We start from the raw sequence: 144,179 nt of genomic DNA, 5'->3' as shown, positions 1-144,179 counted from the left end.
ATTTTCATCTCTAGTCTTTTGTCAATATATTGTCTGTCTATTATACCTAATAAATATAGCATGGTGTCTTGTTTCCAAGGGTAGATGACACAATAACTGCACGTGTGTTATTACAGTAAGAGATTTTATTTATATCATGACCTCTCGCTAGTTATTTACTTTCCCTTATTCTTTTCTGTCTTTTTCTCACAGAATGAGTCCCCTCCTCCTTACTCTGTTGGCGTGTACACCCTGCCACCCCTTAAGTCCTATGAGGAAGTGGTGTATGGCGTGGGTCCAGGCCTGACACCCCACACCCATCCACATTACATTCCCCAGTATGCACCACCTGTAGTTGTTACCCAAGTCACACAGTCAAGCATAAGTGAGTGATATCCGCAGCACCCATATTTTCCTAAGAATTCAATGGATGCAGGTGTAGAAGCAAAACTAATAGAGACCGATACGCTTCGAGGATTATTAATGTGTTTGTGTATATTTTTGTGTTCTGTATGCGTCCAGTCCCCAGCAGTAGGAAGAAGAGATGCTGCAAGAGTAATGGCCAGTTTTTCGGAGGGTCGGGGGGAGCCTTACTGGTGCTCGGTCTGCTGGCACTGGCAATAGGGCTCGGAGGTATGTGTTTATTCATCACTGGACATTGTCATTAATATTCATTTGCTGCTCTAATTTATTCAGGACTATTGTAACTGCATGCTGTGTACTGTATATGTAAAACTCAATGTTTGTTGTGTCCTTAGGGTTTTGATGACAGTAGATTTGTATGTATATGTATGATATGTTTTTGTTTTTGGTAATAAGCCATTAAAAAGAACAACATTTTGGTTGCCAGGTTCTAAAAGAAATTGGTTGCAGTATGATCCTCTAGCATCCCATAACTTTTTAAACATATAGACTTTTATAAAGCTTATTGCTTGTAAGATAATCAGATAAGGCTGTTGTTTTTTCCCATTTCCATTGAGCTTTGTTTGCATTCAAACAATGTTATGCTATGTTCAATGTTAAAACGATGTGTGCATTTTAATGTTCTTATTTAATGTCTAGATTTAATTTTTGTTAATTATAACAATAATGGCACACTGTACTGTACCTCTACTTACCCACACTCATTATTACCCCGACGACAGTTCGATACGGCACCCGGTTGGCAACAGCAGCAAATCTAATAAATGAGTATGATGATGACAAAAATCAAAATCCATCTTTGCCAAACTATGACACCTGCCCCAGCAATACTATCCAATGTGATGCGATAAGAGACTGCCAACTGGGCAGCGATGAAACAAACTGTGGTGAGTAGGCACATGCGCACACACGCACGCATGCACACACACACACACACACACACACACACACACACACACACACACACACACACACACACACACACAGACACACACACACACACACACACACACACACACACCTACCTTACCAGAACCAGACTTACATAGGGACAGATGGTGAGGAGGGATGGGCAGACACTTGACAGCCAAAAGGATATCCTTACAAAAACAAGCTATAGGATCTTCATGTTTAGTTCTCATATGTAGGTTTGTTTAGGGGGATAATATTCTATTTCTATGGCAGGCTCGTGTATTTAGTGTCAGTAGTATTACCAAGAGATGCAACTTAAATTTACACTAATAATGTTATCAGTGATGTGATTTATGTAATATTTTTTAACAAAGAAGTGCATTCCAGGAGACAGCTCATCATTTCACTTAGCGGAAATTTAGAAAGAAACTGTACACAGCATCACGATTGCATTTGTCGAATCTTGCCAAGTGAAGCTAATTTTACATTTGATTTTTGCTTTTACTGTAATTGTTTGTGGTTGCAACAGCAGCAGCATGCAGGCCAAAGACTCCACATTACTGTCACATTGTGTTAAGCATAAACCACCGAAGAGACACCAGTTGTCATCTTTCTTTTGACTTCCCCAGTGAGGTTTGGCAGCAACGGTGCTCTTCAGGTCAGGACATCTCAAGATGGCCGCTTCCTACCAGTGTGCTACAAAAACTGGGACCAGAGCTACGCCGACAAGACCTGCACTCAGCTAGGATTTGGAAGGTAAAGAATCAGCACGTTAACTTAATTATAGTTTTGTCAAACCTGACCTAAAGTGTGCTAAACAACACACGTAAAAAAAGTATCGCAGCAGCAGCACTCCAACATACAAAATATTTATTACCATTGCCCATCATCATTCGGAGCGAGCTCAGACTTCAGGAAGGAGTGATTTAGCCAGTCATTTTGCCAGACCCAATTTGAACAGAAGCTAGCGAACATGTGGGCTTCTATCTCCAACCTGTAATTCACCCACTGAGATCCATCTCATTTCTCTTCACCTGCTGCTGTGTGTTTAGGGTTAAAGTGATTCTCCACAGGGTCTCCCTGAGGTGTCTCAGTGTGATAGCAGAATGAGTTTCCAGACTCAATCATGTCGACAAAATGATCTCTGTATGTGCAAGTTTATATCTTTAGCTCTTTGAACTGCCTTTTTCCTATCTTCAGGTCCTATGCCACCAGCGCATTTCAATCCCAGAAGTCTATTGGTTTAACTTTGACCAGCAGATCAAATTTACCTCTCCAGGGTCTGGTAAACGTCAGGTAAACAATCTAGTCCTTTTTCCCCTATTTCATACACAACTCAGGCTTCATCTATAATCATTCCTATTTCTTTATTATGAAATATATTTCATCATGTGAAATCTATCAATATTTGTGAAAGCAGTTATAAAAAAATATTACGCCCCAGACATATTTGCTGCCTTTTTATTTATATTACTACCAAAAAACCAGCAGTAAAGTGTATATTGGTTTTCTGCATGTAATCGTGATAACTGACATCTTTTTCTCATTGTGGCATTACACAGTTCATCCTGTCCAAACCAGGAGACTGTCTCCCTGCAGTGTGTGGGTAAGGAGCCTCCATCTGTTCCTAAAGTCATGTGTGTCACACACTCGCACACGCACGCAAACACACACACACACACACACACACACACACACACACACACACACACACACACACACACACACACACACACACATACACAGTCACTCTCTCTCTTTCTTTGTCTCTCTCACACACACACACAGTACCTCAACTGCACATACAGCCGTTTGAAAACAGGAGTATTTGACATTACACTTGACATTACTGTAGTATGTTTTTGATCAGCCCCAGCATCCACCTGTAGGCTCCGAGTCTACCTTTCCGTAGGAGGGGGGGAGTTATTATTATGATGAGGTCAGAGCCTACACGACTAAAGTGAACTTGGTGGGATTGACCCTCGGAGGGCTGAGGGAGCGAATGAACAACAATGGTCACTCCAGAGGTGGATATCACCCACAATGCATTGCAGTTGTGCATTTGGTTCGAGACAATACATCCATGGTTAGGTGGTAGTAATCTACAACTGGTAAAACTCTGGTTGCTGGTACCACAAAAGAAGGAGAGGATGAATAAATTGAATAAAAACATTTCGGATTTTCGGCAGATAGTTTCTTAAGAAAACCTCAGTTAGTTCGATATTTTACTCAATTTTCGCTCCTGTCCCACCCACTATCACTCTGCCCTCCAAGTGGCTTCTGTGCGACGTATGGTGTTACATAATGTCAAGGGGCTGAGAGGAAGTGAATGAGGGAAAGCGGAACTACTAATGAAACACAGCCCTTGTCTCCCGTTCCCAGAGTGTGGTCTGCAGCAGTCGATATCCCGGATCATTGGAGGCAGCGCATCCAAGATGGGTCAGTGGCCTTGGCAGTTGTCACTGCAATTCAGAGGATCCCACGTCTGCGGAGGAGTCCTGATCTCTCCTGATTTTGTGCTGACTGCTGCCCACTGCTTCCCAAGGTAACTGACTGCCAGAAAAGATCTGTCTCATGGGGCATATTTCCCAAACACTTCATGTGTTGTTTACATTGCAACAAAACATGTTTATTTGTGGCTCAGTATGCATACTTTGTATTGTACTACAAAGTTACAATGCAAAGATTCAACGTCTTCTATGCTGAAAATATAAGCACTAATTTCATATTGATATGAGCCCATTGCTTTTCACTGAACAGTCTTTTTCTGTGTCGCAGAAGCAACTCTTTAGCTCTCTTGGTAGAGAACTGGAAAGTGTATGGTGGAGTGATGTCTCTGGACAATCTACGTCAGCCCTACTTGGTTAAGACGATCCTACTCAACGAGAACTACAACAGCCAGACTAATGACCAGGACATCGCTCTGCTCAGACTTAGATCTCCAGTTGTTTTCGATGGTCAGTCGCATCTTCACTTAATCAAAATAATGCTGCTGTTCACCCTACTTTCACAACCCCAGGCTATTGTCAGAATTTGGTCCTTACATTGACATCTGATTGGTGTCGTAGTGGAAGTCTGACCACCGTGCAACAAGAGAAGAGTCAGGAAATGCAACAAAAGCTGTTCATGTTGAGAGGGAATATGTGTTCATAAGCAATATGTAGTGTGGCCTGGCGGGTGACTGAATAGCTTGAAAGACAGACTTTGACTTTCAGTTCAAAGGCCTGTGTCAATAAATGTTCACTCTGCAGCTGAAATGTCCTTCAACAAGTCACTAAATTTCTACATCTTTTAAAGATTACTTTGCTCTGCGGAAAAATAATAGCACTGTGGAGATCAATAGTTTTTTTTATTATTAACAGTCACTCATTGATTTCAGTATTGTTACATTCATCTATTGTATCAAAACATAAACCAAAAACCAACATTGTGTCATTTGGTAAAACAATATGCAGGACAGTGACTGCCATAGAAATGTTTTACTCTTGCTGTTCAGTCTGAGCTTTTAAAGTCTGTAGTGAGTCCACAGTCATTCTGGTAATCTGATTTGCCCAGCCGTGTGTGTGTGTGTGTGTGTGTGTGCACGCGTGTGTGCGTGCGCACGTGTGTGCGCATCTGTCTACAATCCTATCATTTTGAGCACACAAAGTTGCTGGTGTGTTTACAAAAGTTAAACACTTCTTTTTGTGTTATCCAGATAAAGTCCAGCCAGCTTGTCTGCCAGCTTTTGACCAGGAAATTCCCCCTGGAACCAAATGCTGGATCTCAGGTTTTGGCATCACTAAGGCAGGATCAAGTAAGATGGAATATGGAGCCACTGACTTTACTAGAAATGTAACAAATGACATAATTAGGTTTATGGTTTATTTTATTAATTAATTTGATTCCACTGTAGCAGAAATACACTTTTGTCGAGGTTCTTGTTGATTTTGTCATACAGTTAAAATAACTTGTTCCATTACATAAAAGTAAAAGTAAAATTAGACCAGATCAGTGCACACATGCATATTTTATCTTCTTTGTTCATTCAAAAACATTGTCGCTCTGTGTGCAAACTATGTTTTGAGCATCCCTGGGGCATACAATAAATCAATTGCCATTAAACTACATGAAACAATAATGAATAACATGCATGGAACACTGGATACCGCAAATCGTTTTTTTACTGTGGCAAAATGCAGGGCTACAATCGGCAACAACAATACAGTCAGACCATTCAGTTAACTCCAGAGAGATATAGAGCCAGAGAGGTCAGGCAGTAGTCAAAAGGCAGGCAGATAGTCATCAGAAAAAGTACAGGCAGAATAAGGTCTGGACACCCTAGGGGAACATGGATAATTTATCAGAGAGTAACTAATGTCTGTCCTCTATATAGTGAGTCTGATAGTGAATGAGAAAGATGGACATAAAACTCAATAGTAATGGCTGAAGAGCAGGTGAACAACATCATGATTAATCAGAAAAACTGGAGACAAAAGAATGTAAGAAATTACAGTGGACTAGCTGTTGCCATGGCAGTGCATATTAATATTTACATTGTTTTCTCTAATACAGGCATTGTCTCCAGGGATCTAATGGAAGTGACAGTGGACATCATTGGTACTCAAGTGTGTAACAGCCCCAGTGGGTATAGAGGCGCCGTGACCAACAATATGATCTGTGCCGGGGACCTGAACGGAGGCAAAGACTCCTGTCAGGTGAGCGGTCAATACTAAGGGACAGATTTACAGTAATCAGAAGAATAAAAATTGTGCCTTTATTTAACATCCATGTTAGTCTATATCTTGTCCACTTTTCCATGACCTTCCCATTCCTGGATTAAATTAAATTAAAGACTAAACTATCTGTCCAATCTGAGTTTTCTGTTCTAGGCTGAAACAACTTTTGAACGTACATGTTCCACCAAAACAAGTTCCTTGCAGAGGCTATTTTGCAGCGGCATTGGGGCTCCGTGCGGCGCTTAGTGGCGCCCATGACGATTGTTATTGTTTTAAAGACAATAAACCAGAGCACATTTCTCTCCCATCCCAGAATGCTGTGTGGACTAGCCAGACCCTCCTCCGCAGCACTGTGGAGGAAGGTCTGGCAGTGCGAGACTACATCCATGTTAACTACTATGAACTATATTTTACAGGGTGACAGTGGGGGACCTCTGGTTTGTCAGGGAGAGAGCCGTTGGTACCTAGTGGGGATCACCAGCTGGGGAGCTGGATGTGGGGAAAGAAACAAGCCTGGTGTTTATACAAAAGTCAGTGGTGTTGTGCCCTGGATCTACAGCACAATGCAGGTAAGAATGAAAAGAGCAAATAACTGAATAAAAAATGTCAGATAGAGGGTGTGTTTGACATCAAATGACTAAGATGGTCAAAGGTTTTCATCATCTTAACTCTTCCTTTGTGTGCTACAGCAAATGAAGCCATGAAGTCCCTTTTTCTCCTGCTGGCAGTCTACTTCACCTCCATCCCCAATGAACCCAATATAGTGATGCGATGGATGGATATTGATACACACTGACTGCACTGATTTTAGTCTTGCATTCTTGATTTTATTCTTCTGTCTCTTGGTTGCCTCAGTCATACAGCATACTTGTGTTTACCTACATGTTAAGCTTCAAAGACTGCTGGCCCTTATCTTATAGTTCTGTGCCAATGAAAAAGTCTACTTTACTGTAATCTCCTTAACTTGATTGAGAATGATACTCTATTAAAAATGATTTATGATTGTAGAGTTGTGTTTTTCCCCAGGGACACATCTCAGGTTTTTCAATGCTGAATATTGCCAAATTAGAATGAAAAAGGACACTTTTTGTATTCACTTGACCCTCTTTTTTAGCTGGCACTCCGCCTGTACATCTAAACCTCCTCTTATACTCACAATTTGAAGTCTTTCAGGAATTGTTCCTCATGACATCATATGTCAATGTGTGTGTTATCTGTCATATTTATGTGCATTGGCCATGTTGTTTAACAGATCTTCATATTTGTCTAATGTGTGGGGTCACTGAGCATTATACATTTATTATGGAGTTGATCCATCACAAACTGTCAATCACACATGAGGCTGGCATAATGCTGGGGTCAATGATGCACCTGTGTGTGTGTGTGTGTGTGTGTGTGTGTGTGTGTGTGTGTGTGTGAGAGAGAGAGAGAGAGAGAGAGAGAGAGAGAGAGAGAGAGAGAAAACGCACTGAATACGCAGTCACTCCAGGAGTCACATTGTTATCCATCACATCTTTTTTCCAGGACAAGTAGATGTGAGCAGTGTGCACATATTGACTGATGAGAATATTTGGAAAAAGGCTTGTGAGACAAACTGATTGATTTTCGAGGGTGGATTTCAGTTTGTTGGCCAACGGTCTGCTGGAGAAACAAGTGGTAAGTTTATAAGCGCGCATATTTGATGTCTTAGATTTTGTTATTGTATTTTTATTTTATTATTTTATTCTTCGAAAAAAATGAGTCAGGAAGGGTCATGATAGCCATGAAAGATGCGCTGGAAGGGGACGCAGATTTGATCACTGTTTTTCTATTAGCTTATTTTGACCATATAGTCCATTGAAAATAAGTCGTGTCGAGTCACGCACATTTCTAAGTGCCGCTGGACGTGGTCTCATTAACTTGCAGAGATGCCATTTACAACGCTGCATTGTTGTTTATCAGTGCTATATAATGAGGGTGTGTCTGCTGGCACAGATCGCTACCTTCACTGTTTGCGCGGCGAAAAAAATATCTATTGCAAATGCGGATCAAAGCCTTAAAACGATCATGACCTAATTCACTTTCTCTAATTGTAAGCCTTGTAACCAAATATCAGATACTGTGCATGATATCACTGCTGTTATTATAAACGGCTACACTGAAAGGGAAAACCAAAAGGCGCATGATGGCTCGTCTTTCTGCTCCATCAGATGATCCACAGGTTGAGGGACTCACAAGTGGATGAATGCGCAGACGTCACGCATCGGATGTTGAAATATATGATACCAATTGTGTATTGTGATACTGTGAGTGAAACCTGACAGTGCGTGATACCTGTCCGTGCCATTTAGGCTCTGCGTTTACATGATAATCGAGAGCTTACAGTGCGTTATTGAGGTAGGTCTTTGTTGTCGGAGAGTAAGTTACACAGGCAACAAAAGACGCCGAATTTACAATCACTATTCTCTACAGGCTGCATAAAACGATGGAGAGATTTATCTTAGAAACCGACTGAAGTCTAACCGATTAATTCTGAATTCTGCCACACCCCTTGCTCCAGTTTATGCGTGAACCATAGAAATAGAATGAATAGAACATTTTATTTCTATGGCGTTAACTCTCCGGTTGTCTGTGTTTTTACACAAGCCCGCCATCTAAACCCATTTCTCGTTCAGCGACAGTTACCATGGAGAAAACTGGACAAATTGTTGTCATTGTGATGTAACATCATTATGATGGCAGATGTGTTAAGGTGCCAAGTTGTTGTTTTTTCACAAGGTTATGGAGACATGTGGTGTGACCTATTAAACTGCCCTACATTTTTTATTAACTTTGAACCATAGTAAATGCCTTTTTAACTGACACAGGGACTTTTGTCATTGGTTTGTTTAAATACTTAGGGTCATTGGTCACCAAATGGAGGTCCTGCACACCCACAAAAGTGTAGAGTGAAATGGCGAGATTTGGCACAATGATGACCTTACATTTAAAACTTTGCATTTAAAGAGGCGCACTGCACACACATAATAAATACACACAAATATCCAACCAAATAGGTGCATATTCTCTCATACACAGCAGATTTAGAAAAGGCAGTCTTTCACTTTGCGTTGCATACACAGCAAGCCAGAAGGACCCTCTGACACAATATCATTTTTAACTCTACTTTGTGTTATTGTGCACAGGATAGGATTCTGAGACAACAACAATTAGTGTTTGGTGGGGCGTGGTCTCATGTAAAAACACACATACAAACGGCACTGTCGGAATACTCATACTGATACATCATTTTAATAGTTTTTCTCTCATGACCTTGTCCACTTTTCCACAATACATCAGTGTTTGTTTTACAAATTGTTGTGTTACACTGAGATTTTTGCCAAATAGTATACTGGCAAAGGTAAAATCTAATTGTTTTCATGTCTCAGTGACTGTTGATCATGTTGCTGCCCTTGTTCATTTTTTCATCTCACTGTTCCCACTGCCTTTGGTTATGTTTTCTCTTTGATCACCCTCCTGTTTCTTCCTCTTCATCACATTTGTCTCACATCCACATATTCTGACCTTTCTTTTAAACACTCTGTGTATGTTATACTGGAAATGCCACTATGACACAACAGACTGCCCTTCCCCTGCCCTCTCTCCTCAGTGTGTCTCCTCTGCATGTCCTTCGCCTGCACTCCACTGCTAAACAATGTCTGTCCCTGTCTGCTCGTCTCCCATTCTCGCTGTCTTTCAGCCTGCCCTTTCCTTGTCCCCAAATTACAGAAAACTCTCTCTCTCTCCTCCCTGCCTGCTATTTCCTTGTCCTTCCCAAACGGATACAGTCACGCTGTCTGCCCCTTTCTTGTCGTCTCCTCCCAAACAAAGAGGAGCCTGGCTCTGGAACTTGATATTGCTAAACAATAGCGCAGATAAGGTAGGTTAAGGAAAGATGAAGCGGAAACAGCTCAGGTGCCATGTATGAGACCTGCGGAGAGAAAGGCTGGCGTTGAATAGCTGCTTGATATATTACATTTGGCAGTGCCATGCTGCCAAACACCTTAAAGGATTCTCACAGCACAAACATATGGCACTGACAAACTAACCCACTCAAAAGAGATTCATATTGCACCCTAACAAACATTATATTGTTTACTGTGATCTCATCATTTTCTTTATTTAAGTGAGGGTAAAAAAAAATATGGGTCAGAAAAGTAATAATCAGACTGATCAATCAGTTGTATTGGTAGGGCTGTTTAGGAAGACATTGCAGTACAGAGTTGCTAAAGATATATCCTTAGAAATACAAAAATTAAAACATTTTATTTCTATGAATATGTCTAAAGGCATTTAGCAACAGTGTCAACCAGAGAACACTGACAACTTTATTTTTCGTCTGAAAAATGCCTTTGCTTGGTCCCAATTGTCAAACCAACTTGTTGAACATATCATAAGGTATTTTGTTGTAAAAAGGATGCAATTCTCTGATAACTTCTAAAATGAAAGCTGCAATAATTGCTGTCGATAATCAATTGAAAAAAATGTACTTTATGGTTCCAAATGAAGTTTTCCATTATTAGTATAAAGCTTTTTACTTGTGGTGGAACTCTTGTTGTTTATCATTAAGAGTGCGATAGTTTGCTAATGGAGAGATTATCTCAGGAGGCAACATCTGCATTTTCATCTGTCCATCCAGCTTTCACATTTATCCACCATCCTCTCAGATATATAGAGGTTTTCACATCAGTTGAGCTGATGTGATGATTAAAAAATTAGGGAATCAGTCAGTTAGTGAGCGAGAGCAGTGTTTATTAATATGTCTGAAGTGATGTACAGTTTCAATCAATCAATCAATCAATCAAACTTTATTTATAGACCACTTTAAAACAACAAAAGTTGACCAAAGTGCTGTACAGAAGAATAAATAAAAACATAAAGTACATAACTCACGGGCGCCTAGGTAGCTCATCTCATTTCCACCGGTTGCGGAACGGCTGCGGAACGGCTGCGGAACGGCTGCGTGCTCTGCCGTCCGTCAATACCCACCAGTTCCGGATTTGTTGCGTTTACGAGGACCCACTACATCTCGCAAATCCAGGTAGAATAGAACCACAAAATCAACAACAGTTTGTTTCCATCCAGAGGAGTAGAGGGGAAACAACTCTGTGCTGTGTTTTCAAGGTGTAGTGCAGGGAAATCCGCCGTGAGCACGGAGTATTTTATTTTGAAAATTAACCAGATGTTTTATTTTGTTTCTGTGCTCGACTACCTGTCCCGCACAATCTGAATTGTGCTGAATTGCTGCGGAGCTCTCCGGCGTCCGGCAAAAATAGAAGCTCTGCGTATCTGCCAAACCTATTGACTCCGCCGCCGTTCCGCAGCCGTTCAGCAGCCATTCAGCAACTGGTGGAAATTGGGGGGTAGAGCAGGCGCCCATATGTCGACTCTGACCGTCAATCCCGCTCTCTCTCCCTAAGTCTTCATTGTTCTATGGAAATGAAGGCCTAAAATGCAGAAAAAAACAATCTTAAAAAAGAAAGATAAAAAAGTACATAACTCACACAGGCATAAAATACAAACAGAATACAAATAACAATAGTTTGGGGCCAGTTATCAATCATCACCTCTGCTGTGAAAAAAATATCTGTCTTTCATGTCTTTTGAGCTGTAACAGTGATGCCTTCAAAGACTATATTGTATTTTCTTATGATTCATATCTGGGTTTGGCTTTAACTAGACTGTAAAAGTGCCTCTCTGAATGCACTTTGTTTTTCAATACATGTACCCCATGTCGGTTTAAAAGACCTTCAGAAAAACAGGTTTCAGTCTTGAATGCATAGCCACAACTGAAATAAAAATACTCACTGGAGGAAGAAATTCTCTTTTGTCTCTAGTGTTCTTAAACGTTGAATAGATTTACTAGTTAAATATTTTAGGTTTAGAAGAGTACTGCAAACCTAGAAAGAAGTTTCTTATCAAAAATCTGTGTCGGTGTTAAAAACTAAAAGAAAAATCAATTCATATCCACATCTATTCAAAAATATCAAAACAAACATGAAAATATTACATTTCAGTAAACTATTCTGTCCAAGGTCACATAGGGTTGATTTTCAATTTAAGGTAAGGGTCTAATGGATGCCATAGTAGGCCTTTGGTCCCTCTGTTGTCATCTTGTGTCACATTATTTCATAAATGTCCTTGTTACTCAGGTCTGTCCGAGGACTTACAAATCAAATATGTGTAGCACCAACATATAAACAGCAACTGGGCAGGAATGCTGAAGACGGTACCTCTGCTAATGGCTATAATGGACTCTTTTCATTTAAGTGCACTATTTCCTCTACCACTGATACAGTTAAATATAGACAAACAGCCAGATGGGTGGATTTTACATAAATGGACCTAGTCAGTCAGATGGATGTAAAGAAATAAAGCCATGTAGACAGACAGGTAGACAGCCAGATGGCACTGTCGAACAATAGTGGTAACACCTGAGTTAACTAAAATTTTTGGATTCTTAAATACTTGATACATATGCTTCCATGGTTTGTATGTAGATAATGCATGTTGTGCTGCAGACTTGTCACTTTCTATTATTTCACTATGGAGCTTTGACATGCTTTATCAAGTGCATTGCTGTCAAATATTTTTACTTATCTGTATTCGCCTATATTGAACCATTACTATCAATACTCGCTGGTAGGGCCGGGGTGACGGGCAGTGAGTGCTGTCTGTCCACGTATGTACGGACAACACGTCAAACGGTCACACTGGAAGGCCCAGTGAAAAGCCGGCTGTCATAGAGAGGAGGGAGACGTAAGGTTGATGTATAATAAATACATCACCAGACACTTTCTTTGCAATGACAACATGCTGATGTATGGTTGTAATGTTTACCATTTTTTCACCATCTTAGTTTAGTGTGTTGAGCACTAAATACAAAGTGCAGCTGAGCCTGGTGGGTAATACCAATAGTTTTGCAGGTATTTTAGTCATAAGTATTGGACAAATTAAAAATTAGATCTGATGATGCTGTTCTCCGAAATCATTTGAGTCCATCATCTAAGAACCATATATAAATGTAACAAATTTCATGGCAATCCATCCAACAGTTGTCAAGACATGTCACCAAAAACGTCCTGGAATATCAGGGGATCATCAAAGTTGTTAGGATTCATCCTCTGGGGACCCTGAATCTGTACAAAGTGTCATAGCAGTCCATGCAGAAGTTGTTGAGATACCCCCTAAAATGTATCTGGGCGTAATTACAGTTCCACTAAAATAGATTTGCAAACGCTAAAGATTCGAACATGAACACATTTTGAAGGACTAACATTTGGCATGTGTGAATTGAAAAGCATCCATGAAAATAGGCCAAGGTTGTGTGAGATCCACAGGGAGGAGTAATTTTCCTGGCAGTAATTTCTGCCAGGAAAAGAGAACATGTATGTAGGTTCTGAACATGGATTGTTATGCAAGATTAAAACTATATCCGTAGGCCTTTTACATCAGTTAAACTCCTGGGATTTGGATAGAGCCAGTGCTGTATGATGTCATTTTATACACCATTTACTGTACTACTGTTCTAGTGTACATAAACTGTTTGTGTACTGTGTTCGTTGTTGCAGGGGCATATATATATATATAGCGTGTAGCTTACTGAAACAGACCTTTCTCACTGTAATTTTTTGTCTTTTTTTCATTCTCTCTAACCCTCCCTTTTTATTACTCTATGTCAACAGTTACCATGGAAACTATTTTGCTCTTCCTCTCGTCACTCCTGGTGTGTGTGGCTGGTAAGCTCCCCCATACTCCCAAAACACACACACACACACACATGCCCGCACGCACGCACGCACGCACGCACGCACGCACGCACGCACACACACACACACCGATGCAGGCGAACACACATGCATGCACACACCAATTGTCCATCGGGAGGCAGTGTCGTGGCAGGGAGGGATGTTACATAAAAAGGCACTCGCTGGGTGTGGGATCGTAGCAAAACACCAGTTACTGCTTTAGGGCTTTGTGTGTGGTTTTTTTCACACTGGTTTCACAGACTGGTGTTACTGACTGTGTGTGTATATAATGTTAATAGTGTATGATTAAATGCAAAACACGTAAACACACAGTCACACACTACAGATAGATGATGTGGTGCGGTGCTGAGAACTGCTTTTTGTGACACTCTTAAAGTATTTCTCACTCATGGTCTCCTACCTAATTTCCTGTGTTTCTATTCTCTCCTTTTTCTTTTCACCCTCTGAATCAAACCACTTGCCCCCTTCACTGCCTCTCAGCTGTAACAGACCCCAGTGCACAGGGTGAGTACACTTGATGTAATCTCTAATAGTGACACACTCAGTTCTAACAGCCACATAGGTGAGTGGGTCTATTGGTTTTCAGATCAAATCAGACTCTTATGGATTGCTCCACTACAGTGAACAGTGGCAGATGTATGGATTAAGCCCAAGAGTGACCACACTGTTGATTAGAAGGAGATTTCTATAGAGTGAATTCAATGCTGAAGAGATGAGCGTGGTTGTTTGGTAGGAAAGAGAGGTGATACGGAATATGTACGAGTATATAACAATATATTTGAAATTGAGTGCATACCATTACTTTTACTTTTTACACTATAGCCAGATAATAATGTCATTATTAAGACGATTCTGCAACTGCGAAATAGGTTAGAGGAATGTGACAAACTATGGTTATGGTATGGTTAAGATTACGGAAACATCGTAGTTCAAGTCAATTGCAAATTGGTGACGGGATGTTGTTGACCATGGAGATATATCGTGAGGTGCAGAATCGTCATAAATGGACTAAAGAAGGAGTTTAATGCTAGTGTTAGAGAGGGGTAGAGTGTCTTTAGCTTGTGTCTTGTGAAAACAGACTATGTGCTCAAATATGGCTTTCTGAATACAACATGATAAAAGAGCTGTTCACCTTCACCCAAACGTCCCTCATCCATGTTGTTGATCAGGAGGAAGAACATAAGGGTTAAAAGAACAAATTAGACCTCAGCCACATTCTTTGAAAATGTAAACAGCTAAAATCCAAACACTTTATTCTACTATACTACGATATTGCTCTCTGAGCTACCCACACAAGCTAAGGGTCAAGTGCAGTTTTATATAATGAGCAAGGGTAGTCACCCCAAATCACATCGGATCATATACATTTATGTAATCGCCTCCAAGTTTAAGATGAGCCATCAAAAGTAATTTTACGTTTTACAGGAAGAGGAAAGAGAAGTATATTGTTATAAAAATACACATAAACATATTTTGCATGTAACAAGAGATAAATGAATAATTAACACAGAGATACAGGACTAAAACTTAGAAAATGTTGTGTGTGTAATTATGTTTTGATAAAATGTGAACACCTTGGTTCTAAATGTGTGGTTACTATTACACTTTTACAGATGACAAGGAGACAGTTGAAAACCCATTTGTTTATGGTAAGTTTAAAAAATCTAAAGTACTGGCCAGTGTCTACACAAAAAACTTTTTGCAATTAATGATTAAATGTCTTTCTCTAAATGTCTGTGCCTGTGTCTCTCATTCTGTCACCAACTTCTTCTGTAGACTATGAAAGCCTGAGGATTGGGGGATTGGCATTTGCTGTAGTGCTGTTCACACTGGGCATTCTTCTCATCCTTAGTAAGTTTTCCTATGTGTGTGTGTGTGTGTGTGTGTGTGTGTGTGTGTGTGTGTGTGTGTGTGTGTGTGTGTGTGTGTGTGTGTGTGTCATTTTATTATGTGTACAATGTAATCAGAGTGAAACAATCAAATTAAAAAAATAATTAATAACAAATGAATGAATCACTATTGTATTTCCACACTTTGTTACTATGCCATCTTGTTTTCACAGTTTATTTTAATCAATTATATCAAATTATATATACAGTATATATCATTATTATCAGGTAAGAGTGAACCACTGTTAACAGTGATGACACAGCCAATACATCTAACTAATTAGACCTCTGCTCAACACTGCTGATGATTTCTTACATTTCTAGGTCGACGATGGCGCTGCAGTATCAACCAGAAGCCTAGGTACGTATGTCAGTGTCCCTCTCTGATTGAAAAAACCCCAAATACTTGGTTTTGTAACAGCTTTTCTATCATACTACATGATTTGGTGTGGATCCTCTCTTCAGGGCCCCCGGAGACGAGGAGGCAAAGGAGGACAACCTGATTGTCTCCAAGGGTAAGATGCACATTTTAACTCTCTGTCAGCTCCTCTCACCTCTGGCCTACCCCTTGACACACATCCATAATTGAGTTTCCCATTGGGAGTCCCCATAGCACAGAGGAGGAGGATGGTGAGTCATGTGTGCATGTGTTTGTCCGCACATGTTGAACTGTCCTGTATGTGTGAGAGAGGGAGAGAGAGAGAGAGAGAGAGAGAGAGAGAGAGAGAGAGAGAGAGAGAGAGAAAGAAAGAAAGAAAGAACATTCAAGTTATATAAACTGTAAATCATCTTTCTCCAAGGCATATCATAAGTTTGATTTCATACCTTCTAAGCTTTTTCAGGTTTCTCAACAAGTGTAGAAATCAACCGTCAAAGACTTGTTGAGAACATTTTGTCACGTTCACATTTTTGTCAAAATTAGGTTATCATTACTGGCCATCTTGAAATGGGATCACACCAGCTGCAACCCCAAATCGGGTCAGGGGCATAAAGTAGGGGGGCCCCTCCTCTACTTCCTACCCCTTTACTTCCGGCGCCCTTGTTTGGACCACACCCATCTTCAAACTTCGCCTTTATTTTGATCTCAACTACACACCTGTAAATTTCGTGATTGCATCTTGCACGATTGCGACACTATCACGGTGACAAAATCTTGTCGCAGATATATAAACACCTGGCAAAGTACTCAAAACCGCCTCTGTGGTAGTTCCCATGATGACACACACACACACACACACACACACACACACACACACACACACATACACACACAAACTTAAATGCATGATCATTTTCACAACATGTTTTCCTGTTATTTAATTCTTGGGTTTAATCTTCTTAAAGGTCCAATGTGTAGGGATTTCTCCCATCTAGCGTTGAGATCGTATATCGCAATCAACTCTCTCACACCACGCAGTTCAAAGTACGTATTACAGCTACGGTAGCCTTCACGCTTCCAAAAGCCAATCTCTTGCTCTTTTCAATATCCTTTTTCTTTTTCTGGGTGAAGAAGAAGACTCCTGTTCCTAAAATGTGGATATTGAATACATGTGCAGTGTTTCCGAAACATAGACTAATTTGTGGCGGTGTGCCATACAATCAACAACGCTATTTAAAACACGCAGCGTATTCGTTCAGCTGCATTTCCTTTCCCTGCTCTCCTCCGTCTCTCTGTCACTCACGCATCTCTCTCTCTCTCTCTCTCACACACACACACACACACACACACACACACACACACACACACACACACACACACACACACACACACACACACACACACACACAGCCCCTCCCCTCCGTGCACACAGCGTCTGTCTCCATCAAAACGAGAGAAGACGGCTGGCGAAATTCACTAGTTCAGGAAAGGATCTCCTTTACACAATCACACATTAAAAAGTCCTATAAAAAATATTTTATTTTCTGAATACAATGTTGTCAGTGTGTTAATGTTGTAGTCCCGATCCGACTCTAGAAGAAAGTTAACTAGTCGCAAGTTTGCGGTAAAATGCAGTTGGGTTGTCGAGGTAAAAACACTATATGTAGCAGCTGTGAATCAAATAAACTTATTATAAATAATGTTATGTCATTTTTTTACTCTTACACTGAATGTTTGCTGCTTCAATCCAGATGAGTATTGACTCAAAAGGGCACGTGTTGAGGATGAGGACCAGCCTGAACCGGAGGTATCAGTCTGAAACAGAGCTGAACAGTCCGACCAGTGTTATTAGTTATGTTATTAATTTGTTTACAATATTTTCAGGCTTCAACCAGTACTGCTCAAGCAGAAAGACAGGGTCACTGGGAGAGAAAGAGATAGATTTGTTAGGCATTGAAGAAAGAGTAGGAGAGGAGGACAGCATCCAACAGCATGTCCTCCTCAGTTTTTGATACTTGATTGTTACGAAAACTGTTCATGCAAATGCAAATGTTAAATGTCAAGCCAAAAGAAATACTTGGAATTGATGGTGGTGGTAAATATTAATGAAAAAGGACAAGTTTGTGAACAGGCAACACAGATTTTGATAATGAACAACTAAACACGTTACACACTGGACCTTTAAAGTGTAACCAACTGTTTCTAATGGAAAATAACTAAACATGTTCAAGTCACCAGTTGTCACTAAAGAATGCCATGCATTCATTTAGCATATTATCTGTCTATGAAACAAACTGTTATAATAGAACAGTAGAGTAAAATGGAGTGAAGGAATTACATTCTATAACGCAACAGGATTTGCACAAGTTAAGTGTTAAACTCATAACTTATTTAAAAGGTTAAGGTTTCAGAGATAAAATAGAAGCGTTCAGCTCCTTTGCTCACGTAAAATTGCAAATACCCAGTAAAAAAACCTTTACTACAAGTAAACCTCTTGTATTTGAGTAAATGTATTTACTGGTAGACGATAAGAAACAAAGCTGTTTATAAAAAGGTCAGCGAAACACACTCTTAAATATTACTCACCAACTCTTAGTGAGCAGCAGAACTGTCATCATAGTCCTTCGAGTGATGGCATGTAAGTGAATGAGTGAGTAAAGGAGAGAGAGAAGGACAAACATTTAGGAAGAAATTACTGGGGGTAAGTTTTATGTTTTGCACTAAATCACTCATCCTTGACCTCTTTCAGTTGCTGCGGCTGCCACAGAGACTCCAGCAGAGGACTGAGGCAACGCCACCGAACCAAACTGCCTTCAGTAAACCACTATAACAGTGAAGAAATGTATGATTATTATAACTGGTTGTATGACAGAGTAAGAGAGGAGGTATACTACACGTTTAGAGGAGTAATATTTACATAAATGTTGTGCCCGAAAGACAAACCTTTAGCTTGTTGTGCTCCATTGTGACCGTGCCAGTCCCTCAGTGCTCCTGTCTGTTCCTGTGCCTTTCTGTGACAGTCTCTCACTCCAGTTCTTTGTCTTAGCCAGTTGCACTTTTGACACAAGATTGTCTCTGAAGCCCTACAAGATGTTATAATGTTGTGTGGTCTGCTGTTCTTCGTTTTGTACTTCTATCTATTGCCCTTTAGGTTTTAGGATTTGTCAATGTGTTGTTTAATTTGTCAGTTGTCCTGGATAATGTTTGTCACATTTGGATTATCACATATATGCATAAATATTGTTTACATATATATATATATATATATATATATATATATATATATATATATATATATATATATATATATATATATATATATATATATATATATAAATACATATAGTTTATAGATAAGCTATACAGTTAAATATCCTTCATTTAGGTCTATGTTTGAATGGTTGGGTGTGTTTGCACAAACCATACCATCTTGTATATGTATGATTGTATATATATCACAAGTGCATCTCTATCTCTACATGTAAATGTGATGAGCCTTATATAAGACAATCTCAACTGCCACAGCTCTCTGACTAAGCACAGGAATGGTTTGCAGGTATCTGCAATAGCTCCTTTAACGCAGCGCCTTACCATCTATAGTGGAGGGAGCTCCTGCGTCAGCTGTCTCACTGCCTTCCACACATCCACTCCCCTGTTCCGTCACTGGCTCCACCAGGATTAACTAGTCTCCAGTAGACTATGATTAGTTTCACCATACACACACTAACTAGTGCTGCAAATCTATGAAGCCTCTTTCCTTTCTCTTTGGTATTTATACATTGCTTGCTCAGTTGCCATTATGCTTTGATTGGCCATACAGGTATACATTCCCATTACATTTCTGAAAAAAGAGAGACAAAGTTTGGGTGCTGAGTTTGAGAGAAGTGAAATTTAAAATTGACATTATTTATGTGCAAGACTACATTAATAGTAGCCTAATGTAAGCCAAATCATAGCAAGAGAACAAATGAACAATCCTTGTTGTGAATCTCTCCTGTCAGGTCATGCTTTCACCAATCTTAAGTCTGAGTGTTTTAAGGCCCACCGCTGTACAAATAAATGCTATGTTCATTTTACGCAGGCCTTGTTGTGTAGCAACCTGTTGTGCTTTTGGCATAAATAAATAAAAGTATGTCTGAACTCTAGTAAAGTGTTTTTTGCATTCATTCAGATGAAAAACAGATTTCAGAAGTGTCTTCAGGGTTTTTATGCTTCAACAATTTAGCCTAAAAAAAAATCTTATTTCACAAGCAACCCTCTCACAGTACTCAGAATCAATCCGATAATTTCCTATCAATGGCAATCAAGATTATAAGCTGCTACTTGGTGCTATGAGACAATGTCATCCTCACCAGCAGAGCCAGTAATGTGCTGCACATTCTGCTAGGATTCCAAAGGTTGGCATATATACTCTTTATTGGTATCAGAGTACAAACTTTATGAGACTGTACTGTAAAATGAATATGAGTAGCTAGACTGAAATATGGCTGTGGGTGTGTGTGTGTGTGTTAGAGGGTGGATCTGTGGTGGTTGTGGGAGTTGGTCTATACCTACCTCAGGCACAGACAGGGGCACACACACTCACACACACCTGGACAGAGGTGATACAGAGGCTTCAGCAGCTCAGGTGAGTAATAACTTTGCTTTCCTATACAAATGTTAAATTAAATGTGCAGGTCATAAATATCAATCTGTTGTGTTCATTTCATATGCCTATGAATTTGTATAAACAGTAACTGTAGGATCATAGGACCAAGTTCCTCACAATGTTACTACATGTTTTGGAGGGGTTAGTTAGTCTACAATGTGTATTTCTGTGTAAAATAGAAATGGTTGGCATTCTCGCAATGAAAAGTTGAACGTTTTTTTAACCAAGTTGCTCCATTATTTAATGAGGCAAAATATAAAAGCACAAAAGGTGCAATTAATATGCGTTGTAAAAGTAGGTTTCGAGGACAGACAGTATCTGTTGTCAGTGTTCTAGTTAATTGGGTGGTGTGGTTCTCTGGCAAAATCACAGCGTATCAATTTGGCATTATTAGACAGGCGTCACCACAGCTACTCTTCTTGCCCCATCTACAACCTTGATCAAACTGTGCAAGGTTAAATGTTAATGAATATATGAGCTGTAATATATTAATGAGTAACTGTCCCAGTATGCCCTTGTGCTCAGTGGTGCATTGAAAAGGCCTAGACACATAATAAATGAAAGCAATGAAGTCCACAATTCACAGTGGCATGCCTTAACAAAATAGAGACAGCGAGGGGAATTTTTAGTCTGTTAATATGTGCAAGTCAATGATTATAGGTCAGGAGGTGTAGATCAGAGGAGAGGCTTGTGTGTGTGTGTGTGTGTGTGTGTGTGTGTGTGTGTGTGTGTGTGTGTGTGTGTGTGTAAAGAATGGAGAGGGAAGGGGTGAGGGAAAGAGGATCAATATCACTATTAGCCTCTTAAAGTTCTCAGGGAGAAAATCAAGACAGTCACTTTGCTCCTAAGTCTGTAGTAGGTGAACCCAGTGAGGCAATTTGTCAGGACATATAGAGTTTCCAAGCTTTCAACTACCTCTCATCTAAAGTGAATAAGCCCATCCTCTACAAGTCTCTAACCTAATTAAAATGGAGAGACTATTGAAACCAAATCCTCCTCCCTCACAGTTTTCAGATACCAGACTTGATGGTAAATACTTTTATTGTCATTATTTCCAACACAATGTTACTTTTTAAATGATCAAAAACAGCAGACGCGGATGGATCACCAGCTGCTGTTATCACCGACCTTTTGTTAACTGTTTGCATTATGTCCCTACAGTTTTCTCAACTAAACACACAAACAGACGAGGCATCATGTCTTCTAAAGGTAAGTCACTCAGCACCTGAACTGCTGATTATCCACAACAAGAGTGCTGGAGAAAGACACTTTAACATGGCACCGTTTGAGCGACACAATAATATTTCCAAAGTCACAGCCATTTTTCGCTTTATGATTCTCACTCAGAACTGCTAACCACAATGTGTAAATCATGTACCTGGGTAAATCAGGGTTGGCTAATTAACTTGCTTTTTTAGAGTAACATAAGCATGCTGGGCAATGATGACCAACGATAAAAGGGGCCCCCTGATAGCTCAACCAAAAAACTAAGCAGAGTCCTGCAGCCTCACAGTTCACCTTCTCCTTTCAGCATTCTGCCACAGCTAATCATGTTCACAAAAACATGTGGCTGTTTGGCAATAGAGTGACATGGTAAGTTAGAAGACTTCTCAGAATTTGAAATGAGTACAGGAGCCAATGTAGAGGGAGAAACATAAGTTACAATGTTGGGTGTTGATAACAGGTTACACTGTCATTATTTGTGGGGACATTCGTATTTCTAAATCTGATTTCCAGCCAATCTCAATTCAAATTACCCCAAAATAGCATGCTGCCTGTGTGAAATACACCTTCAGGGAATGGACCAATGCTGATTATGACCTATTTTCTTAACATATATTGTAAAGAGTTAGACAGCGAGTCATTGAGTCGTTAGTGTGTCTAAATCAGTGCTAAATGACTTTAATATTACTACAAGTCAATGGGATCAATTATATGTGATTAATAACGTGTAAAGAAGCAGCTATGTTTCTGTAGAAGTACTGTATGTTTCCACTGGGTTTCTACCCATGCTATTCTCTGTCTATCCCCAGGTGCAGACATCGACTTTGATGCAGACTTTGTATACGGTAAGTAACTAAAGATAATGTTCTGGGCATTTTGGCCTTTATGGATAGGACAGTTGCAGACAGTAAAATTGGGAGAGAGAAGGGGAAAACATGCAGCAAAGGGCCACAGGTCGGACTTGATCCCTGGGCGCTGCGGCAAGGACCGAGCCCCGGCACATGGGGTGCATGCTCCACCAGGTGAGCCAGCAGGGCGCTCCAACTGCAACTTTGAAAGTGTATCTGCTTGGTTGAAATGGTATAAATATTTTACTTTTACCAGTGCGAAAATGTGGAAAGCATGCACAGAATAAAGGGAGTTTCTGCCAGCACATGTGGATGTTAGACAAAATGAGAGATAGAGGAAAAATACGAGTAACAGGATCCTGATTGTGGAGAGTGAAAAGGAAAACAGAATAAGAGAACAACTGTCAACTGTCAACTGCAGGACCAATATGCTCAAGCATTAATTTGTCCAAACTGCCGTTGGCCTTTAAACTAAGTAAGGTAGTCTTATTTTTCTATTTATTGAGTTAATGTTTATGTTATGCTCCATTTGTTTTTTACTGTCTCCCTGTGCTAATTATTGGTGTGTGGTACTGCTGGCTGTAAATCAAATTGCCCCTCTGGGATAAAAGAGTTTCCTCGATCCTTGATCCATAGGTGACAGTGTAATGACATTGTTCTCTGTGAATTTGTAGACTACCATACACTACGTGTTGGAGGTCTGATCTTCGCTGGGGTCATTGTGTTCCTTTCCATCATTCTGTTGGCAGGTAAGTCAACAGCTACATCCTGTGTGTGTGTGTGTGTGTGTGTGTGTGTGTGTGTGTGTGTGTGTGTGTGTGTGTGTGTGTGTGTGTTTTTGAATGGAGTTTAGATTCTATCATACAGCATGTTGCTAGACAGACTAGCTGAATGCAAACAAATGTGCCTAAATATCTAATCACTCAATCTTTTTTTCTCTGAAGGCAACAAGCTCACCAGCTGTGGCAAATCCAAGGTAAGGTGAATGAAATGTGGCTTTATAGTGACATCTGCTGGCCACACAAATAATTAGAAAAAATAATAAAGTCAAAGTTTGTAACTTCTGCATACTTTCAGGTCAAATGTGACATGATGTTAACATGAGATGAAATAACCCCCTGCTGTTTTATTGTCTCCAACAGCCAAGAAATGTTGAAGAGCTCTAAACTGATCAGGATCAGCCAGGAACCCAGGAGAATGCTACAATTTGCTTCAATACTGTTATGTGTGTAAGAATGTAAGGCTTTTGTACAAATAAAGTTTGCGTAACCTTGCTGTTTTTATATTGATTCACCCGATTCACCAAAACCACCAAGATTTTGGAGTATTTTGCAAATCAACACAAATAAAATATAGTAAATAAATAAATAAGTAAATAAATAAGCTCTGTATGCCCTCTTCCTGTAGTATCGTATTAAAGATAACACCTGGCATGTTTTCTGTGATACTTAAGATTCAAAAGAGCTTTTTTGTCATTTGTCTGACAGCAAAATCACAGCTGCCCCTCCAATCAGGTGGTGCCAAGTAATTTAGAGATATAAAAATAACGGCATAAAGCATAAAATAAAAAAACAGCTACACAAATGTATAATATAAAATAACAATACGTATATAAAAGTACCAAAATAAATCATATAGCTATAATAACTATTTAAAAATGCTCAATGTACAATAACCAATACAACAATACAAATTAACAAGAGAGGAAGTCAATTGAATAAAAATAGGGAAATACTTTTATGCATAGATATCACAATACCAGAATGCTGTAGGTAGTCCGAAATCCCCATCAAAAGAATGAGGTGATCATACCTGTGGTAGAAAAGGAGCTAAACAAGCCCGCCTGCCTAGAAAGTGTGTGCGTCCTGATGTTTGAGTTGCTTTAATTACTGCAACTTCAGTTAAGATATTTGATTTGCAGAGGTTTAAAGCAAACACGAATATCAAAAATAGCCTACCAACCAACAAATCTAAGAAAATGAAAGTACTCTGCATTAAAAGCTCGGAATTATGCCTCTTCTGTCTATGGGTCTCTCTCTCTCTCTCTCTCTCTCACACACACACACACACACACACACACACACGCACGCACGCACGCACGCACGCACGCATACACACACACACACACACACACACACACACACACACACACACACACACACGTACTGCAGATAGAGAGTTGTATAGTAATAGTATGGTAATTGATGCACACCATTTGATGGTGCAAAATAATTCAGGCTTTATAATTTATTTATATGATTTCATACTTAGTGCTTCCTCAAAACAAGGGATAGAAAATATATGAAAAGCGGATGTTACCATGGTTCCTTGGATTTGTGGTAACCGAAACGATCACACGGTGGCGTCTTAAGCCACAAGAAGAAGAAGAAGAAGAAGAAGAAGAAGAAGAAGAAGAAGAAGAAGAAGAAGAAGCACAACTTCCCTCAACAGGCCGAGAATAAGTTAAAGCTGCTGACTAAAGAAGGGAGGGAAATCAAATAACCCCGAATACTGTGGGAAAGAAAAACGTAGGTGAAAAAATACCCTTGCTAATCAAAACTTTTGAAGGATAGTCAGATATTATCACGAGCTATAAATTAGACAATAGTCTGAGAAATGTAAATAATGCAGATTACATCAGAGAATAAAAAAAATAAATAAAAAAAAACATAAACAGGGGGACCATAACTGCAGCACCAAACAGAGAAAAATAGGACCAATCAGATGCAGCACGTTAGAAGACCACCCTAGAAGTGGCATTAGAAGTTGCAGTTCACTGTTTTTGGTTGCAGAAAGGGCCTACATCAAGTAACATTCACTTCATCACTACTTTAAACAGGACGTCCCGTTTTGCCGTTGAATCAGAGCCAGCTAAAGCCTAGCAGTGGCTTCATAGGCTGCTGTATTTTCATCGCTGCGGCACAGATGACAAAGCGCATTAATCATACCGACAGAAAACTGCGCCTGATTAATTATCCCTGAATAAATAAGTCGTTACAGGCAGAGACAGGAGCTGTCAACTGGCTGGGTGAGTCCCAAGGACCCCCTGCTCTCTCTCTCCCCCTCCCCCTCGTCCTTTTCTCGCCTCCTGAATTTGTGGGAAAGAATGAAAGACCGAGCTGTATAAGTGAACACTGCCTACTGCCGAGCGGTTTTACCGGTTGGATCCCTCAGGGCTCGGGTCAGCTGCTTTCCATAAGGGCTTCAGTTGAGGTAAGCATGAAGAGCCATTTATTGCACAGTTCACTAGAGCTGATAACATCACAGCACCAGGATGAGGTTTGGAGAACACAGAAACAAATGCACACTATGCTGGACAGGTGTGGGAGGCCTGATCAGTTACTGTTCCCATAAGCATTTAGGATAGCTACTGGTATCTGACAATGCTGAGACAGAGGGGAAAATACCTGTGGAAAGCTGATGAAATGTGTTTTCCTTGCACGGATGGAAACATTTTTAAGGCAGGGTGTTGACAAAGTAACCTTCACACTTCATGACAAGTGATTGACAACAAAGCTACATACTGTTTCTCTGCTGGTTGTTCCAAACTTTGTGACTGCTGCTCTTTTTAGTTGGTGTGACTGTGTTGAGTTTTTCTAAATATTATAATAAATAGCTGTTTTAATTATGCACCTGTAGTTTTTCTTCGTCATCTCAAGTTGCTCTCAAAGTGCAGATGACCAGTCCTGTTTCAGAGCTGACCCAATGCTGCTGGCCTTCAAGCAATATCACCAACTGTTCATTAAACATATACATTCATTTGTCCTTCTCATTTGGCTGTATCCTTCAGTCTTACTTGTAAGTTTTAAGGTTCTAAAGTTCTAAATATCCTACACCTTAACTATATTTTTGTATATTATATATTTCTATATTTCTATCTATATTCTTTTTTTTTTTTTAAATCTCATGAAAATCTTCAACTTCATCAAAACCAACTGAGCTTTAGTCCCTCTCGATGCTTTTCAAGACCCCAAACTGTCTGAGAGTGATCAAATCTTTAAAAACAGGTCAGGAATGTATAGTTTCTTTCTTTTAAATAATCAACTGGGCATGGTAGTTTTTAACAAAACACTACTCAAACAGGAGTTTATTGTGTTATTTATTTGTTGAGGACTACCTTCAGCCGAGGACTCAGCATTTACTTGACTCGTACAAGGGATCTACTCAAAATCCACTGCAGTGTTTGTGTTCATGGTCGTGGTAATGAATGAACACGTAAGCAAGTTAAACATTGTGGCTCACTGATGTATTTTGAAGTTGATGACGTTTTGGCACAGAGGAAGCTACAGTATCAGGCAGCCACAGTGCTAGTAAGATTAATCCATTGTTGGTTTCGGTCTTTTCATTGAATTTGTAAAAAACCAGAAAAATATGGAGTAAGAAATGGATGGTCTTTCAAATAAACGTCAGTGTCGTCTCTTCTAAGCTGGCCTTGGTCACTGCATGGTTTAATGCAACAAAGGCAAACATTGTTGTCATAGTCACCACACAATCACACAGTTTCTTTTAAGTTCAGTTTGATATTCTTGTAGTAGAAACTGAAGAATATAAGGCTCAGATTAGCTTGTATCTGTTGTGAAGCAACATATTTTTAACGTCTATGTCCATTCATTTTATTGTTTGTATTTGTGAGTGGGTTTTGTGTGTTTGTGGGCTTATGTATGTTTGTGTGTGTAATAGGGCTGCACGATATTAGGAAAATATCTAATTGCGATTATTTTGACTGATATTGCGATTGCGATGTGATTCACGATAAGGGGGGGTAGGGACTGATTATTTTTGTATCATTATTCTCATTTCCATTGAATATATATATATATATATATATATATATATATATATATTAGGGCTGTCAATCGATTAGAAAATGTAATCTAATTAATTACATACTCTGTGATTAATTAATCAAAATGAATTGCATACATAATTAACGGTGCCTGAACCGATACTTTTTAAGAAAGTAAAAAAAGAAAAAAAAAAAAAGGGTACTAAACAACAGTTGGTGACATTAAAGAACGTCTTGTTTATTGCTAAAGCCATATGGTCAAAATGAAATGATTTAATAATAATGTATAAAGTATAATGTATAACAATAACTTATTTCACTAGTAAATTGCTGTTGAACGACAAAAACAACAACTAGATAGGAAAAGGACATTTACAATAACTTCAAATGCACCACGAGGCTGTAGTTTACCAGTTTCATTGAACGCACTGACTGTGTTGTTTTTCCGACAGCAGCTGTTGAATCCTCTACAGTAACACACAGTCAAACTTTACACCGTTTAGCGTTAGCTGTCAGCATTTTAACCGTGTTTAATCCAGCTACTAGCTAGCGGTAGGCTAACGTTAGCTGCTGTTGAGTATAATGTTAACTAGCTAGCGGTAGGCTAACGTTAGCTGCTGTTGAGTATAGTGTTAACCAGCGTCACATGCAGCGGGGTTTGTGTTTCCTGTAACGTCTGTTTCAGAGCATCAGAGAGAAGCGCAGACATCAGTGGCACCAGATTTTCGTCTGTATGCAAACGTCAATATGGAATGGATTAATCTGCGTTAATTTTTCTGCGAGGATCTGTACCAAACAAAGATTTTGTCTTAGTCTGTAGGATAGGATTTGTAGGCCGGGATGTCTCTGCAGCACCACAATACTTTATTTTAGAATGGTTTGACACATATTTTGCCTTTGACAAATAATTCGCCCCCCCTGCGATTTGGATATTGCACTAGTTCATATAGCGATTTTGATAGAATTGCGATTCATTGTGTAGCCCTTGTGTGTAACAGATTAAGCAGTAAGCAGGTACAGGAGTGTTAGTGTGGGAACAACATCCTCTCACACCTGCCAACTCTTTCTTTCTTTCTCTCCCTTACACATCAGTTTATTGTTGTCTTAATGTAATGTAACAGACCAAAACTAAATTGTAAATATTTGAGTGTAAACAGTAGTGTATTTTACTTTGTTCATCCCTTATTTATACATGTTACTCTTCTATATGCCCTGGAAGTCGGTACCGTTTGAAGTATGGCATATAGCTATAACATGTTATTTATACAACAGCAAAGAACCATGGTGGGATTAACTTGTTTGAGGACCCTGGGGCAACCATTTGTTGTTGGGTCCCCATTGAGCCCCTACTCCCTACCTGCTGCACTCTGTGCATTGTGTATGTACCCTGTTGCTTTGACATTTTCATTACGTACAGTGCACACAGCAGACTACACATGACAGTGTCATTATTTGTCAAGAAACCAACCTGTACTCTTCCGTCCTGGAATAATACCACCTGGCCCCATGTTTTCTGCTTGACAGTTTGTGGTAATCAGACTAAACATTACTTTTTTGAGGAATATTCACCATGTGAGCACCATAAAGAAAAACTAAAATACAAGATTAGGTCCTCGGGGCAGTCACCCACTTTATTTGGTTGGTAATCTGGCGTCGTCAAGAACAAAGGTCAGGAACTCTATTTAGAAATGGATGTATGGAGATGTATATATTTTTTACTGTGATAGTGGTTTAAAGTTGGCTGGTATCATTATTTTTTCATTTAAATCAACATTTAGCAAATATTTTACAAGTAACACACTTCAGTGTTCCAAACTCTTTGGAGAACCAATTTTCTTTAAAGAGAGAAAGAATTGATCAGCAGGCCAGACTTTTGGCATTATTGATCTATGTGCCAACACTTTGAAATGGGAGTCATCAATAAGTTTTCCCCACTGAAAACATAGACCATACACCAGCCCATGTAGGGAATTCGCCATTGTATGATCTTCTAATGATAACATCTTTAATTGTGACCACTGGGTGTCACTAGATATCTCTGATCAATATCTCTGTACAAGCCACAACCATATTCATCTGACTCAGTCTTTAATATATTCAAATTCAAATCCTGTACTAAGCTGTTCAAATTCCATTCTCCTTTGTTATGCTTGAGGAACACAGTCAAAGTCAGAAAATGTGTTTGTGTGTCACCCACTCCAGAGCCAGAGCAACGGGTCTCTACGTTGGTCCCACAAAGGACACCTCCAGCGGCAGCCATCTTGGAAGTGGTGGTATCGGGCTGGCACAGTATGTTTTTGTCTGCGGGCGTTCTGTCTGCCTCAGAATCGCGTCATTCGCCATCTCCAATGTTTTTTCTTTCTCTTTTTTCAATGTCATAGTCTTTCTCCCCCATCTCCCTTGCCTCCCTCCTTCTCAGCCATGCAAATAGTCTCATTTGCAAATGTGAAAAAACAAGTAGGGAGAAAAAAGAGAGAGATGGAGAGATGAACCTCCAGCTGAAGAAGGTGCCCCCCCTACACACCACCTCCGCCCCTCACCCCATCCTCTCGTTATCCTCACCAGCTCATTTGAATAAATTAACACCCCTTGATGTCTCGTGTGCACGTGCACGTACTCCTGCAAAAACACACATAAGCAAGCACGTAGACACTCAAGCAAACGCACTCCCAAGTACATGTGCACGCACACCCGACTGTAGGGTAGGAGAGCAGCCAGAAATACATGTCCTACAATTTGCCGCCATGTAGACACATGCTCTCTCTCACACACACACACACACACACACACACACACACACACACATTCTCTGATGTGCTGATACGCTCGTACACATCTGCCACAACAATCACGCATGCTTGGTTTAAAGTCAAACTCCATTGGTCGGCGCTTTCCTGGCGTTAATGTACTGCGGCACGGTGGTGTGTGATTCATATTAGCTTAATGCAGAGGCTCGTTCATACACAGCGGCATGCAGAGACAGCTAGGTGGGCCCCACTAAGGTAAAGGAGTTCTGCAGCACATTGCTTGGCTTTGAGCGTGTTTAGGACTGACTCAAACCGCAGTTTTTATGCTTAGTCCGTTTTAACTGCCATGATGCAGTTTTAAAGGAACATAACTCCTCCATTCCATCATCGAGTGATTTGCCTCTTCCAGCTCCTCCAACCATAATCCACCACCATCGGCTCATATTCCTGCAGCTCTCTCCCTGTTCTCATTTCGATCCCTGTGCCCTTGCACAGAGCTAAGCAGTAGTACCATGTGCCCTCTTCCTCTCCTAATTCTGACCTTGCTATGGCTTCATTGGGCTGGGGGGGCTGTGCATTAATACTGGATACATTAGCGCTAATATGATCCTAGCATGTCGGAGCCTGAGGGGGAGCTTTGATTGTCTGAGCATTAACATTAACATCCACATTAACTTATCCGCCTCATCACTCTCTCTGTGCCCCTCACCCCTCCCTCTGCTGTCTGTTTCTTTGCTGCCTTGCTCACCCATTTTCTTCCTCAGTCAACAAACTCTCTCACTCATTTCCTATCTCCTTCCCTATCTCCAGGCAACGACATAGCAGAGTGATGGAGATGACTCACATGGTGCTGTGGTTTTTTAGTGGTGTGGTGGCAGCCTGTCCTGGGTACTGTCCTCGGTGACAGTCACTAGAGCTGTTTGGGAGCTGCTTGCCTTTTCTCCGGCCTGGCTGGCCGAGCTCAGCCTGTCAGCCTCCATGATGATCACTGGCTGACATACAGTACAACCTGCTTGGTGCTGTCAGGCCGATTCACATCAGCCCCCTAACCAGCTTGCCACACTGCCTTTTGAAGTCCTGACGGAGTCCTTCGTGTGTCACCATACAGGCCTGCAGGGTGGAGCCTCTGTTTGAGGAACTTGGTTTGAGTGTCAAGGTGTTGGGTGCTGTTATATGACCAGTTTGTCAATGGGAGAGAAGACATTTTTTCAAGTGCAATATCACCATAAGACAAAACACTGTACAACAGGGAATTCAGTTAAAGTTAGGATTAAAAATACAAAAAATACATTTAATATAATTGCGGATATATATGTACATAAAAGTGAAATCAAAAGTGGTACAAGGGTAAAAACAAAAGGTAGAGGAAGTCATAATGATGGTCCAAAATGTTTGGAAAAAATAAATGTTTTAAGTTTTGATGTAAAAGTGGTGATAGAGCTGGCTTCTCTGACATACAACGGAAGGTTATTCCAGAGGTATGGTGCTCGATAAAAAAAGGCACGGTGGCCTGCCGATATCTATATCTCTTGATGCTGAGACAGATCATATTCCCTGAGGGTTTCTTAACCATACACGACACGCCGCACTTTTAAACCTGGACTATGGTTAGTGGCTGGCGGAGGTGCAGAAAGCCGAACATGTGTTCATCTACAGTATGAAAGTAATTTTAAAGTACACATCTGGATGTACAGAATGTGTAATGGAAGTGCTTCTGTGAATACTCTAAATGTGTCCCTGTCATCGTGTGGTGTTTGTGGGTCTGTTTGAAAGAGAGAGAGAGAGACATAGAGGCTGCGTGGGTGTGTGTGTTTCCACCTGTTACATAATAAGAGAGTGGAGGCAGAGTGTGCTGCCTTGCCTGCCACACTACATCGGCTCTTCAGTGGGAGTGAGAGAGGCCACAGCTTGCCTCAGCTCCGTTCCTCAACCAGGACTACTTTTGGTTACAATCCAAATACCACATTATATCACTGAGAGAGACACAGAAAGATTAATGGCAGAGGTCATGTCAAGTTGAAGGTGTTTAATGTCAGATAAGTAGTGTGACTGAGTGGTAAACGAGTAGAGTTTCCACAGTTGGCCTGAAATGGATGAACAACAATCAGCTGTGCTTTGGTATTTAGTGTATTGTGTGTTGATTGGACTGGAAGTTGAGCTGAATGACAGTAAAGAGGAGAGGGTTGAATGAGACAGCTTTTAACCCATGCAGTGTTAAAATCTCAGAGGCTATGGAGGTCAGTTGATTGTTTTTCTCTAATAATTGACTTAGAGTGAAATATGATGGCCGATTAATTGATTTAGAGTGAAATATAATGGCCCAAAACTTATTTGATGATTTTTTTTAGAAGTGTCAGATCAGTCAATACACTGCATCAGGTGGCTGGGCTGCTGATGCTTATATCTATAAATCCAGCTTTTGATGCACTATTTTGAATATTTAAAACATACACACTTAATAGGGTAGTGTGAAATCGGATGTTTAGATTCTGTCCTGGCAGGTGCTAAGCGGCAGTGTAAACACATGTAAATCAGGCTTGTGTGACTGCAGAACTTGCAGGCTTCTTAACTCCTGTTGTTACAGCCTGTTTAACTCAGTATTCTTAAAGATCTTCCTACTATTCATTAGGCCATATTTAGTAAATATTTTTAGATATATTTTCAATATAACTAAATGGTTAAGGTAGATGAAAGTACAGGAAGTTTTGTTAAGAGTCAGACTGTTCTCGAGTCAGTAACCAAGAAAGAAGACTGATCAGCGCGCGCGCGTGTGTGTGTGTGTGTGTGTGTGTGTGTGTGTGTGTGTGTGTGTGTTTGAGTGTGAGAGAGAGAGAGAGAGAGTCAAAGAGCGAGATTCACAAGTCGAATTTAATGAATTTATTGACCATATCGATCACAGTATACACATCTTTTAAATGAGGTTAATTGTAGATAATTCCCTCGTGCTGTGTTTTTATCAAAACCATTCAGTCTGTTATGAAGAAAAGTGATTTGAGCTCTACGAGTGTCTATGGTGGTAACACGCAGGTGCGCAGCGCAGAGCACATTCCCACTTTCCCCTTGAATGAAACGGAGGCTGCAGCTTCTCTGCGCTCCTTCTCTTCTCTCCTTCTCTTCTCTCCTTCTCTTCTCTCCTTCTCTTCTCTCCTTCTCTTCTCTCCACCTGGACTTCGCACTAATATATGGCCATGTTCTATTACTTTATAATGGTACATTCTAATGGTTTTACTTACTCTTACTCTGTGCTCGCACCACTGCTGCAATGACAACTGATGTATGGAAATTCTGGAGTTGATTTGCATGGGAAATACGTTTTTATTTTTTTTATTTTTTTTTTTTTAAACTTCCTTTCATAAAAACAACATTTAAATGACTTGTATGACAGCACATTTTGAACTTTGTTATTGGGAGTCCACGAAGTTGTCGGATAAAACCATCTATCCAGTGCGCGTAATACAGAGGTCCCAGTGGTTTCCTTTTGCTCCCCATTAGTGCGTATAGCTCACCTCTCCATCACGCCGCATCATTAGGATACCGGGGGTGGGGCGACAGCAGCCTGTCCCGGTAAGGGGAGGAGAGAACAGGGAGCAGAGGCGGTACTTTCTCCGCGGCTCGTTTCTCGGCGCTGGAGAGTGTGGGACCAGGGCTGGAGAGACCGCCGGGGAGTATCAGCAGAAACAGTCCAGCACGGAGACTCGCCTGGCCGACCGCTGCGCCGTGCACTCTTCTTGGGGGACTGCACAACATTCCTGTGAAATATAACTGCTTTTAATGGCATGTGGCTTGTAACTTTACTTCTGCTGTATTCTTTGCAAGAAGGTACGTTGGAAATGTGTCTCTTCCAGTGTTGCTTATCTGCATGCTGTCTCCTCCAGTGCAATGCTGAAGTTGACTGTGCGTGTTTATTAGCTTGTCAGGTTGATAAATGATGTTGGATTGAATTGATTAGATTCACAAAGGAGGGGCAGATATGTCAAATCAAACTCTAAATCACCTTTCGAGGAAGACTGGTAACTTTTTCTTAATGTTTTCAAATCATGTTTTTCTGATCCGCCTTCATTTTCCTCACGAACGAGTGCTCGGATTTCTCTTGCGTTCTCACTGTCTCATAATGATCAGCTGATAATATGATTAAAAACGATCAAAAAAGGCTTATGAGCATAAAATCAACATGCACTTAATTTAGACGAACAGTGAGAAAACACATACTAGATCTCAAAAGTGCACACTGCGTTCGTTAAGATGAAAAAGACAACGGCATTTGGATTTTGCGTGATGAATATGTGGAGGTGTCGTGAATATGGAGGCTGTTGAATAAGAGGAGAGGCTGATAAGGATCTGCAGGCGCGCGCACGGGTAGACAGGAGACCTCCAGCGCTGATGTTGGCCGCAGCTGTAGGCTGTTTACTCGCAAAAGTCCAAGGGCCAGAGAAGTTTAATGTATTTGCCTGACTTTTTCTGCCCTGTCCCAACACAAATAAAATGAATGTTTGTGTGTGTGTGTGTGTGTGTGTGTGTGTGTGTGTGTGTGTGTGTGTGTGTGTGTGTGTGTGTGTGTGTGTGTGTGCGTGTGTGTGTGTGTGTGTGCTCGCGGGGAAAGGGAGAGGGGAGAGGAGGGGGATCCCTAGGGGTTAAAGCTTCCTTTTTATCAGCTGATTTTTGGAAATAGCACTAAAATAGTGCATAAACACCAATTTTTGTCCGTGTGTTTGTGTTTTGAAGTGTTTGTGCGACTGTGTGGCAACAAGGGTCAATACATTTTATGAGAGACGTGTGAACTGATGCTGGGGCTATTGAGTGCTGGCTTTTAATTTGTAGATAATGTGCCCCAGTTGGATATTTAAAAGACGAGGCCATATATTACGGTTTGTTTTCTTTGATAAGATGTAGGGGTGTCAGCCAGTGTATGCAGACTCAGTTGTTATCATCCCTGGTCTAATTATTCAGCCACCATTTTCTGTGGCACCAGATTCTACTGATTGCCTTCGCTCTTAATACTGCAGATGGAAGAGCATGATTCAGTTTGCCTTTTAAATATACAATGATCTGTTCTTTTGTTTCTTATGAATTTCTATCACTTTGTAACAACCACACAACGGAAGAAAACATTTTATTTTTCATTTCATTTTCATCCGTGTTTCTTATACGCACGGGTCCGTAAGATGCCTGGTTATAAGCCTTATAGTTAACACATTTTAAATAATCTTAAGAATTTGTTTATGATTATGGATAGTACGCGTGTTTCATGTTCCTGGTCTCCATCATTGGCCTTGGCAGTGCCCTCTGCCAGGCTGCAGCTGCAGCGAGGACTTCTGGGCTGTTTTTGTTGTATGTAATTGGATTACAGGGTCTATTTCGATTATACACGCTGTACATCGCCCTGTCCCGTGACTGAACGAGATGTACTATGTGTGTGTGTGTGTGTGTGTGTGTGTGTGTGTAGTGAGCGTGTGAGTGTGTGTGTGTGTGTGTGTGTGTGTGTGTGTGTGTGTGTGTGTGTGTAGTGAGGGGAGGAGGGTTGGGGGCTGCAAACAGCCACTGGAGCGGAAAGAGTGCTTGAGATGGGAGAGATGTAGATAACGCAGTGGAAAACAAACTTCCATTTTCCGTTGTTTTTCAACGCCATGTTCCGCTCATTTTGCACGAATCGACTGTGATTTGTTGTCTCATGTGGCTGCTGTGTATTTTAGATATGCATAACTTTTAATCAACTTTATTTTAAGGTGGGAAGGTAGGTCTATTATCATACATGCATATGCATTAGTACTGCGTATTTTCCTGGCTCGGCCGCGCCTCCTTGAATGGCACACAAGTCTCTGCTTATTTTTATACTTCGGTATGAAAATATGTTCTAGACCACACCGCTACATCATTTTAAGAGAATTTAGTATTTTTCTTTCTCTTTTTTTCTGTCATTAATTTGACATGCATTAGGTTATTACTGGCCGTTTGTTGCTTTGGTTTGGCTGCATATCAGCACACCTGCACCCATGAGTGCCGAGAGGAGGGGGAGAGGGATGGATGGATAGATGAATAGATAGAGGGAGAGGAGAGGGGGAGGATCCACTCATTCTTCTTTGTCATGATTTTGGAGGTTGCTTGTCATTTTATGTAAAAAAAAATTGAGACAAACTCTGCTGAGGGCTCTGTGGGGATTTACTTTCAGGCCTGATATAGGCCAGAAGAGGGCCTGTGAAATAGGAAAAGGCTTAAATAATTATTACAATTAGTATATTTCATAATCATTCAAAAAACGACAGTCGCTTTGGTTTGGAATTTGTAGAAATTCAATCAGTATTTCTACAGATTCTAAGGGAAAATGCCGTGGAGTGATCGAGATGAAGTGAGAGCTCTTGCTATAATTATTTCATCAATTAATGTGATTCCGGTTTTATCCAGTTTCGGTCTACAGGCCTCCTGCAGCACACACTCCACATTAAACTGAACATTGATTGTGTTGACTTACAATGTTCCTGCAGAGATGTAAAACACGTTGGCTCTTATTTTGTCTGCACTTACACCATTTAATGTTTAATGTTTAATGTTTTTTATTTCATTTCAGTAAATTCACGAAATTTCACCACTATTTCAATACGTGTGAACTGAAGGGTAGTTTGGGAAACTGATCTGTTGTAAGGTCACCAGTATTTTCTCATTCCTTTACAAGGGACTCCTGTAGGCTATAGACCGGCCTGAGCCGCTGATCTGCGGCGTTGTTGCAGACCACGGGCTGTGTGTAATTTTGGAATCAAAACAGATACAGACTAGAGGAGAAGTGCTTGGAGGGGGAGCCCAGTAATTGCGGTATGAGTCAGATTCTGGTGGCTACTAGGCTACACCCGCACAATGCACTCAGAGATGTTGCGTCTGGATTGGACAACTGAAGCTTTAGTGGCTGATAGTATGACAACATCTTCGGAGTTTTCTTCCCACCTCCCTGCCTCTATCTTTAAAGAGCCTATCACGGTGTAAAATCTGGGTGAATTGGTGTTTGTTCGGGGACTGGGAGGTGTGCTGTGTGACATACAGTTCAAGATTCCCTGTTTTTGTCGTGATTGAAAGAAAAGTGATTTGTACAGATGACTGTGCAGAACGTGGAGGGGGAGAGGGTATATACGTGGGAGTTTTTGTTGTTTTTCTAGTTCCACGGATGCAATAAAGTGCCTTAGCGTAACTTCACTACATAATCGTGCCAACATCAAACCTACATATTAAGATGTGTGTGTAAAGTTCACACAGTCATACCGAACTGAAATTAATAATTTGGATGGAATTCACCTGCAATGTATCCATGACGCACATGTCCATTTCCAAAAAGTCACATTAGATCAAAACATGAAAAGTGACCCACTATATGTCTTATTTCTCCGGCTCGAGTCCCGCTGTGCCTGCACCACCTGTCACTTTTCTTGGAGAGAGACACACTGCTCCACAGTATAATAGCTTCATGTCACTCTCAGGTTAACTCGCCTCCCTCGTTGTGCTCTGGAGAGAAAAGCCTGCTTTCGTTGTCAAGTGTTGGCGCTCTGCGTTTGGCAGCTGACCCGTGCGGCACAAACTCGGTCATCTGAACACGTCATGCGGTCTCAACACACGAACACGTCGGCCCATTGGTGTAGATGATCACTTCAGTTGTGGTATTGGTTTGAAGGCGCATTAAAGCCTTTTTTTTTTATCCAAACAGAAAAAAAAATTCTTGGCGCTTTAGTAGAATAGGATTTTATAAGCGTACGAAATTACTTGGTAAGAGGGATAATCTTGCTTTTAGCCTATTCACTTGGCACGCACCACTCTCAAAAAAACAACGTTCCCAAAGGTCTGACTGTTTATCATCACACATCTGTAGATCTTAAAGCCCATAGCAACAACGTCGTTATTTCACTAAGCTTTCACAGACAGAAGTGGATTTGGACCGCTCACTCAACAGGTTTTACGCACAGTATCAGTAAAAGTAGTGTCCGGTAGCCCGGTGCCCTCTCCATTACGCACGGGGAAAGATTGATGGTCATGTCTTGAATGACAAAAGAATCCAACAATCTCACTTTAACATCTCACAATCGACTCTGTATTTCACTCTTTCCTGTTCTGCTTACTATCTTATGGCCCTGTCTCTGAGGGAGAGTAGGAAAAAAACACATCTCTACAAATCTGACACTCACTTCAACAACGGAAATCATGCTTTTGAAGTGGGAGATGTGAATTTCCAAACGCTGAAATGGCTGCCTAATATTTTACTGACACTGCATAAACTGGGGATAGGGGTTGTTTACCACCCGCACCCCCCCCCCGTATGTGTGTGGGTGTGTGTGTGCATGCATAGTGTATAGTGTATTCACATCTCTAATATCATGCCATGCAGTTTTTTTTCTTGACTACAGCGTTTCTCCCAGTGATGTGACACCATGTTAGAAATGATTTCCTTTCTAACTGCACACAAAAGCAGAGACGCATTGTCATGCAACCCTAATGCATATCTCAATCTAGAGTCAGTGTATAGTAAATGAGTAGCACCCTCTATCAAATATGATCATATCTTTTGCCTTTTCTGTTCTGACATTTTTCTGTAGCATCATTGCAAAGACTGTATTGCCACTTACTTCAATGCTTCAGCTGTTGGCCTGAATGTTTTGTGTGCTGTTATCTGTTGTGCTACATGGTTCACAAAATATAAAATCTACTTGCCATTATGAACGTATGTAATCTGAAATGTATTTATGTGACTTTGTGTGTGTGTGTGTGTGTGTGTTTGAAGGAAAGAGAGCGAGAAGGAGAAGGAGAGGGATTTATAGCCCTGTTTTTCTATGCACGTGATGGTATGAATTTCAGTGTGTGTGTGTGTGTGTGTGTGTGTGTGTCTGAATGAATGTAGATGAGACAGAAAAAGCTGCATTATGCATAGCGGTTCACCATAGGCAATATCCTTGCATCTCCAGCATACATATTCATACTCCATTTTCATATCCACTGCAAAAACAGGAAAAAAAGGTGCAAATGTATTTGAGTGTACAGCAAAGAAAGATTTAAGTCAAAAGGAAACACGAGCAAAAAGAAAAGTGAAGGTTAAAACAAGATAGAAAAAGATTGCGAGGGGTTCAGGGGACAGGAAAGATGTTTCTGAGGGTTTCACCCTCAATCACTTTGACCTTCTTTATTGAATTCAACGCTTCCAGGCTTGATTGAAGAAATCCAAATACAGTTCATGATTGGATGAGTTGCTGCTCCTTTCTCTGCTGGGGAAATGGTGGAAAGGGAGTCTGGAGCTATGGAAGGACTCTGATAACCATCTGAGGCTAGATGTTGCCCAAATAAAGAGGAAAACTATAAAACTCCACTATTGTACAACAAGAAATTACAGCTCTCCCATGTCATATCACACATGACCAACAGCTGTAGCCATAGGAATCCTATATGCCAAGTGACAAAATGTGGGTAGTTTTTGGTAGATGCTTCACTTCCATTTTGTCACACTCTCATCTTTCCTCATTCCATTTTGATGTTTTGACATCAAACTCTAAACCATTACCGCTATAAGACACATTGTTGGTGTCGTCCACGATGGTCTTTTCGCTGGAGGCCAAAACCCGTGCAGTGTAGACCGGGGCTCGCTTCTGTGTGGTTGTTCACGTGTCTTTGCGTGTATGTGTGTATACATGTGAACTCAGTGACCTGAATTCATACCATAGGACAAAGCGATTACCCATCGCATCATAAGCTGCTGCTTTATAGACGTTTTACATCTGAGTATGAGTTTTTGCATCTGAGCTGTTTTGAATTAGTTTGAAGCCATTTTGATGATACCACATGTTGGTTAAACATTTTATTTTTAAACAGATTATTTAGTTTTAGAGCATATTGGGAGCAAGCGGTGGTTTCCAATCTGGGGATTCAGACCCCTACAAGGGTTTTGCAGAAGGAGTTGGGGGGCGATTAACAGACTAGGAAAAGAGAAAAGGTATATTTCTGTGACACAAATTATTTGTTTATTAGTCTTTCCACAAATCTTTAAATTACTAGATAGTTTTACCTCTTCAGGCCTTTAGAAATTATTCACATAAAAGAAGGAAAAAATGTCTCTTTTATTAAATTGGTCACAAGAGGTTGAAGAGGGGTAGTACGTAGACGTTTCTTTATTTTAAGGGGGCAAAAGCCAAACATTTGGGAACCTAAAGTAAAAAGCAGTAGTTCCCTGCTGGGGGTACTTTTATACTTGGGGTTACTTCTGCAGTTACCAGGGAGTACCTGGAAAGATTGTGGGGTAGCTATAAACAAACAAAAACAAAAAATAAAGATTATGATTTGATAAGAGAAATAAACATAAGACCATCTGATCTGTTTTAAAAAAAGAATCTTTAACCACTAACTGCCAAGCTACAACAGCTAACTGCATGCCTCAAACCCAAGTTTTGCATTGAAATAGTTAACAAGTGAGCATAAAAGTCAAAATAGATGACACATCTGTTTTCTGTTTGGACATATCCAGCTGCTGCCATTCCAAGTGGTAGTACTATGAATGAATGAATGAATGAATGAATGAATGAAAACTTGACCAAACCAAAAAAAAAATACCTTTAAATACCTAAAGATTTCAGGATAATGTGCAGCCACTGATCCCCCACGACCACTGTTTTTCTCTGTATTGAAATACCATCAAACAATTCCATGAAGGCCATCCCATCTGTCAAGGGTGTATAAGGGTGAAAATAAACATTTGGTTCAGCTTTTTGGGGTGCATTGGACAAAACAGGTTGGGAACCACTAGTCTGACGGACAACATTATTTTGTGATGTGAAAGGATGATGGGATTCTGAACAAAAATTAGTATACAGTGATATTGTTCCTTCCACGAGGGCTTTTACAGCTTGAGTAAATTGTTTTTGTCATGAACATATTCTGCTTCTAAAAATAGCATTTGTCATCAGAGAGAAGCAGGTCACTGGTATCATCTGCTAATAGCTTTCTCCTTATTTGCTCGGTATGGAAACACTTCCATGTGTTCCTAACCCAGCAGTAGATTTGTTGGTGCTCTCCGTGGTGCTGAAAGTGCAGATCAGTCAGCCTAGCAGACTGTGAGAGTGATTGACATGGATTCGAACGGTAGGATGGATTGAACTTGACCTGAATTCAGATTTTTTAACACAGAGGATCTGCTCCAATTTTAGCTGGTAGGCAGGAGAACAATGACTCTCTACCTCCTCAGAATGTCTGCCGTGCCTCGAGCAGCGATCTTTTTCCTGCACAGCACACCTCAGCCTCTGCTTGTTGGCTGAGTTTGACATCAAGAACTGAGGCAGTTATTGAACATTAACCTCTCTATCCCTTTGACCTTACACACACACACACACACACACACACACACACACACACACACACACACACACACACACACACACCATCGGTTGCATCCAAACACCTTTGCACCTGAGCACCTTTTCCTCAGACCAGCCACCCGTGTCCTGTCTACAATATTGCACTTCTGCCTGGCTCCCTGATCTCTCCTTCCACTGCACACCCACATGTACATAAGAACCAGGGAAGTCGGACACCGTCCTCCCACGGCAGTGCGATCACAGAGTGGATAGACTGTGTGTGTGTGTGTGTGTGTGTGTGTGTGTGTGTGTGTGTTAAATGTGAAAGGAGATTATGTGGGTTTAACTCTCTGCGTCTGGCATACAAATTTCAATCACATAACATTTCCTGTCTCTAGTGTGGCAGAAAAAACGAGAGAAAGTGTCTTGGGAGGGTAAGGGTAGAAGAATGATGGCACATGGGAAACACAAAGAAAAAGATGAGTAACTCAGAAAGATAAGATAGAGGGATGCAGACATATGCATAAAGTATCAGACAACAGACAATGGAGGAGAGGGTGAAAATCACCTTATGTCAGTTTGGGTTTTATCCCTAATCCCTGCATTTAACTTTGGAGCCTTTTCTAATGTGATTCTTCCTATTCATTTCATGGTATTAATGTCATGTCATTGCATGTTACTATTTATACTGGACATAACAGATATGAAAATGGTCTTTTGTATCAGCCATGTTCTGTCCATGTATTAAGATTTTAAAAAGACAGCCAATGGGCTTCTGTCACTCATTTTATAGCTAGTTTGTAATGGTATTCATTGATGTTGAGGATATGTAGAAATTAGAGCCTAAATGGCTTCTGATAGTGTCTTTATATCGCAATTGATGTGTCTTAGCCAACATTCTATTCTCTCCCAGCACAGAGAGAATTGGAGATAGTGCTAATCCAGGCATTGTTGACACAATCCAGGAAAAAGGGATTAATTAAGTATCATTGTCTGAGAAGAAACTTCTCTGGCTCGGGGCACAGAGTCTTCCCCTGGCCTAAAGCCAAGCTGAGCTCAGCACTTCTGTAGCCCCCCCCCCTCGCCTCACCCCTCGGTCACCACACACACACACACACACACACACCCACACACACACACAGAACCACACAGATCTTAAAAGATGCTTCGCTACCCTACTCTAAACTGGAAGAGGGTGTTTGAGCGCGAGGATATATGGTGGTCTATCTCCCCTAGGACAACTTATCTGGCTATAGCTCTTCATCAGCCACAATACTATTGTTTTCCAGCAAATATCTGTGATATCTAGCTCCTCGGCTACAAATAGAGAACTACGTACCTAGGGTGGATATAATAGACCTGAGCAGGCCTAAGAAGTGCAGCAGTTTGCTATCACGCCCGTGTGAATACTTAGTTTTCCTGAATGAAGGAGGATGGCAACAGACAGGATGAGGGTGTGGGGGAGTCGTGTTATGTGACCAATGTTTTTCTTCTATTGAGAGGCAAATTTCCAAAGGGCTCTTTGGACACATATATTAGATTAGAGATATTAGGATAATGCATATGGGAGATGGATGACTGCGGTCTGGCACACGTTGAGGTGACCTAAATACCTGTATATCCAACTTGTTTACTTTCTTCGGGTGTCTGTAAGTTTGACTTAGATCAGGTAGTATTTTCAGTAATATTTTAAAGTAATGCTCACTTTAAACTATGCTTATTCCGCTGAACCAGTGAATTGACTAATGGAAAATCTTGTAAATTCATCTCTAGAACAAAACCTGTGTCTGAACAAAAACAATACAGTACAAGGACAAATCAAATATGGAACATGGAAAAATGGGAAATTAGTTTTTTCTTCTTTTTTACATTTCAAATGGTATGGTACACAATTGGTCAGACATATTAAATTATATTGAATAAAGTATTTATGTTGATCAAAACCTTTTAAACTTTTCTGGGGAACTCTGCAAGGTTCATGTTGTTTGGTGAAATATTGCTGTTATAAAGTCAGTACTTCCATCATTAAAACTTTTATTGCAACCAGTTAGTTGGCAAATCTGCAGGAAAAAACAGCTGACACCATGATCCCATATCTTATTACGTGTTACCTCAGCAGTCAGTCAGTTCAACATCATTTTAGTCAAGACTAGAGGCAGAAACACTAAACATTGATGCTTCATCCTTGTACATTTTAAGTATAGGCAGGTTATGTATTAATATGTTCTAACATCATTTTTATATTGGAAAATAGTTTACTGTATTTCTCTTTTTTAACAGCCAACAACATTTCTCTCTTAACCTCTGTTGTACTATTTTGTATTTCATTTTTATGTGAATGATGCCTGTGTGTCTGACATCAACTAACTAACTCTGTCTCCCTTTCTCTTATCCTAACAGTCAACAGTGAGGATGTTGTCTCTACACGGCTGTACTTTGTGAACGCCTCCCTGCAGCGGGTGACCTTCTCCAGCTCGGTGGGGGTGTCCCTGCCCTGCCCTGCGGGCGGCGCCCCCCATGCCGTCCTGCGCTGGTACCTGGCCGCCGGAGACGACATTTACGACGTGCCCCATATCCGCCATGTGCATGCCAATGGCACCCTCCAGCTCTACCCCTTCTCCCCCTCCGCCTATAACAGCATTATCCACGACAATGAGTACTTCTGCACTGCTGAGAACCAAGCAGGCAAGATTCGTAGCCCCAGCATCCACATCAAAGCAGGTGAGGGATGGACACACTGGATGCAAACTAAGCCAATGTTCAAAGGGATAGTTTTATTTTTCTGGGGCAGTTTACTCATTTTGCTTACTTACTGTATTACATCAACACACATTGCATGCATTTTGAATGAATTTTGAATGGTGACATTACCCTAGTTTAGCTCAATTATTGGATGTCTCTTGAATTAATAAATTAAAGGAAGAACTGCAGAGACATGAACTGTGAACTATCCCTTTAAAGAGTAATGAAACACTGCCTTTCCAGCATTATCCCACCTCCTGCATATACTTGAAAATCAACCAAAGTGAAGTGGGGGGTGTGGCACAGCTCTGTGCTAAGCTAGCTCAGTAGCACATCCATTTGAGTGACATGGAGAGCCTCCACAAGTTGGGGGTGTAAACATTTTGTGCCCACCTAAATTAGACTACCATGACATTTTTAGTATGCCATTATTAAATTGGGTGGAGTCAGCTTGTAGTTGAGTAGCAGTGGTTACATTTTCACTCTAATGTAAGGTCCAACCCCCTAAAATAGCATCTACAGTTTTCTTTTTTTTTAAATTAAAAACATTTGTACTATTTTAAGCCCAGCTGGCGTCCCCTGCCTGATATAAACCCAGCATCTGTAAATATGGTCACCCAAACAGCAGTAAAGGCATCCTAAAGCAACTACTTCTCTCAGTCTTGACCCTGTGTAATAAAATGTATCTTTAAGACAGACATGCAGCCACATAGACAGTTGGTTTGGTGACCTGTCCGCACTCCATGCCAAGGTCAAAGCTGGAGAAAGGCGCTGAACACACTGAGGGAAGGTGTTACTGCTCCTTCTCACCCTCATCACACATACACACAAGCATCATAAACACATGCATATTTCCTAATGTAATACGTGTTGGATACATGTGTATATACACACACACACACACACACACACACACACACACACACACACACACACACACACACACACACACACACACACACACACACAGACTTACATCCACACCAGCCTGTGCGTAGCTCATGCCAGAAAGCCTCCTGTCTCCCAGTCTCTCCATCTGTCCATGGACTGGAAAGTCCCCTAACTACACACACACACACACACACACACACACACACACACACACACACACATAGTTGCCAGCTCTTTGTCAGGGTGTTTGGCAGGAAAGATTTTGGAGAGTCAGCTACAGACATGGAAAGATGTGAACAGAATCGTTAAAAAAGTGGATTTTCAGGTCATGGTAATAGCCAGGCAGATATTTTGACTGTGTTTATCAATCCTGCATGAAGAGACAGTCAGCAGTTCCCTACCCCACACCTAAATACGAACAAAATGATTTTGATGCTGCTGGATTCTCTCCCTCACCACACACACACACACACACACACACACACACACACACACACACACACACACACACACACACACACACACACACACACACACACACACACACACACACACACACACACACACACACACACCCATATGGCCTGTGTGGTCCCTAGAGGAGGACAGTCCCTCCAGCGTGAGAGTGACCTTCTAGCCAGCCTCAGTGTTGGGATGACCTTCCCGCCCAAATAATTACAACAATTAATCAATTAAATGCTGAGGCAACCACAAGTCCACAGCTCCATAACCAGGGCTCACGTGCATGTGTGTGCACCTCATTACCTCCAGAGTCACACACACACACACACACACACACACACACACACACACACACACACACACAACCCTACAGTTGCCATGGGCGACAGAGGCGTGAGCGCTTGGGTGTGGTATGCCCTGTCTCAGGTGGCGCAGGAGAATGATGGCAGCTGACAGCTCGCAGTGTGACACCTCCCCCAAAAATCTGCCTTTCCCCCTCGCCATTCGTCTCGTCCTCCCTCCCTGCCTCTCTCTCTCTCTCTCTCTCTCTCTCTCTCTCTCTTACTTCTCATCTTCTCTCTATCCCTCCCCCTCTTTCTCACCCTCTCCCATGCATGCTGATTGTGGGCCAATAATAGCACTAGCACCTGTCTGGATAGCTCTACATTTATGAAAATCACTACGTGGACAGCTTGTTTTCCTGTACATGTTTTTATTTGTCTCTCTTGTTGCGGCTAATCTAGTTTTCTGCATTTATTTTTTTATTCAAACTTCTTTGATAGCGTCTTTCTAAATACTAATCTAATGCAGAAATGTAGTTTTTAGTTAAAAAAAATTTAACCGTGTTTCATTGATCTCAGATGGAGTTTTAAGAGACAGCTAAACAACTATTGAATAATAAATACATTTAGGATAAAAACTATTTACAGAAAAACTCACCATATACTAAAGTGTGTATGGTACTCCAGGTATGGTCTTCATCCTGGACTGGTTCATTCTCAGACCAAACCTGTGATTTTGCAGGTTTTGGCTCCAGAACTACAAACCTTGTGTACATGCTGCTCATAGTTTTCAAATGCATGTTTCTGATTTTTGTGTATGTATTTTCTTACTTTTTCGGCAGAAATTGGGTTCCATTCATTTCCATAAAAATCAACTAGCAAACTTTTAACACTTGCTGGAGTTTCAGCAGTAATTCATCACACAAAACACAATGTCTGCATTCTTTTTTCCCAGCTACTGTTACATGGTCAATCAGTTTGAAGTACAGATCGATTTGTCACAACAATTAGATAACTAGGAAAAATAATTGAGCAGACTTGATGTTTACTGTGAAGCATTGCACAACTCAAATAGACTTCAAGAGCCATTTAATTGTCATACCACATAGAAATTAATTACTTTACTTATTGATTTGTTTTTTTCTCCCATAGTACCATACCATTGTAGTTCTATGCTCTAGAATTCCTTAGTTCGTTTTTAATATCCCAGTTACTTGACTGGCTGAACTTTGACCCTTTTAATTTAGATTTTCAAAAAAACTACACATATATTAATGTTTTATTACATAATAATAATGCATGATTAAATTATATGCAATGATAAGCAGAATCATTTCTGATAAATGTATTATTATTAATGTAACTTGGATTGGGACTTCTACCTGTTTCAGTCTGAAACAATAGTTAACACATTATAGCGTGCATGCATGCGAGCATGTGTGTGTGTGGCATATCTAGCAGTTTGGCAGGATCTATAGCTTCAGGAATGAGGCTTTGCTGTTTTTTTTAAGGATCTCATCTCAAGGATATAGAAATCATTTTCACTTTTGGTAACAACTTAAGGGACCCAATTTAACTTAAAAAAGGAAAGCACACCTTTCACACATATAGTCAGTCATTACAGTCACTTATGTTAGAATAATATTCTGCCTAAGTCCGAGGGTTTTAACGTTTTGTGCACCTAAGTCCTCTTTACACAAAGTTAATAAAAGAAAATGAGGACACCTGTTCATGTAGCTCACCTCAGCTCCCCTTTGTCCCGACTAAAACACACAAGCCTACCGAGGCCCGGGCCAAGACAGCAGGTGTTAAGATCCTTTTCCTCTATCTGCCCTCCTCATCTTTTCTCTGGCTGGCATTTCCTTACTAATACTATAAGTATGGTCCCTTGACCTGATACACAAGGACTGCTTTTCCTATACTATTCATTCAATAATGAAATCTGCATCCATTCATTTCTCCTGTTCGTCATTATTTTTCTCTTTCTCCTTCTCTGTGCTTTTGCTGCTTGCTTTATGAATAAGTAAATGCAGTATTTGGTTTCCCTGTCGTTAATTATTGAAGCGACAGTGATACAAGACTTGCCTCCCAGTGCGCCCAGTGCACCAGACCCATGTTTTAGCTCGTTCCTAGGCAACCAGGCTGCATATAGTCAGGCATCAGTAACATCCTAATGATTCTGCTGCGCATGTGATGAGGGGGAGTGCAATTTACACACAAATCAGTTGGGCTACCATTTGCATCCTGTCACAAGGGTTAAGAGAATGAATATGTAATGTTTTTTTTTCTCTGTGTCTTTCATATCTTGGAAGAGGAACGTGTGTTAAATGACAATGCTATCACAACAGTTGCCTCTTATTGGAGCTGGTTACATGGTTGTGTACAAGGGTATGTTGCCATACAGGGCTTGTTTGAGAGGTTAGCAAGTGTAGGATGGGCTAGGGTCAAAGCACAGGAAGTACAAACTTGAGGTGACCTTGACTGGATTTTAACTCACACTGAACTGACATGTGATGACTGTCATCATTGCACCAAACATTTACAAGCTGTCTAGCTGATTTTAAACACTCTATGAGAGGCACAGTGGGCATTGGGGATTTTCCCTGGTATTGACGAGAGGCAGCAGGGTCAATCAGAGAGTAAATAAATGATTGAAAGAATTGGCTCAGCCACAATAGCTGAGGCTACTCAGTTGATCCTGACTATTGATCTGTACGTTGATCGAAACAATGAGAACCAGGAGCTGCTGGAATAAAGAAATGAAATAAAGACTTGATTGGAATTATTTGTCCTTTAGCTTTGACTTGTTTACAAATGAGGCTTCAGCTCACATTAGCATCCTGTGTGTCAGGTGGCCATAGTGAGACATGATATGCTCTCCAGAGGATATCTTTCTGCGACCATTAATTTACACAGGTACAAAGCAGCATCAGTTACTTGACAATAGATTTTTTAAAGACCCAAAATCCAATGTTCTAAATCTCATCTATGTTTGGCATGGTACATACACATATATGTTGCAAGGTTGAATTTCAACAGTGCTGAAGGAATAGTCCCTGCTCTACTCCAGTCTTGGCTCTGTCACAAGTCAGGAAAGAAGAAAGAAAGGGTCCAAGGTTCAGCCAGTTATGAAAAAGTAGAACAGTGTAAAAGCAATGGACGGAATCAGACAAAGACTTGGGAGATTAAACCCTGGACTTTAAGGTGAAAGACTCTCCACCATTTGGACAAGGACATCGGCTTGGGTTCCAGTGACAGTGGCGGCTGGCATAAAGCATTATTAATGACCAAGGAAGCTGGCCTTCAGGCTAGGCGTTAATTATATCACTGGAGAGCTAGGGGAGAGAGAGCAATAACACCAGAGGGCGGGGCCACGCACTGTATGTGTGTGTGTGTGTGTGTGTGTGTGTGTGTGTGTGTGTGTGTGTGTGTGTGTGTGTGTGTGTGTGTGTGTGTGTGTTTTACATTGTCAAGCCATTACTGTCCTAATTTCTAAGGAAAGCCTCGTTGAATAGTTGTGATAGATTGTGATGCCAGAAACACTCCCTAAAATCAGACCCCATCTGATTTCTGTAATTTTCTTTTCATCTTACTTATGTCGGATAGTCTAATTTTTTATATGTCAAAGATACTTAAGAGAAATGTGGCAATGCCCCTTTATACAAATGAGATCAGTGTGGAGGGTTAAACCCACACAGTTCTGATCAGCTCAGTTCAGAAAGCACAGGCCAGCGTTCATTCAGTCAAGATAGCATGCCCTTGAACTACCTGTCTCTCCTCACCAAAATAATCCATTAATTTAATTTCACTTTACTTAATTTATTTAATGAAAATATATGCTCTGATTCAGCATTTCACATTTCTCACTAATCTAAATGTGACCGAGTTAACTGGAGAGATCATTTTGTTAGCTACAGGCTACTGTTTTCATCATTAAGCCCGTCTTAATCACCAGCATCCTTTCTGTACACTGGCACAGATTCACAGCCTAGTGCTCCGCATGCCATGTGCAGGGGGGGGGGTGTTTTTGATGCCTGGCGCCTGCATGTGACAGGTCCATCGGCCGTGAGCAACTCTCCACTCCTCGCCGTCGCATAGCATCTGTGGCGTTGTTCTTTAAAAGGCCAAGGGCCGCTCACTGTGTATCCCCTTCAACACAGCTCTGTGTCAACCTTCCTTACAATCATAGTGTGACTTCAAATCTGGGGCTAAATAGAGAAATGCTGGCTTAATGGGGTTGAACATGACACCAGACAAGTTTGTTTACAAGACCTGCCCCGGCTTTTGCTATGGGTTAAACAGGAAAGAAGGATGTCAACTGTACAGTGTCAACATGTGTAGTAAAGAGGAGTGAGTTGTTACTTTTATACAGTGCTGAAACAATTTTCAAAAGTCGATTAATCAATTATCTCATTGACAGAAGTTTTTATAATTGGTCAAGCCATTTATGAAACAAAAATATTTTCTGGTTCCAGCTTCGTAAATGTAACAATTTAATGCTCTGTTTAATATCTTGACAAATTAAACATCTTTGGGTTTTTGACTGTTCTCCGTACAAAACCAGCAATGTAAAGAGGTCACCTTAGGCTCTGGGAAATAAATCAAAGTAAGAAAAGTTACTGCTACCATTCATTTTGCTGAAGTACAATATTGCATGGTAACATCACAACCATCCGCCAGTGGTTTGGTATCCTGAAGGCCTAAAATGCCAAACATTCTTTGGTTCAGCTTTGCAAATGTGATCATTTAATGATTTACTATGTTTTATATCATTATACATTTAATATATTTGGGGTTTGGACAGTTGCTCTGACAAAACAGGCAATTTGAAGACATAATCTTGGGCTCTTGGAAACTGTGATGGGCATTTTTAATTTCCTGGGATTGTCTGACAAAATCACGTTAAGGCCTTTTTCCAAAATAAAAACTATGTTAGTAACTTTCACCACTTTGTCATTGATTAAAACTAAAGATCAAGGTTTGTTCAGCCTTATTCTGAGACATCCACTATCACCACCAACCACCATCCTTCCATTGACTAACTTCAGCTGTTTTCTCCACACCTCAGTATTCAGGGAGCCCTACACAGTCCGTGTGGCCGATCAACGCTCCATGCGGGGTAATGTCGCCGTGTTCAAGTGCCTCATCCCCTCAGCCGTCCAGGAGTACGTCAGCGTGGTGTCCTGGGAGAAGGACACCGTCTCCATTGTCCCAGGTAGGACATTTAGCCAATGATAGTCATTAAAGGTTCACCAAACACAAAAACCCCCACATCCACCTTTTGTCCTCTCTCGCAGATATCTAATGTCACTGCAAACTCCATTCGTGTAACTATGTGAGTTATATTTGGCTGAGTGCATGCCCGCTGTGTTTGATCAGATGGTGGATAATAATGGAAAGCAAATGATCTAATGTCATCCCAATATGTCAATGGACTCAATAACATTTGCCCTTAGAGAAATGAGAAGTCTCTCCAGTTATTTTTAGACCGAATGAATCCCAAACCACATATATTGTGTTCGGTCAGTTTAGTAAAAAATGTTTTTCTATCATATTTGATTGTAATGAAGTTTTTTTTCCTCGTTTGCCATGTTTGTGATTGTTGATACTAATCAATCTAACTGTGTCATTGACATCTCCTGTTTTGTCAGTGAAAGAAGATAGAGGATGGTTTAAAAAGAATGGGCCTATCATTCAAAAATAAGTCTGATGAAATGGCCTTTGCTTGGCACATCTCTGGCTCCTCACTCACTAACTGACACCGCTGTGGTTAATAGCTGTGTTACAGGGATAAATCAGGCATTAGTAGACATGTGCTATGTATGTGTGTGTGTGTGTGTGTGTGTGTGTGTGTGTGTGTGTGTGTGTGTGTGTGTGTGTGAGAGATCTGTTTAGCTGCTCATCACAGTCACCCAAAAGAGAGCAGCCACACCTCTAGGGCTCTGCTGTGTCTGGAGCTGTTCTCTCTGCTGCGTCTGATCCTCTATTCAAATCATTCCATGTGAAATGAGGAATAATAATATCAGTTTGAAACTGAGCCTCCTACATGCTGCTGTATGTCCTGGCTATGTGTGCTGTGTGTGCGTGCAGGCTTGTGTGATGCAGTGTTAACATTTGCTCCGTGAGCAATGGCAAACTGCAAGGTGTCAGATGAGACTGTTAGGTCAGATGATACGTATTGCTCCCTCTGCCCCTTATCTCGGTGTCTGATACCGAGCACCCCTTTCATCTCTCTCAATAGTGTGTGTATAGAGGTGTGTGTGTTTATTTGTGTGTCTCTTTGTATGGCTCTGTCCTTCACACGGGAGCACTCATTGATCCGGCACAGCTCTGTGTGTGTGTGTGGCCTGAGGGGGGTTTCCAGTCTGGATCGATAAAGCTTGCTGTTGGATTTCCCTCTCTCTAGTCACGGATCCCTCAGTGTGAGTGTGGTGAGACCGGGCCTGTCTGTTTGATGGTAAAACATGCACATATGAACAAGCAAGAGCATGTGTGTGGGGACACACACACACACACACACACACACACACACACACACACACACACACACACACACAACAACAACACATTCACATGAGCTGCTTTCTGTGACTAAGCTGATCGGGACAAGTCATCCATATGCTTCAATAAAAACGCTGTAATATAATTTGCTCCATGAACATATGACATCAATACAATACCATTATTTACAGAATATTCTTATTAATAATTTCTTGTAAAACTTCATACGTTTTGATCATGTCCAGATGTAAAAAAAAAAAAAATGGATACAATTATTATGTATGTATGATATTTATATACAGTATACAATACAGTTTATTGTTGGAGTGGTAAAGAATATGAAACACCCTTTTAGAGCTAAAATAATTAGTCAACAGCTTCTTCAATGTGTGGTTTGCTGTTTTTCTCTGTTGTATTGTAAAAATATTTTTGGGTTATGGACTGTTGCCCGAGCAAAACAAGACATGCAGTGTGATGGACATTTTATAGACAAAATGATTGATCGATTAGGTTATTCCATAATGAAAAAAATCATCCTAAAGTAAACCATCTGAATTTGCATTTAAAAAGTTTGAGAGCTTTTTTGTTTTCCATCTCTCTCACTCTCCTTCTCTCTCCAGGGCTGATGAATAGGTCTTATTAGTAACACAATGCTCCTCTTCTTCTTTCCGTCTGTCTTTGGCTCGACTCTCATCTCTTCCTGGTACAGACTGGTGGCCTCAGCATCATGGTCACACACACATGAACGCACACACGCGGCCCTTCCAACCCACTACATTCCACCACACACTTCATCTATCCATCCACTCCATTTATCAGCTCCTGGTAGCATGTACAGATTTTTCTCTTTCGATAGCACTTGAGATGCTCTAGTGGTTTGCCATTTATTATTGTAAATGGACTGTATTTATATCTTGTCTTAACCACTACTCAAAGCGCTTGTCATAGTACAGGAACCATTCACACACTGTGGCTGCCGTACAAGGTGCCACCTGCTCATCAGATAAACATCTGATTCAGTGTCTTGCCCAAGGACACTTTGACATGGGACTGCAGGGCCAGGGATCGAACCACCAACCTTCCAATTGGCAGGCAACCTCTCTACCACAGCCACCCCTTGTATTGCCTTGACACATGTCACACAGACGGCTGTGTTGGTCAATAAAGCTGAGTTTGAATGGGCTTTGATGAAGAGGCAGGAGGGTGTTTGCTGACAGCTAGCCTCACTGCGAGACGACCCTGCCTGAGTGTCGTGTCAGTATTTGACAGCCAAATCTGTTTGCGTTGAGGCCCGTTCACGGAGCAATGTAGGGGGGGGGAGTAGACAGATAGATAGACAAGTAGACAGTCAAACAGAGGAGGGCTTTGTGTGTTGACTGGCTATCCTGGTTTTTACTCCCCTGTCATACCTCCCCTTCTCCTGCTATCTCTCTATCTAGCCATGTCTCTCCCTCTAATTGATGGTTTGCTGGTATAGCCATTGGTTAGAAAATTAACATTTGTTTGCTTGTCAGTTAGGGAACTGAAAGAGAATGCTCTGTTGACGGATGTGTATGAAGGAACTTCATTTGTGTGTGCGTGTGTGTGCGTGTGTGTGTGTGTGTGTGTGTGTGTCACTGTGTTAGTATCCGTCTCCTCCAGTTGGAGCTTAAAACAGTGTGAGTTTTATCTGGTCACCATGGTAACGGGTGCGAACCGGCGGGCGGAATGAGGAAGGTGTGAGGATGCATCACTGCCTGATTTTTATTAGTGCATCACCATGGCTCAGCTCTTACACACACACACACACACACACACACACACACACACACACACACACACACACACACACACACACACACACACACACACACACACAGATGACATAGCTGCATATTTATGTACATTTGAGGGACAGGTAGCGAAGATACATGTCGTCACTGTCAGGAAAAGGAATCTTTTATCTACAAATGTGGAGATTTTACCACTGTCTTTCTGGTTTGTAGGTGACACTGTGTGCCTGTGCAGTACACATTAGAGCACCAATAAACAAGAATAAGTAACAACAAATTACATTACAGACTTGCCAAAGATATGTCTGAAGGCATTTAGCCAGTGTGTAATGTTACATAGTTTAAAAACAAACATGATCATGACTATCAGCCAGTATATCTCAAATATCATAACGGTATCTGCCTCGAGTATTGGTCGGCCTACTACACATAAGCATAATCTTTATTACTCTGTTGGTCTTTAAGAACCACTTTTAGTGCTAATCCTCAATAAATACTGCTGCTATCAAAATGCTAAAAATAAATTTTGTCTGGAAATATTCACAGGCCTGTTCTTGAATTTGTGCTATATGTAGTTAGTTCAGTCTCTTGGGAGTTAACATGAGGAAAATGTGAAAAGAATATACAGAGAGTTCAGTTGTTTATGTTTATTTTATCTTATGTTGAAATGAAAGAAATCGGACCATTTTTCAGACGCAAACATCATGTTTATGTGAATCACATAACATACTGTGGTTGAATATATTAAACTAGTGACACCTGAGTAGCTTCATTAAACGTTAAAGAAAACATTGACAGTGTGAGTCATATTGCAGTAATATATCAGGCTAAGGAATATATGCCTTAACCAACCTGATTTAATGTTAAATTTCATACAATCTGCTCACCATTTACAACAACTTGACCTCCCCTGCTCCTTCATTTTGAAGAAAAGATGTATATAGAATATTACAAGAACATGAATAATAACTTCCTCTGAAGTTAAAAGTTCCTTTGGATACATGCAGTATGGCTGAGATTGTAGCACACTCCTCTTCTGCTATATTACATGGAGAGGCTTCAGAATGAAAGAATATCACTAGAGAAAGACACAAAGTGATAGATATGTAGATAGATAGATTGAATCTATCTATCTACTAATTGACTCATTGTGTGGTTGATATAGTGGAAGAGCGACAGAGACCAGGGAGTGTATCGAGGGTGTGGAAAAGTGTGATGTCTGTGTTTTTGCATTCATTGATTGAGGTTGTTTAATCCCCCTTCTCTTTCACACACACACTGCCTCGCTCTCTCTGTGAAGTGTAGCGTCACCACAGCTGCTGCAGCTTCTGTCCCAGTCTCCATTTTGTGGCCACTCTGCAGAGGCCCTATACTCCCTCTACCCCTCTGTCTATCCACTCTTCTCTTAACTTTATCGCTTTCTCTCTCACGCTTCCTTTCTAGAGGCACTTATTAGGAGATGAAGTGACAAATCCTCGTCTTTTCCTTCCACTCCATCAAACCTGAAAGTGAACAACAGATAGGCACAAAAAATGCCAGAATAGGCAAAAAAAGAAGGACAAAGTGGCACAAAAGCTTGACATGCTAAATTATGCAGATGGCAAAGTGGGCATAGGATGGAAAGATAATGGAATGAGGCAGCTAGGTATATGAGAACGTATGAGAGGATGGGCAGATGGACAAAGAGAGAGGTGTGTGGGCTCGGTTTTCTTGTTGTCCCCAGCACCCCAGGGAGAAAGAGGAGGCCAGGGGCTTTAAAGTCGCCATGTCCTTCCATTAAAGATGCATCTGACAAGTGCTTAATGCCCCCCCCACCTACCCTCTCTCCTCCATCTATCTTTCTCTGTTAGACTTTTTTTTTTTATTCATCCCTTTTCTGACCATTAACCATTACACACATTGTGCACATCTATGTGTTTGTCTTTCGGGATGGTAGCAGTTTGTGCCTGTGCGAAGGGTGGGGGGAAGAGGGCAATGGGTAGCTGTGGAGGGGAAATAGGTGGTGTTTACTTATTGAAGTGTGTTTATGGGCTGTGTGCGTGTGTGTGTTTGTGCGTGCGTGAACCTGGCAGTTATTTGTGTTAGGTTGGGTTATTTATTCAGCACTCGTGTTTGGATGTTTTACAGAGAGAACAGGTGCAGAGCGACTCTGAGCGCGCTCTGTGTGAGCGGACTCTGTGTGTGTTAGTGAGACAGACAGAGAGACTAAAACACAGGGGCATTCACTGCTGTCCAGGCACTGATAGGGTCGCAGTGTGTATCTGAGTCGTTGACATGATTTTAGTTTGAAAGGAAATGCTGATTTGTAGCTTTTAAGATACACAATACATATACATAATGTGCAGGTTATTTGTTGCATTACAGACAGACGGATAGACAAACATTGTACTACATGTACATGGACATGGATGTTCTGTGTAGAGATTGAAATGGCGGGAGAGATGGAGGGAGATTGAAGGAGGGAGGGAGGAAGGAAGTGAGAGAGGGCTGTGCACGAGGAGAATTTCAATGGCACTCCAATCATGCAGGCAGTCTCGTTAGCCCAGGGAACATTTGCATAGCGCTTCGGCGAATTCATTTGGCCTTACTCAGAGAAGATGGCTCCCTTTCCTCTCTGCTAGTTAGTTATTCATTAACCACACTCAGCCAAGGTGTGTGCGAGTACATGCATGCAAATCTGTGTGTTTCTGTTTCTGACCTGCCAGCTGACATGCTTTTGATTTTATACTGTATAGTCGGTGTTGCATCTGCATCTTTCTGACTGAATGGATCCTCCTGCATATAAACTTACAAAAGTAGTGTAAGTACGTGCCAGCAGACAGAATCAATGTCAGATATTTTGCCAAAAGCAGAACTGACGTCAGAGCATTACTCATCACCCACCATGATCTCGCCAACACCCTTTTCCTCAAACAGTGATGCTGTGCCTCAACTTTGTGTATCACTGCTGCATTCCTCCTCCTCCTCCTCTTCCTCCTCCTCCAGCCCGATAACCTAATTAATGATGGGTGTTCAGACATTTAGATCTATATTTTAAGTCATCACTGATGGGGATCATGACTTGTTACTTTTAGGGTGGGGTAAGAGTGTGTGTGTGTGTGTGTGTGTGTGTGTGTGTGCGCGTGTGTGTGTGTGTGTGTGTGTGTGTGTGTGTCAGGGGTAGGAGGCATTGGGGGAGGAGGGTGGTAACAGTAAGGAAGCACACACTCAGTAAGTGAGGATGACACACGTAATGAAGAATACAATGGATGTGCTATTCTAATTATCTCCATTGACACCGCCTTGCAGTCTAATGTTGTTTGACAGTGCACAACAACCATGGTGTGTGTGTGTGTGTGTGTGTGTGTGTGTGTGTGTGTGTGTGTGTGTGTGTGTATATACACATGTATCCAACACGTATTACATTAGGAAATATGCATGTGTGTGTGTGTGTGTGTGTGTGTCCGTGTGTGTGCATACATTTGTACATGTGTGCATATGTGTATACATTTGCAAGCAAGCATTTGTTAGAATCACATCAGCTTGAGCTAAAATGTGAATTTGTTTTGTATGACTCTTTCTAAAGTTAAGTTGTCCTATTGGTCTGAGTAGACACAGACAAAACACACCCACATGCCCAACATTATTCAGCGCTTCATGCATAACTTTATGTGATAATAGGTAGGCCTACTTACTGTAGCTTTATCTGAAAAGTAACAGAATTATATTTATATACTGTATATTTATATATATTAGCTTTAAAGCTATAGTGCGTAGTTTCTGCCGCCCCCATGAGGAATTCCAAGTAATGACAACAAAACTGTTGTCTTGTCCACATGATGCTAGTCTCGCTTTGCTAGACCTTCCTCCAATGCAGTGCAAAAATAGTCTTGCAAGAGAAAACTCAGATTGGACAGATAGTCTAGCTAACTGTCTCAATTTACCATGCAGAGGTTTTAGGAGCAGTTAACAGTAGTCCTCATAAATCCATAGAATTTAAAATTCCAGCACAAAAAAGCAGATAGAAACGTAAAATACATGCATCCGACTTAATTTCCTGCAGCACCAAAGCAATCCTGGTAGTGTAACGCGAAGGATATAGACTAACGTGACAGTGCACCGCCCCCACGCCCCATTCACACAGTTGCTTGTAACCAAGGAGGACACGGAGGATTAAAAAACATGATGGCCTCTTCAGAAGAGGTAATTATCTTCACTCGAGTTTCTGCGCAGGAAAGTCACCGGACGCCACAATCTTCTTAACATAGCCATACTGAGAAATACTGAGAGAGATGTGTGGAGCTGATAGTCGTAATTGGCTTTGTAGCAACTCATTTGGCAACGGCTTGAATGTAACGGACGTTCATTAATGTCAAAAAGTTACGCACTAAAGCTTTAAATCGCACACAGTTTGGTCTGTTATTTTTTGCTTGGAATTATTTGAAAAAAAGGGATCCATGTGAACGATTTGAAGATAAACATCACAGTGCTTTGGATGAACATGTCTCGCTCATATTAAACAGTTTTGAAAAGAAACCATCTACACCAGCTTTATTGACTTATAGGTGCCCTGTGAAGTTTCCTTGTAAGCTAAAAAGTTATATTTGCATTGAGTGCTAACTCATAAACCCCATTGTGTGCATCTCAAGGCCTCACAAATGTGTCCAGTGCATCAAATTCATGTTTAATAGCTTGCAGTTTTCTTCTTCATTACCTTTCTTTGTGATGTTAATCAGCAGAATAGCGTGAAAAAAACGCTTGCTTCTGCACAATCCAAACAAGCAGGGACACACTCGTAAAGACATGGTCAGTAGTGCTACAAGTGGTCAAAAACTCCACAGGGAACCTTTTTAAAGTTTTTTATTTATTCACAAGCAATAATTAAAAAATATTTTAATACCTATAATAATAATAATAATAATAATAATAATAATAATAATTTGTATTTTCAGGAGCATGAGAGGTAGGTCCTAGGCGTAAAGAAATTGTGATATATTACAGAAATATAATGTTAACATATCCATATGTTATTGGACAAATATCAGTCTCTGGATTTTTGCCCAACATAACAAATGACCCCCCACAAGTCCTGGCCCTAAACTCTAGAGACTGACATACATCGTGCATGTTAAAGGCCAAAAGCGATTGTGATTGTGAGTATGTTTATAAAGAGAGAAAGGTGAAAAAGAAACAAAGTAAGAAAGCCAATCGAGCATGTGCACATTCGGTGCACGTGCCGTTATAGACATGCATGTGATTGTGCGTGTTTGTGTTTTAGTAGCGGGGTGGGGGCAGGGCAATATGAGAAATATCCTGTTCAGACACATCCCCTCTGGAGCTGACTTAATGACCCGTGACCTGAAGATGTACATGCTTGGGAAGAAGAGAGGGTGGGAGGCAGGGTAGCCGAGGAGGGACAGAAGGGGAGCAGCAGGATAAGAAAGCCAGTGGGTTGAGGAACTGGGAACAAAATGGATGAAAACTGCAGCAAATAAAGCAAAATGAGAGATGCAAATGTGTCCTGTGTGACGCATCAGTCTCTCTCGCGGGCGCACTGGGATGCGTCCTGACTTGACCACAGTCATATCCATCAGCTGGAGGAGCTCCTCCTCTTACCTCTTTCCTACTGTCTTTGCTGCTTTCACTTAGTTTTCTTTATTTCTTTTCTGTATCTTGCTCATAGATCACAGCTAATCAAAGACCGGATGAAGACAGCCAGCAGTGCTCTAACATGCAGCCCACAATGGACACAGGCAGAGGCAGCGAGAGAAAGATAGAGAGCCTCAAAGTGAAAAGAGGACAGGGAGATAGAGGTAGAATAACTTGGTAGGGGAGTGGGCAGAAGAAATAGAAATAGATTGGCACAGTTTACCTGCTCTACTCATTTTTTATTTTTCAGTTTCTTCGTTTTCCCTGTCCTGCCTTCCAACCTCGCCAAACCTCTGCCATATACAGTATGTTCATTTAAACTGTGTAGCAGCCTGTGTGGATATCGTGTGTGTGAGCCCTCACTGACCTACCCTGTGAGCAATGACATCTCTATGCTTTATTAATAGCTAATCAATGGTCTCTCTGGGGTGTATAGGATGCCCTGAGGACTCCCACAAGACATATGCTGGCGTGTAATCACACACACACACACACACACACACGGATATTTCCGCAAACACAAGTCAATAGTTCATAGAAGTCAGTGGAGTATAACACATGTAAATGTTATCGTGCCAGTAGTGTTTTTAAGGTTTTCATTATGTTTGTATTTAGCCACTACAATGACGCAAGTAGCCCTGATCCATTAGACTGATTCAGATTTGTCCTTCATATTCCCTGATTTGGTTTGTTTGCATCATAAATGCACTCTCTTTCTCATTTTCTGTTACCTCCGCCTCCTAGGGTTCTCTTAGTGCTTGACTTGACATTTATTCCTCTCAAGTGTTTATCAGGCCCACCTGACTGCCTCTTGTTTTGCATCATTATTTTCCTTCCCTTTCTGCTATTTTCAGCATGCCTGCCCTCTTCCTATTCTTCCTTCACCTACTTATTTGCTCCGCTCTCACTTTCTGTATCTTAGCACTTGGTATTTTTTTTTCATTAAGTACAGTCTGTTTTTGTGTGTTTGTGTGTGTGTGTGTGTGTGTGTGTGTGTGTGTGTGTGTGTGTGTGTGCCTGTTTTGTTCATGTGCATAGCCATTGTTTTACAATGCCCAGGGCAATGCAAGTTTTCTGTTCCTCTCACTCTGTCTCACTGGAGACATTGTTTGAAAACAGCGATATGAGTTTCAGACATCCCTGGTGAGGAATCCTCCCATGTTTTTCCTTTTTACCGCCCTTCTCTCCTTCCTAGTCAACCCTCACTGAGCTAATGGCTCACTTCTAACTCACTTCCTGTACTGTGACATGTTGCATGGATAGCTCTCATTGCCACACATATAAATTACAGCTACATTACATGTTTTACAGTTTGTTGGCCATCATATGTGCGTTTTAGCATCCCAAACTAAATGAAAGGCTGAGGCTAGCAATATTCTATACTTTTGATATTGTCAACAAATCCCATGAAAAGACCAAAACCAGTAAACTCTTAACCAGTCTCTTTCTCCCAGCCTTTCTAAGGCTCTCAGCCCCAAGCCCAAACATTCCTACTAAAGATCTTTAAAAATTGCTCAAAAATGTATACTTTCATGTTTACCTTTTTTAGAACATGCGTGTTTCAAAGAAGATTCACAAGTGCAATTGTTTACGATACCTACAGATTTGGTGCAGTAGCTGGACGGTGTGGGACTAACTAAAATTGCAGTACCAATAGTAATTATAGAACATGTCGTCCAGTGCAATGGTGTGACTTATTGATGCATTATTGATAGTTTTTGAACAATGGAGGTCTGTGGTACAGAGGAATAAGCTAAATCAGGCTTCGGTCTAAACAGGCAATAGTTGTTAGTAGGATCAACTTCCAGAAACTTCACAGTAACTTGCAGGCATCACAACTGGTTGCCTGGTAACGACAAGATTCTAAGACTCCTTGGCAAAAAATAGTCTGGCACAGAACCCTCTTTAAAACCCCAACTTGTCACTTTACGGCAGTGAGCTTAAGTGTTGCTGGTCGATAGATTTTCTTACTGTTGGACAGGGCCAGGCTAGCTGTTTCCTCTTGTTTCCAGTCTTTATGCTAAGCTAAGATAACTGGCTGTTGGTGGTAGCTTTATGTATGGACCCTCGTTATGAAAGCGAATAAGCATGTTTCCCAAAATGTCCAACTATTCCTCCACATGGGATTTTTATACCTACATTCAACTGCACTTTGGCTAAGAAGGTGTGTTTGTGTGTGTGTGTGTGTGTGTGTGTGTGTGTGTGTGTGTGTGTGTGTGTGTGTGAGAGAGAGAGAGAGAGAGAGAGAGAGCGAGAGAGAGAGAGAGAGAGAGAAACTTTTGACATCTGAGCTTAGCTGACTAAGGCTCCCAGAAGACAAAGGAAGGGGGAGAGGAGTACGGGAAGGAAAAGTATAAAGGAAAAAGAGAATGCTATTTGAATCTTATATACATTTCAGTTGAAAGTCATTCTAGCTTTGATACATTCTCTCTAGAGTTGGCCACACACACACACACACACACACACACACACACACACACACACACACACACACACACATTCACACTCTTGGACAAATAAAGCTCTTATGTATGAGCACAGATTGACAGTTGAGTGCTTGCACTACAGCTCAGTCATCCTTGTTGACTACATCTCTGCTATCAAGTTGAAAATACAATGCATGTCAGCATACAGCCTTTCCATAAAATAAAATATATATTGTAATAGCTACAGTTGCTTTTTCTTGCCGCTCCTTCTCCCTCCACACTTTTTTTTTCTTTTGTCTTGGGAAACACACCTCCATCTCATAAAAGGGCCACAACCGTTTTCATACTAAGTTAGATTTCAAGTCCTATGAGTTGGTCTAAAAAAATTACACACATGTCGCTCCTCAGTTTTAATATATTTCTAACATGGCTACAAGAAACATGTCTAGACAGTGGCTTTGACCTTTGAGCTTTTTTATGATATATTTTCTTGTAATTTTGGAAATCAGTGCAGTGGAAGTGACATCCGTAACCCTTGCAAGTTGCTGTACTGTGCATACTGTAATTTAGGCACATAGGATGGGGTACATAATCAAGTGCTTTTGAAGGGGTCAAGAATATACACACACATTTTTTGGACTTGTGTCATTCTTTAAGCACCCCCACTCGCCAACAGCACATATCTCCAGATTTACCATTTGTGTGTGTGCATCTGTGTGTGTCTCTCCCTCTTTTGCTCTGCATAAACAGTGTGCCCTTCTCTTGCAGACTGACAAGTGAACGCCTTGTTTATTTCTGTTGAGGGGGAAACAGACGGGTATTTATTCCCCTTCGCTCCCCTACCTCCAAGTGTGTGCGTGCGTGTAGAGAGAGAGAGGGGGGGCGATAACCTTTTTAGTGTTGTCTTTTTCGTCAATGATATTGCATGTTGATATCACCACAGTCAGCGTTTAATGACGCCGGTGTTGTGTTGTCTTGTCTCGTCTCGTATTATCGTTAACAAATTTAACACTTCAGCAGAGGTGTTAATTTCCATACAGGTTTAGTGGCTTGACGGTTAACATTGAAGTATGGATTTGATTCGCTGGGGTATTTTGCCGATGGTGATGTTATTAGTGTTATAAGTTAGCAGTAGGCACTTAATTAACCGAACCCAGGGTAAGTCAGATGAAAACTGCTGCCTTCGGCCGGTCAGCTCCGAGATTGCCTTGCATTGCCCAGCGCTGTGAAGGAACGAAGCGTGTTTAGAAGTGGTGAATGTACAGCTCACAGCAACTTACTATGATATAGTGTTTGGTTTCTGTTTGATATTTAGTGTTGGCAAATGGCTTTTTATTGAGTTTCCTCTTAGTGAAATAATAGACACGGAAAAGCCAGCGTTACGTAGCACCTTTTTTTTCAACCGTATTCAACACAACAGTTGCGATGTTCCTGTCAACTATCCACTCGTCCTCCAGGAACGTGAAGAAAAGTTTGCTTGTTATATCCAGCAATCATGTTACGTTAGAAGTAGCAAAAATGTAACCGCAGTCCCAGCCTGTAAACCCCCCCACCCCCGCTGCTGTCCAGAGCGTGTCAACAGTCTGCTGCGTTCTGCACCAGCAGCTTATTGTTTGGCCGTTTATTTTTATTTTTAATATCCAATGCTGTCCAAATTGCTCCAAAATCCAAACCCCAAGTTCATTGGGTACCCAGGAAACCAAGTGTGAAGTAGATTGGATGAATGGTTTATGAGATATTTCAAAGACAGACGCAGAGACACGCATACATACCCACACACAGAGGCGTCCCGCTTTATTAGATAGATTATATATCGGCATGTTACATTATAGAATAGGACAAACCTATATGTATATTGTTCTTATAAGGTGGATTCAGTGATCTCTGTGATCCTGTGTACACTTGGTTTAAGGATGTGTCTTGGACGATTGGATCATAAGTTTACAGCGCTAAATACAAGTGTAAACGGCCACAAAGAGGCATCGTGTTCCGATCTCTCAAACCACTTGCCAAAGTGGTCTGGGCTGCATTTGACCTTTTGATTGATCTTTTGTAGTGTAAACGCTAATGTGTCCTGATGCATCTCCGACAAGAGCGTAACAGGAAAATACGTCTATAACTTGCCAATTTTACGACGAGTTGGACAAAGTGTTGCATGACCGTCCATCGCTTTGCTCTATGGAGAGAGGTGTGTTAGATTCTTCTGACAGCAATATCTCTAGCTTCTAGCAGAAGTGATGTAGGCAGTAATACAATCTGAACACAAGTGGTCAGTTGGAGACGCATGATAGACACAGGTGTGAACGGCAACGTGTCTTGGCTGTCCACTTTTGTTTGGATCACCAAAACGCATTTTAGAACCAAGCGTAAATGGTCTGTCTCTAACTGACTCCAATCCTTTTTGTCTGTCTTCAAACTTAGATTCATGTTATGCTTATGTTACATTGTGTTATTACACTTTTATTTTAGTATCATTTGTTGTGACGTCTTGCTGTAAAGCTACCCACTTACTTCCCTTTTGCTTTTCCTCTTTTAGTTAGACTGGTGGTGTTCCATCTATAACATTTGCAATTTCCAAACAATCCAATCTGATCTGCAAACAAAAACACGGTATCACTGCTGCTCTGAAGTTTGACACTCCAGCACCGGGTTAGCATATGTTGCTATGGAAACAGCACAAACTATTATAGAACCCACTGCCTCTAGCTGAAGCTGCTTCTTGACACTTTTAAAGACATTAAATTAAGCTTATTTTCGGTAATATCATCTAGAGGTGACTTATTAAACAGTTGAGTGAATGTATCAGCATTTCCTTAGATTGAAATCCTGAATTTACAATAAGGAAGGGAAGTACTTAAGGGAAGTACATGCAGAACCTCTGGTACTTTACTGCTCAGCCTCAGACAATCCAATGAGTGAGCTATCACAGAGCAGTGCTCCTAACTAATAAACTAACCAACCAACCAACCAACCAACCAGTAACCGGTCACTCTGGAGTGTGCAGTCAATAGTGGCACAAAAGCAGAGCACGCAAGCTCAAGAGGTGCAAAAGAGTCAAGATTGAAACAGAAGAAATGTATCAGCCATCTTTAGAGTCTATAGAGGTTAGTGTTGGATACTAGCTCAGACAAACTGAGTATTTGTTCTGTTACCTGAGGGTATGTTGCTTGTTAAAACAGCAGAGATCCAAAGTACACAAGTGGCTGGTATAGAAAATTGAGCATCTAAAACAGGACTTTTCGATTTTCTCAGAGTTGGTGGACGAAACCAAAGCTGAAAGGTTGTGGAAACTTGCATTAGGTGGTCAGAAATTTCAATTTGATGTTCATGTTGCTTCATGTCTGCTGGATGTGTAAGCAAGCAACTGTTAACCTTTATTGTGTTATTTTGCTTTGTTTTACTACTACTTCTCCATTAGGTTCCAGCGATGCAGCTATTTCGTATAGCTCCCATGCACCTTTGGTTTTCGTTGCTTTCAAAATGTTTGTGAGTGTTGTAATCTCTCACGGGTCTCTTTCACGAACGCAGACAGGCTTGTGCGGCCAGATTGGGTTTCTAAACTACTAGAACCAGACTGTCAGAGGATCATGTTCCCCCAGTTTCAGCTTTTTGAAGCACTCGTTTTTTGTTTTCATGCATTCTTTCAGTCGGTTCAAATATTACTTAAATGGTCATTTTTTAGTTTTAGTTATCAGTTTTTTAAATCTTTTATTTACTGTAGGTTAGGAAAGGTTGATGCATTACTCCTTGCCCTGTGCCCATTGTACTGCTTTTTTCTTAGTGCATAGTGCAATACCCTGCAGTCTGTCTTCATCCTGAACTAGAATAAGTGGGTACAGAGAATTGATGCTTGGATGGATGAATGGCTGGTTGGATGGAGTGATGTAGATGAACTCTTCTGCTGTATAAAATCTGTTGATTGACTAGAAATAATGTCGGTATGTCATGGTTGTATATGTAGTAGATACATTATGAGAGTATTCTGGTATGGCCACTACATAGATGGATAGGAGAATCGTGCTCGATGGCGTTTTAAGCCCCCAATGTCTCCTTCCAGGCAACGCGGCGACCGTTGACTTCAAGGCACATAACCCTAACCTTAACCCTAACCCTAACCATAACCATAACCATTGCCTAATCCTAGTGCCTTTCAGGCAGCGCTGCCTGGAAGGAGACGTTGGGGGCTTAAAACACAGATAAACGAGAATCGTTTGAAGAAATAATTCCTGAGCATTTAGTTCTGTCTATTTAACACCTCACAAGAGTCACTGGCACCTCATTTGCACCTGGAAGCCTCAGTATCCATTTTTGATCTTCCTCCACCTATAGGAAGTAACCTAATTTTTCTGTTACATGAATTCCTTGGGTGACATTATGATCATTATAGTTTCATATACAGAAGTCACCTACCTATTACTCACAGTGCACACACACATGCTGGGTGCCAGGTGGAGGGGTGGGTAATTGTGGCATCAGTTGACAGTGGACATGACTGTATGTTTTCCTCTTCAGAAGTCAACTGCGCGTAGCAGCGTTCCACTAATAGGGAGAGTGGCTCTGCATATACGCAATGTGTTGCTGTGCAGGAGAGAACCATTCTGCCACTTTCAATGTCTGTGCATGTGTGTGTCCTGATACTGTCTGTGTGCATGAGTTTGTACATTTATGTATGCACGGTTGTGTGTCTGCGTACATATGCGTTTGTGTGTTCATTCATGCATGCTTGCATATCCAGCATGTACACATTTGTATGTGTGACAATAATATTGGGGTTTGCTGACAGAAGATGAGATTGAGATTGAGAGAGAAACTGAGAGATAGGAAGAAGGGTTCGATAAAGTGATGAGAGAGAAATACAGCATAAAGAAAAAGAGCAGTTGCCGTGGAGGGAGCGATAGAGTGAGTGAAAGACAGCAGTACTCTCTAGAGATACACATGGGGACCAAAGACACATTCTGCCACTGTAAGCATGTTTAAATTTTAAACAGGCACTTAAGAGGGACAGCACAGAAATGCATATATCTCAAAGAGGTTCGAAGCAGGCACTTGTGGGTAAAGCAGTGATTTTTGTCCATATGAGGGAGAAAGAAGTGTTTAAAAAAGGGAGAGAGCAGATAACAGGAAAGAAGAGTTGGAGTGGAGGAAAGGAGGGAAAAGAGAGATGCAGGCTTTCTTAATGGAGGTGTTTTTGCTTCACTAATTTTAGGGCCCATTTAACAGAGTGTGCTCCTCTCTCCTCTCACACTGTCTGTGCCTCTCTCGCCCCCCATCCTTCCATCTCACCCTCTCGTCTCTTTCCCTACATCTCCAGTTAATTTAATGAAGGGTTGCCCGATTGCTTTTAGCATTAATATTCCAATACCAAGTGATGTAAATAATGAATGCAAACCTCCCTCTATTCTCTCTCCCTCTCTCTTACTCTCTGGATGATGTTGAACCCCATCTGTCGTCGCTGCGGTGGCACAGAGCACTCCCCAAGGATAAGAGGGAAAAGTAGGATGAGAGACAGAGAGAGAGAGAGAGAGAGAGAGAGAGAGAGAGAGGGGAGAGAAAAGGTGTGCCTAGAGGGATAACACGAGCATGTCTTCCATTTAGTGTCAACACTGAGATTTTCTGGTTGTGGGTTTTTTAACTGAATGGGAGATTTAACTTTACACCTTTTTTTAAATTTAGTAGTACAATAGATTATTACGATAAACACTGTGGACTTTATGGGTCTCAAACTACCGGCCTGAGTGCCAGATCCATTAGGCAATTTCATAATACCCCTCCACATGTTTAGATTTTTTTTTTTTTATTTGAACCAAAAATATTTTTTTTTTACATTTCCCATTTTTGTTCAGCCTTTTATTTTAGAATAATCATCAAATCTTCAAGCAAGTCTGCAAAGTTGGATCATAAACACTGGATCGTTGTTTTAAATGTAACATTTAGCAGGGTGCACCTTGTGACTAGTCAACATAAACACTGATTTACTATGAAACACCTGATTCCAAAATGTCTCCCTCTAGACCTAAAAGAAAAGTTGATCTGGAGAACAGAGAGCTTCAGAAAAAGGTGGACATTGATTCTTTTTTTGCGGAGCTCAATGCAACTTTAACCTATCTGAGTTGTATTCTCAGGGAATACAATTTCAAGATGCACCTTTTTACTAAAACTGCAGAGCAGTACAATATTATGAGGGAATGGAGATAAGAGTTGCTCAGCTTTTGAGTGTATATAGTTGACATTTATTTATGAAAAACTTTTTTTCTTTATGAATGTTTAAATGCCCCCCCCCCACCCCCCCCAATGGTGTGTGTGGTGAGTAATTTCCACAAATGTGATTGATGCACTGTTTGAGCAGTCTGCGTTGGTTTGCCCCAAACAGCCAATGTTCCAACTGTACTGATGTTAGCTGGTCTCAGAACTCACCAGGAACTACAGTTCTGTTCCGCCCACTCATGTCTTTCCTTTGACTTTGTATGCATTATATTGCCGCCTATAAAATTTGACTTGTGTTCTGTCTGAACACACCTTAAGAAAGAACATCCTGGTTAGTGGTCCCCAAGGTGTTTTTAATTTTTCTTGAATTTAGTATCACAGTAGAATATAAGTAAACACTGTTGCTTTTAGGGTCTACATCTAAGTGAAGTAGGTTTTTAGTCATGAAAGAGGGTGAAAGAAGAAGAGATTGTAAGAAAGGGAAGTTGGAGAGCTGGTGTCTGGTTTAGACTTCAGGCCTCTTGCAAACTAGTAATGAGTGGAGCTAATTAATTTAGACTCTGCCAACAGATGGCTAAAGCCACATGGCAGCCGCTAAGGGAGGTACTCCTCTTTCCTCTCACTCTCTCCTTCTCTTTCCCTTTAACTGTCTCTGTCCATCTCTCCAGCCGCACTCACTGTAAGCTCCTTTGCGTTTGTGTGTCTTCAAAGTTGTCACCGCCAGCCAGAGTATTTGATCGATCTTCAGTGAGCAAAGGCCTCTGGGGTAGACATGGGAGCTCTCAGGCTATTAAACAATTACACACTCTCAAGGTGGTCACCTCAACCTTCAGCACAAAGAGAGGGAGACTGTGTGTGTGTGTGTGTGTGTGTGTGTGTGTGTGTGTTTTACAATATGTTTGTTCCTGCAGGTAGAGGAGACTGGATGGGAAGGATAAGAAGAGGCAGATGGAGAAATGGTGGAAAATGGTTTTGGTATTAATGGCTACATTTGTCTGCGGCTTCGCTCGCTCGTGTAAACACCACTCCGACATCATATTGTGACCCCACCTTCCCCCACTCACACTCACTCACACACACACACACACACACACACACACACACACACACACACACACACACACACACACACACACACACACACACACACACACACCAATCTCCTTCTCTTACAATACATCCACACACACACAGAAGCCACACTACAACCACTCTGGTGTTTCTGCAACCAAAGCCATTTCTGAGGAGTTGCCTTGAGTACCTGAGACTTGAGTGGGAAAACACATTAAAGTTTAACTGATGGGAGAGAAAGGAAGAAGGAATGAAAGAAAGGGGACATCAGAGTACTGTCACACATACTTTTCTCTCTCTCTGAAAATAATCAACAGCCTACTGTACAACACTAAATAAATGTAAATATTAAACATTGCATGTCTTTATTCCACCAATTTTCCCCCCTCTGTTGTGGATTTCCCCTTTTCCTGCCAAATAGCAAACGTCAAAGGGTGCGGACACAAACAGATAGAAATGGAGAGAGTGAATAGAGAGAGAAAAAGGGGGAGAGAAAAGGGGACAGATGGGGGAGCTGGCAAGCACGTGGCACACTTTGCATTGGAGTGTGTGTATGTGTGTGACACACAATAGTGGTAATTATCTTAGCCGTTGAGTGCACAGAGGGCTTGGCAGAATAGGGTATGATGGGGGGGAATGGAGGGAGGGGGGACAGGCAGTCAAACCGTAATATAATCATAGTCCTTTGTGTGAGCGAGAGCAGAGGGCAGCTCAGTGTCAGCTGTTATTGAGTGCTTATCCCCTAACGGTCTCCCCTACACACAAACACACGCACACAATGTATAGCCATGTCCATAAAATTGTGCTTTTCATATGCACAGGCTTAGCCACTTTCACACGTCGGTTCCCTGTAAATCCATCAGTCAGAGCCGAACAATGTGCAGTATTTAAACCAAAACATTATGCTTAATCTGACATTAAGTGAAGGGTTCCTAGTGGTTGTGACAGGTGACAATTTGATCCGCTCATGCAAAACCTAATCACTATAGTAACTAGTGTTAATGTTAGAGTTGTCTTACAGCTACCAGCAATACAAGCTTTGTTCATTCATCAGCTGTTCTTCTATTACCTACTGTACATGCAATCTAAAATCCCGACTGTTTGTGTAGAAACCAACATCTCTGAAAGTGCATGTGTTACTTGTATTGTTTACATTTTGGGGACAGATATCACACAGTTACATTAAGGGGACTCGCCTTCCATTTTGTGGACACAAAGCTGGTCCCAACAAAGCAGTGGTGTTTGGTTAAGGTTAGAATTGTATTAAGACATGTTCTGTTTAAGGTTAGGTTAAAGCCCCTGATAATCAATATTTGGCCCTTTAGTGACATAAATAAGTTTGTTAGTATGGGTGTCTATATACAATATGTGTGGTCTATAGTGTATGTGTGTCTATAGTTTTTAAACAGTTAGTTGATCAATAGATCGATTAGTCGACTGAAAAAAAAAAAAGACCAACACCAATTTTGATTAAGTGTTTACATCATGCTTTAAATGCAAATCATTTGCTGATTCTAACTTCTCAATTGTAAACATGCATTGAGGTCAGTGTTGTAGTACTTTATCTATTTTATATTGTATTGTAAATTAAATATCTTTGCTTTTTGCATTGTTTTTTGAGTGACAAAACAAGCTATTTAAAGTTGTCACCTTTGTCTTTGGGAACTTGTGATGGGCACTCACCTTCAAAATATTTAAGACTGGATATAGTCTAAATGTCAAATAATATACAAAAAATATAATAGAGAGATTAACCCATTACAAAAACTTATATATCCTTTTTTATTACTAAAATGAAGACAGAGCGAGAAAGACAGATGGGAATAGTGTGTGACTAGAGTCAAGGGATGGACTTGAGCCTGGCACATCAAAGTTAGTGTAGTGAGGGGTTAAGCACACAGTGTAGTGTGTAAGCCTGTTTAGAACTCATAAATAATTTTTGATCCTTCAGCCCTGAGGAAATCCCACAGCTGACCAGCAAATACACAGGACACATCTTAGACTTGACCTTCTACTGTATACCCACACACAAAACACACTCAAGCCTCCTTAGACATCTCTCTTTCAACATGGCCTCTTTCTGTCTCCTGACCCTCACTTACACTCTCTCTCTCTCTCTCTCTCTCTCTCTCTCTCTCTCTCTCTGTGTCTCTCTCTGTGTCTCTCTCTCAGCTCTGCTGGGATCGGCTTAGCTTCTACACATCCTCGATGATAAATAAATGTTTCGCTTTGTCTCCTCATTAATAATGCAGACATACTTTAAGTGCTGCTGTGGGGGCTCACATTCTTAGTCTTTTCCCTCTCTGTTGTTACCTCTCTCAATTCTTTCCTCACCCCCATCCCTCCGTCTGATAGAGGAGAAGAGGCAGATAGGGGAAACATAGAAAAGCACTCAGAATCTCCTCCAGTCTTTCAGAGCCTACCTGTAACTTTGTGAGAGAGTAGCATTGGTTTACCTGAGCAACAGGAGACAACAAAGACAAAGTAGAAAAGAGAGGGGATTTAAACAGATTTGTCTTTTAAAAGAAGTTTTAATAATTATAACTCTGAAAAAAGTTGTTATTCATGCATACAGTAGGTTGACTGGTAAGATTATTTTAGCAGTGTTGGGTCTGCTGCCTTAATTATTGCTCAGGGATTAAAACTTTGATATTGCAGTTACATAGATGTTACTAGCAAACAACAAGTATTTTACTGTGGCCATAACTAACCAGCTAACCATACTGACTGTCACCAGTAGCAAGCACAATGATGTGAGTTTGTTTTTGATTGCATTATTCACACGGCCTTGATTATTTGTTTTGTTTGCATTATTTTAGCTCATGCAAACAAACCTATGGAAACAGTTAAGAATAATTTGACATATTTAGGTAAGTGCTTTGCACAGCACATGAACCTATATTAAAGACGCGAAAGAAGTGCAATTTTAGATAACATTACATACGTATAGCTTCAATACTTTTAATCACACACTAAATGATAAAAGTGACATCATTGTTTGGAACTTCCTCACACACTCAAATTTGCATGCACAGTTTTGTTGACTTAGGACAAGCCCATTAATCCCACACAGTACAGGCTGTATGGCTGTTGGTTCTATGTTTGGTGTCCACTGCCTTTGAACCACCCCTAATAGCAACACTGCAGCTAGCTACACAGCTACCTGCAGCCAAAGATCACCATCTTATCTTCAAAAGACGCAGCCTGTAACTATAGCTCTCATGCCTTGGTCTTACCTTTGCAGCATATAATAGTGTATAGACTTAAAGGGCCCATATTATGCTCATTTTCAGGTTCATAATTGTATTTTACCTCTTTTCTTCTTCTTCTTCTGTACTGTCTTTGATTGCACTCGCACATGCTCAGTAGCTCAGATGTAGATCATGTCAGCTAGCTAGCTCCATAGACAGTAAAAGAAAGGCTGTTTCTCCACCTTCAGTCAGTTACAAGGCAGGATTAGCTGGGAGACTTCTAAATGAGGGCGCACATGTAAGTAGTTCTTTTGTAGATTATGGTGAACTTGTGTGTGTTGTAGCAGCGCTTTGCTATTGAGAACGAGGTAGCATGCTAGCGTTAGCACAAGCGTTAGCATGCTAACGCTACGAGCTAACGGTTGCGGTTAGCCACTTCGTTTCGGCTTGTGACGTCACAAGCTGTGCCGATTTTGAACAGCTCACCCGGAGACTGAAGGCAGGACACATTCAGAAACCGTATCTCACTCTAAACAGCATGGATGGATTTTTTTCAAAGTTTGTATGTGTGTGGAAGCACCAGAGACACAAAAGAACACCCCAAATCCCAGAAAAAGTGTTTTTTTCATAATATGGGCACTTTAAGACACCAGAAAATACAAACCTCTATGCCTGTCTATACATGGAGCACGCTGCCATTGGCCTTCAGAATCCCTCTGACTGTCTGGACTGCAGGGCGCTTACCTCGATTGTTCTTGAGACATTGAAGGACTGTTCTTCATGTCCACCAGTGTCTTAAAGATCTCATGTATGTTTGCGTTCCTGCAGCACCTCAGTGATAGAAGAACTTCCCATTTCAGTCAAGCAGCTGAGTTGCCCTGGCAACAAAATTATTAAAAAAAACTATCTCACATCAACTTCTCCCTTCTTTCATTTACTTAACTTCTTATCACTTCATTTTTACTACATATTTTCCTCTTGATTGCTATATGATCACAGTACTGTTGAAGCTGATTTTTATACTGAGCTACAAGTGAAGTTTTTCCATTATTGTACTCTGTGTAACTCATGTCTAAAGAGTGATTGCACTTTGTTGAATTTCCATACAAGAAAAGGAGCAGAGAAAGTGAAGGCTTTTGCCGCATTAAGGAATCACCTTGATCCTGCCAATGACACATCTGTATAATGTGCCTCATTGAATGTGTGTGGGTATCAACGCTTGTGTGCCTTCTGCAAATGTATTATGTGCTTGTGTGTTAATGTAAGTGAGTTTAACAGTTAACATAGTTTGTGTCTTGAGCATTGGCTTAATATGTGCATTTCCCCTGTGCCACACATGCCAGAAAAGGTATGCAACTGGATTTGTTTAGGCCCATTATACAACTGTTATGCTAGGACAAAATCTACTTCTATTTAGGATTGGGTTTGGGATTTGATAGTATTTCCTCAAATCTAAATCCAGTAAAATCCAATAAAAAGAGGGAGGACAAAAAAATGTTTGAGATTTGTTATCGTTTTTGCTTAGCCAATTTTTTGAAATGGCAACCCGAACCAAAAGGGAAGCTATAACCATAACCATAACTGATTTAGGACGGGATAATGTAATGGTGTTGTATGTATTTTTTTTTTTTTTACATTTTATGGAAAGTCAGTAATCATTTTCTATATATAAAAATAACCAGATCACATTGGATCAAAATCATATAAATCCAATTGAACCTTTTCATGGAAAAACACAGGTTTAAATAATAAAATGAATAATTGTGTGGCTGAATTCCATTTAGCTGCTTCAGTGTCAGAGTCCTGTTATTGTGCTTGCTGGCTCACTGTCACACTGTCATGGCTTACAGGGCCACTTGAATAGAGCGGAGCCATCATTAATGTTCCTACTTTGATAAATCAAAATGTCTGCTTCGAAAAGCCCTGCTCACTGATTTACCACATTGTCCCATAACGGCTTCATACAACCACAGATATCAGAGGGATATCTACCTTGGGATAAACAATATAGCCGTAGCAAAGTCTGTGTATGTTGTATGCACCCATTTTGTGTCCTCTCTGAATAATGCAGGACAAAACTGTGCATACATATGTGTGTGAGTGTGTATCTGGTAAATGTAACCTGACAGTATAAAATACCTAGAAGAGTGTGTCAGCATTTGGTAAAACAAGCGACGGTATCTGTGTGTCATTGTGGTCCACGAGTTTCTGGGTAAGGAGCTGCTGTGTATCTGATGTGATGTGCAGAGTATGCTCTGTGTCACAGCAAAACAGCTGTTCCTGCATAGAGCCGTTGGGCACCTGTGTGTGTGTGTGTGTGTGTGTGTGTGTGTGTGTGTGTGTGTGTGAGAGAGAGAGAGAGAGAGAGAGAATGTGTTGTACTATGTGTGTGTGTGTGTATATATATATATATATATATATATATATATATATATATATATATATATATATATATATGTATATGTGCAAGGGGCAGACTGCCTTGTATCACTGTCACTCACAGAGACAGAGAAAGACACTGATGTTGTTTCACACTGACACTTATTTGACTCCACTGTCCTTAACTCTTCTGCTCCAGGCAGATATATGCGTTCTTGTGTGTCATACAATCACATCACATTAAACCATGGCACCCAAACTCTGGCCTAAAGCCCATTCCTCTCCTCCACAATCGTTTTTTTAGCTCCCACACTCCATTCTTCCTGTTTCTTAACTTTCTCTCCCTTCCATAACCCTTCAGCACTTGGGATACCTCTTTAAAGTTAAAGGGTTCACCAGTCGACACAAGTGGCTTTTACACCTATTTGTTGTGTGTCCAATCACATTGTTAGTGTGTGTGTGTTTGTGTGTGTGTGTGTGTGTGTGTGTGTGTGTGTGTGTGTGTGTGTGTGTGTGAACCTTTATCGAACCTGAGTCCAGTATTGACTCAAGTCAAATTTGAATCCTTCCGAGGTGTATTTTGTCTAAAATCCTTTAGGTCCTTTAGGTATAAACTTGAAAAAAATCCAATCAAAGAACTGAAATTAAAGCTTTCCAAATAAATTACATATTTGCTGTTTAGATAAATGACTACTTAAATGTTTTGGTCATTGCACTTTGCTAATAAGAAACCCGAGTAATTTACCAACTTGGATTCTGATCCAAAATAAAGGCAGCTTTTGAAAACAAATCCTTGTGTGTGTGCAGTGTATATTTGGTCCACACAGTTGCTGTGTTTAAGCACACACTTGATAATAGCCTAGAATTGATAGTTGCGATATTGCTGCCACGTTATTGCCATGTTTCTAGCCTCGTAGCAGCACAACACTGTAACTCTCAGCAGAGGTGTGTGGGTCCCAGTCTTGTAGTTTGCTTTAGCTGTGATATAAATGTGTAATTATGTTTTTATGGTACTACTAATGTCATGAAAGTGGAGCCAAAATAAATTCTGATCTATTATAAAAGAGATGATTATAAGTAATAATGACTTTGGGCTAAATAGAGGGTTAATCGTCTGCCCTCTAAGTCAACCTCCCGGCATTTATTATGAACTGAGTCACACGGAGAGTTTGATGTTTACCTGGAGTGAGCAGGGCTGTACAGAATTATTCTTTATTTTCTGCTCTAGTTCTGTTACAAAAATACTGTCTCTGATGTTGTTATGATCTGAATTCATGGGGTTAGGCCATGGCTCGCACACACACAAACATACAAATGCATGCGCACACACACAGTCAGCAGTCATGTTCTGCCAGCACTCCTTGTAATCCCACAGACAAATTACGTCTTCTCCTCCTTTCTCGTCCTCCACCTCCCTCACTCACTCTACTTTCTCCTTCCAGCTGCAATTGGATTTGGATAAAGATGGCTTTTCCTTTTCTTCTCTATTCTTCACTGCTTTGGCTAAAGAGGGATTTGCCCGGGGAGATTACACAGACACACATATAGTACGTGCACGCTCGCAGACTGCAGCGCGGAGACATTGCATTTGAGAAAAAACATCTTCACTAACAAACAGTCCCCCCCCCACCCACCCACCCACCCACCACCCCTCACTTCCCCCTGCCTGCACTAATGCGACGCACTCTATAGCCAGAGGTCAACAACCTCTCTTGCCTTCACTGTCTTTCACTGCTTTGCTTCTTCTTCTCTCCCACACACTCGGTCTCTACGATTATTGAACTCTTTTGCTTTTCCTTCCACTCTGTCCTCTTTGCCCTTCCTTCTCATCCCCAACCCCCCACCTCTCCTCATTATTGTCCTCAGTGCTCTTGTTCAGGTCAGATGAGTTGGCCTTAACACAGTGTGATGTTAACTCGGAGCACCCCACAGAGTACTGCTTTCTCAGAGAGCAAGGGTTGACCTCCTGCCACTCTACTGTGAGCAACTAAACTTGTGTAATGGACAGTGTGTATTTGTGCTCTATCTGTGTATGTGTGTCTGTAGTGTCTTTTGTTTTTGTCATGAAGCAATATGATGAAGGAGATTCCATCAGAATGATAGTAACAGATAACTCAGCCATTTTGCATAATATTAGGCTATTACAACACACTGAAAAAGGAAATACACCCCAGGGACACCTGTGTGTGTGTGTGTGTGTGTGTGTGTGTGTGTGTGTGTGTGTGTGTGTGTGTGTGTGTGTGTGTGTTGGAGTAGAGGGGGGTCATTGGTGGTGTGACTGAATAATTGAAGGGTGGAGTCAGCAGATGGTCTTTAACCCTGAACCCCAGACAACAATCAATATTTAAGCAGAGAAGGGATGATACACATCATGTGTGTGCACGTACACACGCGCGCGCACACACACACACACACACACACACACACACACACACACACACACACACACACACACACACACACACACACACACACACACACAGACACATGTTTACATTATATAAACTCAGTTACACATTCTTATGAGAGACAGTACATCGCTGTCAGTGTGGATGATATATGGAGTGTGTTTTTCTGCACACCGAGGGAATTCGTACTGTGTATGCAGTGTGGTAGCAGGAGTTTAGAGAAAAAACTGTGTGTTTGTGTGGTGTACAGTATGTGTGTTTTTGCAAGTAACTTTTGTTAGGTTGTCATGCATTTTTACATGCTTGTGGCCAGCATGCAAACATGTATAAGAACTGTTTTGTGCAGGGAACTTTTTCTATGCAAATATGTCATGATAATATATGTGCGTGTGAAGTATGTGCACAGAAGGGAACACACACCATGTGTTTTGAAATGTACAGACAGTTGGTAAGAACCACAGTGTCTTCCATTTCTCCCCTCTTTCTCTGTCTTCTTCCCTGGGCCACCAGTAGTGGTAATGGGGAGGGACCTGTCAGCTCACTTAATGCAGCTAATGTTTGCCTGCGCCTGGGGACATGAGCACAGAGACACACACAGTCCTGACACACACAGCGCTCCACTCTCTCTCTCTGTCACCACTCTGTCACATTCCCTCTCTTCTACCCCCCCACACACACACACACCTCGCTCTCCCATTCTCCTTCCTTCCCTGCATCTCTCATTCTCTCCCAGCTTCTTCTCCCACACTGCACTGCACCCAGTGTTTTAATATTTTTCAGCTTTGTTTTATCTAGCAGCTTGAAGCTTTTTAGGCCATCAACTTAATCATCTTCGCCTTCCATATTACTTACGTGCTCTTGTTATTCCAAGTGACCACTCCACCAGCAGTGAAATGACCTTTTTAAAATGAAACAGACTTATTTTACATTTAAGAATAAGAATTGAATAATACAGAATAATACATCGTTCTGTATTGTTTTTATCGTCAACGATGCCATAAAAATACAAAAAACAAACGTTTGTACAAAGTATTTTGTAAAGAAAATAAAGGAGGATGTTAAATGTGGGACTGACTCAAAATAAACTACAGTGGCCATGTTCATCATAATGAAGAAACAAGTCACCCTGTGCGATGGTGTGACTCATTTATGTGTTTTTAATAGCTGGTAGATGGAGGTAGGTCTCTGGCACAGAGGAATAAGGATGAAATCATTGCTGGTTTCAGCTTTTTTTCATTTGAATTGTTGATGTCAAGAAAAATATCTAATTTAAGGCCAATTAAAAACTAAATAAAAAAAAAAAGAAATCTAGTAGAATTCACTCTAGGTAGAGTCAATTCTGCACCCTGTCCCTTTTCTTCGCTATAGTTAAACCAAAACACATAAAAAAGTCTCGGTATTTTGAATTCAACACTTTGCTTTATTCTTGTAAATACCGCTATGGTATGCCCATGTGACCAAACATAAAAAAATACAAGCCAGTGGAGAGCACAGGAAACAGCTACAAGGACAGGCAGGGAAGCTTAATAAAAACAAATGGCTTATAGAAACAAAAAATACTTATGCTTTCTTTTTCCCTTTTCCCTCCTCTCTCGCTGCTGCCACCCTCCATCTATTCCTCCTCTACGCTCTGTCGCTCTGATGAATATCACCCAAGCAAATCAGAGATGCAAAGGAATCTCTCATTTCTCACCCCTCTTTCCCCTCTCCTTATCTCTTTCTTTCTCTCCACCCCCCTGTTTCTTTGACTCCCTTGTCTCTCTCTCTCTCCCTCGTCTCTCTCTCTCTCTCTCTCTCTCTCTCTCAACCTCTACCCGATTTCCTTATCTACCTTCCCTTCCTCCCCCTTGAGTATGTGGATCTCATTCTCTCTCATTATGATGATTTGAGGCTTAGCTTCAGTTGCTGGCCCATTAAAACCAAGCAGCAGCAGTAAGCCTTGGCTTTTCTTACACTGCAGGCAGACAGCTAGGCAGCCTCATGAGATGGCTTCTACTCTGCATACTGAATTATAAACTGAAAATCAGAAATGGTCCATGTCTGCGCTGTTCTTGTATCCAAACATTATATGTTAAAAATCTCTCATGCACACACACACTAGACATGCTGAATGACCTTGGCATGTGCCACCTTTAGTCAAAGTGCCATATCTCAGTGCCAGCCATTGATGAGACCTCCCAGTCTTTAGGGAGGGATGTTGAGCACTGTACAGGGATTGGACAGTGGGAGGAAAGGGAAGGCTTTCTGTGTAAGATTTGGGGGCATGGTCGGGCAGGGGCCAGGAGATTGCCAAGGCTCTTTCACGCTATCCAACTCTGTTCTACATGGCTAGATCCATATGTATCTGTACCCAGAGAGTTCATCCACTGGTGTGTTTGGACCATCAATAACAGGAGACATCACCAGCCACCCCCACAATTGCAAAACACAATTTTAATTAATTGAATGTGATTAAGATAATAATGCAAGAAAGGAAAGAGCCAATGTCCACACCATATTGTGAGTGTATTTGCATAATTATGCTATGTCTTGCATTGAGAAGCTCAGTAAAATAGATGCTTGTTGTGCTGATATGGCTGAATTTCAAGACGTGAGAGCTCCTCAAGTTGTCTCCAGTGACATTAGCGGGGCCGTCGATACTGTAGGTGTGAGTTGAGGGTCATCCAGGGTCATAAATGTTTCTGTGCTCCTAGACCAATGTTGTTTCATATGTTCTCAATGTTGCTCTGATTGTTTCCTTTAACATTAATTTGTCACAGCTCCTTTATTTGTCTTGCTTACATGCAAGTATAGCAAATACTACCTCACTTTACAGTACAGTACAGTAAGCCATTTCATTTACATGACTTTTTGGTAATTCCAAAGCTATGGTAATTGTTTGTAAAAAGGTAGGTTCAACTTCTGTCAGTCATGACAAAGATGAGAGAGCTACAGTACATTGATTGTGACAAATCAGTTACACTCAGTAACCTCCAAACACAATGAAAAAAAGCTGTGGGTGTGGAGTTAGAAAGAAGTGAGCTTACCATACCTCTGTAGCCCGCTCCTCATCTCTGCTTGAGGATATCGGCTCAAAGCTACATTAGCCACTGCTAGCATAACACACCAGAACCTCTTACTGAACTGTCAGTGGTCGAATTACATTGTGGGTATGAAGATGCCAGGTTTTGACAAGGTAGAAGAATGCATGGAATAAAATAAGAAATAATAATAATAATCTCTGGTTCTGCTGCATCCATTTTGATCCTTTTTTTTACCTGTCCATCGTGTGTCTGACAATGTAATACGAGTCTAATGCTAATCTGTGAAATAATCTTTTGATAACTTTAATTTATTTCACAGCTGCACTTACTATCTGTATCAAGACTACTTGCTATAGTGTAACTAAGGCCAGTGCTAAACTGTGTGTTGGCTGCAGCTATCTGTAATGGTAAATGGATTGTAGGACCATAAATAAATTTCACAGTATCAAAGCCCAGCAAGGAGAAAGAAACATGGTGTTTATTGAACTGTTTGGGTTATTGTACTGTTGTCCTGTTAAGCATGCTTATCTCCAAGAATCACACATCACCATGCCATGGGAGGCTGGATCAGCTGACAAGACCACAAACACGCCTGACTAGCCACTCTCTGTGTGTGTGTGTGTGTGTGTGTGTGTGTGTGTGTGTGTGCGCACCTACATGTATTTGCAAGGTGTCTTTGCGCTTGACTGCTTGTGTAACTTTACATATGCTGAGGCGGTATGTTTGTGTGACAAAGAGACAGAATTATTCCCAGACAAGAGATGGTGACAGAGGAAGAGAGCAAAAAAACGGATACATGAAAGCATGAAATGGCACCTTAGCTGGACTCCGCGTCAGTTTCCTCATCATCCTCTCATCCTCATCAACCCCCTCTTAGTTCCTCGTTGCTTTCCTTAATTTTCTCTCACTTTGTGTCTCCTCTTTCCGTTTCTTTTTTATGTCCCCTCCCCCTTGCTCTGGCAGTGACATTGGGCTAAAGTGGGACAGAGTGTAGGGGGGCAGTGAGGCAGAAGAGACAGAGAGACAGCCAGGCAGGGAAAGCTGCTGCTGCTGCTGTGGTGCCCCCCCACTCCAAGCACATACCTCGGGCACTCCTAGCCCCTCAGGCCTCCCGCAACGTCTGGGGGACCCGCTTTTAGCATGTCACCACTACTCCACTCCAATTTGAAACATCTGTCTCTGCAGCTCTTTTGCTTCCCATCATCCCTCATTTCGTTCTTCTGCTTTAACTCCTCCTCCTTTTCCTCGGCTTCATCCTCTTTTGGGTCTCTGTTGCCAAGATGCCCAGCAACAGCGGTAAGGGTGCATCATCACGGTGGCGCAGGCAAACGAGGGGAGCCAGGGAAGGAATGCGTAGGAGAATTGCAGGCCTAAACCCCCCCCCCCCCCCTCCCTCCTTCCCTCGCTCCTCACATCCGCCTGCCATGCAAGGTGAACTCAGCCGCACATAGGCCTTGCTCCCCGGTGACCCCCCCTGCTCCCTGAGATTCAGTATGTGTCACTGTGGTGCTGCTTACATGCTGTGGAACTGTAGTACTCCCACTGAGGACAACATGGCTTTACAAAGGGCAAGGCTTTATTGATTTGTGTGAGAGTTTATCACATGTGTGCCGGCACTCTCCCTGTCTCTCTCTCTCCCATGCACACAAGCAACTGCATTGTATGTGTGCAGATACCTGCATTAACACATTAACTTGCCAGAGGTAAATGGTGGAATCAAGTTCAACAGCTTAACAGCTTTCAGATAATCGGGTTTTTCCCTGTTTGCCTTGTCTTCCTTTTTTACATAATGGATGACAATTACACAAAACCAACTGTTCACACACCGTTGTTTTTGTTTTCCACAGCAGAAATAAGGTCACGCTTTAGTAGACTTAACTCTGTGTGTGTGTGTGTGTGTGTGTGTGTGTGTGTGTGTGTGTGTGTGTGTGTGGTATTGTGGTGTGTTTGTAATGTATTAGATATGTCCCGTTAGCCTTCTCATGACTGGCGAGCATGTCTCTATCTATTATCTATGAGGCTAAATAATTAAAAGCAAAAGCAACACAATGCACTGTACGTGTTTGTGTATGTGTCATTGTGCATTGTGTGTGCACTCTGACAGACAGAGCATCAATTTAACAGGAAAGAAAAACATGCAAACAATCTGAGGACAACCGTTATTGTGGCTGCTCTTTTATATTTTTATTTAAAATTTTGGACATCCATCACTGCCTACATATTGCAGCTTAAATATTTACGGCCGTTCCAATTAAGGTTGCTTAAGTGTGGTAGATGCCTTTGACAGTTACGGAGGGAAAGTCAGAGATGAAGACCCTATGAGTGGGCTGACGATAAAAAACAGACAGATTATGAGATTTCTCCTTCTTTCTATTTCTTTTGGTTTGGATGAGTGCATTTTTCCATTTCCTTTATTTGTTTTTCGTCTTCCTCTCTCTTTTTTTTTTCTCTCTCTCTCTTAAGCATGAGTTGCTCAGAGAGGGTGAGGGGTGTGTGGGTGTACGGGGTGTCACCTTCTAACAACAGATATAGAACGAGAAACCAAGAGACAGCAGCAGGGAGAGAGACAGAGGTAGAGAACAGAGAAACCAAGGAAACAGATAGATATCGAGATAGGGAAAGACAAAGAAAACAGGAGACGTGTTGGTGTTGGGGAGGGTGGCAGCTGGCATTTGACGGTGAAGCATGCCTTTTTAATGAGTGCATTAGTCCTTTGCATACCTATCCTCAGATCACTGCATCATATTGAACCTGGTAAACAGACGGAACAAGACAGGAGAGGTGGATGAGAAGGTCAAGGGTTGGGGCTGAAAAACCAAAACACTTGTAGAGAGATAAGAATAGATGGAGTGTGTATCTGTGTTTCCTCTTCAATTATTCTGCCTCTGGTAACCGCGTGTGTCCTGCGCTCATAGAGAGAGAGAAAGAAACGGAGACTGTGTGAAACTCTCCTTTATTAACCTCCTGTTATTTTGACATAACCTCTTCCCTGTCCTTAAGCAAGCTTTTGTCTCTGGTTGAGTCAAAGAAAGTGGCAGTAATATAACATCCTTGTGGCACTTTCTGCCTGTCTTGTTCTCAGTAGTACTATTATAGACTACTTTGAATGTGAATAGAGAGGAGATAGGACCAAGCGACATTCATTTCATTCTAGAGGGAGAAAGAGAGAGAGAGAGAGGCTCAGATAGGGAGAGAGCCTATTGTCACTAGGTGTAGATTTCCCTTTGTCAAACACATGTCAATTCTTCAGACCCAACAGAGGAGAGGAGAATAGGAAAATTATAGCAGCAGAGAAAAGAATGAGGGGAGAGAGGGCGGGTTGGAAGGCGGGAGAGGAACAGAGGAGGAGGGGAGTGGTATTGATTTGACACTCGGGGAATCACACCACAGCTCTGTTCATTTTCATTCATCTGCCCTTGTAATGGGGGTGTTAATATGACAGGTAGGGGGAGAGGGCAGGAGGGGGATTTAGGAGGATGAGAACATTTTATTAGAATCCAATCTTTATTATCCTTCACCCCTGCCCACCTTTCAGCCCCTACACACACTGACATGCATGTATGCACTGGTGCACATGCACGTGTGCACTTACTGAATGTGTACACACTCATGCTTCTAGATGCGAGTGAAGGTGGGGTGAGGGTGTTAATTACATGTTGGGCTTGAATGGACTCACAGTTATACAAGTCATGTTTATGTATATATATATATATATATATATATATATATATATATATATATATATATATATATATATATATATATATATAGAGAGAGAGAGAGAGAGAGAGAGAGAGAGAGTGTGTGAGTGCGTGCGTGCGTGCATGCGTGAGTGCGTGCGTCAGAGAGAGAGAGACGCAAGGAAGGTGGTTACAGTACAAGCAGCTCAAATGAAATAGCTTTTAGTTGGCCTTCCCAGTGCTTCCTTGAATCAGCCATAATGGGCCCTTGGTAATTATCAAATAAATTAGCCAGGGTAAGGAGTGGAGGAGGAGGAATCAGGACTCCTTACATTCTTTCTTACTCTGAAAAACATTATCTTTACCTGTTAACTATTAAAAAGAACAAATGCTTTATATCATTTTTATATATTATATTATATTTTTTGCATACAAGCCCTTTTGGTGTGATCACATGCTGTTATCCAAATCAGCATTGATTTTATGTGTGTTCTGAATGTTTTATGATGTAAATTGTGCTCATCAGCTGAAGCAGAGTGGATGAATTTAGAACGAGCAAGCCTGCATGAAGCAGTTAAAACAAACCACTGATTTTCACTCCTCATATCCTCAGGCTCATATAAGCTATTATCTTTGGACAGAATACACAGATTAAAATAGTTTTAACTGCATTAGCTTAATTATTAGTATTTCAGTTGACAGTTGTAGTAAGGAATTGGTCACTCTGGTAAGACAGTTCAGTATAGTCAACACAAGAAAACATCAGCATTTGTAGAAATCAAAGAAGTGAGAGGTTGTAAAAGAATTATTATTTTATCCAGGACATGCAATATTTTTCCATGAAGGGGCTAAGGGGAAAGAAAAAATAGCAAAAACACAATAACATTTCTAAAAACAAATCAATAAAACATACAACATTCCACAAAATCTGTGTACTGTACATACCATGTGTACGTACACGTCTTTCTCATCACTGTTTTTGGCTGGATGTCTATGATGCCACTCTCAGATAGGTAGAGGAACGCCACAATACAATAGATGTAGTTTATCTTTTACTGGAACCTCACATGCAATCATCTTGATGCATCAAAATATGCAAGACCAACTGTCCACCACAGAAGCAATGTTTGTTCATGGTTTACCCAGGATAGTTAATACTTGCCACATCAGGACTAGAAACGTGACACTAACCTGGCCCAACATGGTGTCACAATACATCCACCTTATTTAACAATTTGTGAGATGCTCTGTTATTGAATGTCTCTTGCAGGGAGTTGACTGACTGCTTGTAGTCTGCGCTGTAGCACTGGGCCATATGCCACATTACTATTGTATTACTCTGCCACAGTATCCACTGTACAGTAGCTAACATTACCACTACATCAGACACACACACACACACACACACACACACACACACACACACACACACACACACACACACACACACACAAGGTAACCGTATTGAGACCTGCATGATGAGAGTTTTCCTATTTTGGGCTGCAGCAGCAGAACTGTCCGTGGTGCTACCTCCGCCAGTATTCCTGAACATTTGGAAATGTAGCTGTCCATAGGGCTGATCTGCTGTAGACCTTAAACATATCTCCTGTTTGCACCACTTCTCATGAGCATGGGTGTATGTACTTCTGTGAATTTTTCATAATGGCAAATGTTCTACCTTGTTACGAACTCCTCAGCTGTACACACAGCGCTGTCTTGCTGACTGGGCTGTGCATAAATAAATGATAAATTGTTTAATTCTATTGATGTGCAATAACTCTAATGGTAACCTCAACCCCTAATCCATCATTTAAGCATCCTTAGACATCCTTCAACTTTATTCCATTGTTGCACAAATATTGTTTGTACTGGTTCATTGCTCGCTGGGAACCGGTAGATGCATCTCCTCAGTAAATCATGGGCCTTTTGCACCCAGGTGCAGGCTCACTGTTTGCATGCTCATTGACTTTGAAAGACATTTAATTCTGTGTGTGTGTACTTGGAGATCATAGACTTATGAGTTGGTGGTGTGTGTAGCCTTGTTCTTCAGTAGATTTCAGTGGCCTTTTTGAATAAAGGGCAGCAAAAAAAAACCAATGCATTCTCAATGGGTCTTTCATCCAAGCACAGTCGACTAGCAGTGATTTCACTGAGGTCTCACCCTTTTTTGCTCTATTTCTCTCAGCACAGTGATACTGAGTTGTCTGTTACAAAGGTGCTTTTGATTATTAACATTAAAACTGTCGGAAATGACATAATAACTTGTTGCACTTTATCTCCGCAGCTTACATAGAGTTTTAAGACGCTGGCAAACAGGCATATGCACCCACTCCATCATTCACTGTATCTATGATTCTAAAACATTCTGAAACGCACACTTACACGCCATAAATGCACATGTAGGTCCACTGCAGAGTGTGTGTGTGTGTGTGTGTATGTGTACGTGTGTGTGTGTGTGTGTGTGTGTGAGACAGAGCTAGTAAAATTAGCAATGTAATGATAGGGGATAGATGGAGACAGTGACAGGAAAGGAAAAGAAGCAAAGCAGAAATGAAAAATTGAATCGAGAGGAGGAGAATAAATAAGGAATGTATAGGTGTACTCCACTGTCTGCTCATTGGTGTGGCATCCTGTAGTGAGGATGCTCTGCACAAAAACACACACACCCTCACAATTTGTTGAGTTTTCTCTGCAAATGTGTATTTTGAGACATTGGGAGTAAGAATGTGTAAATTATGAGCCAGATTGTAAGTGTACTGTATGTGTGAGTGTTTGCGTATATTTGTGTGCATGCATTTGTAAGAAGTCCATTTGTACAACTACTGCTCTGCATTGTACCCAGCCTGTGGTCCATTTAGCCTTAAAACCTAAAAGGCAAACCATGACAATAATGGTTGTGACAGTCTTCAGCATGTGTTTTTGTTAAAAAGCTCAGAGTGAAAAATAAAGTGACATGATGCACGGAGAGATGTATTGAGCTCCTCTGTGGCCTGTAGCCCAGGCCTTTGAACCAATTACAGATTCATTCAGCAGTTTCTCTCCTCTGTTCTGATCCCCATCGCCATCATTTAAATGGCTGATTCCGTTTTTACCTCTAATGAAGGGTATTCTGTCACACACAAAGCACACACTCAAAGCACACATGAAACGCACACTTGCACATGTCGCTGTGTGCCACCGCAGCGCCCCCTACCCAGCTGTTGTCACGTGAGTGCCCGGGCCCTAGCAACAGCGAGCGAGAGAGCGAACAAAAACGAGAGATCCTGGCGAGAGCAGGGGAGAGAGGAATGGGTACAGAGAGGGAGAGAGAAAGAGCTGGGAGGGGGGAGCCGTAGAGCATTAATAAGTGATGAATCCAACAGTGTGAATTGCTGCTAGTTAGCATTGCTGCAGCGCCTCCTTCATTTGCATGGCAGCACCAAGAACAAACCCCCTTACTTACGCCATTTCCACTCCTGCTCTGTTTCTGTCCTATATCACTTTCTTTCTCGCTTTCGCTCGCTGTTTTATCTATTTCTGTCTCTTTCTTTTCTCTGTGGTCTAGCCAGCATCTCAAAATATGTTTATCTTTTCTTAGTTACTTTCTTTATCTTTCTTTCCTGTCTGATCTGATCCTCTTCTCCTCCCAACCTCCCCGGTGGCTGCAGCATTCCCACTGCAGCCACCATTAACATTATCATTTTCTCTTCTCATTGTTTTGCTCTTTAGGATCTCTTATGTTGCTACTCTTTCCCCCCTGTTCGACGATATTGTGTGGAAGATGACAGCCATATACTATAATGGGATAAATTTAGCTGCGCCATTCCTGCATCCCTTCGTCTTCTGCCTCCATCTTTTTTTTACCTCCTCCTCCATCTCACCTGAGAAAGAAGAGGGGGTGTCCTCTCTCTGGGAGGAAATGTGGGGAAGACAAGTGATGCTCCAGGGCTCCCTAATCCTTTTTTCGTTGTATCCGTCTCTCTTTACCTTCCTGTCTCTCTGTCTCAATATTTGAATGTATGTGTCTGTTTGTGGAATTTCTGGCACACACACACACACACACACACACACACACACACACACACACACACACACACACACACACACACACACACACACACACACACACACACACACAGATCCAGCAGCAGCTTCGCTCTGCACTTGGCTTGACTTCCTGCCTCAGGCTGATCAGCTGAACTGATTCCATTACTTACAGACCCCCCTGAAAGAGAAGAAAGAGGAGCACAGACTATAAGGAAAAAAGGCAGAGATAGAAAGCGGTAGAGGGCAGAGGGGAGACTGGAGGAAGAGAGGCCGGGAATAGTGAATAGATGTCAAGCAGCACAAAAAGGGGAGGAAAGGCTTGGAAAATAAGGAGAAAGTGAGGGGATTTTGGCCTCCCTTGGGTGTGGGATAGACCTAAAAAAAAATCTCATCCTGCCTCCCACAGCAAAAAAAAAAGAAGCAGATACATACATACACACACTCAACAACAACAACAAATTCCTGGAGGCGTAGGCAGACTAGACGAGAATTGATCTTCTTTCCCACAAGGAGAGGCTTGCAAGGGGAGAAAGAGAGAGACAGAGAAAGACGTAGAGGAATTGTTTTTACCCATGTGTGGCACTCAGGCCTGCAGGCCCCTCATCCCTCTCACTCTCACTCCCTCCTCTGTCACTCCCAACGGCATGTTTCTCTTTATCTCCCTATCTCTCCCTCCATCAATCTCCATCTGCCATCCTCCTCCCTGTAGGGTCAGCCTCTTCCTCTCCTCCACTGCCTCCCTCCATCGCTGCCTGCACCCTCGCTACTGTTTTAGGTGTGTCACATCTCCACAGACAGCAGGAGAGCAGGCAGTGACTAGAAATTAGATATCAGGTAGAAAGGCTAGTGGTGAAAAAAGGAGAGAGGAAGTGAAGAGTAGTAGGCTGATCTCAGAGCAGTCAAGGCTGAAATAATTAATTGATCAGAAAATTACTCAACAACATCCCTGATAATTAATTAATTAATCTTTTGACCATTTAAACTGGCTGTTTTTGCTTGGTCTTCACTCCCTTTATTTACATGCTATATTTACATGCTTATTTACATTCATTGTCACTGCATGCTACAACTGGACATGCCTTATGTTGTTATTTTCAAGGTAACTACTAATATATATGCATCATTTGGCATTTTTTTGCAATTTAAAGTATGTTTGTTGGCAAATAGGTGTATATGAATGGATAGATGGAAATCATGTTGATGGGACATTCAATGCTTTAGTACTGCCAAAAAAGTAATGATGGTGTAAAAAGCTTAATCTTCAGTGCAGTACTACACTTCCCATCATGCTTTGTATAATGCAAAACAAGACATTTGAAAATTTCACCTTAGATACTGTGATGACGATTTTCTGACATTTTATGGACTAAACAATTAATTGAATATTCAGAAGAAATTAAAAATAGGGAGGAATGGAAGAATAAGTTTCCTTTAAAACCAGCACTGACAAGCTCCTTCTCATTAATGTCCCCTGCACCACTCTCTTTTCTGTCCATTCTTAACCATCTCTGAATTTCTTACTCTACCCCTGATCTCTCCCTTCTTCACCCCCCTTCTGGTCCGTCTTTGTCTCCCTGGGCATGTTGTGACAGGGTGTAGCAGTGTGTTGTACAGGGTTCTACTCACCAAGTGCATATTATCCTGTAAGGCTTAATACCCAGGTTGGAACAAAAGGGCAGGCTTGAAAATTACAGCTTACGTCGCTTAGCACTCAGCACAACAGTCTGACTCACATGAAAACGTGTGTGTGAACTTTCACATACAGTATGCATGCAGATGCACAGGCTGACAGTTGCAAGTGTGTGTATATATTCAGAAATCTGACATCCCAGTTACACACACACACACACACACACACACACACACACACACACACACACACACAGACACACACACACACACACACACATACATACATATATTGTAACACTTGTTATAGACTTAAAGCTTTAGTGCGTAACTTTTTGATATTAATGAACGTCTGTTACATTCTAGCCATTGCCAAATGAGTTACTACAAAGACTATCATCTCCACACAACTCTCTCTGTATTTCTCAGCATGGCTTCGTTTAGAACAGGGTGGCATCCGGTGGCTTTCCCCGCGCAGAAACTTGTGAAGATAATTACCTCTTCTGAAGAGTCCATCATGTTTTTTTAATCCTCGGTGTCCTCCTTGGCTACTAGCAACTACGTGGAGGAGGGTTGGGGGTGCGTGCGTGATCACGTAAGGCTGTATCATGTGGACGCACCGACAGTTTTGTTGTCATTATTTATATTTCTCATGGGGGCGACAGAAACTACGCACTATAGCTTTAAATAAAATAATTGTAGAACTAGATGTTCTTTTTGAAAATATCAATCGGACAGATCTGACATTAAAAGTTGGGGACTCCTAAAGCTCTAAAGCTTTGTATGGCCTGAAATTATTAGTCAATTAATCAATTAGTTGATTGGCAAAACATGAATCTACAACTATTTCATTATAACTTATTATAACTATTATTTCTAATTGTTAAAGTCAAATTAATCTAAATTACACTCAATTTTACTGTTTTATATCATACTAAATTTAATATCTTTGGGTTTTGGGCTATTGGTTGAACAAAGATTTGATTGTCATTTTCACGATTTCTTGGCTTTTAATTGATTTACTGTATAGAATAATATAAAAAATATTCAACAGATTATTTGATAATGAGTTAAATGAACAAGGAATGTAAAGCCCTACTGTAATTTAGAATAATGCACATTTTGTTTAGTCAGTCAAAACTTGGCAGCTTTGTTACAAGAAGTAAAGTCTTCCGTCTTCTTCACATCTCAGTCTTGTTAGAGTAATTGTGCGTGCGTGCATGTGTGTGTGTGTGTGTGTGTGTGTGTGTGTGTGTGTGTGGGTGTGGGTGTGGGTGTGGCAGGGAGCCAGGCCAGTCCTCTCTGTTTTAATAAATCTCTTTTGGATGGAGTTGTGCAACTATAAAATGTATCGATTGATGTTGCTCACATTGTATCTCTCTCTCACACACACACACACACACACACACACACACACACACACACACACACACACACACACACTAGTTTGGTTATTGATACTTACACATTCATATGTAGACATGTTCATTGATACTCACACACGCGGGAAATCATCTATTGACATTTTTACATGTATACATGCAGAAACACATACAGAGGCACACGCTCATATGAAACAATAAACATACATTTTGTTAGTATTTACAATCACTAATTTCAGAACCTTGACGTCATTTTTCAAAACTCTACACAATACTCACAACCAACGATCAAAATACACATTTTTCAAAACCCTAACACTTTTCTCAATTACTTGGATACAATACACATAAACCAAAGATCATTTGTTCATTTAACAAAGATCACCTGTTCAATATGACACAACTTAACATCAAAGTACTACTATTTCATAAAAAGCAATTCACACATTACATTTCAAATGATTGTCTATTCATTTCATTACAATGATCCAACTATCAATCGATACAACTACTCAAAATGATAAGTAACTGTTGCATTACTCTTAATGCATTATTGTATGGAAACAGACAAACAATATTCCATGTTTAGATCATGAAAGTTTCAAGATAACGAGATTCATTTTCACCAATTAGTGTGGAGCATGAACCAATTAGACTACATTATCTATGGATGTAATATTTCATCATCATTCTTTACTGTAATGTACTACTGTTTATCAGACACTGTTTCTATGGTCCCATGTACCACCTTTGAGACTATTTACAGTATTGACAGTACTGCACTGTATGCATGCAGGCCCTTGGAATTGCTTGTCCAATTCTGCCAGCTCGTTACTGATGATTGAGATATATACGTTATGTATATACTGTATATATACATATACATATATACTCGTACCACATTGTTCGCCATGCCCGAAGGTTTTTTCCAAGATGTTTGGCTAATTGCAATGTAGATGAGAACCTGCGGCCAAATCCACAAGACAGAGTTGATGAATATGTAGAAGTACAGTAATCACTTCTTTGTTTTGCTTTTTACAGTACAAGCAAGTTGAGGAACACTGCATTTGATGTTTTACAGTACTGTCAACGTGGCAACGTAGTTACCAAGTTACCATTTTCACTCATACAGTAGAAGTTGCTAAATGCCAATCAAAGCATTAGTATATGAGCAGTGGCTTGGCTTGTAGACTTACAAGACAGAGTACTAGTTTTAAAGGAATACGTCAACATTTGGGAAATACGCTTATTTGTCTTTTCTATTTTGCAAAGTGATTGTAAAAAACTGTAATCTAAACATAGGAATAAGGACAGGAAAATCAGATTATGAACTACTGGTGTTGACCTAAAAATTATCATTTAAAACAAAACCAACCAAAACTGATGCTTAAGTCATGAAGTTTTCACACTACAGCTGCCTTTTTTTTTATCAACAATTAAACACATCTAACAGCTAGCACCCTAAGTGTTTTCAGAATAAATTTGTTGTGACTGGTAGGTGCTGATCTCTTGCTTGGAAGTGTGTGTGTGTGTGTGTGTGTGTGTGTGTGTGTGTGTGTGTGTGTGTGTGTGTGTGTGTGTGTGCTGCATGTATTTCCAGTATTCAACTATTCAATGCACCTGTGTTTTACTTAAGTCCTCTCTTGTCAACATTGCAGAGAGACATTGAAACATCATGTATAGCAACCAACAGCCAGAATGTCCACAAACACACACACACACACACCCACACACACACACACACACACACACTTCAATAACACAAAACCAAACAATCTACTACAAACTGTGAAGTGCACACCGTCTAAAATAACCCTTTGGGAGAACAGAATACAAAAAGATTCAGGGAAGCGGAAAGAATCAAACATCAAAATACACTCTCCTCGTCTCTTCTCCTTCCATCTCTCCTCTCTTCTTCTTCTTCTTCTTCTTCTTCTTCTTCTTCTTCTTCTTCTCTCTCACATACACCATGCTGTCTCTATTGACATGTAGATAAATCAGAGGCAGACCAAGTAGTCACTGATGTGAAAGAAAATGACACTAATCTGCTGTTACCATAACACACAGGGACACATCAATTATTAACACCTACAATAACTCCCCTTTCTCTTCTCTTTCTCTTGTTCCACATCCTTTCTCTATTGTGTATATCTCACTAGATGGATGAGACAGAGTGTGTTAAAACCTCCCATGTGTTCACCTAAGTGCTGTGGTTGGGCCTTTTAAAGACGTATGTATATACGATGTATATTCTAGTCCTTGCTTTATTCTTCTGAAATCAGTGATTTCTCTGAAAAATGTGCTCAAGGTTTGTCAAGAGGGTCTTATGATGAAGGGATGGCATCTCTCACATACTTCAAAAGCAGCACACATCCTACACGACCTTTCCCTCACCCAGCAGCAGCAGTTTTTCTTTACTTGCATACTTACTTTTACTTGCTTTTTTCAGCAGTTGCAAACATATGGAAATGAAAAAGAATAAATACAGTAAATACACAGGATCTAGAGGTTTAGGTTTAAATGTGTCTTACAACATTCAGAAAAGTGAATACACCTTGAAAAGACTTGCAAGCCTCTGCTATTTGTGTAGAGTTGTGCATTGTGAAACACAAGTTTTATTTACATCCATATTAGGTCCATATTACGTAGTAGTGTGGACAAGGCATTGTATGGGATGGGGTTTATTTTTTCTTTACTTGTAAAGCCAAACTATGTGACTTTTGATAAACAGTGGCCACAAGCCACACTCGTTTCTTGTTTTACTTTTGTGAAACAAATAGTCAGTGAACTGATGAAGTATTATCAGTTACACAGCAAAATCTATCTAAAGTTTGCGAAGATAGATTTAGATTAAATACATCTGCATAGACACAAGAGAAGTCAATTTTAGTTATATAGCCATATACAAATGACAAATTTGCCTCAAGGGGCTTTACAATCTGTACAGCATATGACACCCTATGTCCTTAAACCTTTGCAATGCTTTACATACAAATGATATGCCTTTGTTATAATTTGTTACTCAAATATGTTGACTCACTTTTCATTCTCCCCTTTCCTACCTGTTCCTTCTCTGCTGTCCTCCGCAGGAAACCGTTTCTTCCTGACCTTATCTGGCGCTCTGTATATCTCAGAAGTGCAGAAGGAAGATGCTCTGTCCACCTACCGCTGCATCACAAAGCACAAATACAGTGGAGAGACTCGCCAGAGCAATGGAGCCAGGCTCTCAGTTATGGGTAGGCAACGTAGTTACCAAGTTACCATTTTCACTCATACAGTAGAAGTTGCTAAATGCCAATGAAAGCATTAGTATATGAGCAGTGGCTTGGCTTGTAGACTTACAAGACAGAGTACTAGTTTTAAAGGAATAGGTCAACATTTTGGGAAATACGCTTATTTGATTATTTGCTGGGAGTTAACTGAGAAGTTCGATAAATCTCTGTATAGTAAATATCAAGCTGGAGCCAAGGGACAGTTAGCTTTGCTTAGCAGAAAGACAGGAAATGGCCAGCCTGGGAACAAAATCCACCTACCATACTACTACTACTACTACTAATACTTATTAGCACATTGTATCTTGTGTAATTCATACTAAAAACAAGTGTAAAAACAACAAGTTGTAGTGTTACGGGCAGTTATGTGTCAAACAACCATTTCTTTGCCAGGCCCAGTCATTTCCTTGGCTCTCTTTGTCACTGTGAAGTTGCCAGACAACCACCAAAGACGAAGGAAGTTTCTACACATGGCCAAGAAATAGTACAGCACATAACTCAGAGTCAGGATAGCTGTTTGCCCTGTTTCTAGTCTTTGTGCTAAGCTAAGCTACGCTAACGATCCGCTAGTGGAAGCTTCGTATTTACCGTGCAGACATGAGAGAGTGGTATCAATCTTCTCATCTTACTGTCAGCAAGAAAGCAAATAAGCGTATTTCACAAAATGTCAAATGTTTCTTTAAGGATCTAAAAATTACTGAGTACTGATGATTCCAAATGAATTAATCATTTCTGTGACGTGCTTCACCTGCAGACCCTACGGAGTCCACCCCGTCAGTGCTGGACAGTTTCCAGTCTGGTGAGGTGCAGGAGGGGCAGAGTGTGGAGCTGCCCTGCATCGCATCCGGATACCCAAACCCCACCATACGATGGCTAAAAGATGGTCGGCCATTACCTGCAGACTCCCGCTGGACACGGCGCATCACTGGCCTCACCATTTCCGACTTGAGGCTTGAGGACAGTGGCAACTACATCTGTGAGGTCACCAACAGCTTTGGCTCCAAAGAGGTGACAGGTCACCTCAACGTCATAGGTGGGTATAGGACTGAAGAGAGTGCAGTAGAATAATAATATACCAATATTCAGCACACAACAAAGCATCAGTGATCACTGATCTACCTCCCCTGACCTCCATTGTTCTACACTGACAACTACAGTTGCAGAAAAAGAGAAGATGGACAGAAGTAATGAATGTGATGTCAGGTCATGAACAGGCACGATGGAGACATAATTTAAGCTCTGTTGGCTTTGCCCTGGCCCCATACCTCCTACACGCCCCCCTCCAACCCACCCTCGTCTGGGCCAAGCGTGAGTTTGATCTCTAAGGACGGCTCGTTCCCCCGCTGTGCTCTCAAACCTCAGCGAGGCGTCGCTACGGTGACAGAGCAGAACAGCGGTCGTGCGGGCCTGTCGCTCTGTTTACCGAGGACGAGAGAGAGGAAGGCAAAGACAGAGAGAATTTCATATTGTTGTGTGTATGAATGAATGAGATGTGAAGAGGTGACGCTGGTAGAGAAGATGGCACACTTGTGGAGAGAATAAGGGGGAGGAGGTAAAGAGAGGAGATGCAGTTCAGAAAATGGTGACGTTAGTGGACATGGAGCAGACTGGCCACAGGGCACATCACGGCACAACCCACAAACCTCCAATGACAGGGCATAGAAGGTGGTACACATACACACACATTTGGACACACGCTTACAGTATAGTACATCCACTTATTGCCCGTGAAGAAAGTCTTACACATGCACTGTCACTCACTCACACACACATGCTCACACAGATTTAGCAGCCTCCAGCACTTAACACCAGCTGCTTTATTGCTCACTGACATTTTTTTTCCTTTCCAACTTTGTCTCGATTTTCTTCGCTGCTTAACACACACAAACACACACACACACACACACACACAACCTTGACGCACAAACAAATACACAATCATACCAAAATATGAAATATGATTTTTATTTCCTGGCTTGACTCAATTCAAATTGCTTTCGTTCAGCAATGCAAGTGATACCACCAAGTACTGTAACCTTCAATGTTGAGGTCGTTGTGAATGAGAATGTATAACTGAAATTTCAAAAAGAACCTTCTTCTCCTTTTTTAAAAACTCTGCTCTGCCTGTTCCTGCCTCTATTCTAGAGCCACTGCGGGTCACCTTGTCTCCCAAGAACCTGAAGACAGGGATCAGCAGCACAGTCATCCTATCCTGTGCCGTCCAGGGTTCCCCTCACTTTACGGTGTCCTGGTACCGTAACACAGAATCTGTCCTGCCAGATCAACACTTTTCCATCCAGGGGGCTCACAATGAGACATTGTTCATTTCCGCTGCACAAAAGAGACACTCTGGAGCTTACCAGTGCTTTGCCACTCGCAAGGGCCAGACCGCCCAGGACTTCTCCATCATACTGCTAGAAGGTGAGAACAGAAAGGGATTACATGTTACATGTTTGTTGTGTACAATCATGAATGTATTTGTAATCAGAACTTACCGCCATATGTGTTTGCAATTATATCTGTAATTCAATAAAATATTGTGGAGAATATGTTAACGAGGCAAGTTAGAACTGATTGATTTCCATTAATTTACTGAGTAATAACAGTTTATTTACAATTCATTTGACTTTTATCATTCACATTGAGTACATGCACATATGCACACATACGTATCTTCATATGCTCATGTTAATTCTAGCACACAGACAGATTGGCTATATGATGTTACACTTGATGAAGCTCCATTGTTGTTACTGATGTGAAGCGTTACTTTTCCATTTGGTGCCTTACGGTAAAAAAGATTGTTCATATGCTTCCACTTTGCAGAGTATAGGGATTTTGTCTCTTGTCATTTTTTCCACCATAATGCTTATTTGAATCCATGTGAAATGCACTGTTACCTAAAATCATACCTCACATCTCTTGTTGTATCAGATGGTACACCCCGTATCGTCGCCTCCTTCAGCGAGAGGGTGGTGGTCCCGGGTGAGCCGTTTTCCCTGATGTGCACCGCCAAAGGAGCGCCTCCTCCCACCATCACCTGGACTCTGGACGACGAGCCTGTGGCCCGGGACCTGTCGCGTGTCAGAGCCAGCCAGTACACGCTCTCTGATGGCAGCACTGTGAGCCACGTCAACGTCAGCAGCCCGCAGATTCGTGATGGAGGAGTGTATCGGTGCGCCGCACGAAACTCGGCCGGTAGTGCCGAGTACCAAGCGCGCATAAACGTAAGAGGTGCCTGTCTACTTTTCAATATCAGTCATACAGAGGCTTCTCATAGCCTGACCCCTACCCCTACCCTGACCCATATCCTATACTGTACCCTTCTATATCTCTATCTCTACCTCTATCTCTGTATGTGTGTTTTACTTTCTCATGTACTGTATATATATTAGTTTTTCTCTTTTTTTATTTCCTTTTTTTTTTGTTCTCTCAGTCAAGCTTTACACTTACATGTTAATCATCTGCAGCAGTCAGTGTTTTGTTCCTCCAGCCGCACATATAGTCTATGTTGTCTGTCTCATTGTGTCTTTCTTTCTTGCAGTCTGCCCCCTCAAGCTTACTGTTCTGTTGTCTTGCTCATCAGCCTACATCAGCTGTAGTCGGTACACACACACACACACACACACACACACACACACACACACACACACACACACACACACACACACAGACATGTTTGCAGGCAGACACAATATTAAAATAGAGAGATTTTAGCTTAACATATGAAGAGAAAGAGTGGCTAAAGAAGAGGAAGTGTGATTATAAGAATGTGAGACAAATGGATGAAGAAACTCTAAAGTTTGTGCATGCGTTCACACAGGCACATGTGAACTCTAAAGTTTCTTCATCCCCTCATTCCCTCTTCTAAAGTATAAAAGAGAAAGAAACAGAGACTCAGGCTAGAGACTGAGGGAAGAAAGAGAATAGATGACATGAGAGAAGAGGATTGAAGAGGGGAGGAGTGCCAGTGTCTGGTGGGGGAGTGATGGTGATCTCTGGTGACAGGACTGGTGATGTCACTGTCGTTGTGAACGACAATGATGAGGAGTGACACCGATGGACAGGGCTGTATTGTTGTCTCCATGTCTCTCTCTCTCTCTCTCTCTCTCTCTCTCTCTCTCTCTCTCTCTCTCTCTCTCCTTTGGTGAGATTTGTAGTTGTGACATGCGAGTCTGCTCTAAGGAGACATGCCAGAATGATCATTAGAGTGAGCTCCATTGCCAGAGAGCTTCAGCCCCACATGCAACAAATACAGTATACAACCAATACACACATACATGGACACACACACACACGGCATAACCACATATGAAAAAGCAGTAACACACTAGTATGCTTACCCACTCACTGAAATCTGATACACTCAACTTAACCCATTCAGTCAGAAGCCAACAGCAAAGATACGGTGCCACACAGGCATAGGTCATCACACATGCACATGTATACTATGTGTGTGTGTGTGTGTGTGTGTGTGTCGCCGTGTGTCTGCGACGGTGCTACTGAATAATACATCTTTCACTCGTCAGAGCTGTGACTTCAAAGCTCAGCACATACTGAGAAAGAAAGAGAGAAGGGGTAGGAGGGCTGGATGGAGAGACAAAAACAAAGATACAAGAATGGTGAGAAGGTCACAGAAGAAGTGACAGATGATTGAGTGATGGCTCCCAGTGTTTTCCAGTAATGCTAAACCCATTTTGTGTCCGTCTGTTTGTCTGCCGGCCCATAGCCTTCAGTCTCTGTTTTGTGGCAATGATACATGACCACCATATTGAGTCAGTCAAGCTTAATTTTTGTTATATATTTGTATTTTTTATTTTGTTCCTGTTAGTCTACCAATTACCTGTTGTAGTCAGTATTTCTCAGTGTCATTGCCACTCAAAATACTATAGCCCATGCAGCTTTCATAAAGTTTACAGCGCAAATGTTGACAGAGCACATGCACATTAGTTACATATAAATAACAACCATGTAATCAAGGGAAATGCACAGCACTTTTTTTCATGCTCCACAGTGAATAAAAAGTGCATTGCACACATAGGGACGCAAACAATCCCCGCTGAGTTTGTTAAAGCAGATGAGTTCTGCATCGGATGGCTGCAATAAAATTAGAATTCTGCAGCACGCAACACAAATGTGGCAGGAACAGGATACATTTACCGTCAAACAATCGGGAGAAGTTGGCCAGCATGAATGAAATCTATGAAAATAGTGTAGTCACTTACATTGAAATGTTGGTTTGTTTAAATGTCAGTAACATTAAATGAAATTGTCATCGCTCTTGTGTCTGTTACACGGGTAAACAACGTGAACTATCAAAGAAACGGGGTGTGATCTAAAAAATGTTACCCACTTTTTGTTCCCCCGTGCCTAAAGCTGTGTGCAGGCGCTCCATTAGAAAATCTCCACATTTGAAGCTACGGTTTAACATTAAGGCAAGACACTCTAGCCTCTTGCTCTTTCTACACCCCTACATGCTTTTTTCCTCTTCTGTCTCTTCCCCTTCTCCCCAACTCTCTTCCCGATCACCCCTCCCCTTTATTTCTAAAATTCCACGCACTGCTTCTGACACCATCAACTAATGGTCTTCTTCTTTTCTCCTCTCTTTTCTTCCTCTGGTCAACCCATCTCTCTCTCTCTCTCTCTCTCTCTCTCTCTCTCTCTCTCTCTCTCTCTCTCTCTCTCTCCATCAGGTGCACCGAGGATTCGACCTATGAAGAACATCACTGCAGTGGCAGGAAGAAACTCTTTCATTAACTGCCGTGTGATTGGGTACCCTTATTACTCAATCAACTGGTACAAGGAGGGGCTTCTGCTACCCGACAATCATCGCCAGGTGAATTTTACTTTCTGAATTTCTTCTCAAAGACAATAGAAATATATCAGAACTTATTTTCCATACAGCACTGTATAACATTAATATACAGTATGTAGATTCATAAAGACTATCCTATACACATACTGTGCATCCTGTATATAGAGTTTTGTTTGAATGTCATTTAGGTTTTCTTTGACCATCTGAATTACTATTTTTAACTGATCATCTGGCCTTTTTACAGTTGTATGTACAAAAACTTAATATATACTTGTATAAAAAACATGATAACTTAGAATTGTTTTTTTGTTATCCTGTGTCCTAAAATACCTTTGAACCAATTTGGGAATAATTATAGGAAAACCTGATAACTCCCAAGCAGAAATAAATGAAGGCACAAAGCAAATGAGAGACTTCCTTCTGCATCAGTGTTGGCCATGTTTCAATCTTAGCATCATCTCATTTAAATTCACAGGTCTGTATACATGTGAATAAGAAGGCCATGCATGTATCATCTCTGAGTGTAACACTGCTGATGTCTGTTCAGGTGGTGTATGAGAACGGGACTCTGAAGCTCAGCGATGTTCAGAAGGGGATGGATGAGGGAGCCTATGTCTGCAGCGTGCTAATCCAACCACAGCTGTTCATCACACAGACTGTCTATGTCACTGTCAAAGGTCAGTCACACAGTTGATCGTTTTGAAAGTGATATGTTTGTCGAAGAGTTACACAGTTTTTTACTTCACACAGATGTCTCTAAAAACATACATCGCTCAGTAGCATGCATATGTTTTTGTTGTGTGGTGTAAACTATAAATATATATATAATTTACTGTATTATGTATACTATGTATGCTTTTTGGGGGTTTGCCCAATGAAGAGAATATACTGTAAGTGAAAAAATATACTGTACATTATAGAATTGTAATTTATGTGAGTCTAGGTGTGTTTTAGTGGGCCGTAATGTTGAAGACGAAGTGGAAAACAATTATGAATGTAAAAGAGGGTGATAGTAAGGGGGATGGAGAGTGAGTTAGACTGGTTTGGAGCAGGGGGGGTGCGAGTGAAACAGAGGGAGAGGAAAGAAGAAAGCTGTATGCATTGCCTCTAATAACCTATGATTAAGGGGCGGAGTGGCCTACTGCGCTCTCTCAACCACTCAGCAATTACATCGAGCAGGAGTGCTATTGTATAAGATTTGTGTGTGTACATGCCATATGCATGCATATATGTGAGTGAATGACAAGGTGTGTTTATGCTGTATACGCCTTGTATGTTATTTTGCCCGGCTCTCCGCGTCGATAGCATGACATGTTTGTTTTAGGAAGTTGTTAAGTGAGGGCTGTGTGTTTCGACTTGACATTAGCAGATGTGTGAAATTTGTGCTGCTGCTCGGGTGTCTTCGTAGTGTTTTTCTGCACATCAGAGATGCTCACAAGTCTCTGAGCTAGAGTCCAGGTCTCAAGTCTCTGAGCTAGAGTCCAGGTCTCAAGTCTCTTAGCTAGAGTCCAGGTCTCAAGTCTCTTAGCTAGAGTTCAGGTCTCAAGTCTCTGAGCTAGAGTCCAGGTCTCAAGTCTCTTAGCTAGAGTCCAGGTCTCAAGTCTCTTAGCTAGAGTCCAGGTCTCAAGTCTCTTAGCTAGAGTTCAGGTCTCAAGTCTCTGAGCTAGAGTCCAAGTCAAGTCTCAGGTCTCTCGTGGTTATAATGAGTGTTGCATAACTTGATGCGTTCCATCCAGGCTGCTTAGAACATTGCATATATATATATATATATATATATATATATATATATATATATATATATATATATATATATATATATATAAGGAATTCAAAGCATTGCAGCCAGCGGGACGTAAATTATTACATAAATCTACTACCGCTCATTTATCCTTTCATAACATCTAGTGAATGACAGTCGGGGTTAACCTCCTGTAGGTCGTAGCTAAAGCAAGACGCAAGCTAACGTTAGATGGCCAGTGCTGAGCTAAACATGTTTGCTAATCTATTAGGGTGCATTTTCAGGTGCCTGATAAAATTAGATGGGGTAGAGTAGAGCCAAATCCTTTATCTTGATACCACATATTTTGCACTCAACGTTACTTTTGTTTGGGCCTTGTTGTATGAAGTTTTTAAAGGCAACGCTTCTGACGAAGGCACAGTAGCTGCCGGTGCAGTCGGCGCGCGCAGCAGATACATTACGTATTACGTGTTGCGTAGGTAGGTTATAGTTTACGCAGGAAGGGGAATACCATTCAGCTTCATTAGACGTTTCCTAAAAATAAAGATTGTTCACAAGTCCCGCATCTCGAGTCCGAGTTGAGTCTGAAGTCTTTTGAGGTGTTTGCGTGTGGGTGTAGGTATGTGCTTGTATGAATGTGTGCTCATCATGTCTCTGATTTAATTAGATGAATTATAACGAGGCCCAGATTAAATCCCCCAGATGTCTCAGCCACCACCCCCCACCCACCCACCTCAGCCACCCTCTCCTACTCCAACACTCCAACCCACCGCCATCACCTCCGCTGCTCTCCATAGCAACACTGTTCTTCCCCCTACGGATGGGGCTCTAATTAGAGCAGCTATTATGGGCTGGCTTTAGCAGGGCAGGGTGGGGTGGAGTGGAGGGATTGGTAGGGGGCACAGGCGGCTGCAGAGTGGGTAGTGGGCTAGTAGGCCATGCAGATAGACAGACAGACAGACAGACAGAGACCACTAGGTTACCAATTAGCCTGTCAGGTTAACAAAATACAGATTCTGAACCATCTAAAAAAAAAATCTCACTCCCCCTCCTCTGTATCTTTCTCCCTCCACCTCTTCTCCCTTTACATCACTCACTCTTCTACCTCATGTCCTTTCGATGCCCCCAAATCTTCAAATCTGTGTGTCTGCCCACATTCTCCCTGTGTCTTCACATCTGACTTTCTCTCTTTTCTCTATCCTTCACTTATTCATATCTGCCTCAAAACTCTGTCTTCAACTCTTACTCACCCCGCTCATTTAAACAACCCTCTAACTGTTTTCATTCATCTTTTTTTCTTGATTTCTATTCCCTTTTTGCCTTATTCTATCTTCTCTCTATCTACCCTTTATTTCACCCTGTTGCCTGTCCTTGCCTTTTTCTCTCCTGTGCTCTCCCTTTCAACATATATTTCCTCGACTTGATCTGCCTGTTGTCTTTCACTTATCTTCTTTTATCTCATTTTACTATTTTCCCCTCAATTACCTTATCACTACTACATTTCTATTTACTCTTTCTCTCTACACATCTTACACCCTATCACTCTCCTTCCTTCACCTCTTTTGCTCACTCTTTCATCCTCCCCTTCTCTCCCTCTCTCAGTTCCTCCACTGATCCAGCCATTTGACTTTCCACCGACTTCCATTGGTAAATTGATGTACATCGCCTGCGTGGTGTCGTCTGGAGACATGCCCATACGCATCACATGGCGCAAGGACGGGCAGGAGATCGTGCCCTCCTCGGGCATCACCATCGACACAAAGGAGTTCATGAGCTCCCTCCAAATATCCAAGGTGTCACTCAGACACAATGGCAACTACACCTGCATTGCCAGCAATGATGCTGCCACTGTCAGCACAGAGAGGCAGCTCACAGTAACAGGTAAGAAAAGGAGTGAGAGAAGATAGAAAATAAGAAAGGAATATTTTGAAAGGCTTTAAGTGGCAAGGAAGGGGTTATTTAAAAATAACACTGAAGTGATTTAGTATTGCACTTAAATAAAGCAACTTTCATTAGACCATCTTTGCCTCATAAAAAACCACATCTTTACAATGTCATGACCTTCAGGTTGTAGCACAAACTTTCTGTGAAGTTCAGTGAATGAGTAATTTTCTCAGACCAACATAAGTGACAACTGGCTGTGAAGTACTTCCTGTGACTACTGTAGTACTTTGACATGTCAAATCACCAGTGGTGCAAAGTAAATTTACTCACGCACTGTACCTTAGAACAATTTTGAGGTACTTGTACTTAACTGGAGTATTTCAATTATATGGTACTTTATTCTTCTACTCCACCACCTTTTACTCCACTACATTTATTTATTTATTTATATATATATATATATATATATATATATATATATATATATATATTATATTTATTTGACAGCTGTAGTTACTTTACGGATTAAGATTTTACATAAAAAATGTAGGTTAATGTAATATAATGCCATGTTTATCAGTAGTTAATCAGTAGATCTCAACCTTTTTGGCCTGTCACCCTTTATTAAAACAAAAGGCCTGTCTTTTTGGGACCCCTTGTCACATTTGAGATGAGTTGGTAGCAGTTACACTAAAAAAACATTTCACTTCTGAAGTTTTCAGATGGTTTTATTTAAATAATGGTTTGGGGCCCAAAGAGGTAGAATTATCCAATATATATAGAATAGCATATAGAATAGTTCAAAAATGTATGTATACATGAGATATATATATATATATATATATATATATATATATATATATATATATATATATATATATATATATATATATATCAGTCATACAGGACACAAGTACTTTTGCTTTTGATGTAGGACTTTTACTTATTTTTACATTGTTGTACTGGTACGTTTAATTAAGTAAATGATCTGAATACTTCTTCCACCACTGAACATCAGTGGACTGTCCCTTGGATTTATTCCATTTCATTGTAATGAACACAGCAGATGAAAAGTTGCACTTTAGTTTTACAGCAGTATTGTTGATAATGTTCTGACTGAAATGCTGTTTAACGGCCCTGCAGGAAACATTAAATATGGCTCCAGTGTGGGAAAGAACCCAAAATGTAAGTGTTTGTATTTGTATTCACTTTCTCCAGTGCCTCCTCGGTTTGTGGTTCAGCCCAACAATCAGGATGGGATCTATGGGAAGGCTGGAATCCTAAACTGTTCAGTAGATGGATACCCTCCTCCTAAGGTCATGTGGAAGCATGCCAAAGGTGCACTAGGTACATGATCCAGGTTTCATTCTTTATCTATGGCCCATTATCATATCCATAGGTTCATAGGTTCATAGTAAATTTGATTCAAATGTAGGGATCCTCAGTTACTGTACAGTTCATAATTATCTTCTCTGTCTCTTTCTGTTCAGCGGGTATTGGGAATCCGCAGCAGTACCACCCTGTGCCTCTGACGGGCCGTATTCAGATCATGAGTAACGGCTCTCTGCTCATCAGACATGTCCTGGAGGAGGATCGTGGCTTTTACCTCTGTCAGGCCTCCAATGGCGTGGGCTCAGACATCAGCAAGAGCATGGTCCTCACCGTTAAGAGTGAGTATACAAACTCACACAGGCTAATGTAGCAGAGTATGACTTTGTCATGGTATAGATGACTGCGGTGAGGCCATCTGGGATGCTCCAGTGCTCTAGCTTTATCAGTCTACACCACATGCTCGCTAACTGTGTCAAACCAATGAGCCAGCTCACACTACTCTCCCTGTGCTCTTTGGACCCTAACATACACACATACAGACACACTGATAAATTGGTTGAGCAAAGGTGACCATGGATTTAAGAGTAAAACAATAAAGAACAGTGAGAGAGAGGTGTGTGTATGTGTGTGTGTGTGTGTGCGTGCATGCGTGGTTGGGTGGGTGGGTGTGACAGGCATTGAGAAAGCGAGCAACTGAACCATTGATCTTTTGACTCTTGGGATCTGTCTACACACAATCAAAAACACTTTGAGCTTAATCGTTATCTGCAATCAATTTCTCTCATCCTACCCTCGCTGTCAGTAGCTATGTAAAGCAATGTGAACATGCATGCACATGCACACATGCAGACTGTCAACATCAAGTCCAGCATAATAAGAGGGCAATGTATGTTGTAGCATGCAGTATTATGACCTTACAAAACAGCCATACCCACACAAAAGATGTTAACACTTAATATCTGACTTCTTTGGACACTTACACTAGGTGTGCACATAAATACAACCACTAGTTTCATTTTGTTCTGCTCTTACAGGATTGCCTCTCTCTCGCTCTCTCCCTCTCTCTCCCTCCCTCTTCTTCTGGTGTTAGTGTTATTGATTGAACCGTTCCTCTCCTCTGCCTCCCTCAATTCTGTCTGTTTCGCTCAGCGGCGAAGGAAGAAAAGAGGAAAAGAGGGAGGGTGAGATGAATAAGTGATGAAAACAAAACAGCAGAACCTTCCTTAGATCGGTAATGTGTGCGAATGAGTGTGTCGGCCAGAGAAGATTGTGAGTGATTTTGTGTATAGAGTGCACACGAAAGGTAGAGTGTATCATCTTTGCCTCTTCATTCACCTAAACCCCAATATTAACTATTGGAGAATGAGAGAGGAGGTTTATTGACTTTACTTCATTGACCGTAGCTCTTCATTACTCTAATGCAATGGAACTCAGCTACTGTGAACTCCACCTTTTTAACTGCCAGCTGTCCTACCCTTCTCCTCTCCGCTCTTTCACTTCTTTCTCCCTTTTCACTTAAACCCTGCTGATTATCCACTTACACCTTATTTTACTTCCCCCTCTCCCACTTTTATCTGCATCTGTCATCTAATATCCCCCTCATCAATCTGTTTACTGTCACCGTTTCCTCTCATTTGTCTTTACCTTCTCTTCATCTCACACATTTCCCTTCTCCTTCCAGTCCCAGCGATGATCACCAGTCACCCCAACACTACCATGGCTAAGAAGGGTCACTTGAAGGAGCTGAACTGCACAGCCAGGGGAGAATGGCCCATCATCATCCGCTGGGAGAGAGGGGACACTGTCATTGACCCTGACCGCAACCCCCGCTACTCCATTACCACCAGTCCCAATGAGAAGACAGACGAGGTGTTGTCTACACTCAAGGTAAGAAGCTCTTCTATATGGCAGAGCATCTAATTGATGAAAACAGAAGGCAATGTCTTTATGACTCTTAGGGCCCTTTCTTGCACCCGGCGCGGCGCAGCGCAGCACAAAGCCCGACTCAAGTGTCTTTGCTAGTTTAAGACCGGCGCAGTTGTCAATTTCCCGTCCAGCGCCTGCGTCGTTTAAATAGCAAATGCACCTGCGCCCATCTTTGCGCCCATGGGTGTGCTGGTTTTACAGGGAGGTGTGTTCAGGTGAATTCTTGGCGTATTGCTATCTTGAGGCAGCGGGAAGTGATCGCGCCATTGACCAACAAAAACCTGGTCTAAAGTCAATAGCGCAGCATTTCATTGTTATTTTAACAGCAAATTAGTCAAAAGCGTCTAGGCTTATGCACAGTGAGCACACACTATCCTTGTTACACACACACAGAGAAGCGCAGCAGCACACAAACATGCAAAAGGCTACAAATAAAAATATTACGGTGCAAATCCGCCCTTAGTTATTTGACAGATAGCATTCACTTTTCTCTTTTGTCTGTCTGAGCTCTGTTTTTATGAGTCAAGACAGTGCAAAGCCCATTCTAGTGTGCTGTATTTCTGTTGTGTGAAATAAAGGTGAGATTGGACAGAGTCCATTATTATATCTGTCAGTGTGTTAGAGGTTGTTGATGGTTGGTCACATAACAGTCATAACCCATCTAATTGTTTAACAGCAGTGTTCTCCCCACCACTACATATCATCAGTTTGGTATTGGAGTCCAAAATCCAGTCTCATCTCCTGAGAAGAAACTAATGTTTATCTCTGGGACATCCACAGGTGCTATACAGCAGTCTAATATATGATGCCAAAAAAGAATGATGTCTCTTTCGAAATTAAACCCACATTTGCGGACATACCGACAGTCACCATTTTATGATTCTATGGTCATGGATTGGTCACAGGTTTACCTCTACTGCATTTAAAAATGAGAGGCTTCCAGTGACACGTTTGCCAAAATCATAAGAAAAAATAGAGATGATGCACGCAGCTGTTGCAGCCTGGTGATGCAGTGTTTTTTGGATGACGATACTTAGAGAGTGCCAAAGTGTAACAAGTGGTACTGACAGAGCTCAGGGATACACAGTAAAGAGGAGCTGAATTAACTGTGTGTCCAGTGAGTTCTGAGGATGTCGACGTCTCCCAGCTGGTTTGATGCGCACGAGAGCGCAGAAGCTTTGTGGGTGTATTTTGCACAAGATTTAAGGTAAATACTGTGGATTTTGTGTTCGTAATTGTGGTTTGATAATGTGCCAAACTCAAATCAGAGACTTCAGATGCTGGAACACGTCCCTATTTCCTCAAAATGACTGTGGAGGTAGTTATCATCTGAAAGGGAAGGCATCTATAGAGTCTATGTAAGCAATTGTGGATTTTGGTGTGCATTTACATGTATCTACTGGTTAAAGAATGTATACTGTATAAAGTACAGGCAAAACATACTTGAATGAGGTTTGTGCGATTTTGCAGAAGTCTATGAAGATACACCTTCACCAGCTAAAGTGACAAAAATAGCACGGAGGATTTGTTGTTTGATGTTTTTCAAGCAGCTAGGTTGGTAAATGGTACAAAAAAAAAAAATCTTGATTCCAAACATACAGTGTACCACTGGATTGGTGACACTTCGCCTTTTGTACCCTCTCCTCCCAATGTAAGTAAGCAAAGTTGTATTTAGTATAGCACCTTTCACCTTTCAAATAAGACACTTAAATACCAAACATGCAAGGTAGAAGAAAAACGCTCACTGGGCCACTACATAACAAAGTTGTGCTTTACACACAAAGATAGAGTTGTTTGTCTCTTGGACATTCCTCTTTCTACCTTTCTCCCTACAGCTAAAACCAGCAGAGCGTGAGGATTCAGTCTTCTTCTCCTGTCATGCCATCAACTCTTATGGGGAAGGACGTGGCCTTATCCAACTCACTGTGCAAGGTAACCATTCCTGTGCAAATGCATGTACCATCTTCTTTTTATATTGACAGAAGCTACAAGAACCTGTTCTTTTGTCATTCCAACTAAACGTTTCTCTCTTTTGGTGCGACCTTCTTCTGTTTTATATTGCCTTCCTCCCTTTCTCCCCTCCCTCTCTTTTAAATCCTCAGAGCCCCCAGACCCTCCAGAGTTGGAGGTGCGAGAAGTGAAAGATCGCAGTATGAATCTCCGGTGGACACAGAGATTTGATGGAAACAGCGTCATTACCTCCTATGATATTGAGTATAAGAACAAGACAGGTAAGTGAAAAAGTGTATTCTTCATTTCACCGAAAATGTAGATAGAAACGTGAATCTGACATTGGAATAGTAAGCTAAGCTAAGCTGCTTCTTTTCTTTCTTTGAAACCCTACAGAATATATTGAAATTGACTGTCTGCGTAGAGTGTGAAAATACAAATTTTGTAAAACAGAAAAAAACTGATTTGTACAAAGCGTTTTTTGAAGTCGGAAAATTATGGCAAACTGTATAACTTAAAATTCCCTTCTTTTTTTGTCAGACACCTGGGAGCTGAAGCATGCCACTCGAAACATCTCCCCCACCAACAATCAGGCCAACATAGTGGACCTTCACCCTGCCTCCGTCTACAGCATCCGCATGTACTCATACAATGCAATAGGCAAGAGTGAGGCCAGTAAGGAACTCACCATCAGTACAGAGGAAGCACGTAAGTACCTTGACAGCACTGCACTAATGTGAAAAATATTTCACTTTTGCTTGTTGTATTAGCTTTTATTCACTGCATCTGTGTTGACACTGACATCAGTCCTTGAGTAAGAATTTTTTATTTATATAAATAAATTCCATCTCAATGAAACTAAGAAAAACGTCTTTGAAAGTTGTAGATCAGAATATTTTAGTTCCGTGAGAGACATAAAAGGCGCAGAATGTTTGTTCGACAGTAGCAAAATGCCTCTACCTTAACCCCTCTGACTCTCTCTGCAGAGCCTGATGGTCCTCCCATGGAGGTGATTCTACAACCGGTGACCTCTCAGAGTATCAGGGTCACCTGGAAGGTAAAGTATTAGAATTGTCTGTCTTCTGAACAGCTATGTACTTCCTCAAAGACTCTGACTTGCAAAGTAACCTAATAATTGTTGGCCATTATTCCTTTTCAGTGCATTTAGTTCGTGGAGGTGGCTTAACAATCATGCACTATATGAATAAATGATATCAGTACTGTATTCCTGTTTTCCATTCCCCAGGCTCCCAGGAAGGAGCTGCAGAATGGGGTGATCCGGGGTTACCAGATCGGTTACAGAGAGAACGGCCCGGGCAGTAACGGCCAGTACAGCATTGTGGAGATGAAGGCCACTGGAGACAGTGAGGTCTACACCCTGGACAACCTGAAGAAGTTTGCCCAGTATGGTGTGGTTGTCCAGGCCTTCAATAGAGCCGGCACAGGGCCCTCTAGCTCAGAGATCAATGCTACAACACTAGAAGATGGTGAGGATCACAACAAACAGCACACATACAGTACAGTATCTCAGCATGTATGAAAAGGGGTTTATTGCTTCTTGGTCTGTTTATAAGTGTAAATGTAGGCTACTAACCAGCAGCAATAAGGTAAAGAAGTTAAGCAGCACGGTGCATTAAAGACAGCAATACAGTTACTGCATTGTTTTCTGTAACCATTGTTTTTTTTGCTGTCTCACTCTCTCATCTATATCAAATCATGCCATGCTTTGTAACCTAAAATTACAACATTCCCTCTCTTCTCTTAACAAGAATGAATGTTGGCTGCTACAACTCAAGTACTTTTCACGATACCAAGGACATGTATTGTCTCATAGACACATTCAGCAGCACTGCAGATAGGATTTAGTGATCCCTGTACAGTGAGAGACGGAGATAATGAAATGTTGAGTGAATAAATGAGCAAATGACTGAACTACAAAAGCACTTAGGAAGATGAAACATCTTCCTAGGCTGCACAATCCTTGACAATGTCCAGATATTTTGCATCTGGCTGTGAGTATACATGAAAATACACATAAAAAGAGACAAAACATGAGATACATGTGCCAGATTTTTTTTCATCCAGGTAAGTGCAGTAGTATCAAACAAGCAAAATGTTTAACATTTACCACTCTTGCAATTTTAAGAAATCCTGGATTACACACCTCTACCCAGATCTAGACCAAAAACAAGTATCTTGTTCTTTCCAAAACAAATGGGGCCAGAACCAACTCCTTGGTGGAAGTATTAAAAGGAGTCCATATCCATATTTTGCATCGCTAGAAAAAAACAAAACATGGCTGGTGTAAAGCACTAGGAGAATAGATTACTGCATTTCATTTAGTTTGTGGATCGGACTTCCAAAGGCTATAATTTACTAATGCAGCTTTTCCTTTTATTCATTTCTTGTAAAGCTATATTTTCTGCAGCATTAATTGACTTTTGGCCTCTAAGGAGCTGAACAAAACAAGCCGACATATGTTAACAACACACTGATAAATGCATCTTCAAAAGAAAAGAAAAGAAAATTTCAACTCTTACTCTTTATCATCATATTCTCTCAAGAAGACTTGTATATAAAAAAATATTGTTCTTCCTGTACTCTTTATTCTGTAGTGTTGAGCTGCAGTTAATTAAATTAAAGGGGTGATAGAATGATTATATAGGGTCTTTCACACTGTTCCTTAAGGTCTCCTAATAGGGTATGTAACATTGGTTGAGCTGAAAATGTCCCAGGTTTTATTCTATGGGTCCTTATGCATCCCTGTGGAATGTCTCTATTTGGAACGACAGCTTTTCTTCCAAATATGGTAAGCTCATGAATATGTAGATGAGCTGCGCGCTGATTGGTTGCACACACACAGACACAGAGTTGCCCCGCAGCACACACACACACACACACACACACACACACCACTGTCTGTTACCGAAAGTACAGACAGACATGCCCAGACATGCCCGGGCGCGAGCAGCGGCAGCGTGGCTAAAACAGCCCAGAGAAAATATCTCCAGCTGGGTTCAAACTTCATTTCTGCTCCAACACATAAACTCATCAATTAATGTTACTGTACAAAGCACCATATATACAGTTTTGTTACAGTTTCATCCTCCAGTGTGTCGTGCACACACACACACCAATGCAAAGTTTGGACACTTTCATTACAACTAGTGTTGTTGTAACGTTACCCTTGGGACATAAAAAAACGCCACTTCCAGACAAGGAATCACAACTCACCCTGTAGCTAGTTCAGTGTCTCAGCGCGGGGACATTTAGCGGAGAGTGAAGCCCACAGGCATGTCCTCTGCGCCGCTGTGTTAGATCCACAACTCCCGCTCCATTGTCCGATATCTACTCGTTCTAAACACTTTTCTCTGGGCCAGTATTCCGTTGTACAGCCTGGAACACTGCATTTACGGCTGTGGTTCATTTTCAATATCCTTTTCCAAAACTATTCCAAACTTTATTCTTTCTAAAGTACAAAGTACTCGTGTGTGAGATCCTGACAGAGCTCCAGCTCATACAGTGGGTCTGTGAAGGTGGAGAGGCCGGCCGGGAAGGCAGCAAACCCTGCAAGCAGCCGCCGACATGTCACGGCAGCTTGTGGAGCTTCTCTTCTCATGAAATAGCAGGAGAAACAATGTATAAAATTTCTGAGATCTGCGCTACCTAGATTAAGAAGACTAGCTGATCTCAGGTCAGTGGTGTATGTAAATTTTGGAGCGTGACAAAGGTAGAGACTATAGTTAACTATGAGCTTTGTTGAGATTCGCCCGTTTTCAGCAGCAGTTTCAAATTGTGAGAGTTGCATAGGAAAGAGGTGTCAATGGGACTTTGAGGTACTATGTATGCCTATTTTACCCACCGAACTGTCGTAATTCAACTATGACACGGTAAACTCGGTTTTGCATACTATCACCCCTTTAATACATGCAGTCATTTTTTTCAATGCATGCCGCCTCTCTCACTCTCTATCATATGTCACATTTGTTTTTTCTCCCCATCCAAACAAATGCACACACACACACACACACACACACACACACACACACACACACACACACACAGGTCACATACATACATGTCCACCCAGTGAACAACTGGCTGAACCCCATTGGTCCAGAGCAGACAGAGCCCTCCAGTTCTTCCCTATGGCTGTCACCGTGGCGACAGTGATATTGATGGCCATTATGATAATAGTGATAACAACAAGCATACTAAAAATAATTATAATTAGCTTGTCTCTCTGTCTGTCTCTCTCTCCCTCCGCTGCTTCCTGCTGTAATTATCTACAGCTGAGCGCATTGTCTCTCTGCTCCCTCTTTTCATCTTTTTCTGCCCTTCCCTTGCTCCCCTTGCTTTTAACTCTCTTCCTCTCTTCCTCCCTTCTTCCTCTCCCCCTTATCCCCATCTCCTCCTCCCTGTAGCCCCAGTCCAAAACTGCCTTTCATTATGTTCCTGTATTCTCCTTTTTTCCTTCAAAACGTATGCACTTATTTTTGTACGGTTATTTCGTACATCAACAACTTCAGCACAAATTGTAATTGTTTAACCCTACATAAGCCCAAATGCCCAAATTTGCAGGCCCTTGAACCAGTTCATCTTTTTGTTCACATCCTTTTACATCCTTGTATCTCTTCTCGTAAAGGTGTGACTGTGAAGGGAGGAACTATGTTTTGTTGCCTTCCAATTATTTAGCTTAAAGGTTTATTCATGCAAAACCCTGTTTTCAGTTTTCTAATCCTCCTTTCTCCTTTGCCTCCCTTCCTCCGTCCTCCTCCCCACCTTCTCTCTCCTCACCAGCTGCAGAGAAATTCCCTGGTGGACTTGGCCCAATCTCTCTCTTTCATTGCTCTCTGTCTTTCACTCGGCTCTCTTCCTCTCTTCCTGCCCCTCCTTCACTCACAAGTTGACTTCTGTTCATCTTCAACAGTGTGCGTTATTCAAAGCCTGAAAGACTAATGGTCAGCGGTAGCCAATAGAAGAGACACCTGGACTGGCAGGGACAGAAGGACGCTTGTACAGAGAAAGAGAGATGGTGGTTGTAGAGATGGTCCTATACATCAGGCTCGATGCATGTCATGAGCTTTTTATCTATTGCTAGCCTGTTTACTTGCTTCAGGTTTGATATGGAAATTTAGGGTTCAGAGAGGGTGTATTTATTTATTTATTAGCTAGCCAATGCAGTCCTAATGTAGAGAAGACAGTGACAGCGTTTGCTTTTGCAATAAAATGATCTACATTTTTTGCAATTAAACTTCTTAAATCTCATTACAAACTCATTTTCAAAATCTTGGGAAAATGTGTATAAAATATTGCAAAAGCTATCTATTTGTTAGAATAGTGCAGCCAGTTAAAACGTAGTCTTGGCTTTGAATGGATGTTTTCCAACCTAAAAGCTACTAAAAGAGGAAATGAAAAACCCTTAAAGAGGAACACAGCCTAAAATTAAATTTAAAATGTAACCATATACTCAGAACCATAGAAATAGAATGAGTAGAAAGGACATTTTCATCAAATCAATGTAGCAGGATGGTCAGAGCAGCAGGCATTAATATGTGCATGGCAAACGTTTCGTATAAACTGACTTGCGGCAAATCACGGACTCACTGAGGTGATGTTATGCAGTAACGACCAAACAAGCAGTGGAGTAGTCACATTACGAAACATAGAGAGCCAGCCACCAAATTTGTCAAATTTAACAACTCAGTGCTTCATACGCACACTCTTGTCACAGTGTAGGAAAGCACATTGCTATCGCCAGATGAGTGAAAACTTCAGCTCATTTTGTGTAACCATTGTAACATGAAAGCATGACAGAAGCTTGCTAGCTAGCTTGCTAATTCCTTTAACAGCTAGCTGGTGAACAGCGGCATGCTGGGTCTAACGTTCCCTTGGCTTACTCCCCTCCGTTCCGGAGACTGTGTTCGCAGCTGTAGCCTCTCTCTTCCCGGAGAGCTGCGACACACTTTGCGGCCCCATTGGCACGTGATGTCACCATAACGACTAATAACAACGACATTTTCTTTTGTACTAAGACCACAGTAAAAAGAAACAATCAAGTAATCAATGTCCTTTCTACTCATTTTATTGTTATGCTCAGAGCATTCTCCTGGGTGCTTTCAGTGACATCTATAACATCTTTCCTAATGCATTGTCTATGGGGCAGTTCCACACTTTGAACTTGATGACATCACAAATTTGAGTTTTAGCACTTTTACATTTGGGAGAGTTGTTCATATTTACTGATATTTTGGACTTTCTTAGACCATAGGAATAACATGTATTAAATTTGAAAATCGGTGTAGTTCCTATTCGAACCTCTGTGACCTGACTAAGGACCTGATCCTAAAGTTTCCAAAGATACCTCTAGAATATTGGGGTTTTATTATTTCACTCAGTGTAAACATCATGAAGCTTCAATGAAGAGCTGGAACAAAGTGATTATATGCTATATTGTCACAGTGTGGAATAAGATCATTTGGAAGGGGTTAAAATAAATTGGATATTAAGGGATTAAAGAATTCCTTTATTTTCTCTATTTTATCTTTGTTTAGCTCAGTCATGAAACAGTGTGATGGTGTTTCACCCTTCAATGAACAGACCTTCTTATTGAATTAAACTGAAATTCAACATACAAGGTTAGATAACTGAAGATACATTGTTAAGATATCGTAACTTTTCTCTCTCCCTCTTCTTTTCTTTTTCAGTGCCCAGCCAGCCTCCCCAGAATGTGCGAGCCATTTCTGTAACATCAGACGAGGCAGTGATCACATGGGCTGAACCTCCCAGGATGACACTGCATGGCGTATTGAAAGGATACCGTGTCGTGTTCTGGGCTGTCTTTCCGGATGGAGGTGTGTTGAGTGTGTCTGTCATCTTACTTTAGACACCATGACTAGTAACAGCTCAGCCCTTGGTCTGAACATCTCTCTGTCCTTTTGTGTCTCAGAATGGGGTGAAATGCAAAACATCACAACCACCAAGGAGCAGGTGGAGCTCAAAGGCCTGGAGAAGTTCACCAACTACAGCAACCAGGTTCTGGCCTACACCCAGGCTGGAGACGGGGTCCGTAGCAACGTCCTGTATATCCAAACCCGTGAAGACTGTAAGTCCACATTTTAGTAGATCTTTTCACACAGATAAACCAAACAATTAACAGTCCTATATGGCATTTGCTTTGACCACATCTTTGGGGCAGGTCTAAGGGTTTTTGTTCCTAACTTTAGGCTGCAGTGTGGGAGGCAGAGAGCCAGGGGGGTAGAGGAGGTCTTTGTAAAGCTGAGGTTGCTGATTAAAACCTCTTTGTGCTCTGATGTGCCATTACCAGTGCTAATGAGAATTAAGAAGCCAGAAAGTGTGTGTTAGTGTGTGTGGTTAAGGAGCCTAAGGGTGTGGGTCTGTGCATGTGAATATGCGGAAGTTTCGGGAGGTGTTAAGTGTGTGTTTGCATGTGCAAATTGTACAGTATGGTGTGCGTGTATGTGTGCATGTGTGTGTACATGCACTATTGTTTGTATGCAAGTCTAGCTTAGCACCCAGCACAAGGAGAGGGATTAATTCTTTGTGGCTTAGAGAGAATTAATTTTGTGCTTACACTGGCGGGCTGTGGATTACATCCGTATCCGCCTCTCCTCTCCCTCCCTGGGGCCAGGCAGAGGAGGAGGCAGGCATCTGAGATGGAGAAAATGAGGGGTAAGAGGGAGCGCAGGAGAGAGAAAGAGGAGGGGGGGGGGGGCAGAGATTCTAAGAAGTGTCATTTCAGAAAGGCCTTTATTCTCTCTTCCTCACTATGTCTCCATTTTACATTTTATGAGCTGGCCTCGCTACAATAGCTCTTCAAATATGTGTGTTGTGTAAGTCTTTGAGTGTGTATGAGTGTGTGTGCTTATTGGGGGCAAGCTGAGTGTCTCTTTTGCCCTGATGCGGGTTGACAATGTGTCCAGGGGCAACCTCTTCACATACGTTCACTGTTCTCTCCCTTCCCTTTGCCCTCAGTGTGTCTGCAGCATATGGAAAAGTGTTTGCAGTGGAATTGTGCAAACAGACAATTCTCAGCCTTCCTTTCTCTGCATCTGTCTCCTAGACACAAAAATAGTAGACAGTAAGCATAGGAGTGAAGAAGACTGAAATTCATTATAAAGTTATTTTTCATGGTTTTTCCAAGGGGTGCACCTGGGGGCCACAGCATTTGGTCCCTTTGAATATGTGTTTATTTGTGGATTTAATGTTTATCACAGTATGTTTACTTTAAAATACTGCATGTTGTGTGATTCTCTCAGGATGTTCTAAAAAGAACAAATACAACAAAATAATCCATGAATACCTCATAGATCACTGGCTTCAGTACACCTTGCTAAGACTTAAGCATACTCAAGTTTTATTATTTCATTATCCTGATATTCAGAGTAAAAAGTTGAAGTTAAAGTTGCTGGTCAAATAAGCAATAATGCACAATGAGATTTCCATGTGGCAACATGATACACGAGCGAAGAAGGTTGACAGTGTGCACGTCCAACCCCAGTTGGGTACAGGTGCAGGACAAAATCAGCAAACAAAAGGAAACTTAAGAAGTGTGCATTCATTCCTCTGCCAATCATTTTCTCAATTAATTGTTTTTTTCTATAAAATGTCAAAAAATTGTGAAAAATGTCCTTTTACAATTTCCCGAACCCCAATCCGACCTGTTAAATTGCTCGTTTTGTCAACAGTCCAAAACCCAAAGAGTCAGTTTACTGTCATAGAATACATGTAAATGATCAAATTTGAGTCCGTTTTTGGCATTTTACTTCAAAAAGTTATGATCGATCATTTGAAAAAGGTGAAGATTAATTTTCTGTTGATCAACTAATAATTCCAGCCCTAGTCCACATGCACACCAAATATTGCAAGTTAAATTTCACGATAAATCATAAATGATGATCAAAATGTGTCTTATGGCAGCTTGCAATATTCCAAATAATACGTGAGGCACAGTTGAAAATGACAAAACTATAAGACGTCCCTCAACAAAGTATTCTTTTTTTCCAACAAGACACCTCAGGGGTATTATAACTGTTATACCATATTCATGGAAACAAGAGAAAGACTGTTTTCACTAAATTATAATGAGTACCTGCATGTGACACAGCATTAAGTTTCACCATTAAACAAGTTCTTTTTTGTGATTTGTTTGTTTGTTCAGCTAAACATTTGTCTTGAAAGGTGAAAACACAAATGGTGGGCTGCTGCATATGGAGGATTGTATTGGTACTTAACATGTTAGCTAGCTGCATAGCCAGTGGGTTGTTTTCACTAGCAAAAGCTTTCTGCAGTATCTCAAGTATGTCTAGTGGGTGTTTTATAATTCAACAGGCAACAACAACAAATGGGCAAATCTAGCCGAAAAATCAGTGTACTGTACACCTTTAAAGCTATTAATTCAGTTTGCTGTACAAGCAGATAAATATAACTGGTTCACATTTTACTCTGCCATTTCTTTCTTTGCTCCCCTTTATGATTCAGACCCCGGACCCCCAGCTGGCATCAAAGCTGTGCCCTCCTCTGCCAGCAGTGTTGTGGTGTCCTGGTTACCTCCTCAAAAGCCAAATGGAATCATCCGCAAGTACACCATATATTGCTCCAGCCCCGGGTCAGGCCAACCGGTGAGTTACAAGAGGGGTGCAGAGAGTTTCAGGATTGAGAAGTGAATGAAAAAGGGGGAAGAGGACCATCTAAACATGGCTGGTAATGAAGGGGAACTGATCATTTATTTATGCAGAATACAGCTTCTGTTATAAATTTGATATAAGATAAAATAAATTGATTTAATTATAACGTTCTTTTTAACGTTCACGTTATTTGTGTGTTTGTGAATGTGTGTGTGTGTGTGTGTGTCTCAAGTTGTGTGTGGTCTAGTGCTGCAGTCTCAGCAAGATGTGTGTGTGAAACGAGCTCTCCTCATACCGCAGTGTGTGTGTGTGCAAGCTCACCCTCATTTGCATATCTGCGTCTCATCACGTTGCCAGGACAACCTCATCTGTTCATCAACGAGGGCAGAAAACAAGCCGACAGCAAACACACACTCTCACTTACGTACAGACACACACACTGCCAAAGGTCCATATATTTATAAGCAACTCATGTTTTTATGACTGAATTCAAAGCAAGACATATATCCCGCTTGCACACACACACACACACACACACACACACACACACACACACACACACACACACACACATCATACATGTACCTATCTAAAATATACATGCATTTTCTCCTTAGTCTCCCTCATTCACAAATCACTCTATCTATCTATCTATCTGTCTTCTTTCTCTTTCTCTTTCTCTCTCTCTCTCTCTCTCTCTCTCTCTCTCTCTCTCTCTCTCTCTCTCTCTCTCTGAAGCCCCCATGTAGAGTTCGGGATGATTACTATGTAAATGAGTGCGACTGGAGAGAAGGAAGGAGGGATGGGGAGGTCAGACACACCGCGCAGGGAGTACTTTTGTTCCTCTTTTCATTATCTCGTTCTATCGTTCCCCGGATCACCGCTATCTCCATGCCGGAGGAATATTTTAATATCCGTTACAGCAACACACACTTTGCCACTCCTCCCTCCCTTCCTCCCAACATCTACCCACCCATTCATCCATCCATCCAGTCCTCTGTCTATACCACTGCCTGCAGTGGAGCCTATAGAGACAAATGTACAGAGAGGAGAAGAAGAAGACATTGATATACAGTATGTGAGAGAGTCAGGGAGAGAAATGCAGAGAGGATGTAAAACAGAGGGGGGTACTGGTGGATAGATGGGAGGAAAAGCAAGGAGTGGGCCCACAGATGACAGGGAAATGTGGAGAGGGGCAGGGAAATGAAGAGAGGGGTGAAGAGTGATGGCAGGAGGCAAAGGGAAGGACGGCGCAGTGGGGTAAAGGATGGGCAGAGAGGAAAGTACAGAAAGGACGGAGACAAGAGGAATGGATGATGAACAGGAAACACAGGGAAGTAATAAAAAAAACAGTGGATTCCTCCATGACGGCCTGCACATAAATGTGAAAAACAATATGAATACTGGAATCTATTTGCCCAGAATAAACCGTTCTGCAGACAACAACCCAGCAGGCTAGGACAGAGCTCAGCAACACTGCAGTGTCTTCACAGGTTTTACAGGTCTTTGTTTACTGACTCCATTTGACACTCGTATTGCAGTCTTCATTTCACCTGTGCATGAGCGGCTGTCAGTCAGAAATGTAAGTCAGTGTCAGTAGTAAAACATGTGATTTAGAGGGTGGCAGTGAGTGTTAGGTGCTACCTTGCAGCGTGTGTGTACAATTTGTTTGTGTGTTTTATTTTTTTGTATTCTGAGCTGAGACCAGCAACACAGTAACAGACAGAGCTGCTGAGGTCGTGTGTGTGTGTTTGTGTTTGTGTGTGTGTATGTGTGTGTGTGGGTATATGTGTGTGTATGTGTGTGTTTGTGTGTTGTATCTGGGTGTTGGGATACCTGAGGAGTAGATGAAGAGTAGGAGTTGAGGGAATAAGGGATTGGTGAGTAGGTGAATAGTGACTGGCAGGCAGTAAAAAAGAGTTTGTGTGTGTGTTGAAGGGAAGGAAGTGATGTGTATATGTCTAGACAGCAGACACATGGCTGGGTTAAACACACTGCAATTACACATCCACCTCCAGGTCATCCATGCCACTGTATGTGTGTCAGTATATTTGTGTATTTGTCCTCTCCTCTCCTCTCCTCTCCTCTCTCCTCTCTCCGTCATTACTGATGCCTGCAGTAGATAAGCCTCATTAGTGTATGACTGTTCGCAATATCTCTGACTGACTCATTTCTCTGTCCCCCTTTGTCTTCCTCTGTCTCATATCTGTTTGCCCTCCCTGAGGAGAAGAGAGGAGTGGGCTTCACTCCCCCTAATCCAACCCTCTCGCCTCTCTTTCCTCCAGCCTCATATCCTCCCTTCCTCCAGCTCCATCCTTCCACACAGTTTTTTTTGTTGCCTTATCATAATATAACATGCCCCAGACCCTCTGTACCTTCATCCTCCTCTCTTCTCCTGTAGTTCTGACTCGAGGAGAGGATACAGGGCTTTTTCACATTAGAATGATGTTCACTCTGTCCTTCACATTACGTCTGCCTGTGACAAAATGATCTCGTTTTTGGCATCCCCCAGATTTTACTGTGTGCTCCTCAGCACATATGATACAATGCAGATTTTGTGATATGATGTAGATTTTATCAGAATTCAAAAAGTATATTCTTTCACTTATTTTTTTATTCTTACGGAAATGTAGAAAATATGTTTAAAATGCCCCTTTATTTGAATGTTTATTTTAATTGTTTTTTCGGTGCTTTACGACTTATTTTCTCTTTTGTTTCACAAACTTTCACCTGGTTCCACAGAAAATCAGTTTATTTTGAAAATATTGCTTAATGCAGTGCTTAATATAGTGGTTATGTACCCGATACACTTGCTTGTTTCTACAAACCTTTACAAGCGGAACAGCATCAGAAACTAGTGAAAGTATTTTAGCCTACTAGCAGATTTGTTGATTATAAATATTATTATTATTATTATTATTATTATTATCATTATTATTATTTAAAATAACATTTTCCTAGTAAAGTCTTTACAGTAAATAATATTGCATGTTAAGATGTTTGGATTGTGCTCAGCTCTGTAGTATAAAACATATTGCATATTAAACCTTTCCTTTCCACTCTCCCCAGCTGCCCAGTGAGTATGAAGCCAATCCAGAGCAGCTGTTCTACAGAATCACTCACCTTAACCACCGGCAGCAGTACCTGATCTGGGCTGCAGCCGTCACAACTGCAGGCCGGGGTAACTTCAGCGACAAGGTCACTGTGGAGCCAGCGGCCAAGGGTGAGTCCCTGAATATGACTGAATATTTTATTCATAAAAAGAGACATACAGTGGAGACGTTGGATCCACTTGCAGGTCAAAAGATGTCTAGGAGTTTTGGATAAAAGTGCGCCAAATTTTGGTTTAAAAGCCATCAAGGTTACATTTAATGATTGTTCCAACGTTATTTAAAGGGGAAGTGTGCACATATTGAACACCGCAGTCTGTTTATTAGGGCTGTCAAAATAACGCATTAATTTCGATTAATTAATCTGAGAAAAAATAATACGTTAAAAAAAATAACGCAGATTAATCCATTCCATATTGACGTTTGACCCGGAGCCGTTCTAGCACCATTGGACTGTAAAATGAATGAAGGAGGGAGACGAGAATGTTCTGCCTGGATCATTAATTGGAACATTTACTTGTAAAAATCTTCTTCCTGCCAACCCTGGCTACCGAAATCTGGTGCCACTGATATGTCTGCGCTTCTCTCTGATGTTCTGAAGACGATACCGGCAACACAAACACCGCTGCATGTGACGCTAGTTAACACTATACTCAACAGCAGCTAACGTTAGCCTACCGCTAGCTAGTAGCTGGATTAAACACGGTTAAAATGCTGACAGCTAACGCTAAACGGTGTAAAGTTTGACTGTGTTTTGCTGTAGAGGATTCAACATCGGTATGTAATAATCTGCAGCTGCCGTCGGAGAAACAACACAGACGGTGCGTTCAATGAAACTGGTAAACTACAGCCTTGTGGTGCATTTAAAGTTATTGTAAATGTAAATGTCCTTTTCCCATCTGGTGGTTGTTTTTGTCGTTCAACAGCAATTTACTAGTGAAATAAGTTATTGTTATTGTTATGCATTATTATTAAATCATTTAATTTTGACCATATGGCCTTAGCAATAAACAAGCCGTTCTTTAATGTCACCGACTGTTGTTTAGTACCCTTTTTTTTTCTTTTCTTTTTTTACTTTCTTAAAAAGTATCGGTTCAGGCACCGTTTATGTATGCGATTAATTTTGATTAATTAATCACAGAGTATGTAATTAATTAGATTAAATGTTTTAATCGATTGACAGGCCTACTGTTTATATAAAACCATTTGTGTCTCCAGAGGATGGTGATGTAACTTGAGTCAATGTCAGTTGGAGTTGAAGACTACAAGTATAAAAAATTTAGAAAAGAGCTTACCAGACCTCTGTAGCCCGCTCCTCATCTCTGCTGGAGGCTAACGGCTTAGACTGTGTTAGCCACTGCTAGCACAACACACCAGAATCTCTGACCAAACTGTCATAGTCAAATATCATTGTGGGCAATGTATTCGGCAGTTTTTGACAAACTTTCACATTGAAATATTGTCATTGAGATGCAGTTGAAAGTTTATGTATTTAAAAAACTTTAACTTTTGAAAATTTTGCCAGATTTTAACCAGGAAAGCTGAAAGCCTTTTTACCTGCAAATCACCATACCAGTGGTTATTGGGTGGATGACACCACAGTGTCCTTGTTTTTTCCTGATATTTCTGGTGCTTGTTCCGTTCCCCTCTCTCTCTCTCTCTCTCTCTCTCTCTCTCTCTCTCTCTCTCTCTCTCTCTCTCTTTCTCTTTCTCTCTCTTTCTCTCTCTCTCTCTGCCATCTCTCTCTCTCTTAGGAACTGTTACAACACTGATGCTATTCGAGTAGTATTCCTCTTCAAGCCTCTTATTGACAATGCCATGAATTAAAAAAACTGATTTTAAAGAATGTTTTGCTCTGCATCTCTCATGGTTCTGTGAATCATTTGGATAATATTCCTCTTACTCTGTCGCTTGCTCCAGAGTATATTCCTCTGCATATTTTTCGACCTCTCCTGTTTATGTGTTTATGAGCGTGTGCTATTGATTTCAGAGTTCAGAGGGCATCAGATAAACTGGCCTATATTAGGGAAATGATAAGAGGGGGAGCAAAAGGGAGGACAGCAGCTGTAGGGAAAAAAAAAAAAGGGAGAGTAAATGTCACGACAGGAGCGCAGCTCACTAAAACGCACTAGAGAGGCAGAGTTTAAGAAAATGAAGAGGGCAAGTAAATCAATAAGCTTTGGATTAAAAGACAGGAATGAATAGAGTGCACTTCCCACCATCTTATCATTTCATGTATCTATTTGTTCCTTTGACTGCTGGGTGCAAAGGTTTGCGAGTGTGTGTGTGTGTGTGTGTGTGTGTGTGTGTGTGTGTGTGTGTGTGTGCGCTCGTAAGGGTGGATGCGTCAGCTGATCGGCAGCTGTAAAAGGCAGTGTCCTCCAGGCTTGCCCACTCAATACTTAATTCAACCTTAACATAAGTGCACTAGAGCACTTGCATTAAGATGCCAAGCTTGAGAAAGAAAGAGAGACAGAGAGAACGGGTGGGGGAAGTGACAGAGAATAAGAGGGTTATGTGCCTGAATGGATGGATATTTTTTTCATATCCTCTTTGCTCAATATTTCTCCTGTCTTATATTCTTACTCATATGCTATTCTCTGCTGGACAATGTCACATTTTACACAGATTTCTTTTCCACAAAGTGTGAATCACGGTAAATACCTTGCACACTCCTGTTTATTGAAAGAATCCCAAATGGAAAACAAATCAATTGCATATCAACCATTTCATTTCTGTATTGATTTAACACATTCCTGAAACATCGACCGCATTTGTTTATCCGGTTTGAAAATAGTTTATTTGACAATGGCAAGATTAATTGATTGAAACATATTAATTAAGCTTTTCCTTTCTTGTGTAAGTGTTAATGACAATAGCTCTAATGGTGTCTCCATACTCTTTTCATTTTTACATGCCTCTCTTCATCCTCCACCAGCCCCAGCTAAGATCCTGTCATTTGGGGGCACAGTGACCACTCCCTGGATGAAGGAGGTACGACTGCCCTGTAGCTCAGTAGGAGAACCAACACCTACTATAAAATGGACCAAAGATAGGTGAGAATCTTCCCCAGAAATGTTATGTAAAGCTGGGTTTATGGTGATACCATGCATCTCTCTAACCCAAACAGATCCTGTTCTCATGCTCATGCTTCTGGACAATTTTGCAGCCTCCTGTTAACAAACACTAAAAAAAAAATCTTTTTATCACAATCTAGTAAAAATCTTTGACGTCCTCCCGTGATTCTCTTTATCTCTCTCTCTGCTAGTGAGGACACAGCCATCCCAGTGTCTCTAGATGGACAGCGTCTCATTCTGGCCAATGGGACACTGGTGCTGCGCTCTGTCAAAGCTGAAGATTCTGGTTACTACACCTGCACGGCCACCAACACGCTGGGCTTTGACACTATCATTGTCAACCTTTTGGTTCAAGGTAGGAAAATGGCAATAATGGCATTAATACTTATACCTTTCAGGCTATTTCATTTAGTCCACTCAACTATGGTCGCACCTCACTTATATGTCTGCTGTTCTTGCAGAAAATGAGAAACAATGATACATTTTTACCTCCTCAAAGGAATCTCTAATATTTTAGTACAAGTATTATTGAGCTGTTAACTCTTTGTGTGTCTCTTCCTCAGTCCCTCCAGACCAGCCTCGTCTAACTGTCTCCACCACCTCCACCTCCTCCATCACTCTGGCCTGGATACCAGGAGACAACGGAGGCAGCTCTATCAGAGGTACAGGACCCTGCACAGCAAAGCTCTCTTTCTGTATACTCACATCTCTTTGTTCTTGTCTGTTGCCAATGTGTCTAAAGGTATACAGAGTGTCGCTTGAGGTCATCAAGTTGGGTTTATTCACAAAATGTGAATGAATGAAAAAGATTTCCCTTCAACCCTCTGTCTGTCTTTTCTGTCTCTTTTATCTGGCACATTGTTAGTGTGCATGCTGATCTATTAGTTTATTGATTGGCCTCCTGGTTTTATTTGTTTCCCTGTTAACTATATGTCTGTTTGATTTTCTGATTGTTGGTGATTTCTGTGTGAAGATGGGCATGGTGTGTGTGCCGAATAGGCACGCATGCTAATGTGGTTATAATCCCTTTTCTTTGTCCATGCTGTTTGTCAGCATGAGGGTGCTCCAGTGTCATCTGGCTGACTGTTGCTCTTTATCCTTTATGAAACTATAAAACAGTTTAAGATATAACTGCACCCAGAAACACTTGGTGTCCCACATGTCATTACTAAAGAAGGCTGTCAAAACTAGGAAGAAAATGTCATGGGATCAGATTCAAAAACAACTTTTTGAACCATTGGGTCAAGTATATTTTAAAGCCGCCAAAAGCTGTTTTTGTGTTCTTTATGTGAATTAGCATACTGCCAGGATGCCCAGAGAAAGCATGCATTACAAGAACGCAAGTAGGGAGTAATGTAATGTGTTGGGTGTGCAGCTTCTTTATTCAAATAATGATGGTCCACCAAGCAGTATTTGCACACATCATCCAGTGTCTCATACATCATTGAAGCCCATCTATATACCTTGTATGTAGACCAGAATGCCTGCCTGTTTGTGAAGCCTGTGTCAGCAGTCCCCATCAAGCATCTATTTTACTTCACTACTGCAGTGACTTCTGCTGATTATTCCCTTACAGATAAAACATGTTAGCATTTCATAATCTCAGCTGGTTATACAGCTTTTTGCAGCTTGTGTAAATATAAAATAAAAAATAAATAAATGACCAAATCCTGTAGGCTAGTGTCCTACAGTGAGAACTGATGTAATGTTCTAATCTGTTCTACAATAGTTTGTTATTGAGCTTTACTGCTCTCTCTGCTATCGTCTGTTGTGTTCTGCTGTGTTTTCTTCTGTTCTGTGACAAACAGGGTGACTATAAAACTTCTAAACAAACACTGCAAGATCTGCACATGTTTACCTCTTTAATGTTTTGGACTCCATCGCACCATCTGTTAGAGAGAGAGAGGGAGGAAGAAAAGATGGTACAAAGAAACACTGAGAGGGAGACATTTATATATACATAATTATATACAGAAAGAAGGAAAGACGGACAGAGATGGAGGATTAGATGAAAAGTCTCTCAAATAAGCAGGGAGTTGGCTCTCCAAGGCAGCTGATTATAAAAACAGTCACCACATTGCATACCCTCATTTCCATAGATGCTCAGTCAGCGCCATCCCAGTCTAGGGGTTTGTAGGTAACTAATGGCGGCTTAGACAGAGCAGCTAGAACATCCTCCAATCGTGGCTTATCTGGGCAAGTGAAGAATAGTCTGACACTGCCATCTAGTGGACAGTAAAGGTACCAATGTCAAACGCTTAGTAGGGTTGGTGCAAAATTAGTTTTTCATCTTAACTGTATAAAAAATAGAGAGTTATGTAATATTAAAAGAAAATAATAATTATTGTGTGCATGCTTCTTTTGTGTGTATGCAGGTTTTGTGTTGCAGTACTCTGTAGACAACACGGAGGAATGGAAAGATGTTTTCATCAGTTCGAGTGAACGATCCTTCAAATTGGACAACCTGCGCTGTGGCACCTGGTATAAAGTGAAGCTGGCTGCAAAGAACAGCGTTGGAGCCGGACGCATCAGTGAGATCATTGAGGCAAAGACCCATGGGCGAGGTGAGAAGCCTGGGATGGGTATGAAGGAAAGTAGTGTGGGTAGATAAAGGTGAAAAGTATATATAAAATATACATTTTCACAATATATATATATATATGCACATTTTACGCACTAAATCTTAAACTAAAAATAGGACACGTGAGAGGTCTCTGTGGTCAATGACGAAGTTTTAAATATATAGCATACATCCAACGCTATTAGAACATTAGATCTCATAAAAATGTGCAATAAAACCCTCCACTTTTGACCCAAGTAGAAAATGTAGATACATGTTTCCTGTCTACACCTAAAAGATCAAACTTCACTTCTTTGTGCTTCATACTTTATCCTCACAATAGCTTATAAAGGATTTTTCACAGTCAGTGTATTGCTCTGGGACTTTGAATGTGCTCCATTTTGTTTATTATTTTTGTTTTAGTGCCTGGGTGAATTATGTGTATATTGATGATTATAATCAAATTATATTTAATACATTTAGTAGGTTATTTTCTAGCAGTTACATATATGCACACTGTTAAGCTACATTGCTATTGCTAAATTGCTTATGTTGTCTTATGTTCACCAATTACCTGTTAGCGTATATGGCACAACAGTAATCAGAAAAATACATCATGATTTTGCTTCTTTTATAGAACCCCAGTTCAACAAGGATCAGCCGGTCTTTACCCACATTAACTCCAGCCATGCCCGCCTCAACCTGCAGGGTTGGGCTAGCGGAGGCTGTCCAATCAGCGCTGTCACACTGGAATTTAGACCGAAAGGTGAGTCACTGCTTTTTTAATTTGCAATAGTATTTGAAGATATCATGCAACAAAGAAAATAGAAAAGTTTGCACGTGAAAACATTGTTAGTATTGAGGTAACTTTCCATCTTTTAATGGAAACCAATAAGAAAAGACAAGAGATCAAACTCAACATTGGTATGTGTACTTTATGTAGGTACATGGGCATGGCAGACTGTACGTACCAATGCCACCACAGATGTGTTCCTGGCAGAGCTGCGTGAGGCCACCTGGTATGAGTTAAAGATGAAAGCCTGTAACAGCGCTGGCTGTGGCAACCAGAGCTCCCAATTTGCAACACTGGACTATGATGGCAGTGAGTAGAAGACTCTCTTTGTTTGGCATTTCATTTGGATCAATGGTGTTGTATGCTACTTTAAAATACTTTAATACTTTGACTTGTTGTAAAAGGGTAGTAAATAATGTCTGTTCTTTCTGTGTGCAGGCACAATTCCACCAATCAAATCCCCCTTGGAAAAGAACGATGATGTCAAGAAGCTGTTTTCGATCGGCTGTCCTGTGATATTGGTCACGCTGGGTGTTGCGCTGCTCTTCATCATTCGCAAGAAACGCAAAGAAAAGAGGCTGAAGAGACTAAGGGGTGAGAGAAGTGGTAGGAAGGAATTGGCAAAAATAACAAAGCAGTCTTCAGAGATATTCCTGAAGCAGACTTCAGAGAGAATTTTGAATGTAGTCTTGAGATTTGCATTTATTTTAAAAGATTGATTTGTTTGTCAGGAATAAATAATTTGTCATGTTCTCTGCTCTCTCTAGATGCCAAAAGCCTGGCAGAGATGCTGATCAGGTTAGACTGCTATTTCTGTGTCCTTCTCACGAAATCAGTCTGAAATATTATTTAGTGTAACTCCGAATTTATACCACAAATTCACATTTTGCATTTCTTTCAAAGCCATGAATGTTTGTGTGTGTGCTCGTCTTGTATCTCTGGATTAGTAAAAACAACCGAAGCTTTGACACCCCAGTGAAGGGACCTCCTCAGGGCCCACGGTTGCACATCGACATCCCCAGAGTTCAGCTGCTGATTGAGGACAAAGAGGGCATCAAGCAAATCGGTGAGAGGAACAGCGTTGTTGTGTGTTCATGTGTCTGTGCATAAGCGTTGGATCAAATGATCTTTATTTCAAATGTATAAGAAAAATTTGAAGGCATTGGACTTTTGGTTGTCAGTTTTTTTAACCTGCAATAGCTGCTTTTCTCAAATATTAATTCTGTCTTGTATAGGTGAGGACAAAGCCACTATCCCTGTGACAGACACAGAGTTCAACCAAACTGGAAACCCTCAGAGCTTCTGCACAGGTGTGTCCGTCCATCACCCTGCCCTCATCCAGAACACAGGTCCTTTGATTGACATGTCAGACATCAGACCAGGAACCAGTAAGTGCTCTTAATCCTTGCTGTCCATTTTATTAGTAAAAGCTGAAAGTAAATTAAGCAGTATTGTAGCATGTAGCGTTTTTTGTGTGTGCAAATGCTGTTAGTTTTCCTGTACATATGCACATCCTTCTTATTTCTTCACCCATTTCCCACCAGACCCAGTGTCAAGGAAGAGTGTTAAGTCAGCCCACAGCATCAGGAACCGCTACTCCAGTCAGTGGACTCTGACCAAGTGCCAGGCCTCCACACCAGCTCGCATGCTCACCTCAGACTGGCGCACAGTTGGCTCCCAGCATGGCATCACTGTCACAGAGAGTGACAGCTATAGCGCCAGCCTCTCACAGGACACAGGTTGGCACATGGGTGAAATGACACTTATAGCCATTAACATGCACATATGAGTAGGGCTTATTTTTGTAATGTGGAGGAGATTGTGGGTTTGCATTGGGGTACACCTCAAAAAGCATTTGTATAACTGGAGATAGTGTGCTTAACTTTATTTCCTTTTCTTTCTCTTTCATAGATAAGGGTCGCAACAGCATGGTGTCGACAGAGAGCGCCTCCTCAACCTACGAGGAGTTGGCAAGAGCATATGAGCATGCCAAGCTAGAGGAACACCTGCAGCATGCCAAATTTGAGATTACTGAGTGCTTTATCTCTGACAGCTCATCTGACCAGATGACCACAGGTACCAATGACAATGCTGACAGCATGACGTCCATGAGCACACCCTCAGAGCCCGGTATCTGCCGTTTCACTGCCTCGCCACCCAAACCCCAGGATTATGATCGTGGCAAGAATGTAGCTGTGCCCATTCCACACCGCGCCAAGAGTGAGTGGTTGCTACAAAGCATACTTTTTTTTTTAAGAATTACTTTTGTCACATGGCATTTAAAATTAGCATTAAAATGGCTTTAAATTTAAACCGAGAGGTCCAAAAACAATTAAATAAAATAGGAAAACAAGACTAGATAAGAAAATAAAAAACAAAACAAGTAAAACAATTTAAGATAAAATTATACATTATACAATATATAAAACTAAGTTTAGAGGGTAAATAAGGTTCTGCCTGATGGATCATTTGTACATAGCATGTAAAGATACCTGTAATTTTGCCGGATGAGTCCAGTGCAATCAGCAATACTAGTGTATTTATCTATTAGATAAATACACAGTTTGATTGCATGCAGCAATGATTATTATCCATAGGTGTTTTTTGCAGTCACATTAAATGTAACTTTTCCCCTCCAGGTGACTATTGCAACCTACCCCTCTACATGAAGTCAGATCCTTTCTTCCGAAAGCAGTCGGAGCATCATGACCCATGTCCAGTGGTTCCACCACGTGAGGCCTCTATTCGTGGCCTGGCCCAGCGGGCATACCACACCCAGGGCCGTCATGTGACTATGGACTCTGCAAAGCAGCAGGCCCTAACCATGGGCCACTCTGGCCTGTCCAGTCTCACTTCCTCTGGAGGAGCGACAGGAGGCTGTGGCGGAGGTAGTGGAGGGGTGTCTGCTAGCTCTAGCAGCTCCACCCTTCCCCAGAGGACTCTCACCATGCCAGGCTCCTCTGCTTCAGCGGCCCAGAGTGCAGCGGCAGCAGCTGCTGCTACTGCTGCTGCCGCTGCTGCATCATCATCCTCCGGTACCACAGGAGGGACTCCTGGAGGTGCCTCCTCATCCTCCTCCAAGATGGGAGGATCCAGAGACTCTCTCCTGGAGAGCAGCTCCTCGGGCTTAGGCAGACTGCAGAAGCAGAGGGATGGGGGGGCAGGGGCCTACTCCAAGTCATACACACTGGTGTAGCCTGCCATCACCGCGGCCTGTCACTGTAACTCTTAATACAATGCTGGTCAAGCCAGCGCTTGCCTGGAACCTTTATGAAAAAGTGGGATGAGGAACATACACATGCACAGCTGACCCGTCAGTGCCTGCACTGTGCCAGGCTGCAGGGGGCTGGTTGGTTTCCCATTGACACTACTATATGAAGGGGTCAGAGTTGGGTCTCCACAGCACAGGGGTTTGCCTTTCTTTCTGCCTGATTGCTTTCTATTATTATTGTGTCATCTTTCTCTATCCTTAATTTCATCACCCTGCGAATCACTTGCCAAAACAAATGATTTATCTGTTCACCTCATATTTTCATTTTCTGGTAAGGACACATGTACTTATGCACAAAATGCTTTCCACGTGCACTGTCTTGTTTTCTGGATCAAGACAGTCATAGAATGAACCAGGTTGCTGGTGGAGTTTTTGAGGTTTTTAGGTTTTTAAATATATTACTTTTCTGGTCTCTGATGGAAGAAGAGCTCATATCACAGCATTGTGCCATGGCAGGATGCTTTTACTGTATGCATAAACCATCAACACTGGCTCTGAGAGGTTACTCCATCATGGATTCACATTAGAGGCAGTGGAAGGACTGTCGTCTCAATACCAGTTTTGAGACGTGGAGAATTTTCTTAAACATGCAATGGATGACACAGCGTAGTGGTCTTAATTGATGCTTTTTTAAACAGACTCATAGCAGAGGAGATGAAAAAAATGTCAAGTGAATGATGCATCCAAACCTTTTTTTTCCATCAGTTTTCAGTTTATTTTCTGATGATGGAAATATAATCTCATGTGCACTAAGAAAACGTTAGAATGGATCCAAGTAACAAAAACCTTCACAAGCCTGCGTGTGTGTGCGTGTGGGTGTATATGTGTAAATATATATATGTATACATGTGGCAGGCACACACCAACAGTGGACCTTTTTTTAAATCAATCTGTATGCTGACCTCTTTGGCAGACATCTGTGTCAAAACTGCCCCCCTCACTGTTTATTTTGTACCTGTGAAAGGGGATTCGGGGAAAGTAACGTTGATGATGCTGACGACGTAACACTATGATCCTAATTTGGTCCAGCATTTTGAACTTTGTTTTGTTAAGTTTGCTTTAGAAATGATACTGAAGAGGAAGTGGGTTCAAAAGAGCAATTTCATATGAAAGAGGTTCCCTTTCTTTCTCTTCCTTAGAACAAAGAAGGAAGAGACTCTCTTATGACTTATCATTGCGCCACAATGCCATTATTCTTTGTTTAACTCATTTTACCTGTATCCACTTTTTCCCTTTCTATCCTTCCCCACCTTCACTCCTATTCACCCAGTCCCCCATCATATCCATACAGTGTCACTGTGACCTACTGCTAGCATGCTGGCTAGTTAAAAAGATAGACAGACTGAGAGGTCTAATATGCACAGACAGGAAGAAATGCTACTTGATGTTCAATGACAACTTGAATGGAGAGAAAGTAGCAAACATACAGCAAATTTATTGAGATGTATACAAGAAAAATCATATTTGTATGAAGTGATCTTGAATTTATGAACGGACAATGACTTTGAGATTATAGACAGAGACATCAAGTGTTGTTAGAATTTGCAGTTGTGTTACGGAAACGGGGAGAGGGGGTTACATAGCAGAGAGAAATAAGTGGTCTTCTAAACTAAAATATGTGTTTTCAAGTCCCTCCACCTCACTGAAATTTAATTTAGCTTTATGCATGGTACTGTATCTGCTAACTTTACGTTTAGTTGTTATTCCCATTTCTTCTCCCAAAGCTTAATCCCATAAAAAAGATCGTTCCAAAAAAAGAGTTGCTCCAAATGTTTTGCAATGGTAAAACGTAACATCAGGGCTCTCGCAATAGAAAAAAGAAAAAGATATGATATATGTTTGTTTTCAATAGTATGTACATATATATTTCTATTCAAATATATAGCAAATAACGTATACGAATATTGAAAAAAGCAGAGAAATATAAAAGCCGTTCTAATTGAAAATATATATAAAAAATCACAAGACAATCGCTCAGAGTGAAAAACTGCAAGAAAGAAGGAAGAAGGTTAAACGGGTAGCACAACCATGAATGGGAGATCTTGGAAAGACAGGAAGTGGTGTGAAAGAAAGTTAAATGGTGAAACTGAGGTTTGAGGTATGATACAATGACCCCCTTGTGATTTTGTAAATCTTCCAGTTGTGATGCCTGTGCAGCAGGTAGCAGCTGAGAGGAAAAGCACAGTGAAGTCAAATTATAGTGTGAGATTGTGTAGCTGGTTAACTGTGGTCTATGGCTCAGTGCAGAAAGTGTGGTGTTGAAAAAGAAAACAGTAAAACAAGGACAGCCTATACAGTAAATGAGCCTATTGTAATATGTTGTATTGTACCTTCCAAAGGTGTGTTCACAAACTCAATGCCATTACCTGATTAGAATTAATGAAGGCAAACAGACTGTTTCTGTTTCTTATCTGTGTCATAGCGAGTCCTCCCCAAACTCCAGGACTGCAGGCCAATAAACATACCCCACAGTAATTATTATAACTTCTCATATATGTATTAATGCTCCCTTTCATTTTAAAACTCGACAGGAGAGAAATTGATTTAGCTTTCCATTGTTAATGATTATGATGCCTTTCCTTTTGGCCTTCATGTTTCAAGTTTTTTAGAAAAACAAGTTTGGAAAAGGGGCAGGCCTGTTTTAGCAACCAAAAACAGAGGCTTCCTTACTCCAGTTGTATGGATATTGGATGGAGTGATAAGACAAACTTCTGTCCACCCTGCTTTCCCCAAATCTCCAGTGAAGTTGCCTCTTCTGTAAAACACTGATTTACTGTCAGTTTGCTCAAAGTATATGTAATGTGTACCTTTAAGGAAAACTCCACCCTCTGATACTTTTACACAGTTACTGGCAAAAAACAAACAATAGTTTTACATTGCGAGAAATATGCTTATTTGCTTTCTTGCTAAGAGTTAGATATGAATACAGTACAGTACAAAAACCAAAGCGTAAAATTGAGAAGTTGTGGTTTTACAGAGGTTATGTGCCGGACTATTTCTCAACCGGGAGAAGTCTTGTCCTCATTTTGTGGACAGCAAGCGGAGACTAGATGGGTTTTTTTTGACAGACTATGCCTTCTTTTTACTTTGTTTTTTTATACAAATTAAACAAACCAGATATAAGGTGTTAATTAGGGAGTTTTTAATGAGTGATTTAGGGTGGATTTTTAAAATACAACATACTTTTCAAACTGACTCTGAGTCTGTGTTCATGAGGCCAACTTCACGTTACATGCTACATCCCCAACCTTTTCCACATCTGCTCAACCAACCAGATCTTCCCCACTCACTGTAACCCTTGCCCACCTATACAACATTATTTCTACTCCATAATAGAAGACTTGTGTACATAGGAAAGTGTTTTGTATAAATGAGTACTATTTTCGACATCTTCACTAGAAACCAGGGCACAATGTAAACTTTGAACTGAAGTTATTGTAATGAAACAGAAGAGGACTTAATGAAAAACTACAGAATTATACAGACACTGCTTTACCTTGATTTATGATCCAGTTGAAACATGTCAGAGTGGACCATGCATAGTTAACAATATTTATTTCTTCTTTTACAGGACATTTGATTGCATTGTCTCCTTTTTTTATTGTTTTTTAATCTTTATGTTATTTTATTTTTTACTTTGTCACAGGTTGCTTTAATTTAGAGTTTATCTTTTTTATTCCACTTTTTGGGGGCAGGACAGCAGCATTGCATGATCCGAAAATTTTGCTGGTTAAAAAAGAAAAATGGAAATGGTGAATTGAACAATTTAAAAAAGGGGTTCATTAAAACATTTGAAAAATGTAGAGAATGTTCCTTAAACTTTTATGGGGAAACGTTGCTTCAATTTGCAATTGCTTGTGTTTAACTCTACATTTTCTTTTCTATGAAAACAAACAAAAACAGAAAAAGAGTACTCAACACCTTGTGCAATAAAGCTATCTTTTTATGAACTGTGATGGTATTATTTATTCTTTCACAACCATATAGTAGTCCAGATAAAGGGCCTTCTGTATTATCCAGATTTTACTGTAATAAGAACATGGTGAGGACTAGACTGACTTGTTTGTGAAAGCATTTGGCTCATTTGTCCATTTGGCACTCAACTTTTTTAAAGATCCCCAGTCCTTTTATAGGGACTATTTCTTCAGACAGAAAGTAGTTAAATGAAAAGTGTTTACAGCAATGTCTGTGAATTTCAGAGTAATGGAGAGAATGATTCTGGGCCCAGTTGTTCAAAAAGTTTAATCTGGATCAGAATGATCCAGATCTGGAAATCCCATGTTTTGCTATCCAGGATCAGGTAATCCATGTTACTTTTGTGCCAGTTTTTCAAAGAAAATTAGATTGGATCACCTTTATCATATAGATAACAATTTTTCAAGATTACGAAATCCAGATTACCAGGGTTCTAAAGTAGCCTACATATCACAATGTAAAGAACAACAGGTACAATAGCCAGCATTGGCACCACCACATAATACTGGCCTGTATTATCAACATCGCTACCAGGCGCAATGTCCCTCTCTGTGATGATGTTTATGATGCGCCTGAACCTGTTGAAGACACAAACCAACCTCCGGCGTTCTCTCAGAATGAGGGACTGACTAGACGTGCAATATGGGATGCAATTGTTAGAAACTACTTTTGACTGGTTCATCTATGATGGTTGTGTCATTGTTGATAATTAATATACAGTGATGATTAACGACCGTGACAGTTAGAATAAATATATTATTTTTGTTTGATAGTGACAACTGTTTGGGGGATCGTTTTATAGGGACAAAATCATATATTTCTTTTACTTAACAGTTCTGAAAGTCTTAGTGTCTACTTTATCTATTTTGTCATTGAATCAAATCAGGTGCAAAATATTAATACATGTATATACTACAGTTTTATTACATTTTGTTCCTGAAGTCCACCTTGAATCCACCCTTCTGCTGTGATCAGGATGATCCATTTCTGCAATTTCATGGATCAAAGGTATACCAATCCTACTGAAAAGTTCAAGAACAACACATACTGACAGTTTGATTCAGATCAGGACCAAGATTGGACTATGTTATCTAATCTGATTTCAGAATCCTTTTTTTCTTTTGAACAACTCATTTGACAGATTTGATCCAATCCAAAAGCCGAAATCTGCTCAGATTACTTTTGAACAATTTAATCTTTAAATAAATTTTTTTCACAGCTGTGAGCACCACAAAGCAAAAACCTGGGCAAATGATATCTAAACTATCTGTATGCGATACCAATAGATGAGTGCGAAAAAACAACAACATATTAATCAAAAACTTACAGCTAAACAGCATTTTGAAGCAAAACTTCTAGATCAGGGGTTCTCAAACTTTTTTGATGACTAAATGCCATTTTAGGGAGCCAGCATATGATTGAGGGCACATTATGACTTTTTTATGACATACTATTCTATGAATTGCTTTGATATATTTTATAACATGCTATACTATGACTTAGAGGTTTACCGTTGCGCTGGAAATTTATGTTGACAATTTGATACTTTCTTGTTGTATTGTGATAAGCCCCAGGAACCAACTCTGCTCAACTTATTCACATGTCACATCATTGAATCCTGCACATGATAAAAACTCACCGTATAAGTTTTTATGACATACTATACTATGACTTTTTTTTTACTAAATTTTTAATGACATACTATACTATGATTTTTATGAAATTTTTTATGACATAGTATGCTATGACTTTTTAAAAGGTTTAAATGACGTCCTATCTTTAATGACATTTTTATGACATACTATACTATGGCTTTTTTATGTCATTTTTTAGGACATAATACTATGAATTTAGACATGTTATAACATACTATACTATGACTTTTTATAAGACATACTGCACTATGATTTTTTTTTATGACACTCTATACTTTTAAAAACTTTTTAAAACAATTTATTTTTACATACTGGGACTTTTTATGACATATTTTACTATGCCATGTTAGGCCTTTTTATGTTTTGACGGATTATGCTATGACTTTTTTATGACATTTTTTATCACTGACATTTTAAAAACAAATTATGCCATACTATACTGTGACTTTTTGATGTGACATTTTTATGACATACTATACAGTACAATCACTTTTTTATGACATATTTATGACATAATATAATATGACTTTTTTTTGACAATTTTTCCATCCATCCATCCATCTTCATCCGCTTATCCGGGGTCGGGTCGCGGGGGTAGCAGCTCCAGCAGGGGACCCCAAACTTCCCTTTCCCGGGCCACATTAACCAGCTCCGACTGGGGGATCCCGAGGCGACAATTTTTCATGACTTTTCAAACATTTTTATGACAAGCTATGCCCTACTATGATCTTTTATGGCATACTATTCTATGACATTTTTTATGAAATATTTAATGACACACTATACTATGACTTTTTATGACATAGTTTATTTTGACTTTTCAAACATTTTTTATGACATACTCTATTATGACTTTTTATGACATCCTATGATTGTTTGAGTTTTTATGACATAAGGCTTTTACGATGAATTTCTTTTAACATACTGTACTATGACTTTTTATGACAATGTACTGTGACTTTTTATGACATTTTATGACATATTATACTATGACTTTTTATGATATTTTTAATGACATACTATTATGACTCTTATTTTTTTATGACTTTTTTCGACATACAAATGATATTGTCTTAATATTTAAGATAATATCATTTTCTGCCCTCAGTAATGTTAAAGTGCCCATATTATGAAAAAACACTTTTTCTGGGATTTGGGGTGTTCTTTTGTGTCTCTGGTGCTTCCACACGCATACCAACTTTGAAAAAAATCCATCCATGCTGTTTTGAGTGAGATACGGTTTCTGAATGTGTCCTGCCTTCAGTCTCTGGGGGAGCTGTTCAAAGCTGTTCTGTTTAGCTCGTTAATGCTAACGCTAGCATGCTACCTCGTTCTCAATAGCAAAGCATTGCTACAACACACACAAGTTCACCATAATATACAAAAGAACTACTTACATGTGTGCCCTCATTTAGAAGTCTCCCAGCTAATCCTGCCTTGTAACTGACCGAAGTTGGAGAAACAGCCTTTCTTTTACTGTCTATGGAGCTAGCTAGCTGACATGATCTACATCTGAGCTACTGCATGTGCGAGTGCAATCAAAGATAGTACAGAAGAAGAAGAAGAAAAGAGGTCTCACTCTGTAGCTAAAACAGAGACCAGGTGAAAAGAGGATCTGCAGCAGTGAGAGAGAGCTGTGCAGTACAACAAAAATATGGTGTTTTTTGAAAATTAAACCATGTAAACCTATTCTGGTACAACCTTAAAATACAATTATGAACCTGAAAATGAGCATAATATGGGCGCTTTAAACAATAAATACAACATCAAACAAGCCTCACATATAACTCAGTGTGGTAAGTACCTGGTTCTCTGTTTAAAGATTTAAGGTTGGGGGTTCTAAACCTTGAATTGAAAACTTTCAATTTTAAGGTCTAAAACCCAGAATGAAGAAGTCAAATATGCTATAAACACTTGTGACCCAGTGATAAGATGGGTCAGTGTGATGTAATGCTTGTTGGAAGACCCCAGTGGTCATGGGTTCCAACCAAAACGAAGAAATAAAATACGCCGAGAGAACACATCTAACTGTAACTTTGTTGGTGGCGCAGTAGGTTTGTTCTAGGCACATGAGATAGCTTTTTTCGACATGCAATACTATGATTTTTTTCGACATGTTATATTATGGCTCTTTTCGACATACTATACTATGATTTTTATGGCTCTTTTCGACATACTATACTATGACTTTTTATGGCTTTTTTCGACATGCTATACTATGACTTTTTTGAAATATTATACCATGACTTCTTTTGACATACTATACTAAGACTTTTTTATGACTGTTTTCGACATACTGTAACTTTTTTTGATATACTATACTATGACTTTTTTCGACATCAGATTAGATCAGATTCAACTTTATTGTCATTGTGCAGAGTACAAGTACAAAGACAACAAAATATCAGTTAGCGTCTAACCAGAAGTGCAAAAAAAGTGCAGAAAAGTGCAATGTGATATATCAAAGTATAGACAGGTGGAGCATAGATAGGACAAGAAAAATATTCCAGAGTTACAAGACCAGAATAAGACATACTATACTATGACTTTTTCAACATACTATACTTTGACTTTTTATAACTTTTTTCGACATACTGCACTATGACTTTTTTTACGACTTTTTTCGGCATCCCATACTATGACTTTTTCCACATACTATACTTTGACATTTTATACTGACTTTTTTATGACTTTTTTCGACATACTATACTTTGACATGCTATACTATGACTTTTTTATGACTTTTTTGACATACTACACTATGACTTTTTTATGACTTTTTTGACATACTACACTATGACTTTTTTCGACATACTATACTATGACTGTTTTCGACATGCTGTACTATGACATTTTTATGACTTTTTCAACATACTATACTAAGACTTTTTAACGACTTTTTTTGACATAATATGATTTTTTCAAGGTACCATGCTATCACTTTTTTCAACATGCTATACTATGACTTTATTCAACATACAATATTTTGACGTTTTTCGACATACTGTACAATGACTGTTTTCGACATGCTATACTATGACTTTTTTACCAATTTTTATGACATACTAGTCTATGACTTTTTTTGACATACTTTACTATGACTTTTTATTACTTTTTTTCGACACACTATACTATGACTTTATATGACTTTTTTCGACATACTATACTGTGACTTTTTATGACTTTTTCGACATGCTATACTATGACTTTATATGACTTTTTTCGACATACTATACTATGACTTTTTATGACTTTTTCGACATGCTATACTATGACTTTTTATTACTTGTTTTCAACATACTATACTATGACTTTTTTGACATACTGTTCTCTGACTTTTTTTTACTTATTTCGACATGCTATACTATGACTTTTTTCGACATACTATACTATGACTTTTTATGACTTTTTTTCCACATGCTATACTCTGACTTTTTAAGACTTTTCTCAACATACTATACTATGACTTTTTTGACTTTTTTTGCCATACTATACTATGATTTTTTTCAACATGCTATACTATGACTGTTTTCAACATACTATACTATGACTTTTTTTTACATACTATACTATGACTTTTTTATGACTTTTTTCGACATGCTATACTATGACTTTTTTTCGACATACTATTCTATGACGTTTTTATGACTTTTTTCCGACATACTGTACATTGACTGTTTTTGACATGCTGTACTATGACTTTTTTCCACATACTATACTATGATTTTTTTGACTTTTTTCAACATGCTATACTGTGACTTTTTCTGACTTTTTTTGACATGCTATACTATGACTTTCAAAAAAAATATTTTGACATACTATACTATGACTTTTTTATGAATTTTGTCACCATACTATACTATAATTTTTTCAATGTACCATACAATGCCTTTTTTCAACATGCGTTTTTTCAACATACATGCTATACTATGACTTTTTTCGACATACTATAGTGTCACTTTTTTCTACATACTATACTACGACTTTTTCTGACTTTTTTTGCCATACTATACTATGATTTTTTTGAGTTTCTTCAACATGCTATACTATGACTGTTTCCAACATACTATACTATGACTTTTTTTACATACTATACTATGACTTTTTTATTACTTTTTTCGACATGCTATACTATGACTTTTTATGACTTTTTTGACATACTATACTATGACTTTTTTATCACTTTTTTTCGACATACTATACTATGACTTTTTATGACTTTTTTTGACATACTATACTATGACTTTTTATGACTTTTTTCGACATACTATACTATGACTTTTTTATCACTTTTTTTCGACATACTATACTATGACTTTTTTTTCGACATACTATACTATGACTTTTTGACTTTTTTCGACATACTATACTATGACTTTTTTCGACATACTATACTATGACTTTTTATACTTTTTTTCGACATACTATACTATGACTTTTATGACTTTTTTCGACATACTATACTATACTATGACTTTTTTCACATACTATACTATGACTTTTTTTCGACATACTATACTGTGACTTTTTTATGATTTTTTCAACATAATATACTATGACTATTTTCGACATACTATACTATGACTTTTTTATGACTTTTTTTCGACATACTATACTATGACTTTACTTCGACATACTATACTATGACTTTTTATGACTTTTTCGACATACTATACTACTTTTTTGACATACTATACTATGACTTTTTTCGACATACTATACTATGACTTTTTTTTGACTTTTTTCGACATACTATACTATGACTTTTTTTATTACTTTTTTTGACATACTATACTATGACTTTTAATTTTTTTTGATATACTATACTATGACTTTTTTATGATTTTTTTCAACATACTATACTATGACTTTTTTTCACATACTATACTATGACTTTTTTTCAACATCACATACATATACTTTATGACTTTTTTCGACATACTATAGCTTTTACTTTTTTCGACATACTATACTACGACTTTTTCTGACTTTTTTTGCCATACTATACTATGATTTTTTTCAACATGCTATACTATGACTGTTTCCAACATACTATACTATGACTTTTTTTACATACTATACTATGACTTTTTTATTACTTTTTTCGACATGCCAAACTATGACTTCATGACTGTTTTTGACATGCTGTACTATGATTTTTTTCAACATGCTATACTATGACTTTTTTTGAAATACTATACTATGACTTTTTAATGACTTTTTTTGACATGCTATACTATGACTTTTTAATGACTTTTTTTGACATGCTATACTATGACTTTTTTCTACATACTATACTATGACTTTTTCGACATGCTATACTATGACTTTTTATTACTTGTTTTCAACATACTATACTATGACTTTTTTGACATACTGTTCTCTGACTTTTTTTACTTTTTTTCGACATGCTATACTATGACTTTTTTCGGACTTTTTTCCACATGCTATAACTCTGACTTTTTAAGACTTTTTTCGACATACTATACTATGACTTTTTTATGACTTTTTTTCAACATGCTATACTATGACTTTTTTCGACATACTATACAATTACTTTTTTATGACTTCTTTCCACTTGGTATAATATTACTTTTTTCGACATACTATACTATGATTTTTTATGACTTTATTTGCCATACTATACTTTGACATTTTTCGACATACTATACTATGACTGTTTTCGACATGCTATACTATAATTTTTTATGACTTTATTTGCCATACTATACTTTGACACTTTTCGACATACTATACTATGACTGTTTTCGACATGCTATACTATGACTTTTTTTCGACTTTTTTTGCCATACTATACTAAGATTTTTTTATGACTTTTTTCGCCATACTATACTATAATTTTTTCAATGTACCATACAATGCCTTTTTTCAACATGCGTTTTTTCAACATACATGCTATACTATGACTTTTTTCGACATACTATAGTGTCACTTTTTTCTACATACTATACTACGACTTTTTCTGACTTTTTTTGCCATACTATACTATGATTTTTTTCAACATGCTATACTATGACTGTTTCCAACATACTATACTATGACTTTTTTTACATACTATACTATGACTTTTTTATTACTTTTTTCGACATGCCAAACTATGACTTCATGACTGTTTTTGACATGCTGTACTATGACTTTTTTCCACATACTATACTATGATTTTTTTTAACTTTTTTCGACATGCTATACTGTGACTTTTTATGACTTTTTTTGACATGCTATACTATGATTTTTTCAATGTACCATACAATGCCTTTTTTCAACATGCCTTTTTTCAACATACATGCTATAATATTACTTTTTTCGACATACTATAGTGTCACTTTTTATGACTTTTTTCGGCATACTATACTATGGCTTTTTTCGCCATACTATACTGTGACTTTTTTCGACATACTGTACTATGACTGTTTATGACCTTTGTTGATATACTGTACTATGACTTTTTTCAACATACTATACTATGGCTTTTTTTTAAGACTTTTTTCGACATGCTATACAATTACTTTTTTCCACATACTATTTTACTATGACTTTTTTCGACATACTATACTGTGACTTTTTTCGAAATACTATACTATGACTTTTTTATGACTTTTTTTTGCCATACTATACCATGATTTTTTTCAACATGCTATAGTATGATTTTTTTCAACATGCTATACTATGACTTTTTTTGAAATACTATACTATGACTTTTTAATGACTTTTTTGACATGCTATACTCCATCCATCCATCTTCATCCGCTTATCCGGGGTCGGGTCGCGGGGGTAGCAGCTCCAACAGGGGACCCCAAACTTCCCTTTCCCG

General features: G+C 40.5%; 3 protein-coding genes across 6 annotated transcripts in view; all 3 read left to right on the top strand.

The window, feature by feature from the left end:
- The window catches only part of tmprss13a (transmembrane serine protease 13a), a 14,797-nt gene extending 7,761 nt beyond the window's left edge, over positions 1-7,036 (top strand). For both annotated transcript variants that reach the window (XM_078246184.1, XM_078246185.1), the window contains 12 exons: positions 193-364; positions 502-612; positions 1,125-1,289; positions 1,944-2,070; positions 2,515-2,610; positions 2,877-2,920; positions 3,697-3,859; positions 4,093-4,271; positions 5,012-5,110; positions 5,869-6,011; positions 6,449-6,601; positions 6,722-7,036. In XM_078246184.1, coding sequence (XP_078102310.1) covers positions 193-364; positions 502-612; positions 1,125-1,289; positions 1,944-2,070; positions 2,515-2,610; positions 2,877-2,920; positions 3,697-3,859; positions 4,093-4,271; positions 5,012-5,110; positions 5,869-6,011; positions 6,449-6,601; positions 6,722-6,736 — 1,467 coding nt within the window. In that variant the 3' untranslated portion in view covers positions 6,737-7,036. The remainder of the gene's footprint in view (positions 1-192; positions 365-501; positions 613-1,124; positions 1,290-1,943; positions 2,071-2,514; positions 2,611-2,876; positions 2,921-3,696; positions 3,860-4,092; positions 4,272-5,011; positions 5,111-5,868; positions 6,012-6,448; positions 6,602-6,721) is intronic.
- A 71-nt stretch (positions 7,037-7,107) lies between these two features.
- On the top strand, positions 7,108-19,333 carry fxyd6 (FXYD domain containing ion transport regulator 6). Of its 2 annotated transcripts, XM_078246187.1 has the most exons (8): positions 7,108-7,688; positions 13,736-13,789; positions 14,300-14,323; positions 15,433-15,468; positions 15,596-15,670; positions 16,033-16,069; positions 16,174-16,223; positions 18,837-19,333. In XM_078246187.1, exons 2-8 carry the CDS (start codon positions 13,741-13,743, stop codon positions 18,872-18,874), a joined length of 309 nt encoding a protein of 102 aa, XP_078102313.1. In that variant the 5' UTR covers positions 7,108-7,688; positions 13,736-13,740; the 3' UTR covers positions 18,875-19,333. The 2 variants fall into 2 exon arrangements, with proteins under 2 accessions (XP_078102313.1, XP_078102312.1); XM_078246186.1 differs by lacking the exon at positions 18,837-19,333 and having other exon boundaries at positions 16,174-16,297.
- A 14,638-nt stretch (positions 19,334-33,971) lies between these two features.
- Positions 33,972-135,667, top strand: dscaml1 (Down syndrome cell adhesion molecule like 1). Of its 2 annotated transcripts, XM_078246177.1 has the most exons (35): positions 33,972-34,159; positions 44,047-44,367; positions 51,091-51,237; positions 94,432-94,578; positions 95,369-95,647; positions 96,760-97,035; positions 97,549-97,848; positions 100,308-100,450; positions 100,977-101,106; positions 103,770-104,048; positions 105,270-105,398; positions 105,542-105,721; positions 107,065-107,270; positions 109,145-109,241; positions 109,412-109,540; positions 109,800-109,967; positions 110,246-110,316; positions 110,506-110,746; positions 115,967-116,113; positions 116,209-116,364; positions 118,761-118,900; positions 121,976-122,129; positions 124,955-125,072; positions 125,285-125,448; positions 125,657-125,755; positions 127,469-127,657; positions 128,291-128,419; positions 128,597-128,755; positions 128,885-129,040; positions 129,214-129,244; positions 129,394-129,512; positions 129,682-129,834; positions 129,991-130,185; positions 130,358-130,666; positions 131,086-135,667. In XM_078246177.1, the coding sequence occupies exons 1-35, from the start codon at positions 34,117-34,119 to the stop codon at positions 131,640-131,642; spliced, it is 6,261 nt and encodes a 2,086-aa protein (XP_078102303.1). In that variant the 5' UTR covers positions 33,972-34,116; the 3' UTR covers positions 131,643-135,667. The 2 variants fall into 2 exon arrangements, with proteins under 2 accessions (XP_078102303.1, XP_078102304.1); XM_078246178.1 differs by lacking the exons at positions 100,977-101,106; positions 103,770-104,048; positions 105,270-105,398; ... (22 more) ...; positions 130,358-130,666; positions 131,086-135,667 and having other exon boundaries at positions 97,549-97,841; positions 100,308-100,432.
- Positions 135,668-144,179: the final 8,512 nt, after the last annotated feature.

Source organism: Sander vitreus, chromosome 3 (genome assembly GCF_031162955.1).
Source record: "Sander vitreus isolate 19-12246 chromosome 3, sanVit1, whole genome shotgun sequence".
Lineage (NCBI taxonomy): Eukaryota > Metazoa > Chordata > Actinopteri > Perciformes > Percidae > Sander > Sander vitreus.
The sequence above is the reverse complement of the archived record's forward strand: the minus strand, read 5'-3'. Positions and strand labels throughout refer to the sequence as shown.

Excerpts from the sequence above, each read along its gene's own strand:
- fxyd6 (XM_078246186.1), top strand. The coding sequence starts at position 13,741 with ATGGAAACTATTTTGCTCTTCCTCTCGTCACTCCTGGTGTGTGTGGCT. Across the intron at positions 15,469-15,595 it reads TGAAAACCCATTTGTTTATG|ACTATGAAAGCCTGAGGATT; the intron begins GTAAGTTTAAAA and ends CTTCTTCTGTAG. Across the intron at positions 15,671-16,032 it reads GGGCATTCTTCTCATCCTTA|GTCGACGATGGCGCTGCAGT; the intron begins GTAAGTTTTCCT and ends TTACATTTCTAG.
- dscaml1 (XM_078246177.1), top strand. The coding sequence starts at position 34,117 with ATGTGGCTTGTAACTTTACTTCTGCTGTATTCTTTGCAAGAAG. Across the intron at positions 128,756-128,884 it reads AACACTGGACTATGATGGCA|GCACAATTCCACCAATCAAA; the intron begins GTGAGTAGAAGA and ends TTCTGTGTGCAG. Across the intron at positions 130,667-131,085 it reads CATTCCACACCGCGCCAAGA|GTGACTATTGCAACCTACCC; the intron begins GTGAGTGGTTGC and ends TTTCCCCTCCAG.